General features: G+C 46.4%; 2 non-coding genes and 21 pseudogenes across 2 annotated transcripts; all 23 read right to left on the bottom strand.

Moving 5' to 3' along the window:
- Positions 1 to 5,136: 5,136 nt before the first annotated feature.
- On the bottom strand, positions 5,137 to 5,255 carry LOC141269917 (5S ribosomal RNA; annotated as a pseudogene).
- Positions 5,256 to 6,200: 945 nt separating this feature from the next.
- Positions 6,201 to 6,320, bottom strand: LOC141267327 (5S ribosomal RNA; annotated as a pseudogene).
- A 26,866-nt stretch (positions 6,321 to 33,186) lies between these two features.
- LOC141268271 (5S ribosomal RNA) lies at positions 33,187 to 33,306 on the bottom strand (annotated as a pseudogene).
- Positions 33,307 to 37,382: 4,076 nt separating this feature from the next.
- LOC141270345 (5S ribosomal RNA) lies at positions 37,383 to 37,488 on the bottom strand (annotated as a pseudogene).
- Positions 37,489 to 38,482: 994 nt separating this feature from the next.
- On the bottom strand, positions 38,483 to 38,603 carry LOC141267510 (5S ribosomal RNA; annotated as a pseudogene).
- Positions 38,604 to 39,537: 934 nt separating this feature from the next.
- Positions 39,538 to 39,657, bottom strand: LOC141270011 (5S ribosomal RNA; annotated as a pseudogene).
- A 6,639-nt stretch (positions 39,658 to 46,296) lies between these two features.
- LOC141267727 (5S ribosomal RNA) lies at positions 46,297 to 46,416 on the bottom strand (annotated as a pseudogene).
- A 620-nt stretch (positions 46,417 to 47,036) lies between these two features.
- On the bottom strand, positions 47,037 to 47,155 carry LOC141270417 (5S ribosomal RNA). Its single transcript, XR_012321653.1, has one exon. It is a non-coding gene; the product is annotated as a 5S ribosomal RNA (ribosomal RNA).
- A 941-nt stretch (positions 47,156 to 48,096) lies between these two features.
- LOC141269154 (5S ribosomal RNA) lies at positions 48,097 to 48,216 on the bottom strand (annotated as a pseudogene).
- A 6,106-nt stretch (positions 48,217 to 54,322) lies between these two features.
- LOC141269222 (5S ribosomal RNA) lies at positions 54,323 to 54,442 on the bottom strand (annotated as a pseudogene).
- Positions 54,443 to 55,063: 621 nt separating this feature from the next.
- Positions 55,064 to 55,182, bottom strand: LOC141266828 (5S ribosomal RNA). Its single transcript, XR_012320850.1, has one exon. It is a non-coding gene; the product is annotated as a 5S ribosomal RNA (ribosomal RNA).
- Positions 55,183 to 56,123: 941 nt separating this feature from the next.
- LOC141267985 (5S ribosomal RNA) lies at positions 56,124 to 56,243 on the bottom strand (annotated as a pseudogene).
- Positions 56,244 to 56,848: 605 nt separating this feature from the next.
- Positions 56,849 to 56,967, bottom strand: LOC141268106 (5S ribosomal RNA; annotated as a pseudogene).
- Positions 56,968 to 57,907: 940 nt separating this feature from the next.
- Positions 57,908 to 58,027, bottom strand: LOC141269305 (5S ribosomal RNA; annotated as a pseudogene).
- An 11,880-nt stretch (positions 58,028 to 69,907) lies between these two features.
- Positions 69,908 to 70,016, bottom strand: LOC141270072 (5S ribosomal RNA; annotated as a pseudogene).
- Positions 70,017 to 70,948: 932 nt separating this feature from the next.
- On the bottom strand, positions 70,949 to 71,068 carry LOC141270138 (5S ribosomal RNA; annotated as a pseudogene).
- A 606-nt stretch (positions 71,069 to 71,674) lies between these two features.
- On the bottom strand, positions 71,675 to 71,783 carry LOC141269748 (5S ribosomal RNA; annotated as a pseudogene).
- A 933-nt stretch (positions 71,784 to 72,716) lies between these two features.
- On the bottom strand, positions 72,717 to 72,836 carry LOC141268579 (5S ribosomal RNA; annotated as a pseudogene).
- A 16,216-nt stretch (positions 72,837 to 89,052) lies between these two features.
- On the bottom strand, positions 89,053 to 89,172 carry LOC141269918 (5S ribosomal RNA; annotated as a pseudogene).
- Positions 89,173 to 97,024: 7,852 nt separating this feature from the next.
- On the bottom strand, positions 97,025 to 97,144 carry LOC141269882 (5S ribosomal RNA; annotated as a pseudogene).
- Positions 97,145 to 99,333: 2,189 nt separating this feature from the next.
- On the bottom strand, positions 99,334 to 99,453 carry LOC141269136 (5S ribosomal RNA; annotated as a pseudogene).
- Positions 99,454 to 100,074: 621 nt separating this feature from the next.
- On the bottom strand, positions 100,075 to 100,193 carry LOC141269671 (5S ribosomal RNA; annotated as a pseudogene).
- Positions 100,194 to 101,127: 934 nt separating this feature from the next.
- LOC141270074 (5S ribosomal RNA) lies at positions 101,128 to 101,247 on the bottom strand (annotated as a pseudogene).
- Positions 101,248 to 115,527: the final 14,280 nt, after the last annotated feature.

Raw genomic sequence — 115,527 nt, 5'->3', positions numbered from 1 at the left:
TATTGTTCTAAATTAAACCATACTTACCATCACGCCCATTCCAGCTGAAGCCAACGATCTCCTGAAATAAAAGAAAAATAATAAAGCAACATCATCCTTACCTTTCCATGGTTCCCATGACAGCTTCAGCTCTGCTACATCGAGATGACAGGCTGGACCGCAGCAGAACGCTGCCATCCAGTCTGTCATCCCGCAGACACTGAGAAGCGCAGGCTTGCTTGCGCTCCACAGTGTCTCTCTGTGAGGGCATCCAGATGAGCCGAGTTAATGTCCAATGAACTCGGCTCACCTCATGCACGTCACTGACAGCGTGGGAAAATTCTCCTGCACTCAGCGCTTCAGCGTGGGAGAATTCTCACACTGAAGCGCTGAGTGCAGGAGAATTCTCCCACGCTGTCAGTGACGTGCAGGAGGTGAGCTGAGTTCATTGGACATGAGCTCACCTTATGCACGTCACTGACAGCGTGGGAAAATTCTCCTGCACTCAGCGCTTCAGCTTGAGAATTTTCCCACGCTGTCAGTGACGTGCATGAGGTGAGCCGAGTTCATTGGACATGAACTCGGCTCATCTGGATGTCGTCACAGAGAGACGCTGAGCAGCGCAAGCAAGCCTGCGCTTCTCAGTGTCTGCGGGATGAGAGGCTGGATGGCAGCGTTCTGCTGCGGTCCAGCCTGTCATCTCGATGTAGCAGAGCTGAAGCTGTCGTGGGAACCATGGAAAGGTAAGGATGAGGTTGCTTTATTATTTTTCTTTTATTGCAGGAGATCGTTGGCTTCAGCTGGAATGGGCGTGACGGTAAGTATGGTTTAATTTAGAAGAATAAAGGACTGTGTCTTTATTTCAATTAAAGGACTTTATTCTGGGTGTTTGTGTTTTTTTTAACTTTGACTATGGGGTTAGTAATGGGGGTGTCTTATAGACGCCTCTCCATTACTAACCTGGGCTTGATGTCAGCTGGCATTATAAGCTGACATCAACCCCAACCCTATTACCCCCTGCCACCGCACCAGGGCAGCGTGGAAGAGCGAGGCTAAGTGCCAGAATTGGCGCATCCTATGAATGCGCCATTTCTGGGGCGGCTGACGGCTGGTGTTTCTAGCCTGGGAGGGGGCCAATATTCATGGCTCCCTTCCTGGGCTATTAATATCAGCCCCCAGCTGTCTGCCTAGCCTTTGCTAGCTATTAAATTAGGGGGGACCCCACGTCATTTTTTTGGGGGGGTCCCCCATTTTAATAGCTAGTAAAGGCTATGTATTCAGCTGGGGGCTGATATTAGTAGCCTGGGAAGCTCCGTGGGTATTACCCCCTTCCCAGGCTTCAAACATCTGCCCCAGCCGTCTGCTTAACCTCCGCTAGAGCCCAAAATTAAGGGGAACCCCACGCCAATTTTTTTAATAATAAATCCTTTATTTTAATACTAAATGACAAGTACAGTAACCAACACTATCACTGTACTTCATATATATGTGACTGACATGTTTCTATCTATCTAATCTATGTGTGAAGCTCTATTCTGTCTGTTATAAATTGTCGGGTACCGCTGCTGAATTGCCGGCCGGCTTTTTTAAAGAGACGGTGCATGAAAACACTATTATTTTTTTTGATAAATCCTTTACGCTAAATGACAAGTACAGTAAGCAGCACTTTCACTGTACTTCGTATATATGTGGCTGACATGTTTATATCTATCTAATCTATGTGTGAAGCTCTATTCTTTCGGTTCTAAATTGTCGGGTACAGGTGTATGCCGCTGCTGAATTGCCGGCTTTTCATGTTTCACTGTTGGCACTGTTCCCATCGATTTGGGCAATCACTGTAATGCCACAACCACCATGGCTGTGGCATTACAGTGAGTGGCAGACAATCCATGCAGGACACGCTTTTGGTGTACGAACAGTTATCGAACATAACCTCGAACAGCCGAATTTTTTGCAAATCGTTCGGGTTCGTCGAACAACTCGAACACCGCCCAAAACAGCTCGAATTTGAGATTGGCGAACAGTTCTAGTCGAACACCGCTCATCTCTACATACAATACAATTCACACCACTGATCACCAGGACGGCAGAGGACGATGATCCTATATGTACTGTGTTGTGTTCAAGTTTCATCACGTTCCAGTGGTTTCTTATCACCTGCAACGCTTCAATGAAAGCTGGTGAACAGGTAATACCTGGCATATGTGTCCTGTATATAAAGGACTGAGTACTGGTTATGGTGCTATATAAAGCAGGAACGTGTCAAGTTAACCCTTGCTTTACTGACCAAAGACGTCACATCTGTTCCAAAAGTGAAACGAGACCAGTGCGGACACACGGAAGATTCCAAAGACGATCCAACGTAAGTCCAGGTGACACTGCACAGATATTAACGCTACATTTCATCCATGGACTTTGTTTTCTTATCAACTGACACACATGATCTTTCTAATAAAGAGTACAGTTTATGGACTGAACAATAATGAACACAATTATGGACTGTACAATATCTACATGCTGTAATTTATTTCAAAGGAGTTTTCATCTAAAGACTGTTATAAAAGAACAAAGAAGAAGACGAGACGACGACCCGATGACATCAGATAATGACGATTGAACCCGCGATTGCTTCAATTTAGATATAGGGAAGTATAATTATACATATTAAATGAATATTAGTCACGGCTTACCATAACATGAATTCACATCATTATATAGCAATAATCCGATATTGATACTATTATTACTATTATTATTATTATGGAAATTTAATGATATTGCCAAGGAAGAAGGAAAGAAAAAATGATTGATGAATGTATCTTCTTTTGAGAAATTTCAGTTAAAGTCCTTTTATTCTCAAAAAAGGGGGAAATGTTAAATGGTTAATTATGGAAATTCATTTGGAATGTTAATTGATAATCATTTTTCTGAGTTCTATGCCTCAGCCATCGTGTCTAGTTGACATGCGCTATTTGTGTGTGTATTTTTGATTCACTACCATATGTAGAACAGGTGTCCATACGACTGGCTATAAAAGCCCATGGTACAGAAAGGGGGGGCTCTCTTGCTCTGCCTACCTCACAAGACACAGAATCTTCATGCTGAGAAGCAGATGACATGTAGGACTGGACACATGCTGGACAAAGACATGATTTACCAGCCAGGATCCAAGGAAAGATGGGTGAATCTCAACAATTAAGCTAATGATGGACAAATGGACAATTACTTTCTAACTAATTATTGTGTGTACCTGCTGCAATCTGATTCTTTTAAATGGACAATCCAAGAATAAATAGATACATTTTTTTATAAGAATATCGTGATATTGATACTTTGAGAAGTCCTCAGTAGATAAAAATAATACAGGAAGAGTATTATTTTACAGTCTCCCATCCAAGTACTAACCAGGCCCAACCCTGCTTAGCATCCGAGATCAGATGAGATCAGGCGTGTTCAGGGTGGTGTGGCCGTAGGCAGAGACAAGCCTCTCACTTGCTGCTTTTCTACTTTGACGTCTGACTGCCGGCTGCCCTTTCCAGTGCTCAGCAAGACCAGGTCCTTTTGTGCTTTCCCTTCTCTTCAATTTTTTTGCTGGCTTCCTTAAAAGGTCTTGTAGACACAACGCCCCACTCAGAGCCGCTGAGCTCACTGATCGGCTGCAGCGCTGTCGACGGAACGTCAGCTTCACGGCCAATGCCACAGGCCGGGAGTAGAGGCGAGACTCACCGGTAGACCCGGGTAGGGTGAGTAGAGCGCGGTTAGTTGCTTTCTAATAGCCTGCAGCCGGGGATTAACTTTTAATGAAAGGGAACAATCCCTTTGACTGTCTGCAGCGCGCCACACCTAGGAAGCGCACTCTCACACACAAGCCAGCATGCACACGTGCTCGCACGTGACAACACCCCCTATCTGCCCCTACAACCTCTCTGTCACCATGCGTCAGACTCTCCTGCCTGTTTTATGATTTCAGGGCCCTAGCAGGAATCACCCCCCCCTCCCCAATTCCTTCCGCACCTTCCTTGCCTTCCTTGCACTGAGGTTAGCTCTTTGTCAGCCGTCTGGCTTGGTTACACAAGCTTCTTTGCAGAGAATTATGTTACTTCTGCTGGCCCTCGCTAGGCGGCCGGCATCCAAAACCTTCCCTGGGCACCTGCTGAAAGCCTGGCCCCTTCACGGCCCCGGGTGCTTTTAACGCCATCATTTCCAAACGGCGAGCTGCGGAGTCAATAAGCACTCCTAGCCGTGGCAAGGAGCTCGGTGTCAGGCCTGCGTGAAGGCGGCAGGGTAGCGTACTTGCCTGTTAACTGGCTCAGAGGCCTTGGGGCTTCCATCATCTAAGTTACTTAAGGTCGGTGTCCGGCAAGGCGCCGATCAATGCTAGCCGAGCTGGGCAGTAGGGCAAAACGTCATCAAAATGGTCTACAGCACCCGCTGTTCCCAGGAGGTCTCTCATTCAAGTACTGTCCGAGCCCAGCCATGCTTTCCTTCCAAGATCAGACGATATCAGGCGTATCCAAGGTGGTATGGCCAGTAGAAGCTGCTCGATCCATCGCCCGGCCAGCCTTTCTCAGGATCGCTTGGTGGCGAGCAATCTGGCCGTGACGGGGCGGGCTCCGAAGGGTCCATGCAAAGTCTGTGCCGTCCCTAGAGGTGTGGTTTGTTTAGCAGTGATTCACCCGCCGCATCAGTTGTCTTCAAAACTGTCTCGGCGCAGGGTCTCCTGCAGGCTAAACCCTTCATCCCGGTAATGTGACCGAAAGAGCAAGCTGGACCCGTCACTTGGGGGCGGAGCGAGACGTCCAGGGGTGAATGAAGGAAGAGGGTGAGATGGTTGTCAGTGACTTTGAGCTGCTCTTCAGGGGGGAGGGTCGTGTTGCCTGCAAAGGTCTTCTGCTTGGAGTTACCGGTGGTTGCCTCCAGACACGCGGGAGACGCTGGTCCTGGTGAAAAGGAGCCTAGTATTAAAAGTAAAGAAGCAACAATGCTGGAGGCCCACGGTGATCAGAAGGATGCTGGTATTTTGCAGAGATGAAATAGCGCAAGAGAGAAAGCAAACGAAAAAAAGAAAAGAGAATGAATGTGTGCACTTGTGAAAGGGAATGGAAAAAAGGCATAGAAGAGAGTGCCCCCTGCTGGTGGAAGGAAGGAAAAAGTAAAAGCCTACAGCATCTGGTATTCCCAGGTGGTCTCCCATCCAAGTACTAACCAGTTCCAACCCTGCTTAGCTTTTGAGATCAGACCAGATTGGGCATGTTCAGGGCAGTGTGGCTCTAGGCAGAGTCTAGCCTCTCACTTGCTGATTTTCTACTTTGACGTCTGGCTGCCGGCTGCCCTTTCCAGTGCTCAACAAGACCAGGTCCTTTTGTGCTTTCCCTTCTCTTCAATTTTCTTGCTGGCTTCCTTAAAAGATCTTGTAGACACAACTCCCCACTCAGACCCGCTAAGCTCACTGATCGGCTGCAGCGCTGTCGACGGAACGTCAGCTTCACGGCCAATTCCACAGGCCGGGAGCAGAGGCGAGACTCACCGGTAGACCCGGGTAGGGTGAGTAGAGCTCGGTTAGTTGGTTTCTAATAGGCTGCAGCCGGGGATTAACTTTTAATGAAAGGGAACAATCCCTTTGACTGTCTGCAGCGCGCCACACCTAGGAAGCGCACTCACACACAAGCCAGCATGCACACGTGCTCGCACGTGACAACACCCCCTATCTGCCCATACAACCTCTCCGTCACCCTGCATCAGACTCTCCTGCCTGTTTTATGATTTCAGGGCCCTATCAGGAATCACCCCCCCCACCCCCTCCCCAATTCCTTCCGCACCTTCCTTGCCTTCCTTGCACTGAGGTTAGCTCTTTGGCAGCCGTCTGGCTTGGTTACACAAGCTTCTTTGCAGAGATACATGTTACTTCTGCTGGCCCTCCCTAGGCGGCCGGAATCCAAAACCTTCCCTGGACACCTGCTGAAAGCCTGGCCCCTTCACGGCCCCGAGTGTTTTTAACGCCATCATTTCCACATGGCGAGCTGCGGAGTCAATAAGCACTCCTAGCCGTTACAAGGAGCTCGGTGTCAGGCCTGCGTGAAGGCGGCGGGGTAGCGTACTTAGCTGCCAACTGGCTCAGAGGCCTTGGGGCTTCCATCATCTAAGTTACTTAAGGTCGGTGTCCGGCAAGGCGCCGTTCCATGCTAGCCGAGCTGGGCAGTAGGGCAAAACGTTATCAAAATGGTCTACAGCACCCGGTGTTCCCAGGAGGTCTCCCATCCAAGTACTGTCTGAGCCCAGCCCTGCTTTGCTTCCGAGATCAGACGAGATCGGGCGTATCCAAGGTGGTATGGCCAGTAGACAATGCTTGATCCATCGCCCGGCCAGCCTTTCTCAGGATCGCTTGGTGGCGAGAAATCTGTCCGTGACGGGGCTGGCTCCGAAGGGTCCATGCAAAGTCTGTGCCGTCCCTACAGGTGTGGTTTGTTTAGCAGTGATTCACCCGCCGCATCAGGTGTCTTCAAAAATGTCTCGGCGCAGGGTCTCCTGCAGGCTAAACCCTTCATCGCGGTAATGTGACAGAAAGAGCAAGCTGGACCCGTAACTTGGGGGCGGAGCGAGAAGTCCAGGGGTGAATGAAGGAAGAGGGTGAGATGGTTGCCAGTGACTTTGAGCTGCTCTTCAGGGGGGAGGGTCGTGTTGCCTGCAAAAGTCTTCTGCTTGGGGTTACCGGTTGTTGCCTCCAGCCACCCGGGAGACGCTGGTCCTGGTGAAAAGGAGCCTAGTATTAAAAGTAAATAAGCAACAATGCTGGAGGCCCACGGTGATCAGAAGGATGCTGGTATTTTGCAGAGATGAAATAGCGCAAGAGAGAAAGCAAATGAAAAAAAGAAAAGAGAATGAATGTGTGCACTTGTGAAAGGGAATGGAAAAAAGGCATAGAAGAGAGTGCCCCCTGCTGGTGGAAGGAAGGAAAAAGCAAAAGCCTACAGCACCTGGCATTCCCAGGCGGTCTCTGTTAAATGGTTAATTATGGAAATTCATTTGGAATGTTAATCGATAATCATTTTTCTGAGTTCTATGCCTCAGCCATCGTGTCTAGTTGACATGCGCTATTTGTGTGTGTATTTTTGGTTCACCACCATATGTAGAACAGGTGTCCATACGACTGGCTATAAAAGCCCATGGTACAGAAAGGTGGGGCTCTCTTGCTCTGCCCACCCCACAAGACACAGAATCTTCATGCTGAGAAGCAGATGACATGTAGGCCTGGACACATGCTGGACAAAGACATGATTTATCAGCCAGGATCCAAGGAAAGATGGGTGAATCTCAACAATTAAGCTAATTATGGACAAATGGACAATTACTTTATAACTAATTATTGTATGTACCTGCTGCAATCTGATTCTTTTTAATGGACAATCCAAGAATAAATAGATACATTTTTTATAAGAATATCATGATATTGATACTTTGAGAAGTCCTCAGTAGAAAAAAATAATACAGGAAGAGTATTATTTTACAATGGTGAGCCAGCCAGTCTTGTTTTTTTGTTTTTTTAAATTAAGTAAGTGAATTTCTTCCGTGAACAAGGGGCGAGTCCTGACGAGCTGAACAGCTGTTGTTCATGTGTCTGTAAATTCACTAGTTTGTCACGAGAAGCAGAAATGACCTACAGACTGAGGAAAGACAGGAAGCAGAGGTACTAACAAGGAACAGAATCACACAGGAAAAGAATCAGACGAACTGAAGACAGGACGTGCTGATAAAGAGAAGCCAAGGAATCTTAAGGTAAGCAAAATATGGATATAATTTCTTCTTTTGCTAAACAAAGTAATATTAATTGCAAAGTTAATGTAGGAGATGACATAGAAGTTTTGTGGCTCAGTTTATACAAAGAATGTGAATTGCAGAATTTACAGTTAACTTCTAAATTGGTAAATAGAGACAAACAGAAATTGAGAAATATTCTACATTTGGTAGATTTTTTTCATAGTCTTGTGTTAGAGATTTCTAAGCAGGAAAATAGTGTAGAAGTGTCAGACGGTGATACTGATTCTGACTGTAATGTGGAAAATGAACAAGAAGTAAGACACGTGTCTGTAACTGAAGGTGACCTTGGGTCTGACCAAGAGACGTGTAGCGCCGGCGTCCCTGCCCTCTGCTAGGCAGGGACGCTGTTCCCCTCACCTCTCTGCTCCGTGCCCGGCGTCCTCCTCCCGCTCTGCTGGCAGCGCGCGCTCCTTCCCGGCCACTGTGCTTAGGGCGCGCGCGCTCTCCCTCCCTCTTAAAGGGGCCGCGCGCGCCGTCCTAAGGAGTCCCCGGCCAATGGCCGGAGGACTTCACCATATATAAGGCACCTCCTCCAAAATGGAGGTGCCCGAGCAATGTTTTTGCACTGTTCACTACTCTGCTTCAGCCCTCAGGTCCCGTTGCCAGTTACCTGCCAGTTACCTGCCAGATTCCTGCCTGATTATCTGCTACCTGCCTGCTAGTCTGAGGTCCGACGGTCTGCCTTACTACTCCTGTCAGTCTGTCTAAGGACCAGCCTGCCCGCTCACCTGGGAGCGCACATCAGCCTCCTGCCTGCTTGCCTGAGGTCCGACGGTCTGCCTTCCAACTCCTGTCAGTCTGTCTATGGACCAGCTTGCCCACTCACCTGGGAGCACACACCAGCTACCTGCCTGCTAGTCTACCTGGAGGCTCCGCCGTCACGTGCTGTGACCACCTGACTGTCCAGTGACTCCTGCTCGCTCACCTGGGAGCGCTCATCTGCTGCCTGTCTGCTAGCCTACCTGGAGGCTCTGCTGTCACGTGCTGTGACCACCCGCCTGTCCAGAGACTTCTGCCCGCTCACCTGGGAGCGCTCATCTGCCGCCTGTCAGTTGGTCTTCCTGGAGGCTCCGCCGTCACATGCTGTGACCACCCGTTCATCCAGAGACTCTCGCCTGCTCACCTGGGAGCTCACGTCTATCATCAGCCGCCACAGGTCGTACCAACCCTTTACCTAGAGACTGCCCCGGTCACTTGCCGTGACCATCTGCCCGTTCATCCAGAGACTGCCCCGGTCACTTGCCGTGACCATCTGCCCGTTCATCCAGAGACTGCCCCGGTCACTTGCCGTGACCATCTGCCTGTTCATCCAGAGACTGCCCCGGTCACTTGCCGTGACCATCTGCCCGTTCATTCAGAGACTGCCCCGGTCACTTGCCGTGACCATCAGCCCGTTCATCCAGAGACTGCCCCGGTCACTTGCCGTGACCTCCAGCCCGTTCACTCAGAGACTGTCCCGGTCACCTGCTGTGACCTCCTGCCCGTCTTCCCTGGTCGCCACCCGCTCCCTTACAAGGACTGCCCCCTTGTATAGTAGCTCAGAGGTTCCGCCTCCCAGACCTGTTACAGTTTGCTCGGGCCATGGAACCCGGTGGCACCCAAGCTCCCTCGCTCTCGGACCTGTGTCATGAACTGTCCCGTCAAAGGTCCCAACATTAGTCCATCCTGGGTCACCTGCGGAATGTCAATACTCGCCTGGACACTCTGACTGCTCCACCAGCAACCTCCGCCAGTGCCATGTCTCGCAATCCGGCAGCTCCACTGCCCACTAATACCATGGTATCCTACCCCGGACCCCGGCTTTCTGCACCTCCTCGCTTCGGAGGCGACTCCGCCCAGGCTCGGGGCTTCATAAATCAGTGCACCCTGCACTTTGAACTATTGTCCCACCAGTTTAACTCTGACCGGGCCAAAATTGAATTCATCATGTCCCATCTCACCGGGGAGGCCCTGGCCTGGCTAAATCCTCTATGGGAGAGAGGAGACCCCCTGGTGTCCAACTTGCCTGCTTTTCTCACGGCTTTCCGGAAAGTCTTCGACGAACCCGGACGGAAGACCTCATCCGCATCATCACTGCTACGCCTCCGTCAGGGAAGTCTCACCGTGGGCCAATATGCCATACGGTTCCATACCCTTGCCTCGAAGCTGGCCTGGGATAATGATGCTCTGGTATCCGTCTTCTGGGAGGGTCTGTCCGGCCGTATTAAAGATGAACTTGCCTGTCAGGACATTCCTACCACTCTCGATGACCTAATAACTCTTGCCACCCGGATTGACCTACGTTTCCAGGAGCGTGCCAAAGAGGTCACCCGTGAGAGGAGGTTACCACGTCTAGCTCCTACTTTTCAGAAACCCGTCACTCCCTCCGTCTCTACCCAGGTACACTCTCCTGAGTCTATGCAGGTCGACTAGACCAAGATGGTCAAAACCCGTCAGGACTTACGCCGTGCCGAGGGGAGCTGCTTCTACTGTGGCAGTAAGGAGCACCGGATCCTTGCCTGCCCGGAGAGGTCGGGAAACGCCTGTGTCTAGGTTCGCTCAGAGAGGTCGACCTAGACAAGAATAAATCCTCTCCATCTCTGCTGCTGTCAGTCTCAATCGTCTGCGGGGAGAACCATTATTTCTAACTAGCCCAACTTGACTCTGGAGCCGCCGGGAATCTTATTTCACAGTCCCTGGTAGAGAAATACCGCATCCCCACCAAACCTCTGGCTGTACCCTTGTCTGTTGCTGCCGTGGATGTGGGCCTCTTACCACGCCCCATCCAACTCATCACCGAATCCATTACTCTGCAGGTGGGAATGCTGCATTCTGAGAGTATCTCCTTTCATGTTCTGCCTGGACTCTCTCACGCCCTCTTGCTAGTCCTACCTTGGCTCCAGAGACATGCACCCGTGCTTGACTGGCAGACCGGAGAAGTCCTTCGCTGGGGACAGGACTGCCATAAGACCTGTCTGGTTCCCGTCCATCCCGTCCATCCTTCTCCTACCCCAGCTAATCTACCTGGACTTCCGATTCCTTATTGGTCTTATGCTGATGTCTTTAATAAAAAGGAAGCAGAGACACTACCTCCTCATAGACCATACGACTGCCCTATCGACCTGTTACCTGGTACTACTCCTTCCCATGGGCGTATTTATCCTTTATCCGCTGCTGAGACCCGGTCGATGTCCGAATATATTGAGGAGAATCTGGCCAGGTGATTCATCCGGAAATCTACCTCCCCGGCGGGAGCAGGCTTCTTTTTCGTCAAAAAGAAGGACGGCTCTCTCCGTCCCTGTATAGACTATAGAGGCCTTAACCAGATCACGGTGAAGAATAAGTACCCCCTTCCGCTCATTCCGGAGTTATTTGATCGTCTGAGGGGGGCTAAAATCTTCACCAAACTGGACCTCCGTGGGGCGTACAACCTGGTTCGTATCCGTCAGGGGGATGAATGGAAGACGGCATTCAACACCCGGGACGGCCACTATGAATATCTGGTAATGCCCTTTGGTCTCTGTAACGCTCCTGCCGTCTTTCAACAGTTGGTCAATGACATCTTCCGTGACCTTCTCTACTCCTGCGTAGTGGTGTACCTGGACGACATCTTGGTCTTCTCTCTGGATCTCCAGACTCACCGGAGGGACGTTCGTCAGGTCCTGCTCAGGCTCAGGCAGAATCACCTCTTCGCTAAATACGAGAAGTGCCTCTTTGAGCAGACCTCGCTTCCGTTTTTGGGCTACATTATTTCTCAGACCGGCCTACGAATGGATCCAGAGAAACTGTCTGCCATCGAGAAATGGCCTCGACCGGAGGGGTTGAAGGCCATTCAGCGATTCCTGGGCTTCGCCAACTACTACCGCCTCTTCATACCACACTTCTCTTCCCGGACTGCCCCAATTTCCGTGCTCACCCGTAAGGGTACTAATCCCAAAGAGTGGCCGCCCGAAGCAGAGGAGGCCTTTCTTTCCCTAAAACAGGCCTTCTCTTCCGCCCCGGTGCTGCATCGCCCGGACGGCAACAAGCAGTTCTTCCTGGAAGTTGACGCCTCCTCCTCTGGAGCCGGAGTGGTACTTACTCAAAAATCATCTTCCGGGAAAATGGTAACTTGTGGCTTCTTCTCCAAACTCTTCTCCTCTTCTGAGCGCAACTATTCCATAGGAGACCGAGAGTTATTGGCCATCAAACTGGCATTGGAGGAGTGGCGTTACCTACTCAAGGGGGCTCTTCACCCGGTAATAATTTACACTGACCACAAGAACTTGGCTTACCTCCAGCATGCCCAGAGACTTAACCCGTGCCAAGCCCGGTGGTCCTTGTTTTTTGCTCGCTTTGATTTTGTTCTTCATTTTCACCCGGCTGACAAAAACGTCAAAACAGATGCCTTGTCCCGATCCTTTCTGGTGTTCGATCTCGAGGAAGAACCTAAACATATCATCGATCCCGCCAGAGTAATGCAGGTGGCTCCCGTGAGTCTAAATCGTCTCCCTCCCGGTAAGACGTTCGTATCAGTACCTGATCGGGAGAAGATCCTACACTGGGGTCACTCGTCTAAACTAGCTGGCCACGCCGGTCAGAAAAAGACCCTCCAGCTTATTGCCCGGCACTACTGGTGGCCTACCCTGCACAAGGACGTAATAGACTTTGTTTCTGCCTGTGTGTCCTGCGCCCGCAACAAAGTCCCGAGACACCTGCCAGCCGGTCGCCTTCTTCCGCTTCCTGTGCCTGCTGGCCCCTGGCAGCATATTGCTATGGACTTCATAACTGATCTCCCCGTCTCTGCCGGTTGTTCGGTCATTTGGGTGGTCGCTGACCGCTTTTCCAAGATGGCTCACTTTATTCCCCTGCCTGGTCTCCCGTCTGCACCCGAGCTGGCTAAAGACTTTATCCGCCACATCTTCCGTCTTCATGGCCTGCCCCTCCACATCGTGTCGGATCGTGGGGTACAGTTCACCTCACGTTTCTGGAGAGCCACTTGTAAACTGCTAGACGTCACCCTGGACTTCTCTTCCCCTTACCACCCACAGTCCAATGGTCAAGTGGAGCGGATCAATCAGAACCTGACCAGTTACCTCCGGCACTTCGTTAATGCCCATCATTCTGACTGGGTGGATCTCCTACCTTGGGCCGAGTTCTCCTATAACAATCACGAGAGCGAATCCTCCTCCAAATCCCCGTTTTTTGTAGTCTTCGGTCAGCATCCTCGGATTCCTTTTCCTGTCTCCACCTCTGTGGACAACCCGGCTGCGGAATCTCTCGTTAGCAAATTTTCCTCCATTTGGGAGAGTACCCGATCCGCACTCCTTCAGTCGTCCGAACGGATGAAAAGACACGCTGACAAAAAACGCCTGGATCCTCCACAATTTCGTCCTGGAGATAAAGTCTGGCTCTCATCTAAATATGTCCGACTCAAGATACCTTCTTACAAGTTAGGGCCTCGGTTCATCGGTCCTCTGGAGGTCATCAGTCAGATCAACCCAGTGGCCTATAAATTAAAACTCCCGGCCAACTTACAGATCCCTAACTCCTTCCATGTATCTCTCCTCAAACCTGTGGTACTTAACTCTTTTTCCAAGTCTACAGGTACGCCTCCTGCTCCGGTTTCTGCTGAGGACGAGTTTGAGGTAGAGAACATTCTTGCCACCAAAAGGGTAAGAGGAAAGACCTTTTTTCTAGTAGATTGGAGGGGGTTTGGTCCTGAGGAGAGAACGTGGGAGCCCCGGGAGAACATCCATGCCCCTCTTATCCTAGCTAAATTTCTGTCTGGCCTAAAAAAGGGGGGGCCTAAAGGGGGGGGTACTGTAGCGCCGGTGTCCCTGCCCTCTGCTAGGCAGGGACGCTGTTCCCCTCACCTCTCTGCTCCGTGCCCGGCGTCCTCCTCCCGCTCTGCTGGCAGCGCGCGCTCCTTCCCGGCCACTGTGCTTAGGGCGCGCGCCCGCGCTCTCCCTCCCTCTTAAAGGGGCCGCGCGCGCCGTCCTAAGGAGTCCCCGGCCAATGGCCGGAGGACTTCACCATATATAAGGCACCTCCTCCAAAATGGAGGTGCCCGAGCAATGTTGTTGCACTGTTCACTACTCTGCTTCAGCCCTCAGGTCCCGTTGCCAGTTACCTGCCAGTTACCTGCCAGATTCCTGCCTGATTATCTGCTACCTGCCTGCTAGTCTGAGGTCCGACGGTCTGCCTTACTACTCCTGTCAGTCTGTCTAAGGACCAGCCTGCCCGCTCACCTGGGAGCGCACATCAGCCACCTGCCTGCTTGCCTGAGGTCCGACGGTCTGCCTTCCAACTCCTGTCAGTCTGTCTATGGACAAGCTTGCCCGCTCACCTGGGAGCACACACCAGCTACCTGCCTGCTAGTCTACCTGGAGGCTCCGCCGTCACGTGCTGTGACCACCTGCCTGTCCAGTGACTCCTGCTCGCTCACCTGGGAGCGCTCATCTGCTGCCTGTCTGCTAGCCTACCTGGAGGCTCTGCCGTCACGTGCTGTGACCACCCGCCTGTCCAGAGACTTCTGCCCGCTCACCTGGGAGTGCTCATCTGCCGCCTGTCAGTTGGTCTTCCTGGAGGCTCCGCCATCACATGCTGTGACCACCCGTTCATCCAGAGACTCTCGCCTGCTCACCTGGGAGCTCACGTCTATCATCAGCCGCCACAGGTCGTACCAACCCTTTACCTAGAGACTGCCCCGGTCACTTGCCGTGACCATCTGCCCGTTCATCCAGAGACTGCCCCGGTCACTTGCCGTGACCATCTGCCCGTTCATCCAGAGACTGCCCCGGTCACTTGCCGCGACCATCTGCCCGTTCATCCAGAGACTGCCCCGGTCACTTGCCGTGACCATCTGCCAGTTCATTCAGAGACTGCCCCGGTCACTTGCCGTGACCATCAGCCCGTTCATCCAGAGACTGCCCCGGTCACTTGCCGTGACCTCCAGCCTGTTCACTCAGAGACTGTCCCGGTCACCTGCTGTGACCTCCTGCCCATCTTCCCTGGTCGCCACCCGCTCCCTTACAAGGACTGCCCCCTTGTATAGTAGCTCAGAGGTTCCGCCTCCCAGACCCGTTACAAGACGGACATACAGAAACCTGACATGGGAGGAGACATGACTGACATATGAGAAACCGACATACTAGGTGATGTGGGAGGAGACGTGAGTGACGTATGAGGAACGGACGTTCAAGAGCCACTAAAAATATCAGAGAATTCTGGAATTACCCAGGCTCAACTCCAAATTAAAATGAGGAAAAATTTGCTGAAATTATAAAAAATCATGCCAAAATATGATGTCAAAATCCATGCCTGTAGAAATTCAGAGACATTTGAGAGCTTCTCTGATAAGTTTGATTTATCCAATGAGGAGAGGAATCAATTATTTAAAATATGGATTCCTGTGACATTGTCCAGACGTTTACATTTAATGCCCTGTGAAAATGACTCTCCTAATGGATGGGAAAATGATTCGGACAGATTAAGATATTTGATTTATTGTGTCACAAAGGATTTTCCCAACATAGAAGATCTGCAGAAACTAAGGATTGGTAGGAAGGAATGTACATATACATTCATGTCCATATTTGAACGGTTGTACAAAGCTCTCATCAAAAATGGAAAAGTACAACATATGATAACAATTTTTGTACAAAAATTCAAATTTCTAAATTCAGTTTCCCAAGTTATGGCATCACAAAAAAATTCATTATTTGAATGTGCGCAGATGCTGGATTTTGTTAGAAAACATGAGAATCGTGAAAAGAAAATAAATCAAGCTAAATTTATAAAACCAGGAAAGGTAAAATCTTTTCAAAAGCCAATATCAAACTCTCCTAGACTGAGTCATCCCCATAGTGAACTCTATCAAGTACGCAGAAGATTTCATATATGTTATAAGCCATATCAGCCAGTGCAAAGATCCATCTCTCCACAGAATGAGTTAATTCTCAGTCAGAACTGTGATTCTCTAAAAAGGAAAATGGCTGAAACTGATGGACAGAGACAGGTGAGACGACCAACTCACAGTGATGTCATGGAATGTGGACAGAAGAACAGGCAGTTCTCTGAGGTTTTGAAGGATAGAAAAATGTCTTTCCTAAATAGGGTGTTCCTGGAGATATTTGAGAGAGACAGAAGATTTGGTTTAGGGAGTGGCTAAGGAAAAACTGTAATTATAATGTTGTATCAAAATGTAATACAATGTCTCAATATTTATTTATAATCTTATACAGTAAAATTGTAGCTACATAGTTTCTAATAGTTCATATATATATATATATATATATATATATATATATATACACTTGTCTAAGTAGAGATTGCGTATAATTGTATTTATATATACGTTTATAACATATATATATATATAAATATTAATTATTAAATTAGAACTTCATATATATAAATTTAAGTAGCAATATTTTGAATTACATTAGAACCAACCAATATATGTATAAGATATTTAAATAATTCTGTTTCTGTATGAATTTGATATTTAATTTTATTTTCTTATATTTCCTTAGAGTTTTCATTCCAAAGCAGGATTTGATCAAAGAACTCTAAAATGGATTTATTTCTTTATTCACACAGGAAGTGAAAAAATTGCATGATTTCATGTGTATAACATTTTAAAATAATAACAATATATCTAGTTGAACTATAATATATATGTAATACTTATTAATTCTTTTGTGTTGCTAATATTTTCTGTGCATGAAGTGTTCGTGCAAATTAAAGTAGCTTTACAGCATGACGTGTGACAGCTGCGGCATTTGAACTTTGAGCTAATAGTATAGGATCCCATTCATTCTATTTTCAACTGATGTAACTTAAGACCGGGCAGCCAGTGAATAAAGAATCTAAGACAAGAGTTTTTTCAAGTGTCTGAAATTCCAGTGACTTACTCTCATATTATATAATATGTACTTGGGGAATATTCAAAGAAATATAAAGATATTCAAATGATATGGCAATGCGCATTAATAAATTGGGATACAACAATTTTGGGTTAAATATATATATATATATATCTAAAACTTCATATGTGGAATGTTTGAGTTGAACAGATCTGTGAATGTCAGAGTGAAGGTGACAGATGAGTAAATCAGCAGCTGCTAAGTGTGATTGATGTGACAGAGGCCTCGTATGTTTGTATGTTTGAAAAAATAAAAATGTTTCTTTATTTGAAGGTACAAAAATATATTTAATTCTGAGGAAATTATAATACATAATTAGGTATTATCTACATATATATATTTCTATATTTCTTTAATAATTATTATTTCTTAATTTAACTAATAGTGGATAAGGGCAACCACACATCAAAATGGTTTACAAAGCAAATTTATATTTAGAATAATTTTAAACATGATAATATTCTTGAATAACTATAATATTATTTTTAATGGTTACCTAAATAGGTACACACCTCTCTTTAGTCAAATCTATGCTACTCATCGATATGAAATTTATGCACAATATTTCTAGAAGAATAATTATTTTTAATTTGGTTCTGATATATACATAAATTTTATAAAATAATATTTTTGGTATTAAGGGGGAAAATGTGTTTTTGATCCTGATTACATAATCACTTTTGATCAATACTTATTTTCCACACATTTTAATAAAGAAGAAATAATAATAAGATACTATGGTATAATTAAGACGGGTATTACATGCAAAGTTGCATAATTTAATATTTTTTGGTGGTACAAGGTTATGACAAATATGAAATCATCCAGTTAATGGAGATATAAGGGTATTTTTTATGGAGAATATAATTACTCTGCATTTGTCATTAAAATTTAAAGGCCTTATTTTTATTTTTATTCTTATTTTTACTCTTAATTTTATTTTTCATTTTTAAAATTTTATTCTTACTTTATACTTCTTATTTTTCTATTTTTTCATTTTTTAATTCTCATTTGATTTTATTTGAGTTCAATATCTCAATTGAGAAAACACATTAATATTTAATAAAGTAATGTTTAATACAAGAGTATTGCTTCATTATATATATATTGCTAAGGAAAAAAATGTTTACATTTTCTGAGTAAACACAACAATTCATTCATTCATTTATTCATTCATTCATTCATTCATTCATACATTCATATATTTATTCATTTTGGTTCAGGAGTATACATTCTTTGATATTATTGGTTTAATAAAGATATAAAAACTTGTTTTTTCAAAATACACTGACACCTATGGGTTGGAAAAGGTAATTACACCTATGACATAAAAATGTTCTATCATATGGAGAACTTGATTGATAATGAATTATTATCTATTATTGTTTATTATTCCAAACATAATTTAATTTAATATTTTGATAATAATTAGATGGATATTACTGATTGCTATAGTACGCTGTGATATTATAGGTTAGGAAAAACTGCCAGATTTGGTATCAGATTAGGGAATGAAGACTTCAATCAAGACATCGCAATTATGAATTCTATCTTAATAAAGACTTTTAATTTTTATAAATCAAAGAGATTCTCAAAAGTTACAAGAAGAAGCAACTGATATCCGGACGTCTCAGAAGGTAACAGGTGTGAATGCTGAGTGTTATAATAGACTGTGTCCATTACATACAATACAATTCACACCACTGATCACCAGGACGGCAGAGGACGATGATCCTATATGTACTGTGTTGTGTTCAAGTTTCATCACGTTCCAGTGGTTTCTTATTAGAGATGAGCGGTGTTCGACTCGAACTGTTCGCCATTCTCAAATTCTAGCTGTTTTGGGCGTTGTTCGAGTTGTTCGACGAACCCGAACGATTTGCAAAAAATTCGGCTGTTCGAGGTTATGTTCGATAACTGTTCGTGCACCAAAAGCGTGTCCTGCATGTCTGGCGTTATTTAGAGCACCAATCATGCAGGGATTGTCTGCCACTCACTGTAATGCCACAGCCATGGTGGTTGTGGCATTAGAGTGATTACCCAAATCGATGGGAACTGTGCTCACAGTGAAACATGAAAAGCCGGCAATTCAGCAGCGGTACACCGGTACCCGACAATTTAGAACCGAAAGAATAGAGCATCACACATAGATTAGATAGATAGAAACATGTCAGTCACATATATAAGAAGTACAGTGACAGTGTTGATTACTGTACTTGTCATTTAGTGTAAAGGATTTATAAAAAAAATATTAGTGTTTTCATGCACCGTCTCTTTAAAAAAGCCGGCCGGCAATTCAGCAGCGGTACCCGACAATTTAGAATAGAAGGAATAGAGAATCACACATAGATTAGATAGATAGAAACATGTCAGTCACATATATAAGAAGTACAGTGACAGTGTTGATTACTGTACTTGCCATTTAGTGTAAAGGATTTATTAAAAAAAATAATAGTGTCTTCATGCACCGTCTCTTTAAAAAAGCCGGCCGGCAATTCAGCATCTGTACCCGACAATTTAGAATGGAAGCAATAGAGCATCACACATAGATTAGATAGATAGAAACATGTCAGTCACATATATATGAAGTACAGTGACAGTGTTGATTACTGTACTTGTCATTTAGTGTTAAAATAAAGGATTTATTTAAAAAAAAATTGGCGTGGGATCCCCCTTAATTTTAGTCTCTAGCGGAGGTTAAGCAGATGGCTGGGGCAGATGTTTGAAGCCTGGGAAGGGGTAATACCCACGGAGCTTCCCAGGCTACTAATATCAGCCCCCAGCTGAATGCCTAGCCTTTACTAGCTATTAAAATGGGGGACCCCCCAAAAAATTGACGTGGGGTCCCCCCTATTTTAATAGCTAGCAAAGGCTAGGCAGACAGCTGGGGGCTGATATTAATAGCCCAGGAAGGGTGCCATGAATATTGGCCCCCTCCCAGGCTAGAAACACCAGCCGTCAGCCGCCCCAGAAATGGCACATCCATAGGATGCGCCAATTCTGGCACTTAGCCTCGCTCTTCCCACTGCCCTGTAGCGGTGGCAGTGGGGTAATAGGGCTGGGGTTGATGTCAGCTTATAATACCAGCTGACATCAAGCCCAGGTTAGTAATGGAGAGGCGTCTATAAGACACCCCCATTACTAACCCCATAGTCAAAGTTAAAAAAAAACACAAACACCCAGAATAAAGTCCTTTAATTGAAATAAAGACACAATTCTTTATTGTTCTAAATTAAACCATACTTACAATCACATCCATTCCAGCTGAAGCCAACGATCCCCTGCAATAAAAGAAAAATAATAAAGCAACATAATCCTTACCTTCCCATGGTTCCCACGACAGCTTCAGCTCTGCTACATCGAGATGACAGGCTGGACCGCAGCAGAAAGCTGCCATCCAGCCTGTCATCCTGCAGACACTGAGAAGTGCAGGCTTGCTTGCGCTGCTCAGCGTCTCTCTGTGACGGCATCCAGATGAGCCGAGTTCATGTCCAATGAACTCGGTTCACCTCATGCACGTCACTGGCAGCGTGGGAAAATTCTCACGCTGAAGCGGTGAGTGCAGGAGAATTCTCCCACGCTGTCAGTGACGTGCATAAGGTGAGCTCATGTCCAATGAACTCAGCTCACCTCCTGCACGTCACTGACAGCGTGGGAGAATTCTCCTGCACTCAGCGCTTCAGCGTGAGAATTCTCCCACGCTGAAGCGCTGAGTGCAGGAGAATTTTCCCACGCTGTCAGTGACGTTCATAAGGTGAGCTCATGTCCAATGAACTCAGCTCACCTCCTGCACGTCACTGACAGCGTGGGAGAATTCTCCTGCACTCAGCGCTTCAGTGTGAGAATTCTCCCACGCTGAAGCGCTGAGTGCATGAGAATTTTCCCACGCTGTCAGTGACGTGCATGAGGTGAGCCGAGTTCATTGGACATTAACTCGGCTCATCCGGATGCCCTCACAGAGAGACACTGTGGAGCGCAAGCAAGCCTGCGCTTCTCAGTGTCTGCGGGATGACAGGCTGGATGGCAGCGTTCTGCTGTGGTCCAGCCTGTCATCTCGATGTAGCAGAGCTGAAGCTGTCATGGGAACCATGGAAAGGTAAGGATGATGTTGCTTTATTATTTTTCTTTTATTTCAGGAGATCGTTGGCTTCAGCTGGAATGGGCGTGATGGTAAGTATGGTTTAATTTAGAACAATAAAGAACTGTGTGTTTATTTCAATTAAAGGACTTTTTTCTGGGTGTTGTGTTTTTTTAAAATACTTTACTAGAAATTCATGGTGGTCATGTCTAATATTGGCGTGACCCCATGAATTTCGGGCTTAGGGCCAGCTGATAATGCCAAGCTGGCCCTAACCCCTTTATTACCCAGTGAGCCACCGCATCAGGGCCCTGGATGAGTTGGGTACAGCGCCAGAATATGGCGCTTCTATGAACGCGCCATTTTCCGGGGTGGCTGCGGACTGCAATTTGCAGCGGGGGTGGCCCAGAAAGCTTGGGCCTCCCTGCGCTGCGGATTCCAGCCCCCAGCTGCCTAGTTGTACCTGGCTGGGCACAAAAACAGGGCGAAGCCCCACGTCAATTTTCTTTAAATTATTTCATGAAATAATTAAGAAAAAAAGGGCTTCCCTATATTGTTGTGTCCGGCCAGGTACAAATAGGCATCTGGTGGTTGGGGGCAGCCCGTTCCTGCCTGCTGCACCTGACTGGACACAAATATAGTGCGAAGCCCCACGTCAATTTTTTTTAAATTATTTCATGAATTTCCTGAAATAATTAAAAAAAATTGAAGTGGGGCTTCGCACTATATTTGTGTCCAGCCAGGTACAGCAGGCAGGAACGGGCTGCCCCCAACCACCAGCTGCCTATTTGTACCTGGCCGGACACAACAATATAGAGAAGGCCTTTTTTTCTTAATTATTTCATGAATTTCATGAAATAATTAAAAAAAATTGAAGTGGGGCTTCGCACTATATTTGTGTCCAGCCAGGTACAGCAGGCAGGAACGGGCTGCCCCCAACCACCAGCTGCCTATTTGTACCTGGCCGGACACAACAATATAGGGAAGGCCTTTTTTTCTTAATTATTTCATGAATTTCATGAAATAATTAAAAAAAATTGAAGTGGGGCTTCGCACTATATTTGTGTCCAGCCAGGTACAGCAGGCAGGAACGGGCTGCCCCCAACCACCAGCTGACTATTTGTACCTGGCCGGACACAACAATATAGGGAAGGCCTTTTTTTCTTAATTATTTCATGAATTTCATGAAATAATTAAAAAAAAAATACGTGGGGCTTCGCCCTATTTTTGTGTCCAGCCAGGTACAACTAGGCAGCTGGGGGCTGGAATCTGCAGCGCAGGGAGGCCCAAGCTTTCTGGGCCCCCCCCCGCTGCAAATTGCAGTCCGCAGCCACCCCGGAAAATGGCGCGTTCATAGAAGCGCCATCTTCTGGCGCTGTACCCAACTCATCCAGGGCCCTGGTGCGGTGGCTCACTGGGTAATAAAGGGGTTAGGGCCAGCTTGGTATTATCAGCTGGCCCCAAGCCCAAAATTCATGGGGTCACGCCAGTATTAGACATGACCGCCATGAATTTCTAGTAAAGTATTTAAAAAAAACACAACACCCAGAATAAAGTCCTTTAATTGAAATAAACACACAATTCTTTATTGTTCTAAATTAAACCATACTTACCATCACACCCATTCCAGCTGAAGCCAACGATCTCCTGCAATAAAAGAAAAATAATAAACCAACCTCATCCTTACCTTTCCATGGTTCCCACGACAGCTTCAGCTCTGCTACATCGAGATGACTGGCTGGACCGCAGCAGAACGCTGCCATCCAGCCTGTCATCCCGCAGACACTGAGAAGCGCAGGCATGCTTGCGCTCCTCACTGTCTCGCTGTGACGGCATCCAGATGAGCCGAGGTCATGTCCTATGAACTCGGCTCACCTCATGCACGTCACTGACAGCGTGGGAAAATTCTCACGCTGAAGTGCTGAGTGCAGGAGAATTCTCCCACGCTGTCAGTGACGTGCATGAGGTGAGCTCATGTCCAATGAACTCAACTCACCTCATGCACCTCACTGACAGCGTGGGAAAATTCTCCTGCACTCAGCGCTTCAGCGTGAGAATTTTCCCACGCTGTCAGTGACGTGCATGAGGTGAGCCGAGTTCATTGGACATGACCTCGGCTCATCTGGATGCCGTCACAGCGAGACAGTGAGGAGCGCAAGCATGCCTGCGCTTCTCAGTGTCCGCGGGATGACAGGCTGGATGGCAGCGTTCTGCTGTGGTCCAGCCAGTCATCTTGATGTAGCAGAGCTGGAGCTGTCCTGGGAACCATGGAAAGGTAAGGATGATGTTGGTTTATTATTTTATTTTTATTACAGGAGATCGTTGGCTTCAGCTGGAATGGGCGTGACGGTAAGTATGGTTTAATTTAGAACAATAAAGAATTGTGTGTTTATTTCAATTAAAGGACTTTATTCTGGGTGTTTGTGTTTTTTTTAACTTTGACTATGGGGTTAGTAATGGAGGTGTCTTATAGACGCCTCTCCATTACTAACCTGGCCTTGATGTCAGCTGGCATTATATGCTGACATCAACCCCAGCCCTATTACCCCACTGCCACCGCTACAGGGCAGTGGGAAGAGCGAGGCTAAGTGCCAGAATTGGCGCATCCTATGGATGCGCCATTTCTGGGGCGGCTGACGGCTGGTGTTTCTAGCCTGGGAGGGGGCCAATATTCATGGCACCCTTCCTGAGCTATTAACATCAGCCCCCAGCTGTCTGCCTAGCCTTTGCTAGCTATTAAAATAGGGGGGACCCCACGTCATTTTTATGGGGGGGTCCCCCATTTAAATAGCTAGCAAAGGCTAAGTATTCAGCTGGGGGCTGATATTAGTAGCCTGGTAAGCTCCGTGGGTATTACCCCCTTCCGAGGCTTCAAACATCTGCCCTAGCCGTCTGCTTAACCTCCGCTAGAGCCTAAAATTATGGGGGATCCCACGCCAATTTTTATTTTAATAAATCCTTTATTTTAACACTAAATGACAAGTACAGTAACCAACACTGTCACTGTACTTATTATAAATGTGACTGACATGTTTCTATCTATCTAATCTATGTATGATGCTCTATCTTTCTGTTCTAAATTGTCGGGTACCGCTGCTGAATTGCCGGCCGGCTTTTTTAAAGAGACAGTGCATGAAAACACTATTATTTTTTTAAATAAATCCTTTACACTAAATGACAAGTACAGTAAGCAACACTGTCACTGTACTTATTATATATGTGACTGACATGTTTCTATCTATCTAATCTATATGTGAAGTTCTATTCTTTCTGTTCTAAATTGTCGGGTACAGATGCTGAATTGCCGGCCGGCTTTTTTAAAGAGACGGTGCATGAAAACACTAATATTTTTTTTAATAAATCCTTTACACTAAATGACAAGTGCAGTAACCAACACTGTCACTGTACTTCATATATATGTGACTGACATGTTTCTATCTATCTAATCTATGTGTGATGCTCTATTCCTTCTTGTCTAAATTGTCGGGTACCGGTGTATGCCGCTGCTGAATTTGCCGGCCGGCTTTTTTAAAGAGAGTGTCTTCTGAGCAGTTTGTCAGCTTTTGGACACCTTTGCAGGTGTTTTCTATGTGTTTCTATGTGTTTTTGTTTGCCTGCCATTGGTTTTAACGGTGTTCGACGGTGTTCTAAGGTGTTCGACGAACAGATCGACGAACAGTTCCTCGAACATCCCGGTGTTCGACGAACCGAACCCGAACACTACGGGGGTGGCTCAACACTATTTCTTATCACCTGCAACGCTTCAATGAAAGCTGGTGAACAGGTAATACCTGGCATATGTGTTCTGTATATAAAGGACTGAGTACTGGTTATGGTGCTATATAAAGCAGGAAAGTGTCAAGTTAACCCTTGCTTTACTGACCAAAGACGTCACATCTGTTCCAAAAGTGACACGAGACCAGTGCGGACACACGGAAGATTCCAAAGACGATCCAACGTAAGTCCAGGTGACACTGCACAGATATTAAAGCTACATTTCATCCATGGACTTTGTGTTCTTATCAACTGACACACATGATCTTTCTAATAAAGAGTACAGTTTATGGACTGAACAATAATGAGCACAATTATGGACTGTACAATATCTACATGCTGTAATTTATTTCAAAGGAGTTTTCATCTAAAGACTGTGTTATAAAAGAACCAAGAAGAAGACGAGACGACGACCCGATGACATCAGATGATGACGATTGAACCCGCGATTGCTTCAATTTAGATATAGGGAAGTATAATTATACATATTAAATGAATATTAGTCACGGCTTACCATAACATGAATTCACATCATTATATAACAATAATCCGATATTGATACTATTATTACTATTATTATTATTATGGAAATTTAATGATATTGCCAAGGAAGAAGGAAAGAAAAAATGATTGATGAATGTATCTTCTTTTGAGAATTTTCAGTTAAAGTCCTTTTATTCTCAAAAAGGGGGAAATGTTAAATGGTTAATTATGGAAATTCATTTGGAATGTTAATCGATAATCATTTTTCTGAGTTCTATGCCTCAGCCATCGTGTCTAGTTGACATGCGCTATTTGTGTGTGTATTTTTGGTTCACTACCATATGTAGAACAGGTGTCCATACGACTGGCTATAAAAGCCCATGGTACAGAAAGGGGGGTCTCTCTTGCTCTGCCCACCCCAAAAGACACAGAATCTTCATGCTGAGAAGCAGATGACATGTAGGCCTGGACACATGCTGGTCAAAGACATGATTTACCAGCCAAGATCCAAGGAAAGATGGGTGAATCTCAACAATTAAACAATTAAGCTAATTATTGACAAATGGACAATTACTTTATAACTAATTATTGTATGTACCTGCTGCAATCTGATTCTTTTTAATGGACAATCCAAGAATAAATAGATACATTTTTTTATAAGAATATCGTGATATTGATACTTTGAGAAGTCCTCAGTAGAAAAAATTAACACAGGAAGAGTATTATTTTACAGTCTCCCATCCAAATATTAACCAGGCCCGACCCTGCTTAGCTTCCGAGATCAGATGAGATCGGGGGTGTTCAGGGTGGTGTGGCCGTAGACAGAGACATGCCTCTCACTTGCTGCTTTTCTACTTTGACGTCTGGCTGCCGGCTGCCCTTTCCAGTGCTCAGCAAGACCAGGTCCTTTTGTGCTTTCCCTTCTCTTCAATTTTTTTGCTGGCTTCCTTAAAAGGTCTTGTAGACACAACGCCTTACTCAGAGCCGCTGAGCTCACTGATCGGCTGCAGCGCTGTAGACGGAACGTCAGCTTCACGGCCAATGCCACAGGCCGGGAGCAGAGGCGAGACTCACCGGTAGACCCGGGTAGGGTGAGTAGAGCGCGGTTAGTTGCTTTCTAATAGCCTGCAGCCGGGGATTAACTTTTAATGAAAGGGAACAATCCCTTTGACTGTCTGCAGCGCGCCACACCTAGGAAGCGCACTCTCACACACAAGCCAGCATGCATACGTGCTCGCACGTGACAACACCCCCTATCTGCGCCTACAACCTCTCCGTCACCATGCGTCAGACTCTCCTGCCTGTTTTATGATTTCAGGGCCCTAGCAGGAATCACCCCTCCCCAATTCCTTCCGCACCTTCCTTGCACTGAGGTTAGCTCTTTGTCAGCCGTCTGGCTTGGTTACAAAAGCTTCCTTGCAGATAAACATGTTACTTCTGCTGGCCCTCGCTAGGCGGCCGGCATCCAAAACCTTCCCTGGGCACCTTCTGAAAGCCTGGCCCCTTCACGGCCCCGGGTGCTTTTAACGCCATCATTTCCACACGGCGAGCTGTGGAGTCAATAAGCCTGGACACATGCTGGACAAAGACATGATTTACCAGCCAGGATCCAAGGAAAGATGGGTGAATCTCAACAATTAAGCTAATTATGGACAAATGGACAATTACTTTATAACTAATTATTGTATGTGCCTGCTGCAATCTGATTCTTTTTAATGGACAATCCAAGAATAAATAGATACATTTTTTTATAAGAATATCGTGATATTGATACTTTGAGAAGTCCTCAGTAGAAAAAAATAATACAGGAAGAGTATTATTTTACAATGATGAGCCAGCCAGTCCTGTTTTTTTGTTTTTTAAATTAAGTAAGTGAATTTCTTCCGTGAACAAGGGGGGAGTCCTGACGAGCTGAACAGCTGTTGTTCACGTGTCAGTAAATTCACTAGTTTGTCACGAGAAGCAGAAAGGACCTACAGACTGAGGAAAGTCAGGAAGCAGAGGTACTAACAAGGAACAGAATCACACAGGAAAAGAATCAGACAAACTGAAGACAGAACGTGCTGATAAAGAGAAGCCAAGGAATCTTAAGGTAAGCAAAATATGGATATAATTTCTTCTTTTGTTAAACAAAGTAATATTAATTTCAAAGTTAATGTAGGAGATGACATAGAAGTTTTGTGGCTCAGTTTATACAAACAATGTGAATTGCAGAATTTACAGTGAACTTCTAAATTGGTAAATAGAGACAAACAGAAATTGAGAAATATTCTACATTTGGTAGATTTTTTTCATAGTCTTGTGTTAGAGATTTCTAAGCAGGAAAATAGTGTAGAAGTGTCAGACGGTGATACTGATTCTGACTGTAATGTGGAAAATGAACAAGAAGTAAGACACGTGTATGTAACTGAAGTTGACCTTGGGTCTGACCAAGAGACGGACATACAGAAACCTGACATGGGAGGAGACATGACTGACATACGAGAAACCGACATACTAGGTGATGTGGGAGGAGACGTGAGTGACGTAGGAGGAACGGACGTACAAGAGCCACTAAAAATATCAGAGAATTCTGGAATTACCCAGGCTCAACTGCAAATTAAAATGAGGAAAAATTTGCTGAAATTATACAAAATCATGCCAAAATATGATGTCAAAATTTATGCCTGTAGAAATTCAGAGACATTTGAGAGCTTCTCTGATAAGTTTGATTTATCCAATGAGGAGAGGAATCAATTATTTAAAATATGGATTCCTGTGACATTGTCCAGACGTTTACATTTAATGATCTGTGAAAATGACTCTCCTAATGGATGGGAAAATGATTCGGACAGATTAAGATATTTGATTTATTGTGTCACAAAGGATTTTCCCAACATAGAAGATCTGCAGAAACTAAGGATTGGTAGGAAGGAATGTACATATACATTCATGTCCATATTTGAGCGGGTGTACAAAGCTCTCATCAAAAATGGAAAAGTACAACATATGATAACAACGTTTGTACAAAAATTCAAATTCCTAAATTCAGTTTCCCAAGTTATGGCATCACAAAAAAATTCATTATTTGAATGTGCGCAGATGCTGGATTTTGTTAGAAAACATGAGAATCGTGAAAAGAAAATAAATCAAGCTAAATTTATAAAACCAGGAAAGGTAAAATCTTACCAAAAGCCAATATCAAACTCTCCTAGACTGAGTCATCCCCATAGTGAACTCTATCAAATACGCCGAAGATTGCATATATGTTATAAGCCATATTAGCCAGTGCAAAGATCCATCTCTCCACAGAATGAGTTAATTCTCAGTCAGAACTGTGATTCTCTAAAAAGGAAAATGGCTGAAACTGATGGACAGAGACAGGTGAGACGACCAACTCACAGTGACGTCATGGAATGTGGACAGAAGAACAGGCAGTTCTCTGAGGTTTTGTAGGATAGAAAAATGTCTTTCCTAAATAGGGCGTTCCTGGAGATATCTGAGAGAGACAGAAGATTTGATTTAGGGAGTGGCTAAGGAAAAACTGTAATTATAATGTTGTATCAAAATGTAATACAATGTCTCAATATTTATTTATAATCTTATACAGTAAAATTGTAGTTACATAGTTTCTAATAGTTCATATATATATATATATATATATATATATATATATATATACACTTGTCTAAGTAGAGATTGCGCATAATTGTATTTATATATACGTTTATAAAATATATATATATATATATATTAATTAATAAATTAGAACTTCATATATATAAATTTAAGTAGCAATATTTTGAATTACATTAGAACCAACCAATATATGTATAAGATATTTAAATAATTCTGTTTCTGTATGAATTTGATATTTAATTTTATTTTCTTATATTTCCTTAGAGTTTTCATTCCAAAGCAGGATTTGATCAAAGAACTCTAAAATGGATTTATTTCTTTATTCACACATGACGTGTGACAGCTGCGGCCTTTGAATTTGAGCTAATAGTATAGGATCCCATTCATTCTATTTTCAACTGATGTAACTTAAGACCGGGCAGCCAGTGAAAAAAGAATCTAAGACAAGAGTTTTTTCAAGTGTCTGAAATTCCAGTGACTTACTCTCATATTATATAATATGTACTTGGGGAATATTCAAAGAAATATAAAGATATTCAATTGATATGGCAATGCGCATTAATAAATTGGGATACAACAATTTTGGGTTAAATATATATATATATATATATATATATAAAACTTCATATGTGGAATGTTTGAGTTGAACAGATCTGTGAATGTCAGAGTGAAGGTGACAGATGAGTAAATCAGCAGCTGCTAAGTGTGATTGATGTGACAGAGGCCTCGTATGTTTGTATGTTTGAAAAAAAATGTTTCTTTATGTGAAGGTACAAAAATATATTTAATTCTGAGGAAATTATAATACATAATTAGGTATTATCTACATATATATTTCTATATTTCTTTAATAATTATTATTTCTTGATTTAACTAATAGTGGATAAGGGCAACCACACATCAAAATGGTTTACAAAGCAAATTTATATTTAGAATAATTTTCCACATGATAATATTCTTGAATAACTATAATATTATTTTTAATGGTTACCTAAATAGGTACACACCTCTCTTTAGTCAAATCTATGCTACTCATCAATATGAAGTTTATGCACAATATTTCTAGAAGAATAATTATTTTTAATTTGGTTCTGATATATACATAAATTTTATAAAATAATATTTTTGGTATGAAGGGGGAAAATGTGTTTTTGATCCTGATTACATAATCAATTTTTGATCAATACTTATTTTCCACACATTTTAATAAAGAAGAAATAATAATAAGGTACTATGGTATAATTAAGAAGGGTATTACATGCAAAGTTGCATAATTTAATATTTTTTGGTGGTACAAGGTTATGACAAATATGAAATCATCCAGATAATGGAGATATAAGGGTATTTTTTATGGAGAATATAATTACTCTGCATTTGTCATTAAAATTTAAAGGCCTTATTTTTATTTTTATACTTATTTAGACTCTTAATTTTATTTTTCATTTTTAAAATTTTATTCTTACTTTATACTTCTTATTTTTCTATTTTTTCATTTTTTAATTCTCATTTGATTTTATTTGAGTTCAATATCTCAATTGAGAAAACACATTAATATTTAATAAAGTAATGTCTAATACAAGAGTATTGCTTCATTAAATATATATTGCTAAGGAAAAAAATGTTTACATTTTCTGAGTAAACACAACAATTCATTCATTCATTTATTCATTCATTCATTCATTCATTCATTCATACATTCATATATTTATTCATTTTGGTTCAGGAGTATACATTCTTTGATATTATTGGTTTAATAAAGATATAAAAACTTGTTTTTTCAAAATACACTGACACCTATGGGTTGGAAAAGGTAATTACACCTATGACATAAAAATGTTCTATCATATGGAGAACTTGATTGATAATGAATTATTATCTATTATTGTTTATTATTCCAAACATAATTTATTTTAATATTTTGATAATAATTAGATGGATATTACTGATTGCTATGGTACGCTGTGATATTATAGGTTAGGAAAAACTGCCAGATTTGGTATCAGATTAGGGAATGAAGACTTCAATCAAGACATCGCAATTATGAATTCTATCTTAATAAAGACTTTTAATTTTTATAAATCAAAGAGATTCTCAAAAGTTACAAGAAGAAGCAACTGATATCCGGACGTCTCAGAAGGTAACAGGTGTGAATGCTGAGTGTTATAATAGACTATGTTCATTACATACAATACAATTCACACCACTGATCACCAGGACGGCAGAGGACGATGATCCTATATGTACTGTGTTGTGTTCAAGTTTCATCACGTTCCAGTGGTTTCTTATCACCTGCAACGCTTCAATGAAAGCTGGTGAACAGGTAATACCTGGCATATGTGTCCTGTATATAAAGGACTGAGTACTGGTTATGGTGCTATATAAAGCAGGAAAGTGTCAAGTTAACCCTTGCTTTACTGACCAAAGACGTCACATCTGTTCCAAAAGTGACACGAGACCAGTGCGGACACACGGAAGATTCCAAAGACGATCCAACGTAAGTCCAGGTTACACTGCACAGATATTAAAGCTACATTTCATCCATGGACTTTGTTTTCTTATCAACTGACACACATGATCTTTCTAATAAAGAGTACAGTTTATGGACTGAACAATAATGAACACAATTATGGACTGTACAATATCTACATGCTGTAATTTATTTCAAAGGAGTTTTCATCTAAAGACTGTGTTATAAAAGAACCAAGAAGAAGACGAGACGACGACCCGATGACAACAGATGATGACGATTGAACCCGCGATTGCTTCAATTTAGATATAGGGAAGTATAATTATACATATTAAATGAATATTAGTCACGGCTTACCATAACATGAATTCACATCATTATATAGCAATAATCCGATATTGATACTATTATTACTATTATTATTATTATGGAAATTTAATGATATTGCCAAGGAAGAAGGAAAGAAAAAATGATTGATGAATGTATCTTCTTTTGAGAAATTTCAGTTAAAGTCCTTTTATTCTCAAAAAAGGGGGAAATGTTAAATGGTTAATTATGGAAATTCATTTGGAATGTTAATCGATAATCATTTTTCTGAGTTCTATGCCTCAGCCATCGTGTCTAGTTGACATGCGCTATTTGTGTGTGTATTTTTGGTTCACTACCATATGTAGAGCAGGTGTCCATACGACTGGCTATAAAAGCCCATGGTACAGAAAGGGGGGGCTCTCTTGCTCAGCCCACCCCACAAGACACAGAATCTTCATGCTGAGAAGCAGATGACATGTAGGCCTGGACACATGCTGAACAAACACATGATTTACCAGCCAGTATCCAAGGAAAGATGGGTGAATCTCAACAATTAAGCTAATTATGGACAAATGGACAATTACTTTATAACTAATTATTGTATGCACCTGCTGAAATCTGATTCTTTTTAATGGACAATCCAAGAATAAATAGATACATTTTTTTATAAGAATATCGTGATATTGATATTTTGAGAAGTCCTCAGTAGAAAAAAAATAATACAGGAAGAGTATTGTTTTACAGTCTCCCATCCAAGTACTAACCAGGCCCGACCCTGCTTAGCTTCCGAGATCAGATGAGATCGGGCGTATTCAGGGTGGTGTGGCCGTAGGCAGAGACAAGCCTCTCACTTGCTGCTTTTCTACTATGAAGTCTGGCTGCCGGCTGCCCTTTCCAGTGCTCAGCAAGATCAGGTCCTTTTGTGCTTTCCCTTCTCTTCAATTTTTTTGCTGGCTTCCTTAAAAGGTCTTGTAGACACAACGCCCCACTCAGAGCCGCTGAGCTCACTGATCGGCTGCAGCACTGTCGATGGAACGTCAGCTTCACGGCCAATGCCACAGGCCGGGAGCAGAGGCGAGACTCACCGGTAGACCCGGGTAGGGTGAGTAGAGCGCGGTTAGTTGCTTTCTAATAGCCTGCAGCCGGGGATTAACTTTTAATGAAAGGGAACAATCCCTTTGACTGTCTGCAGCGCGCCACACCTAGGAAGCGCACTCTCACACACAAGCCAGCATGCACACGTGCTCGCACGTGACAACACCCCCTATCTGCCCCTACAACCTCTCCGTCACCATGCGTCAGACTCTCCTGCCTGTTTTATGATTTCAGGGCCCTAGCAGGAATCACCCCCCCCTCCCCAATTCCTTCCGCACCTTCCTTGCCTTCCTTGCACTGAGGTTAGCTCTTTGTCAGCCGTCTGGCTTGGTTACACAAGCTTCTTTGCAGAGAAACATGTTACTTCTGCTGGCCTTCGCTAGGCGGCCGGCATCCAAAACCTTCCCTGGGCACCTGCTGAAAGCCTGGCCCCTTCACGGCCCCGGGTGCTTTTAACGCCATCATTTCAACACGGCGAGCTGCGGAGTCAATAAGCACTCCTAGCCGTCGCAAGGAACTCGGTGTCAGGCCTGCGTGAAGGCGGCGGGGTAGCGTACTTAGCTGCCAACTGGCTCAGAGGCCTTGGGGCTTCCATCATCTAAGTTACTTAAGGTCGGTGTCCGGCAAGCCGCCGTTCCATTCTAGCCGAGCTGTGCAGTAGGTAAAAACGTTATCAAAATGGTCTACAGCACCCGGTGTTCCCAGGAGGTCTCCCATCCAAGTACTGTCCGAGTCCAGCCCTGCTTTGCTTCCGAGATCAGATGTAATCGGGCATATCCAAGGTGGTATGGCCAGTAGAAGTTGCTCGATTCTTCGCCCGGCCAGCCTTTCTCAGGATCGCTTGGTGGCGAGCAATCTGGCCGTGACGGTGCGGGCTCCGAAGGGTCCATGCAAAGTCTGTGCCGTCCCTACAGGTGTGGTTTGTTTAGCAGTGATTCACCCGCCGCATCAGGTGTCTTTAAAAATGGCTCGGCGCAGGTTCTCCTGCAGGCTAAACCCTTCATCGCGGTAATGTGACAGAAAGAGCAAGCTGGACCCGTAACTTGGGGGCGGAGCGAGACGTCCAGGGGTGAATGAAGGAAGAGGGTGAGATGGTTGCCAGAGACTTTGAGCTGCTCTTCAGGGGGGAGGGTCGTGTTGCCTGCAAAGGTCTTCTGCTTGGGGTTACCGGTGGTTGCCTCCAGCCACGCGGGAGACGCTGGTCCTGGTGAAAAGGAGCCTAGTATTAAAAGTAAAGAAGCAACAATGCTGGAGGCCCACGGTGATCAGAAGGATGCTGGTATTTTGCAGAGATGAAATAGCGCAAGAGAGAAAGCAAATGAAAAAAAGAAAAGAGAATGAATGTGTGCACTTATTAATATTATTATTATTTATTATTATAGCGCCATTTATTCCATGTCGCTTTGCATGTGATAGGGATATACATAACAAAAGCATTTACATAATCTTAACAAAACGAGTCAACGACTGGTACAGGAGGAACGAGGACCCTGCCCGTGAGGGCTCACAGTCTACAAGGAATGGGTGATGATACAGTAGGTGAGGGTAGAGCTGGTCGTGCAGTGGTGTTTATTGCAGGTTGTAGGCTTGTCGGAAGAAGTGGGTCTTCAATTTCCTTTTGAAGGTTTCCACGGTCGGCGAGAGTCTGATATGTTGGGGTAGAGAGTTCCAGAGTAGGGGGGAAGCACGGGAGAAATCTTGTATACGATTGTGGGAGGAGGAGATAAGAGGGGAGTAGAGCAGGAGATCTTGTGAGGATCGGAGGTTGCGTGCAGGTAAGTACCGAGAGACTAGGTCACAGATGTATGGGGGAGACAGGTTGTGGATGGCTTTGTATGCCATGGTTAGAATTTTGAACTGAATTCTCTGGGCAATGGGGAGCCAGTGAAGGGATTGACAGAGAGGAGAGGCCGGGGAATAGCGGGGGGACAGGTGGATTAGTCAAGCAGCAGAGTTTAGGATAGATTGGAGAGGTGCAAGAGTGTTGGAAGGGATGCCACGGAGCAGGAGGTTGCAGTAGTCGAGGCGGGATATGATGAGGGCATGCACTAGTGTTTTTGCAGAGTCTTTGCTGAGGAATGCACGGATCCGGGAGATGTTTTTGAGTTGCAGTCGGCAGGAGGTGGAAAGGGCTTGGATATGTGGCTTGAAGGAGAGATCAGAGTCCAGGGTTACCCCAAGGCAGCGAGCTTGTGGGACTGGGGAGAGTGAACAGCCATTGACGTTGATGGATAGGTCGGATGGGGGATGTGAATGAGAGGGTGGAAAGATGATGAACTCTGTTTTATCCATGTTGAGTTTTAGAAACCTGTCGGGGAAGAAGGATGAGATGGCGGACAGACATTGTGGGATTCTGGTTAGTAGGGAGGAGATATCGGGTCCAGAGAGGTAGATCTGTGTGTCGTCAGCATAGAGGTGATACTGAAAGCCGTGAGACTCTATGAGCTGTCCCAGGCCGAAGGTGTAGATGGAGAAGAGCAGAGGTCCTAGAACTGAACCTTGGGGGACACCGACAGATAGGGGGCGAGATGAGGAGGTGGTGCGTGAGTGGGAGATGCTGAATGTCCTGTCTGTTAAGTATGAGGAGATCCAAGATAGAGCCAATTCCGTGATGCCAAGAGATGAGAGAATCTGGAGTAAGAGGGAATGGTCCACTGTGTCAAAGGCAGATGACAGGTCCAGAAGGAGGAGGATGGAGTAGTGTTGCTTGGATTTGGCATTTAGTAGGTCATTGGTGACTTTGGTCAGGGCAGTTTCAGTCGAGTGATGCGGTCGGAAGCCAGATTGTAGACGGTCGAAGAGGGAGCAGGAGGAGAGGTGGGAGGACAGTTCAAGGTGGACATGTTGTTCTAGAAGTTTTGAGGCAAAGGGGAGGAGTGATATGGGGCGGTAGCTGGTCAGAGAGGAAGGGTCAAGGGAGGGCTTTTTGAGGATGGGTGTGATTGCGGCATGTTTGAAACATGAGGGGAAGACTCCGGTTGTTAGTGATAGATTGAAGAGGTGGGTTAGGGTTGGGATGAAGACTGTGGTGAGGTTAGTGATGAGGTGGGATGGGATTGGGTCAAGTTCGCAGGTGGTGAGGTGTGATTTGGAGAGTAAAGAGGAGACTTGACCTTCTGTAATGGTGGAGAAGTGGGGTTTGGAGGAGGAGGGTTGAGTAGATATGAGGAGGGGTTGCGTGGACTTTAGGCCAAAGTTTTGTCTGATGGTGTCAATCTTCTGTTTGAAGAATGAGGCAAAGTCGTCGGCTGAGATGAGAGAAGAGGGAGGAGGTGCTGGGGGACGAAGGAGAGAGTTGAAAGTGTTAAATAGCTGTTTAGGGTTGTGAGATAGGGAGGATATGAGAGATGAGAAGTAGGTTTGTTTTGCTGTAGTGAGTGCGGACTTGAAATTAGTGAGGGATTGCTTGAATGCGATGAAGTGCTCGATGGAGTGAGACCTTTTCCATCTCCGCTCCGCAACCCTGGAGGCCCGGCGCAGTTCTTTGGTAAGTTTAGTGTGCCAGGGTTGCCTGTTGAATGTGCGAGGTGTGGTGTGTGTGAGAGGGGCGATCGAGTCTAGAGCTGCAGCTATTGTGGTGTTATATGAAGCAGCAGCAACGTCTGCATCGTGTAAGGAATTTATGTCTGTGAGAGGAAGGAGGGATTCAGAGAGAGAGTGTAGGTCAAGGTGTTTGAGATTTCTGCGAGGGTGTGTGAGTTTGTGGAGTGGGGATTGTGCACCCGGAGAGGAGAGGGTAGAGAATGTGAGGAGGTTATGGTCAGAGAGAGGGAGTGGGGAATTAGAGAGGTTAGATAGGGAACAGAGGCGGGTGAAGATGAGGTCCAGTGTGTGGCCATCTTTGTGGGTGGGTGTGGAAGACCATTGAGTGAGTCCAAAGGAGGAAGTGAGGGATAGGAGCTTAGAGACAGACGAGTGGGGAGTGTCAATGGGGATGTTGAAATCACCCATTATGATAGTGGGGATGTCAATGGAAAGGAAGTGAAGCAGCCAGGTAGTGAAATGGTCTAAGAAGGTGGTGGCTTGCCCTGGAGGTCGGTAAACGACGGCCAGTTGGAGGTTGGAGGGGGAATAGATGCGCACACAGTGCACCTCAAAAGAGGGGAGTGTAACGGAGGGTGGCAGTGGGATTTTGGTGAAAGCGCAGAGTTCTGATAGGAGGAAACCTACGCCTCCACCATGTTTGCCATTGGGGCGGGGGGTGTGGGAAAGGTGGAATCCGCCATATGAAAGGGCAGCTGGGGAGGCTGTGTCAGAGGGGGTGAGCCAGGTTTCGGTGATGGCGAGGAAGGAGAGTTTGTTTGTAATGAAAAGATCGTGGATGAAGGAAAGTTTGTTGCAGACAGAGCGAGCGTTCCAGAGAGCTCCTGTTAGTATAGCTGAGGAGGTGGGTATTAGTTGGATGGGTATGAGGTTAGAAGGGTTGCGACAGTTTGAGGAAGGTCGTGGATAGGAGGTAGAAGTGACTGTGGGGATATGGTGAGGAGGACCAGGATTTGGAGAGATATCTCCAGCAGTGAGGAGGAGCAGAGAAAGTGTTAGCAGGTGGGAGGAAGAGAGAGCATGAGGTGGCTGTCTGTGTTTGGAGATCCAGGATTGAATGTTGAGGAATAATTTGGAGGAGGAGGTGAGATGAATGGGGAGAATAGAGGGAGAGATGAAGAGTTTCTTACTTGGTGTAGGGATTTGAGGGGTTATTAGAAAGTGGAGGACTATAGAGGAAAAAGTGAGAGCTAACAGAAACATAGTTAGTAGAGAGTATGTGGTCAAAGTGTTGGTTACCTGACTCCTGCCCTGACTAACGGCCTCTGAAAGGGAATGGAAAAAAGGCATAGAAGAGAGTGCCCCCTGCTGGTGGAAGGAAGGAAAAAGCAAAAGCCTACAGCACCTGGTATTCCCAGGCAGTACTAACTAGGCCCAACCCTGCTTAGCTTCCAAGATCAGACAAGATCAGGCGTGTTCAGGGTGGTTTGGCCATAGGCACAGACAAGCCTCTCACTTGCTGCTCTTCTACTTTGAAGTCTGGCTGCCGGCTGCCCTTTCCAGCGCTCAGCAAGACCAGGTCCTTTTGTGCTTTCCCTTCTCTTCAATTTTTTTGCTGGCTTCCTTAAAAGGTCTTGTAGACAGAAGGCCCCACTCAGAACCGCTGAGCTCACTGATCGGCTGCAGCGCTGTCGACGGAATGTCAGCTTCGAGGCCAATGCCACAGGCCGGGAGCAGAGGCGAGACTCACCGGTAGACCCGGGTAGGGTGAGTAGAGCACGGTTAGTTGCTTTCTAATAGCCTGCAGCCGGGGTTTAACTTTTAATGAAAGGGAACAATCCCTTTGACTGTCTGCAGCGCGCCACACCTAGGAAGCGCACTCTCACACACAAGCCAGCATGCACACGTGCTCGCTTGTGGCGAGCAATCTGGCGGTGACGGGGCGGGCTCCAAAGGGTCCATGCAAAGGCTGTGCCGTCCCTACAGGTGTGGTTTGTTTAGCAGTGATTCACCCGCCGCATCAGGTGTCTTCAAAAATGGCTCGGCGCAGGGTCTCCTGCAGGCTAAACCCTTCATCACGGTAATGTGACAGAAAGAGCAAGCTGGACCCGTAACTTGGGGGCGGAGCGAGACGTCCAGGGGTGAATGAAGGAAGAGGGTGAGATGGTTGCCAGTGACTTTGAGCTGCTCTTCAGGGGGGAGGGTCGTGTTGCCTGCAAAGGTCTTCTGCTTGGGGTTACCGGTGGTTGCCTCCAGCCACGCGGGAGACGCTGGTCCTGGTGAAAAGGAGCCTAGTATTAAAAGTAAATAAGCAACAATGCTGGAGGCCCACGGTGATCAGAAGGATGCTGGTATTTTGCAGAGATGAAATAGCGCAAGAGAGAAAGCAAATGAAAAAAAGAAAAGAGAATGAATGTGTGCACTTGTGAAAGGGAATGGAAAAAAGGCATAGAAGAGAGTGCCCCCTGCTGGTGGAAGGAAAGAAAAAGCAAAAGCCTACAGCACCTGATATTCCCAGGTGGTCTCCCATCCAAGTACTAACCAGGCCCAACCCTGCTTAGCTTTTGAAATCAGATGAGATAATGCGCGTGTTCAGGGTGGTGTGGCCGTAGGCAGAGACTAGTCTCTCACTTGCTGCTTTTCTACTTTGACGTCTGGCTGCCGACTGCCCTTTCCAGTGCTCAGCAAGACCAGGTCCTTTTGTGCTTTACCTTTTCTTCAATTTTTTTGCTGGCTTCCTTAAAAGGTCTTGTAGACACAACGCCCCACTCAGAGCCGCTGAGCTCACTGATCGGCTGCAGCGCTGTCGACGAAACGTCAGCTTCACGTCCAATGCCACAGGCCGGGAGCAGAGGCGAGACTCACCGGTAGACCCGGGTAGGGTGAGTAGAGCGCGGTTAGTTGCTTTCTAATAGCCTGCAGCCGGGGATTAACTTTTAATGAAAGGGAACAATCCCTTTGACTGTCTGCAGCGCGCCACACCTAGGAAGCGCACTCTCACACACAAGCCAGCATGCACACGTGCTCGCATGTGACAACACCCCCTATCTGCCCCTACAACCTCTCCGTCACCATGCGTCAGACTCTCCTGCCTGTTTTATGATTTCAGGGCCCTAGCAGGAATCACTCCCCCCCTCCCCAATTCCTTCCTTGCCTTCCTTGCCCTGAGGTTACTTCTTTGTCAGCCGTCTGGCTTGGTTACACAAGCTTCTTTGCAGAGAAACATGTAACTTCTGCTGGCCCTCGCTAGGCGGCCGTCATCTAAAACCTTCCCTGGGCACCTGCTGAAAGCCTGGCCCCTTCACGGCCCCGGGTGCTTTTAACGCCATCATTTCCACACGGTGAGCTGCGGAGTCAATAAGCACTCCTAGCAGTGACAAGGAGCTCGGTGTCAGGCCTGCGTGAAGGCGGCCCGGGTAGCGTACTTAGCTGCCAACTGGCTCAGAGTACTTGGGGCTTCCATCATCTAAGTTACTTAAGGTCGGTGTCCGGCAAGGCGCCGTTCCATGCTAGCCGAGCTGGGCAGTAGGGCAAAATGTCATCAAAATGGTCTACAGCACCCAGTGTTCCCAGGAGGTCTCCCATCCAAGTACTGTCCGAGCCCAGCCCTGCTTTGTTTTCGAGATCAGACAATATCGGGCGTATCCAAGGTGGTATGGCCAGTAGACTCTGCTTGATCCATCGCCCGGCCAGCCTTTCTCAGGATCGCTTTGTTATGATCTGCTACAGAGAGTATGGAAAGAAAGGAGATCTATCCCTACAATAGAACTAAACTAGATCCCTACGATGTAACGGGGAACCTGATCCTGCGATCAGACCCGCTAAAGTCCTCGGCTAGTCTGAACGCAGACCTATAGATGTGAGGTAGGGATCCCTACAAGATCTAGGGACTGGGAAAAGTTGGACACCTCCTAGCAGAAATAGTAGCAGTCAAAGACAAACACACAACAAAAAGGCATAGGGGTCAGAAGACCTAGCAAAACTAAAAGAGAACGGCAACAGAGCAACAAGCTAGCTCAACAGTAGTAAATACAAATGAAGTCCAGCAAAGCCAGGAGGGCGGAGCCGGATTAAATAGGCAAAATGGTCATGTGACCAGCAAACTAAAAAAAACCTAACAGGAGAGTTGTAACAGTACCCCCTCTTCTAAGAGGATCCTCCGGATCCCCTAGGCCCAGGCTTACCAGGAAACCTCCTGTGAAACGCTCGGACAAGTCTGGGGGCAGAAACATAATCCGCTCTCACCCATGAGTTATCCTCAGGTCCGAAACCCTTCCAAGCGACGAGATACTGCAAACTCCCTCTATACCGTCTAGAATTTAGGATGCGGGAAATTTCATATTCCCCGTCCTCCACCACCGGAGGAACAGTGGCAGAGGCGTCACCATCCGACACATCAGCTTTTTTCAACAGAGAAACATGAAACACCGGATTAATCCTCCAGGACGTAGGAACCTCCAGCCTAACAGCAGATTGGTTAACTATCTGAAGTACCTTAAAGGGCCCTACGAACTTGGGACCCAATTTTTTAGAAGGAATCCTCAATCGCAGATTCTTAGAGGACAACCAAACCATGTCACCAACCGCAAACAAAACCTCTTGCCGTTTCCTATCAAAGTACCTCTTAGATTTTTTGTTAGCCTCCTGAAGATTACCACGCACATCCGTCCAAACTCTCTCCAAATCACCGGAAAAACTCTCCTCCTCAGGCACAGCCGAAACCAATTTGGAAAATGACCCAAAAGACGGATGTCTCCCAGAACAACAAAAAAAAGGCGAACACCCAGCAGAAGAGGATGTATGGTTGTTAAGAGCAAATTCAGCAAGTGGCAGAAACTCAGACCACCCCTCTTGATTGTCTGCCACAAAACAACGCAAGAACTGCTCAACATCCTGGTTCTTCCTTTCTGTCTGGCCATTAGACTCAGGATGATATCCGGATGAAAACGACAAATGAACTCCCAACCTGTCACAAAAGGCACGCCAAAAACGAGCCACGAACTGAGGTCCCCTATCAGAAACAATGTCAGTAGGAACACCATGTAGTCTGACAATCTCCTTGACAAAGGCCTTAGCGAGTGTCTTAGCGCAAGGCAGTTTGATGAAGGGAACCAAGTGACACATCTTGCTAAAACGGTCCACGACCACCCAGATGACCGTGAAACCATCAGAGGGAGGAAGGTCAGTAATAAAGTCCATAGCCAGATGTGTCCAAGGTGCACTAGGAACCTCCAGAGGGCAAAGCAACCCCGCAGCAGGAGCATGCGAAGACTTGGATCTTGCACACACAGTACATTGGCGCACCCACTTAATGACTTCCTTCTGCCATCCAGGCCACCAAAAACTGCGACCCACAAGTCTCTTGGTCTCAGAAATTCCTGGATGACCTGCCAACCGAGACTCATGACACTCAACAAACAAATCTCTCCTAAAGGTCCTAGGCACAAACAACCTCCCATGGGGAGTGTTAGATGGGGCATTCTCCTGTGCTTTAAGAATCTCATCCTCCAAAACGGAGTCCAAAGCAGCAATCACAACACCTTCTTGTAAAATGGTCTCCTCTTCCTCCTCAACACCGACCATGGGAGAAAAGCTGCGAGACAAAGCATCCGCTTTAACATTCTTGGTACCCAGGATGTAAGTAACGGAAAAATTACACCGCGAGAAAAATAGTGCCCACCTAGCCTGACGGGCATTCAAGCGCTTGGCAGCATCAAGATAGATCAGATTTTTATGATCAGTGAAAACCTGAATGGGAAATTCAGCACCTTCCAAGATATGACGCCAGTGTTCAAATGCGAGTTTAATCGCCAGCAATTCCCGATTACCAATATCGTAATTAAGTTCAGTCTCGGAAAATTTTTTTGAAAAAAAGGCACAGGGATGTACTCCATCCTTGTTTTCCTGAGACAACACCGCACCAACCCCCACCGAAGAAGCATCAACCTCAACCAAAAACTGCTTAGTCACATCAGGCTGCATAAGGATGGGAACAGAGGTGAACCTCTCCTTTAGAAACACAAAAGCTTCAATGGCCTCAGAAGTTCACTGAACCGCATTAGCACCTTTCCTGGTGAGATCGGTCAGCGGTTTGACAATAATAGAAAATTTTTTTATGAATTTTCTGTAATAATTGGCGAAACCCAAAAACCTCTGTATCGATTTCAAACCAATAGGCCTAGGCCATTCCTGCACAGCTTGAATTTTAACCGGGTCCATCTCAAAACCTTCACTGGAGATAATGTAGCCCAAAAAACGAATTCTCTGTACAGCGAACTCACATTTCTCCAGCTTAGCAAAAAGCGAATTGTCCATTAATAACTGTAATACCTCACGTACGCTCCGCCAATGAGACTCCAGATCCGGCGAATAAATCAAAATGTCATCCAAATACACAACCACATTTTTGCCGATTAAAGGTCTAAGGATATCATTAATAAGATTCTGAAAAAATCCTGGAGCATTGGTGAGACCAAAAGGCATAACCAGATTCTCAAAATGACCCACAGGAGTGTTAAAAGCAGTCTTCCATTCATCACCCTCCTTCATGCGCAACAAATTGTATGCCCCCCGGAGATCAATTTTAGAGAACCACTTGGCCCCCACTAACTGGTTAAATAAATCAGGAATCAATGGCAGTGGGTAAGAATTGCGTACAGTAATTTTATTAATCTCACGAAAGTCCAGACAAGGACGTAAACCGCCATCTTTTTTTTTTACAAAAAAAAATCCAACAGCCACAGGAGACTTGGAAGGCCTAATGTGACCGGCGGCCAAGTTTGTCTGTATGTATTCTTTCAAAGCCTTTCTTTCAGGAATAGTAAGATTAAATAAACGACTCTTAGGAAGAGTCGCGCCAGGGACAAATTCAATGGTACAATCATAGTCTCTATGGGGAGGCAAAACCTGCGACTCCTCCTCAGAAAAAACTCTCCAAAAATCCTGAATAGGTACAGGCAATTCCCCTCTATCCACAGCAGCAATGCGCCCGTTACAACACTTGTCATAACACTTAGGGCTCCAGGACTTAATTTAATTGGTAGACCAATCCAGTACAGGATTGTGCAATTTTAACCAGGGTAACCCCAATATTACTTTAGAAGGCAAATTATCCAATACCACCAAATCCAAATTCTCTTGATGAATACCATTAATAGTGAGGGGAAATTCACAGACCTTGTGAGTAACACTCTTCAAGGGAGAGCCATCGACAGAAACCACAGCAATAGGGGATGACAAAGTTTTAGGTTCTAATCTAAGTTTTTCCAAGAATCCCCCATCAATCACATTCAGAGTAGATCCACAATCCACAAATACCCGAAATTCAATTAATTCATCCTGAGCAGCAGTAGTGGCAGATAGGAATACTCCCTTAGAATTTAAACAGGCAATACGAGCATGACTGACCATTTTTTTTTCTTTCTTCTTGCGAAGCACACAGCTCTTAATAAAATGACCAGAATTTCCGCAATAGAAACACAAGCCTTCAGAAAGTCGGCGGTCTTTTTCCTGAGAGCGGGGTGCCATCGCCCCAATTTCCATCGGCTCTCCATTGTCAGCACAGAACCTCTCAGGACTCGAAGCTGACATAGCAGAGGATTTGCTCTCATTAACCCTTTCACACAGTCTCCTGTCCACCCGTATAGCTAATTGCATTGCCTCCTGCAAGTTTCCAGGTGTGGGATAAGCAATCAGTAAATCCTTTACCCTTTCACATAGCCCTGCAAGAAACAAGCTTTTCAAAGCAGAATCGTTCCACCCCACCTGGGCAGACCACCGACGGAAGTGAGAACAATATTTTTCCAGATTACCTGATCCCTGTCTCAAACGTCTTAATTCAGACTCAGCAGATGAGACACGATCAGGATCATCGTACAACAAACCCAAAGCAGAAAAAAAACTATCCACTGATCTAAAGCACGGATCACTAGGTTGGAGAGAGAAGGCCCATCCCTGAGGATCTTTGTGCAAAAGTGACATTATGATCCCTATGCGCTGTGATTCATCACCAGAGGATCCGGGTCTCAAACGAAAATATAATAGACAAGCATTTTTGAAAGAAAAAAAATCTTGTTGTTCGCCAAAAAATAGATCAGGCAGACGTACCTTAGGTTCCACAAAATGCGGTCCAGAACAGCTACTCACGTGTTGTTGGAGCTTGGTCACCTCCAGAGAGAGTCCCTGCAAGCATTGAGCCAAATCTTGCACCGAGACCATGATGGAAAACTGGAGGTCTTTCCTTAGAGAAATTTTTTTTTTTTTTTTTTTTTTATGGCTGGAATTACTGTTATGATCTGCTACAGAGACTAAGGAAAGAAAGGAGATCTATCCCTAAAATAGAACTAAACAAGATCCCTACGATGTAACGGGGAACCTGATCCTGCGATCAGACCCGCTAAAGTCCTCGGCTAGTCTGAACGCAGACCTATAGATGTGAGGTAGGGATCCCTACAAGATCTAGGGACTGGGAAAAGTTGTACACCTCCTAGCAGAAATAGTAGCAGTCAAAGACAAACACACAACAAAAAGGCATAGGGGTCAGAAGACCTAGCAAAACTAACAGAGAACGGCAACAGAGCAACAAGCTAGCTCAACAGTAGTAAATACAAATGAAGTCCAGCAAAGCCAGGAGGGCGGAGCCGGATTAAATAGGCAAAATGGTCATGTGACCAGCAAACTAAAAAAAAACTAACAGGAGAGTTGTAACACGCTTGGTGGCGAGCAATCTGGCCGTGACGGGGCGGGCTCCGAAGGGTCCATGCAAAGGCTGTGCCGTTCCTACAGGTGTGTTTTGTTTAGCAGTGATTCACCCGCCGCATCAGGTGTCTTCAAAAATGTCTCGGCGCAGGGTCTCCTGCAGGCTAAACCCTTCATCGCGGTAATGTGACAGAAAGAGAAAGCTGGACCCGTAACTTGGGGGCGGAGCGAGACGTCCAGGGGTGAATGAAGGAAGAGGGTGAGATGGTTGCCAGTGACTTTGAGCTGCTCTTCAGGGGGGAGGGTCGTGTTGCCTGCAAAGGTCGTCTGCTTGGGGTTACTGGTGGTTGCCTCCAGCCACGCGGGAGACGCTGGTCCTAGTATTAAAAGTAAAGAAGCAACAATGCTGGAGGCCCACTGTAATCAGAAGGATGCTGGTATTTTGCAGAGATGAAATAGAGCAAGAGAGAAAGCAAATGAAAAAAAGAAAAGAGAATAATTGTGTGCACTTGTGAAAGGGAATGGAAAAAAGGCATAGAAGAGAGTGCCCCCTGCTGGTGGAAGGAAGGAAAAAGCAAAAGCCTACAGCACCTGGCGGTCTCCTATCCAAGTACTAACCAGGCCCGACCCTGCTTAGCTTCTGAGATCAGGTGTGTTCAGAGTGGTGTGGCCATTGGCAGAGACAAGCCTCTCATTTGCTGCTTTTCTACTTTGACGTCTGGCTGCCGGCTGCCCTTTCCAGTGCTCAGCAAGACCAGGTCCTTTTGTGCTTTCCCTTCTCTTCAATTTTTTTGCTGGCTTCCTTAAAAGGTCTTGTAGACACAACGCCCCACTCAGAGCCGCTGAGCTCACTGATCGGCTGCAGCGCTGTCGACGGAACGTCAGCTTCACGGCCAATACCACAGGCCGGGAGCAGAGGCGAGACTCACCGGTAGACCCGGGTAGGGTGAGCAGAGCGCGGTTAGTTGCTTTCTAATAGCCTGCAGCCGGGGATTAACTTTTAATGAAAGGGAACAATCCCTTTGACTGTCTGCAGCGCGCCACACCTAGGAAGCGCACTCTCACACACAAGCCAGCATGCACACGTGCTCGCATGTGACAACACCCCCTATCTGCTCCTACAACCTCTCCGTCACCATGCGTCAGACTCTCCTGCCTGTTTTATGATTTCAGGGCCCTAGCAGGAATCACCACCCCCTCCCCAATTCCTTCCGCACCTTCCTTGCACTGAGGTTAGCTCTTTGTCAGCCGTCTGGCTTGGTTACACAAGCTTCTTTGCAGAGAAACATGTTACTTCTGCTGGCCCTCGCAAGGCGGCCGGCATCCAAAACCTTCCCTGGGCACCTGCTGAAAGCCTGGCCCCTTCACGGCCCCGGGTGCTTTTAACGCCATCATTTCCACACGGAGAGCTGCGGAGTCAATAAGCACTCCTAGCCGTGGCAAGGAGCTAGGTGTCAGGCCTGCGTGAAGGCGGCGGGGTAGCGTACTTAGCTGCCAACTGGCTCAGAGGCCTTGGGGCTTCCATCATCTAAGTTACTTAAGGTCTGTGTCCGGCAAGGCGCCGTTCCATGCTAGCCGAGCTGGGCAGTAGGTAAAAACGTCATCAAAATGATCTACAGCACCCGGTGTTCCCAGGAGGTCTCCTATCTAAGTACTGTCCGAGCCCAGCCCTGCTTTGCTTCCGAGATCAGATGAGATCGGGCGTATCCAAGGTGGTATGGCCAGTAGAAGCTGCTCGATCCATCGCCCGGCCAGCATTTCTCAGGATCGCTTGGTGGCGAGCAATCTGGCCGTGACGGGGCGGGCTCCGAAGGGTCCATGCAAAGTCTGTGCCGTCCCTACAGGTGTGGTTTGTTTAGCAGTAATTCACCCGCCGCATCAGGTGTCTTCAAAAATGGCTCGGCGCAGGGTCTCCTGCAGGCTAAACCCTTCATCGCGGTAATGTGACAGAAAGAGCAAGCTGGACCCGTAACTTGGGGGCGGAGCGAGACGTCCAGGGGTGAATGAAGGAAGAGGGTGAGATGGTTGCCAGTGACTTTGAGCTGCTCTTCAGGGGGCAGGGTCATGCTGCCTGCAAAGGTCTTCTGCTTGGGGTTACCGGTGGTTGCCTCCAGCCACGCGGGAGACGCTGGTCCTGGTGAAAAGGAGCCTAGTATTAAAAGTAAAAAGCAACAATGCTGGAGGTCCACTGTGATCAGAAGAATGCTAATATTTTGCAGAGATGAAATAGCGCAAGAGAGAAAGCAAATGAAAAAAAGAAAAGAGAATGAATGTGTGCACTTGTGAAAGGGAATGGAAAAAATGCATAGAAGATAGTGCCCCCTGCTGGTGGAAGGAAGGAAAAAGCAAAAGCCTACAGCACCTGGTATTCCCAGGTGGTCTCCCATCCAAGTACTAACCAGGCCCAACCCTGCTTAGCTTTCAAGATCAGATGAGATTGGGCGTGTTCAGGGTGGTGTGTCCGTAGGCAGAGACTATCCTCTCACTTGCTGCTTTTCTACTTTGACGTCTGGCTGCCGGCTGACCTTTCCAGTGCTCATCAAGACCAGGTCCTTTTGTGCTTTCCCTTCTCTTCAATTTTCTTGCTGGCTTCCTTAAAAGGTCTTGTAGACACAACGCCCCACTCAAAGCCGTTGAGCTCACTGATCGGCTGCAGCGCTGTCGACGAAACGTCAGCTTCACGGCCAATGCCACAGGCCGGGTGCAGACGCGAGACTCACCGGTAGACCCGGGTAGGGTGAGTAGAGCGCGGTTAGTTGCTTTCTAATAGGCTGCAGCCGGGGATTAACTTTTAATGAAAGGGAACAATCCCTTTGACTGTCTGCAGCGCGCCACACCTAGGAAGCGCACTCTCACACACAAGCCAGCATGCACACGTGCTCGCACGTGACAACACCCCCTATCTGCCTCTACAACCTCTCCATCACTATGAGTCAGACTCTCCTGCCTGTTTTATGATTTCAGGGCCCTAGCAGGAATCAACCCCCCCTCCCCAATTCCTTCCACACCTTCCTTGCCTTCCTTGCACTGAGGTTAGCTCTTTTTCAGCCGTCTGGCTTGGTTACACAAGCTTCTTTGCAGAGAAACATTTTACTTCTGCTGGCCCTCGCTAGGCGGCCGGCATCCAAACCCTTCCCTGGGCACCTGCTGAAAGCCTGGCCCCTTCACGGCCCCGGGTGCTTTTAACGCCATCATTTCCACACGGCGAGCTGCTGAGTCAATAAGCACTCCTAACCTTGGCAAGGAGCTCGGTGTCAGGCCTGCGTGAAGGCGGCGGGGTAGCGTACTTAGCTGCCAACTGGCTCAGAGGCCTTGGGGCTTCCGTCATCTAAGTTACTTAAGGTCGGTGTCCGGCAAGGCGACGTTCCATGCTAGCCGAGCTGGGCAGTAGGGCAAAACGTCATCAAAATAGTCTACAGCACCCGGTGCTCCCAGGAGGTCTCCCATCCAAATACTGTCGGAGCCCAGCCCTGCTTTGCTTCCGAGATCAGACGAGATCGGGCGTATCCAAGGTGGTATGGCCAGTAGATGCTGTCCGATCCATCTCCCGGCCAGCCTTTCTCAGGATCGCTTGGTGGCGAGCAATCTGGCCGTGACGGGGCGGGCTCCGAAGGGTCCATGCAAAGGCTGTGCCGTCCCTACAGGTGTGGTTTGTTTAGCAGTGATTCACCCGCCGCATCAGGTGTCTTCAAAAATGTCTCAGCGCAGGGTCTCCTGCAGGCTAAACCCTTCATCGCGGTAATGTGACAGAAAGAGCAAGCTGGACGCATAACTTGGGGACGGAGCGAGACGTCCAGGGGTGAATGAAGGAAGAGGGTGAGATGGTTGCCAGTGACTTTGAGCTGCTCTTCAGGGGGGAGGGTCGTGTTGCCTGCAAAGGTCTTCTGCTTGGGGTTACCAGTGGTTGCCTCCAGCCACGCGGGAGACGCTGGTCCTGGTGAAAAGGAGCCTAGTATTAAAAGTAAAGAAGCAACAATGCTGGAGGCCCACGGTGATCAGAAGGATGCTGGTATTTTGCAGAGATGAAATAGCGCAAGAGAGAAAGCAAATGAAAAAAAGAAAAGAGAATGAATGTGTGCACTTGTGAAAGGGAATGGAAAAAAGGCATAGAAGAGAGTGCCCCCTGCTGGTGGAAGGAAGGAAAAAGCAAAAGCCTACAGCACCTGGCATTCCCAGGCGGTCTCTGTTAATTGGTTAATTATGGAAATTCATTTGGAATGTTAATCGATAATCATTTTTCTGAGTTCTATGCCTCAGCCATCGTGTCTAGTTGACATGCGCTATTTGTGTGTGTATTTTTGGTTCACTACCATATGTAGAACAGGTGTCCATACGACTGGCTATAAAAGCCCATGGTACAGAAAGTCGGGGTTCTCTTGCTCTGCCCACCCCACAAAACACAGAATCTTCATGCTGAGAAGCAGATGACATGTAGGCCTGGACACATGCTGGACAAAGACATGATTTACCAGGCAGGATACAAGGAAAGATGGGTGAATCTCAACAATTAAGCTAATTATGGACAAATGGACAATTACTTTATAACTAATTATTGTATGTACCTGCTGCAATCTGATTCTTTTTAATGGACAATCCAAGAATAAATAGATACATTTTTTTATAAGAATATCGTGATATTGATACTTTGAGAAGTCCTCAGTAGAAAAAAATAATACAGGAAGAGTATTATTTTATAATGGTGAGCCAGCCAGTCCTGTTTTTTGTTTTTTAAATTAAGTAAGTGAATTTCTTCCGTGAACAAGGGGGGAGTCCTGACGAGCTGAAAAGCTGTTGTTCACGTGTCAGTAAAATTCACTAGTTTGTCACGAGAAGCAGAAAGGACCTACAGACTGAGGAAAGACAGGAAGCAGAGGTACTAACAAGGAACAGAATCACACAGGAAAAGAATCAGACGAACTGAAGACAGGACGTGCTGATAAAGAGAAGCCAAGGAATCTTAAGGTAAGCAAAATATGGATATAATTTCTTCTTTTGCTAAACAAAGTAATATTAATTTCAAAGTTAATGTAGGAGATGACATAGAAGTTTTGTGGCTCAGTTTATACAAAGAATGTGAATTGCAGAATTTACAGTTAACTTCTAAATTGGTAAATAGAGACAAACAGAAATTGAGAAATATTCTACATTTGGTAGATTTTTTTCAAAGTCTTGTGTTAGAGATTTCTAAGCAGGAAAATAGTGTAGAAGTGTCAGACGGTGATACTGATTCTGACTGTAATGTGGAAAATGAACAAGAAGTAAGACACGTGTCTGTAACTGAAGGTGACCTTGGGTCTGACCAAGAGACGGACAAACAGAAACCTGACATGGGAGGAGACATGACTGACATACGAGAAACCGATATACTAGGTGATGTGGGAGGAGACGTGAGTGACGTAGGAGGAACGGACGTACAAGAGCCACTTAAAATATCAGAGAATTCTGGATTTACCCAGGCTCAACTCCAAATTAAAATGAGGAAAAATTTGCTGAAATTATACAAAATCATGCCAAAATATGATGTCAAAATCCATGCCTGTAGAAATTCAGAGACATTTGAGAGCTTTTCTGATAAGTTTGATTTATCCAATGAGGAGAGGAATCAATTATTTAAAATATGGATTCCTGTGACATTGTCCAGACGTTTACATTTAATGCCCTGTGAAAATGACTATCCTAATGGATGGGAAAATGATTCGGACAGATTAAGATATTTGATTTATTGTGTCACAAAGGATTTTCCCAACATAGAAGATCTGCAGAAACTAAGGATTGGTAGGAAGGAATGTACATATACATTCATGTCCATATTTGAACGGTTGTACAAATCTCTCATCAAAAATGGAAAAGTACAACATATGATAACAACTTTTGTACAAAAATTCAAATTCCTAAATTCAGTTTCCCAAGTTATGGCATCACAAAAAAATTAATTATTTGAATGTGCGCAGATGCTGGATTTTGTTAGAAAACATGAGAATCGTGAAAAGAAAATAAATCAAGCTAAATTTATAAAACCAGGAAAGGTAAAATCTTACCAAAAGCCAATATCAAACTCTCCTAGACTGAGTCATCCCCATAGTGAACTCTATCAAATACACACCTCTCTTTAGTCAAATCTATGCTACTCATCGATATGAAATGTATGCACAATATTTCTAGAAGAATAATTATTTTTAATTTGGTTCTGATATATACATAAATTTTATAAAATAATATTTTTGGTATTAAGGGGGAAAATGTGTTTTTGATCCTGATTACATAATGACTTTTGATCAATACTTATTTTCCACACATTTTAATAAAGAAGTAATAATAATAAGGTACTATGGTATAATTAAGAAGGGTATTACATGCAAAGTTGCATAATTTAATATTTTTTGGTGGTACAAGGTTATGACAAATATGAAATCATCCAGATAATGGAGATATAATGGTATTTTTTATGGAGAATATAATTACTCTGCATTTGTCATTAAAATTTAAAGGCCTTATTTTTATTTTTATTCTTATTTTTACTCTTAATTTTATTTTTCATTTTTAAAATTTTATTCTTACTTTATACTTCTTATTTTTCTATTTTTTCATTTTTTAATTCTCATTTGATTTTATTTGAGTTCAATATCTCAATTGAGAAAACACATTAATATTTAATAAAGTAATGTCTAATACAAGAGTATTGCTTCATTAAATATATATTGCTAAGGAAAAAAATGTTTACATTTTCTGAGTAAACACAACAATTCATTCATTCATTTATTCATTCATTCATTCATTCATACATTCATATATTTATTCATTTTTTGGTTCAGGAGTATACATTCTTTGATATTATTGGTTTAATAAAGATATAAAAACTTGTTTTTTCAAAATACACTGACACCTATGGGTTGGAAAAGGTAATTACACCTATGACATAAAAATGTTCTATCATATGGAGAACTTGATTGATAATGAATTATTATCTATTATTGTTTATTATTCCAAACATAATTTATTTTAATATTTTGATAATAATTAGATGGATATTACTGATTGCTATGGTACGCTGTGATATTATAGGGTAGGAAAAACTGCCAGATTTGGTATCAGATTAGGGAATGAAGACTTCAATCAAGACATCGCAATTATGAATTCTATCTTAATAAAGACTTTTAATTTTTATAAATCAAAGAGATTCTCAAAAGTTACAAGAAGAAGCAACTGATATCTGGACGTCTCAGAAGGTAACAGGTGTGAATGCTGAGTGTTATAATAGACTGTGTCCATTACATACAATACAATTCACACCACTGATCACCAGGACGGCAGAGGATGATGATCCTATATGTACTGTGTTGTGTTCAAGTTTCATCACATTCCAGTGGTTTCTTATCACCTGCAACGCTTCAATGAAAGCTGGTGAACAGGTAATACCTGGCATATGTGTCTTGTATATAAAGGACTGAGTACTGGTTATGGTGCTATATAAAGCAGGAAAGTGTCAAGTTAACCCTTGCTTTACTGACCAAAGACGTCACATCTATTCCAAAAGTGACACGAGACCAGTGCGGACACACGGAAGATTCCAAAGACGATCCAACGTAAGTCCAGGTGACACTGCACAGATATTAATGCTACATTTCATCCATGGACTTTGTTTTTTAATCAACTGACACACATGATCTTTCTAATAAAGAGTACAGTTTATGGACTGAACAATAATGAACACAATTATGGACTGTACAATATCTACATGCTGTAATTTATTTCAAAAGAGTTTTCATCTAAAGACTGTGTTATAAAAGAACCAAGAAGAAGACGAGACGACGACCCGATGACATCAGATGATGACGATTGAACCCGCGATTGCTTCAATTTAGATATAGGGAAGTATAATTATACATATAAATGAATATTAGTCACGGCTTACCATAACATGTATTCACATCATTATATAACAATAATCCGATATTTATACTATTATTACTATTATTATTATTATGGAAATTTAATGATATTGCCAAGGAAGAAGGAAAGAAAAAATGATTGATGAATGTATCTTCTTTTGAGAAATTTCAGTTAAAGTCCTTTTATTCTCAAAAAAGGGGGAAATGTTAAATGGTTAATTATGGAAATTCATTTGGAATGTTAATCGATAATCATTTTTCTGAGTTCTATGCCTCAGCCATCGTGTCTAGTTGACATGCGCTATTTGTGTGTGTATTTTTGGTTCACTACCATATGTAGAACAGGTGTCCATACGACTGGCTATAAAAGCCCATGGTACAGAAAGGGGGGGCTCTCTTGCTCTGCCCACCCCACAAGACACAGAATCTTCATGCTGAGAAGCAGATGACATGTAGGCCTGGACACATGCTGGACAAAAACATGATTTACCAGCCAGGATCCAAGGAAAGATGGGTGAATCTCAACAATTAAACAATTAAGCTAATTATGGACAAATGGACAATTACTTTATAACTAATTATTGTATGTACCTGCTGCAATCTGATTCTTTTTAATGGACAATCCAAGAATAAATAGATACATTTTTTTATAAGAATATCGTGATATTGATACTTTGAGAAGTCCTCAGTAGAAAAAAATAATACAGGAAGAGTATTATTTTACAGTCTCCCATCCAAGTACAAACCAGGCCCAACCCTGCTTAGCTTCCAAGATCAGATGAGATCGGGCGTGTTCAGGGTGGTGTGGCCGTAGACAGAGACAAGCCTCTCACTTGCTGCTTTTCTACTTTTACGTCTGGCTGCCGGCTGCCCTTTCCAGTGCTCATCAAGACCAGGTCCTTTTGTGCTTTCCCTTCTCTTCAATTATTTTGCTGGCTTCCTTAAAAGGTCTTGTAGACACAACGCCCCACTCAGAGCCGCTGAGCTCACTGATCGGCTGCAGCGCTGTCGACGGAACGTCAGCTTCACGGCCAATGCCACAGGCCGGGAGCAGAGGCGAGACTCACCGGTAGACCCGGGTAGGATGAGTAGAGCGCGGTTAGTTGCTTTCTAATAGGCTGCAGCTGGGGATTAACTTTTAACGAAAGGGAACAATCCCTTTGACTGTCTGCAGCGCGCCACACCTAGGAAGCGCACTCTCACACACAAGCCAGCATGCACACGTGCTCGCACGTGACAACACCCCCTATCTGCCCCTACAACCTTTCCATCACCATGCGTCAGACTCTCCTGCCTGTTTTATGATTTCAGGGCCCTAGCAGGAATCACCCCCCCCTCCCCAATTCCTTCCGCACCTTCCTTGCACTGAGGTTAACTCTTTGTCAGCCATCTGGCTTGGTTACACAAGCTTTTTTGCAGAGAAACATGTTACTTCTGCTGGCCCTCGCTAGGCGGCCGGCATCCAAAACCTTGCCTGGGCACCTGCTAAAAGCCTGTCCCCTTCACGGCCCCGGGTGCTTTTAACGCCATCATTTCCACACGGCGAGCTGCGGAGTCAATAAGCACTCCTAGCCGTGGCAAGGCGTCGGTGTCAGGACTGCGTGAAGGCGGCGGGGTAGGGTACTTAGCTGCCAACTGGCTCAGAGGCCTTGGGGCTTCCATCATCTAAGTTACTTAAGGTCGGTGTCCGGCAAAGCGCCATTCCATGCTAGCCGAGCTGGGCAGTAGGTAAAAACGTCATCAAAATGGTTTACAGCACCCGGTGTTCCCAGGAGGTCTCCCATCCAAGTACTGTCTGAGCCCAGCCCTACTTTGCTTCCAAGATCAGATGAGATCGGGCGTATCCAAGGTGGTATGGCCAGTAGAAGCTGCTCGATCCATCGCCCGGCCAGCCTTTCTCAGGATCGCTTGGTGGCGAGAAATCTGGCCGTGACGGGGCGGGCTCCGAAGGGTCCATGCAAAGTCTGTGCCGTCCCTACAGGTGTGGTTTGTTTAGCAGTGATTCACCCGCCGCATCAGGTGTCTTCAAAAATGGCTCGGCGCAGGGTCTCCTGCAGGCTAAACCCTTCATCGCGGTAATGTGACAGAAAGAGCAAGCTGGACCCGTAACTTGGGGGCGGAGCGAGACGTCCAGGGGTGAATGAAGGAAGAGGGTGAGATGGTTGCCAGTGACTTTGAGCTGCTCTTCAGGGGGGAGGGTCGTGTTGCCTGCAAAGGTCTTCTGCTTGGGGTTACCGGTGGTTGCCTCCAGCCACGCGGGAGACGCTGGTCCTGGTGAAAAGCAGCCTAGTATTAAAAGTAAAGAAGCAACAATGCTGGAGGCCCACGGTGATCAGAAGAATGCTGGTATTTTGCAGAGATGAAATAGCGCAAGAGAGAAAGCAAATGAAAAAAAGAAAAGAGAATGAATGTGTGCACTTGTGAAAGGGAATGGAAAAAAGGCATAGAAGAGAGTGCCCCCTGCTGGTGGAAGGAAGGAAAAAGCAAAAGCCTACAGCACCTGGTATTCCCAGGTGGTCTCCCATCCAAGTACTAACCAGGCCCAACCCTGCTTAGCTTTTGAGATCAGACGAGATTGGGCATGTTCAGGGTGGTGTGGCCGTAGGCTGAGATTAGCTTCTCACTTGCTGCTTTTCTACTTTGACGTCTGGCTGCCGGCTGCCCTTTCCAGTGCTCAGCAAGACCAGGTCCTTTTGTGCTTTCCCTTCTCTTCAATTTTCTTGCAGGCTTCCGGAAAAGGTCTTGTAGACACAACGCCCCACTCAGAGCCGCTGAGCTCAATGATCGGCTGCAGCGCTGTCGACGGAACGTCAGCTTCACGGCCAATGCCACATGCCGGGAGCAGAGGCGAGACTCACCGGTAGACCCGGGTAGGGTGAGTAGAGCGTGGTTAGTTGCTTTCTAATAGGCTGCAGCCGGGGATTAACTTTTAATGAAAGGGAACAATCCCTTTGACTGTCTGCAGCGCGCCACACCTAGGAAGCGCACTCTCACACACAAGCCAGCATGCACACGTGCTCGCACGTGACAACACCCCCTATCTGCCCCTACAACCTCTCCGTCACCATGCGTCAGACTCTCCTGCCTGTTTTATGATTTCAGGGCCCTAGCAGGAATCACCCCCCCCTCCCCAATTCCTTACGCACCTTCCTTGCCTTGCTTGCACTGAGGTTAGCTCTTTGGCAGCCGTCTGGCTTGGTTACACAAGCTTCTTTGCAGAGAAACATGTTACTTCTGCTGGCCCTCGCTAGGCGGCCGGCATCCAAAATCTTCCCTGGGCACCTGCTGAAAGCCTGGCCCCTTCACTGCCCCGGGTGCTTTTAACGCCATCATTTCCACACGGCGAGCTGCGGAGTCAATAAGCACTCCTAGCCGTGGCAAGGAGCTCGGTGTCAGGCCTGCGTGAAGGCGGCGGGGTAGCGTACTTAGCTGCCAACTGGCTCAGAGGCCTTGGGGCTTCCATCATCTAAGTTACTTAAGGTCGGTGTCCGGCAAGGCACCGTTCCATGCTAGCCGAGCTGGGCAGTAGGGCAAAATGTCATCAAAATGGTCTACATCACCCGGTGTTCCCAGGAGGTCTCCCGTTCAAGTACTGTCCGAGCCCAGCCCTGCTTTGCTTCCGAGATCAGATGAGATCGGGCGTATCCAAGGTGGTATGGCCAGTAGACGCTGCTCAATCCATCGCCCAGCCAGCCTTTCTCAGGATCGCTTGGTGGCGAGCAATCTGGCTGTGACGGGGCGGGCTCCGAAGGGTCCATGCAAAGGCTGTGCCGTCCCTACAGGTGTGGTTTGTTTAGCAGTGATTCACCCGCCGCATCAGGTGTCTTCAAAAATGGCTCGGCGCAGGGTCTCCTGCAGGCTAAACCCTTCATCGCGGTAATGTGACAGAAAGAGCAAGCTGGACCTGTAATTTGGGGGCGGCGCGAGACGTCCAGTGGTGAATGAAGGAAGAGGGTGAGATGGTTGACAGTGACTTTGAGCTGCTCTTCAGGGGGGAGGGTAGTGTTGCCTGCAAAGGTCTTCTGCTTGGGGTTACCGGTGGTTGCCTCCAGCCACACGGGAGACGCTGGTCCTAGTATTAAAAGTAAAGAAGCAACAATGTTGGAGGCCCACGGTGATCAGAAGGATGCTGGTATTTTGCAGAGATGAAATAGCGCAAGAGAGAAAGCAAATGAAAAAAAGAAAGAGAATGAATGTGTGTACTTGTGAAAGGGAATGGAAAAAAGGCATATAAGAGAATGCCCCCTGCTGGTGGAAGGAAGGAAAAAGCAAAAGCCTACAGCGCCTGGTATTCCCAGGCGGTCTCTTATCCAAGTACTAACCAGGCCCAACCCTGCTTAGCTTGTGAGATCAGACAAGATCAGGCATGTTCAGGGTGGTGTGGCCGTAGGCACAGACAAGCCTCTCACTTGCTGCTTTTCTACTTTGAAGTCGGGTTGCCGGCTGCCCTTTCCAGTGCTCAGCAAGACCAGGTCCTTTTGTGCTTTCCCTTCTCTTCAATTTTTTTGCTGGCTTCCTTAAAAGGTCTTGTAGACACAACGCCCCACTAAGAGCCGCTGAGCTCACTGATCGGCTGCAGCGCTGTCGACGGAACGTCAGCTTCACGGCCAATGCCGCAGGCCGGGAGCAGAGGCGAGACTAACCGGTAGACCCGGGTAGGATGAGTAGAGCGCGGTTAGTTGCTTTCTAATAGCCTGCAGCCGGGGATTAACTTTTAATGAAAGGGAACAATCCCTTTGACTGTCTGCAGCGCGACACACCTAGGAAGCGGACTCTTACACACAAGCCAGCATGCACACGTGCTCGCACGTGACAACACCCCCTATCTGCCTCTACAACCTCTCTGTCACCATGCGTCAGACTCTCCTGCCTGTTTTATGATTTCAGGGCCCTAGCAGGAATCACCCCCCCTCCCCAATTCCTTCCTTGCCTTCCTTGCCTTCCTTGCACTGAGGTTAGCTCTTTGGCAGCCGTCTGGCTTGGTTACACAAGCTTCTTTGCAGAGAAACATGTTACTTCTGCTGGCCCTCGCTAGGCGGCCGGCATCCAAAACCTTCCCTGGGCACCTGCTGAAAGCCTGGCCCCTTCACGGCCCCGGGTGCTTTTAACGCCATCATTTCCACACGGCGAGCTGCGGAGTCAATAAGTACTCCTAGCCGTGGCAAGGAGCTCGGTGTCAGCCCTGCGTGAAGGCGGCGGGGTTGCGTACTTAGCTGCCAACTGGCTCAGAGGCCTTGGGGCTTCCATCATCTAAGTTACTTAAGGTCGGTGTCCGGCAAGGCGCCGTTCCATGCTAGCCGAGCTGGGCAGTAGGGCAAAACGTCATCAAAATGGTCTACATCACCCGGTGTTCCCAGGAGGTATCCCATCCAAGTACTGTCCGAGCCCAGCACTGCTTTGCTTCTGAGATCAGACAAGATCAGGCGTATCCAAGGTGGTATGGCCAGTAGACGCTGCTCGATCCATCGCCCGGCCAGCCTTTCTCAGGATCGCTTGGTGGCGAGCAATCTGGCCGTGACGGGGCGGGCTCCGAAGGGTCCATGCAAAGGCTGTACCGTCCCTACAGGTGTGGTTTGTTTAGCAGTGATTCACCCGCCGCATCAGGTGTCTTCAAAAATGTCTCGTCGCAGGGTCTCCTGCAGGCTAAACCCTTCATTGCGGTAATGTGACAGAAAGAGCAAGCTGGACCCGTAACTTGCGGGCGGAGCGAGACGTCCAGGGGTGAATGAAGGAAGAGGGTGAGATGGTTGCCAGTGACTTTGAGCTGCTCTTCCGGGGGGAGGGTCGTGTTGCCTGCAAAGGTCTTCTGCTTGGGGTTACCGGTGGTTGCCTCCAGCCACCCGGGAGACGCTGGTCCTGGTGAAAAGGAGCCTAGTATTAAAAGTAAATAAGCAACAATGCTGGAGGCCCACGGTGATCAGAAGGATGCTGGTATTTTGCAGAGATGAAATAGCGCAAGAGAGAAAGCAAATGAAAAAAAGAAAAGAGAATGAATGTGTGCACTAGAGATGAGCGTTGTTCTACTCGAACTGTTCGCCAATCTCAAATTCGAGCTGTTTTGGGCAGTGTTCGAGCCGTTCGGCGAACACGAACAATTTGAGAAAAATTCGGCTGTTCGAGGTTATGTTCGATAACTGTTCGTGCACCAAAATCATAACTGGATTTTTTCTCAGTAATGATGAAAATTAATGTTAATACGCAGTTTGAGTGTACAGCGGGGTGGGGGGAGGGGCAGGGGATGGATCTCTGCAGGAACAATGAAGATCTCCATTTTTTTTTCTCTTTCCCGCATTTACAGTGGGGAGGTGCAATCTGTCAGCTTATCAGCAGCGCACACACGGAGCGAAGTGCTTTTTTTCACACAAGCAAGGGCATGTGTCATTGGCAGTGTATGTCACATGTCCTTGCCCTATAAGACCAAGCCATTTTCCCCGTCGCCACCATTTTCTCACTGCTGCAGCTGCGTGTTAGACGGCACCGCTGTTGCTGTGTGCGCTATACCTTGTTAATTTCAAGCCAATTTTCGCACAAATATACAGATAGCTTGGGAGTAGGGAATAGTTGTGATTGCAGTCCTTTTAAGGACTAGGTTACAGCATTTCCTACGACTTTTATCAGGCAGGTCTGTGCTCTTAAATAGATAGGTTGTGGGAGTAAAGACTAATTGTAATTGGAGTCCATTTCAGGACTAGGTTACATCAGTTCCTATCAGTTTTTGCCAGGCAGGTCTGTGCCAGTGCTGTGCAAGTTTTTTTCACAGCATTTGGCTGAATCTAGCAAAGCTAATCCTTTTTGGCCTATTGCAGAGTGTGTTAGTCAGTGGAGTAGCCTATCTGTGTTGCAAGATATACCACCTGTGTATAGAATACCAATTTTTTTACTGCACCTAGTGAAGTAAAATCTTTTGGGCATAGCATCATTCTATTAGTCCATCTATACTGACCTCCATGAGGTTGCAAACTGAATCTAATTTTTTTCTGCATTTAGCTCTGAAAAAATATTTGGGCTTCTAGCAGTGTGTGGGACTTGTTCTATTAGTCCACCTATACTGACCTCCATCAGGTTGCAAACTGAATATAATTTTTTTCTGCATCTAGCTCTGAAAAAATATTTGGCCTTCTAGTAGTGTGTCGGACTTTCTCTATTAGTCCATCTATACTGACCTCCATCAGGTTGCAAATTAAAAATAATTTTTATCTGCATCTACAGTACCTCTGAAAAAATATTTGGGCTTCTAGCTGTGTGTGGGACTTGTTGTATTAGTCCATATATACTGACCTCCATCAGGTTGCAAACTGAATATAATTTTTTTCTGCATCTAGCTCTGAAAAAATATTTGGCCTTCTAGTAGTGTGTGGGACTTTCTCTGTTAGTCCATCTATACTGACCTCCATCAGGTTGCAAACTGAATATATTTTTTTCTGCATCTACCTCTGAAAAAATATTGGGCTTCTAGCTGTGTGTGGGTCTTGTTCTATTAATCCATCTATACTGACCTCCATCAGGTTGCAAACTGAATATAATTTTTTTCTGCATCTAGCTCTGAAAAAATATTTGGCCTTCTAGTAGTGTGTCGGACTTTCTCTATTAGTCCATCTATACTGACCTCCATCAGGTTGCAAATTAAAAATAATTTTTATCTGCATCTACAGTACCTCTGAAAAAATATTTGGGCTTCTAGCTGTGTGTGGGACTTGTTGTATTAGTCCATCTATACTGACCTCCATCAGGTTGCAAACTGAATATATTTTTTTCTGCATCTACAGTACCTCTGGAAAAATATTGGGCTTCTAGCTGTGTGTGGGACTTGTTGTATTAGTCCATCTATACTGACCTCCATCAGGTTGCAAACTGAATATATTTTTTTCTGCATCTACCTCTGAAAAAATATTGGGCTTCTAGCTGTGTGTGGGACTTGTTGTATTAGTCCATCTATACTGACCTCCATCAGGTTGCAAACTGAATATATTTTTTTCTGCATCTACCTCTGAAAAAATATTGGGCTTCTATCTGTGTGTGGATCTTGTTCTATTAATCCATCTATACTGACCTCCATCAGGTTGCAAACTGAATATAATTTTTTTCTGCATCTAGCTCTGAAAAAATATTTGGCCTTCTAGTAGTGTGTCGGACTTTCTCTATTAGTCCATCTATACTGACCTCCATCAGGTTGCAAATTAAAAATAATTTTTATCTGCATCTACAGTACCTCTGAAAAAATATTTGGGCTTCTAGCTGTGTGTGGAACTTGATGTATTAGTCCATCTATACTGACCTCCATCAGTTGCAAACTGAATATAATTTTTTTCTGCATCTAGCTCTGAAAAAATATTTGGCCTTCTAGTAGTGTATGGGACTTTCTCTGTTAGTCCATCTATACTGACCTCCATCAGGTTGCAAACTGAATATATTTTTTTCTGCATCTACCTCTGAAAAAATATTGGGCTTCTATCTGTGTGTGGGTCTTGTTCTATTAATCCATCTATACTGACCTCCATCAGGTTGCAAACTGAATATAATTTTTTTCTGCATCTAGCTCTGAAAAAATATTTGGCCTTCTAGTAGTGTGTCGGACTTTCTCTATTAGTCCATCTATACTGACCTCCATCAGGTTGCAAATTAAAAATAATTTTTATCTGCATCTACAGTACCTCTGAAAAAATATTTGGGCTTCTAGCTGTGTGTGGGACTTGTTGTATTAGTCCATCTATACTGACCTCCATCAGGTTGCAAACTGAATATATTTTCTTCTGCATCTACAGTACCTCTGAAAAAATATTGGGCTTCTAGCTGTGTGTGGGACTTGTTGTATTAGTCCATCTATACTGACCTCCATCAGGTTGCAAACTGAATATATTTTTTTCTGCATCTACCTCTGAAAAAATATTGGGCTTCTAGCTTTGTGTGGGACTTGTTGTATTAGTCCATCTATACTGACCTCCATCAGGTTGCAAATTTAATATAATTTTTTTCTGCATCTAACCCAGCCAATAGTTTTGGCCTAATACCACAGTTTGGCCACTCAGCTCTGCTCGGTTACCATCCATTGTTTTTTTGTGCAAACAACTCCAGAGTTGTGAATTAGTTAACCACCAAAATGAGTGGAAAAAGGCCTGCTGCTGGTGGAAAGGGGAATAGGCGTGTTGGGAAGGGGAAAAAAGGTTGTGTCCGTGGGGTAGGTGTTAAAGCAACAGTAACATCTGCAGAAGAAAGACCATCTTCCAGCCAAACTAAAATGTCTACTTCTTTTAGCGGACAATGTGATAAGATCCCTTTCTTACGGCCATGCCAATCGCTACAAATTCCAGATGAGGCACAAAAACAGCAGGTGCTTCAACGGATATAAAGTGCTCCTTTAAGTGGGCTCTCCTCCACATCAACTTCAACATCACAAATACTCCAGTCCTCAAAGGTGTCACCCAAATCGCACTTGCTTCCTCACAGCTCCCAAATCTCCAGCTGCCCGTCTGAGTATGAGGTAGAACAGATGGTTGAGTCTGCAGAGCTGTTTACTCATACTATAGCCTGGGAATCAGAGGTCGACTCCAGCGCTTCTGTGAATCCAGACGAGGAAATGATCTGCACTGATGCCCAGAATCTTTATGAGTCGGATCCAGGACCAGACGCAGAAGGTTCTGACCATAATGTAGACCCTCATTCCCAAACTGTAACTCCTGTTGGTGGAGACAATGAGGAAGACGATGATGAGACTCAAATACCTGATTGGAGCGACAACTTTAGTTTTTTGTCAGGGCAGGAACAGGTTGGCTCTGAGGACGACGGGTGTGATAACACACAGGGTGATGATGATGAGGTTGGAGATCCCACTTACTGTCAACCCACAGTCAGCCAAGAGATGAGGTCAGCAGAGGAGGTGGAGGAAGATGCTAGTGACGACGAGGTCAGGTTGCGCCTTCCTGGACAGAGACGTAGTACTGGAAGCACGTCAACAACTGCATCCTCAAACACAACTCTGCCTCTCACCACAAGTCGTGGTGGCTCTTCAGGTCGCATGGGTGCTAAGCCTTGCATAGCCTGGGCATTTTTTCAGATCGATAAAGATGACCCAACTCGTGTTATCTGTAACATTTGTCAGCAAAAGCTAAGTAGAGGCCAAAAAATACATAGTTTGAGTACTTCATGCATGAACCGGCACATGGACATGAAGCATAAGTTGCAGTGGGAAGCTCAGTGTGCTACAATGCGGCCTAGCCAGCCGGGCCAACCACCGTCTGCCATATCTTGTGCATCCGCGGCCTCTTCATCCTCTGTGACTGTGGGGACAGCAGTCACACCTGTTTTGGGGCGCAGACCTGCCATCTCTTTACCCGCAACAGCCAGCGTGATTGGCAGGTCATCATTTTCTTTGGAGGTGGTAACACCAGCTGGTGTTGAGCGCTGTCCGACATCGATAGCACCACCTTTGGATCAAGGCAACCTAACATGTCCGCCTGCATCTTCCTCACAGACCGGCAGTTTGCCGGGGACACCCTTATCAACCCCGTCTAAGCACAATAGCCAGCCCTCGGTCCCTCAGATGTGGACAAGTAAAAGACCATTTCCTCCTAGCCATGAGAAAGCTAAGAGGTTGAATTTCACCATCTGCAAGCTCTTGGCTACAGAAATGCTGCCTTTCCGCCTGGTGGACACAGAGGATTTTCGAGACCCTATGTCCGTCGCAGTGCCCCAGTACCAGATGCCCAGTCGGCACTACTTCTCAAAGAAAGGTGTGCCTGCGCTCCACCAGCATGTCGCACACAACATCACCGCTTCTTTGAGAAACTCTGTGTGTGACAGGGTGCATTTCACCACAGACACTTGGACGAGTAGGCATGGACAGGGGCGTTACATGTCGCTGACTGGGCACTGGGTAACTATGGTGACAGCAGGACAAGGGGCTGCTGTCCAAGTCTTGCCGTCCCCACGAGTTGTGCGTCAATCCTCTTTATGTCAAAGTTCCTCCACTGCTTCTGCCTCCTCAACCTCCTCTCGGTCTTCCACCTGCACCCAAATCCTGTCTGGTCATGCCACAAGCTTTCTAACTGCGCAGAAGGGATCCTGCACACCTCCTTACTATGCTGGCAGTAGGGCTCAACGTCATCAGGCGGTTTTTACTTTGAAATGTCTGGGAAATGTGAGTCACACAGCTGAGGAGTTGTGGTCAGCTCTGGAGAACCAATTTCATGAATGGCTGTCTCCACTGGACCTGAAACCAGGGAAGGCCGTGTGCGACAATGCTGCAAACCTGGGTGCGGCCCTTCGCCGGGGCAATGTCACACACGTGCCTTGTATGGCTCACGTGTTAAACCTGGTTGTCCAGCAATTTTTAGCCCACTATCCCAGGCTAGATGGCCTTCTGCAGAGGGCACGGTCGCTGTGTGCTCACTTCCGCCATTCGCATCCCGCAGCTCAGCGACTTACATCTCTACAGAAGTCGTTGGGCCTGCCACTTCACCGGCTAAAATGCGATGTGCCTACCCGGTGGAATTCAACTCTGCACATGTTGCAGCGACTGTGGCAGCACCGACAAGCCCTGGTGCAATACGTTCTGACGTATAGCCTGGGCCAACGAGATCCAGAGGTGGGGCAAATCACGCTGGAGGAGTGGTCTCAGATCAGGGACCTATGCACCCTTCTGCACAGTTTTGAAATGGCGACGAAGATGTTTAGTGCTGATGATGCCATTATCAGCATGACTATTCCGGTGATTTACATGCTGGAGCACATGTTAAACAGAATTCGGAGTCAGGTGGTGGCACAAGAGGAGGTGGAGGAAGTAGAGGAGGAGGAGTTGTATGCGGAAGGGCTAACATCTGCAAGGTCCAGACGGTCGGCAGCACCAAGGCGGCAGGCATGTGAGGGTGGGGGAGATGGTTTTACCAGGGCGCATGGTAGCAGCCAAACTAGTGAGGAAGGTGCAGGAGCCCAGGAAGAAGTGGAGGACGAACTGATGGAAGACTCATCAGATGAGGGAGACCTTGATCACATTTCTGTTGTGCGAGGTTGGGGGGAGAGGACAGAGGAAGGAAGCATGATTGTTACCTCGCCACCAACACAACAGGGACTTGGTGCTCCTGGATGCGCAACACACATGAGTGCCTTCTTGCTGCACTACCTGCAACATGACCCTCGAATTGTGAGAATTAGAAATAATCCTGACTACTGGGTTGCCACACTGTTAGATCCCCGGTACAAAAGTAAATTTGCCGAAATTATTCCTGCCATAGAAAGGGATGCACGCATGCAGGAGTATCAGCAGAGACTGTTGCAGAATCTTACATGTGCTTTTCCACAAAACACCAGTGGTGCACGTAGTGAATCTCACAGTTCCAACTTGCCAACCGTGGGACCGTCAAGTGTTCAGCACTCAAACCGCAACAGAACCACAGTATCTGCTGGTAACATCTATTTTGCGGAATCATTTCACCACTTTTTTAGCCCATCCTTTGCAAGGCCACAGGAGACAAGAAGTCTGACACATAGTCAACGCCTAGAGACGATGGTACAGGAGTATCTCCAAGTAAACATTGAAGCCACGACTGTGTCACTGGACCCTTGCTCTTTTTGGGCTTCCAATCTGGATAAATGGCCGAAGCTAGCCACTTACGCCTTGGAGATCTTGTCATGCCCCGCAGCCAGCGTTCTGTCTGAACGTGTGTTCAGCGCTGCTGGTGGTGTGCTGACAGATAAGCGCACGCGGCTCTCCACTGATAATGTAGACAGACTCACGTTCATAAAGATGAACAAATCATGGATCCGAAACGACTTTTCTACCCCTGTGTCATCCTGGGGAGAGTAAAAGCTTGATGATTGGTTAAAATCACCCTACCAACCGTTTTAAGCTTTCAAATTACTAATCATGTTTATCTGTATCTTGACTGGAAAATAATTTGAGCTTTGTAGCAGTGTGCAGCACTGATCCTATTAGGCCATCTATAATAAGCTCCACCAGATTTAAAATTAAAAATAATTTTTAGCTGCATCTAGCCCGGAAAATAATTTTGGGGCTCCGAGATGCGCAAGACACATAAGTGCCTTCTTGCTGCACTACCTGCAGCATGACCCTCATATTGTCAGAATTCGAAGTAATCATGACTACTGGGTTGCCACACTCTTAGATCCCCCAAACTTTTCGATCAACCTTTTCATTTTAATAAAGACCAAAAAAATGGTCATTTTTGAAATTATAAGCATTAGCAGGTTGTTAGAAACTGAAATCAAACAGTTTTCAACTCAAAACTTTATTCTAGGTGATGTTACATTTTCACATAGGACCCCTTGTTCGAAAGGAGCTTCTGAACTCTCTCGTCCATTGAATTTGTCAGGTTTTGGATGGTTTCTGCTTCAATTGTTTTGCATGAGGACAGAATACCCTCCCAGAGCTGTTGCTTAGATGTGAACTGCCTCCCGCCATCATAGACACTCCTTTTAATGATGCTCCAAAGGTTCTGAATGGGGTACAGGTCAGGGGAGCATGGGGGTCACACCATAAGTTTGTCCCCTTTTATGCCCATATCAGCCAGAGATGCAGATGTTTTATGTGCAGCATGAGATGGTGCATTATCATGCAGAAAAATGATCTTGCTGTGAAATACACGGTTCTTCTTCTTGACCCATGGCAGGAAGTGCTGTTTGAGAAAATCCACATACATTATGGAGTTCATCTTTAGCGCCTTCAGGGATCCTAAAGGGGCCGACAATCTCTCTCCCCATGATTCCAGCCCAAAACATTACTCCACCTCCTCCTTGTTGGCGCTGTAGCCGTGTTTGCGTGGGGTGTCCATCAACCAGCCATCCTCCACTCCATCCATCTGGACCATCGAGCGCTGCACGGCACTCATCCGTGAACAAAACAGTTTTGAAATCAGTCTTCATGTAATGTTTGGCCCACTGGAGCCGTTTCTGCTTGTGTGAAGTGGATAGAGGAGGTCGACAGGATGGCGTATGCACAGCTGCAAACCTCTGAAGGACCCTGCATCTTGTTGTTCGGGGGACGTTGGAGGCACGAGCAGCTTCAAAAACTTGTCTGCTGCTATGACAAGGCTTTTTTGCCGCTGCTCTTTCAACCTGACGTAATTGCCTGTAGGAAAGAGTCCTCAATTTGCCCTTATCAGCACGCACACGTGTGTACTGTGAATCAGCTACATACTTCTTGATTGCCAAGACACTTCATCCTGATCATCGCACAATGTTGATTGTAGTCATGCCTTGACCTAAACACTCCACAATTTGTTGCTTCTCAGCAGCCGACACATCCTTTTTCTTTCCCATTTTGGCAGAAAATGTAGGCTGCTTAATAATGTGAGAGAGCCTTCTTAAGTAGTCTTGCCTTTCATTGGACACACCTGCCAAACTAATTAGCACAGGTGTCTGCAATTGCTTACAGTGATATAAAGAGCCCTGACACACATCACCATCAATGAGTTTAACTGACAAACAAACAAATTCTTCCCTTATCACTCCTAAACACTTTTTGCATAATAATTTGGAACGCAGTGTACATGTGCTTTTTCACAAAACACCAGTGGTTCACGTATTGAATCTTACAGTTCTAACTTGCCAACCGTGGTCTGTATGGAATTGTTCAATAAAGGGCCCAAAATTAAGATAACATAGATGGGAGAGGTCTCTATGAATAGGAATTCCTAAGTATTTGATACCCTGTGAGGGCCAGGCAAAGGGAAAGTTGGACTGGATGGAATCCTATATGGATTTGGGGAGGGAGACATCGAGGGCCTCAGACTTCGCTGCATTGATTTTAAAATTTTACCATGTAACAAAGTGATCTATTTCAGCCATAACAGCAGGGATGGATATATGTGATTGAGTGATATATACTAGGACATCATCAGCAAATAGAGAGCACTTGTACTCGGTGCCTCCCACCTCAATCCACCTAATATTGGGGTTATGGCGAATTGATGAGAGCAGGTGCTCCGTCACTAGGATGTATAAGAGAGGGGACAGAGGACATCCCTGCCTTGTCCCATTGGTGATTGTGAAAGGTGATGAAAATGTTCTGACACACCCCCTGGGCCTTGGGACACCCGGAGCCGGACCCTTTTTGGTGGATGCTGGTGGTTGTAGTCTTCGTGGCGGCGACCCGGTTCCGTGGCTCAGGGCGGTCAAACCAGTGGCGGAACTATTTATGTGGTTTTGATGTTTAAATGTCCGACTACGCCACTCGTGGATTGCGGTCAGAGTGAACCGCCGCTACTGGGCAGACCGCTGAGGCTGGTGTTGTGGGTGCAGCAGAGCGTAGCATAACTCCCCACGGGAGGAGTATAGCCTCAGGGCAGTGTATGCTGAGGATGGGGGTGATGGTGCAGGGCAGCAGCAGTAACGACCCGGAGTCAGTGATGCAGTCCAGGGCCTTTACTCACAGTTCTTATTATCCAGACCACGTCTGCAGGTAACGGCTGCCCACGTCGTACTGTGCTCACCAGGTGAGGGGCTCAGACAACTCCCAGATAACTTTGGAGCACTTCACAGGACCCCCTTTGTGTGTCCTTTGTCTGGCCTTTCTAACCAACACTTCTGTCCGGCTGCCTCGGGCCTCCTCTTGGTAAACTTGGCGCCAGTTTCCCTGACCCTATGTGGTGCCTTCCTAGCGGGTGTAGCGAGGGGCTGTGCCACATAAAATGTCAGAGCCTCCGGTTTCTAGCTGAGGGTCGTTTCCTGACTCCACTAGTTCGGGGACCGGTCTCCCCCTTTGGCCTGACCCCTCCACGCAGGTGGATTCGGGCGTGCGGTGGAGACTCGCCCGTCCGCACCCCTGGGATCCCTTCATTCCTCGTTCCTGGAGCCCTCTCCGCTCCTCTTCCTTCCTTCTCCCTCTTCCAGGCCTGGGCCTCTGTTACTAGGCCCGCCTCCGGAGCAGAGCTCATGCAGAGCCCCTGCTCCCTGCCACTTCTGCTCAGACTTCTCTGCACTGAACTAAGATGGTGCCCACCTTTTATACTCCCTTCTCAATGCACCCAGGAACTGCTTCCTCCCTGCTCCTGCACTACAGGGTTCCCCTTCCTCAGTGTTCCCTCCCCCCACTCCAGCCAGGGACAGGGACTGTCGTGCCCATCTCAGGGGCATATTGGTCGCCCTGCCCCACGGCGATGTGGTGTAATGCATGCAGGTGTCGGGTCCTGATCCACACTCCATCCTTACCTGAGAGTGAGATATCACACCTCTGGGTGAGGTGCAATACGTCTGTAGCAACCGAGCCCTCAGGGTGCTACAGTTCCATTTATCTTCAGCCTAGGTGACGTATTGCGATACAGGGCCGTGATTTTGGCTATAAAAGGGTCCCCTAGACCCCTACCCCAAGCTTTTTAAGAGAATCATAAATGGCGTGCCAGGAGACTCTATGGAATGCTTTCTCAGCATCCAACGAGAGTATCTAATTACAAATTTTTAACTGCATCTAGCCCAGGAAATACTTTGTGCCTAGTAGCAGTGTCTGCTAGTCAGCGGATTATCCCGGCTGTTAAGCAAGCTACACCACCTGTAGTTTAGACACTTAATTTTTTCAAAGGAAATGCTTCGGGACCATGGGATACTTAGTGAAGAGCATGAGGAGGCACCCCAAGGCATAGGGGCTGGGACTGGCAGTAGGATGCCTTGCGGTGGACAGCCGAGCTCGATCCTTATAAAAGCTTTTTAACTGCAGCAGCTTTAGTGGACGCTACTGGAGCTGGAATTACCGCGGCTGCTGGCATGAGACTTGCCCTCCAATAGATCCTTGTAAATGGATTTAAAGTGTATTCATTCAAATTAGAGAGACAATTTAAATTAAAAAGCTTAGAGCTGCCTCCACCACAGGGGGGCTCGCTCGACCCACCAGTGGACAGGCACCAGTATTGGGAGAGGGGGGCTGGCCGTCAGGGTTCACCGCGGCTCTGGCACAAACCCGGCGACACGGAGGTGGCACGGGCAGGAGCGGACTGGCCGTGTCGACTTCTCACTTTTTGGATTTTAGAAGGGCATGACATGCCTATATCTGTGTCTCCCCCTCCTTTTACTCCTCCACCTCTTTTATTTTCGCATGACTATATGTACTTGTCACTTTTCCATGTGATAGTTATGTCTTCTGAGCAGTTTGTCCGCTTTTGGACACCTTTGAAGGTGTTTTCTATGTGTTTCTATGTGTTTTTGTTTGCCTGCCATTGGTTTTAATGGTGTTCGACGAACAGTTTGGCGAACACACGGGTGTTTGACGAACCGAACCGAACTCGAACACTACGGGGGTGGCTCAACACTAGTGTGCACTTGTGAAAGGGCATAGAAAAAAGGCATAGAGGAGAGTGCCCCCTGCTGGTGGAAGGAAGGAAAAAGCAAAAGCCTACAGTGCCTGGTATTCCCAGGTGGTCTCCCATCCAAGTACTAACCAGGCCTGACCCTGCTTTGCTTCTGAGATCACATGTGTTCAGGGTGGTGTAGCCGTAGGCAGGCACAAGCCTCTCACTTGCTGCTTTTCTACTTTGAAGTCTGGCTGCCGGATGCCCTTTCCAGTGTTCAGCAAGACCAGGTCCTTTTGTGCTTTCCCTTCTCTTCAATTTTTTTGCTGGCTTCCTTAAAAGGTCTTGTAGACACAACGCCCCACTCAGAGCCGCTGAGCTCAGTGATCGGCTGCAGCGCTGTAGACGGAACGTCAGCTTCACGTCCAATGCCGCAGGCCGGGAGCAGAGGCGAGACTCACCGGTAGACCCGGGTAGGGTGAGTAGAGCGCGGTTAGTTGCTTTCTAATAGCCTGCAGCCGGGGATTAACTTTTAATGAAAGGGAACAATCCCTTTGACTGTCTGCAGCGCGCCACACCTAGGAAACGCACTCTCACACACAAGCCAGCATGCACACGTGCTCGCACCTGACAACACCCCCTATCTGCCTCTACAACCTCTCCGTCACCATGCGTCAGACTCTCCTGCCTGTTTTATGATTTCAGGGCCCTAGCAGGAATCACCCCCCCCTCCCCAATTCCTTCCGCACCTTGCTTGCACTGAGGTTAGCTCTTTGCCAGCCGTCTGGCTTGGTTACACAAGCTTCTTTGCAGAGAAACATGTTACTTCTGCTGGCCCTCGCTAGGCGGCCGGCATCCAAAACCTTCCCTGGGCACCTGCTGAAAGCCTGGCCCCTTCAAGGTCCCGGGTGCTTTTAACGCCATCATTTCCACACGGCAAGCTGCGGAGTCAATAAGCACTCCTAGCCGTGGCAAGAAGCTCGGTGTCAGGCCTGCGTGAAGGCGGCGGGGTAGCGTACTTAGATGCTAACTGGTTCAGAGGCCTTGGGGCTTCCATCATCTAAGTTACTTAAGATCGGTGTCCGGCAAGGCGCCGTTCCATGCTAGCCAAGCTGGGCAGTAGGGCAAAACGTCATCAAAATAGTCTACAGCACCCGGTGTTCCCAGGAGGTCTCCCATCCAAGTACTGTCCAAGCCCAGCCCTGCTTTCCTTCCAAAATCAGACAAAATCAGGTGTATCCAACATGGTATGGCCAGTAGACGCTGCTCGATCCATCGCCCAGCAAGCCTTTCTCAGGATCGCTTGGTGGCGAGTAATCTGGCCGTGACGGGGCGGGCTCCGAAGGGTCCATGAAAAGGCTGTGCCGTCCCTACAGGTGTGGTTTGTTTAGCAGTGATTCACTCGCCGCATCAGGTGTCTTCAATAATGTCTCGTCGCAGGGTCTCCTGCAGGCTAAACCCTTCATTGCGGTAATGTGACAGAAAGAGCAAGCTGGACCCGTAACTTGGGGGCGGAGCGAGACGTCCTGTGGTGAATGAAGGAAGAGGGTGAGATGGTTGCCAGTGACTTTGAGCTGCTCTTCAGGGGGGAGGGTCGTGTTGCCTGCAAAGGTCTTCTGCTTGGGGTTACCGGTGGTTGCCTCCAGCCACGCGGGAGACGCTGGTCCTAGTATTAAAAGTAAAGAAGCAACAATGCTGGAGGCCCACGGTGATCAGAAGGATGCTGGTATTTTGCAGAGATGAAATAGCGCAAGAGCGAAAGCAAATGAAAAAAAGAAAAGAGAATGAATGTGTGCACTTGTGAAACGGAATGGAAGAAAGGCATAGAAGAGAGTGCCCCCTGCTGGTGGAAGGAAGGAAAAAGCAAAAGCCTACAGCACCTTCTATTCCCAAGCAGTCTCCTATCCAAGTACTAACCAGGCCCAACTCTGCTTAGCTTCTGAGATCAGGTGTGTTCAGTGTGGTGTTGCCGTAGGCAGAGACAAGCCTCTCTCTTGCTGCTTTTCTACTTTGACGTCTGGCTGCCGGCTGCCCTTTCCAGTGCTCAGCAAGACCAGGTCCTTTTGTGCTTTCCCTTCTCTTCAATTTTTTTGCTGGCTTCCTTAAAAGGACTTGTAGACACAACGCCCCACTCAGTGCCGCTGAGCTCACTGATCGGCTGCAGCACTGTCGACGGAACGTCAGCTTCACGGCCAATGCCACAGGCCGGGAGCAGAGGCGAGACTCACCGGTAGACCCGGGTAGGGTGAGTAGAGCGCGGTTAGTTGCTTTCTAATAGCCTGCAGCCGGGGATTAACTTTTAATGAAAGGGAACAATCCCTTTGACTGTCTGCAGCGCGCCACACCTAGGAAGCGCACTCTCACACACAAGCCAGCATACACACGTGCTCGCACGTGACAACACCCCCTATCTGCCCCTACAACCTCTCCGTCACCATGCGTCAGACTCTCCTGCCTGTTTTATGATTTCAGGGCCCTAGCAGGAATCACGCCCCCCCTCCCCAATTCCTTCCGCACCTTCCTTGCACTGAGGTTAGCTCTTTGTCAGCCGTCTGGCTTGGTTACACAAGCTTCTTTGCAGAGAAACATGTTACTTCTGCTGGCCCTCGCTAGGCGGCCGGCATCCAAAACCTTCCCTGGGCACCTACTGAAAGCCTGGCCCCTTCACGGTCCCGGGTGCTTTTAACGCCATCATTTCCACACGGCGAGCTGCGGAGTCAATAAGCACTCCTAGCCGTGGCAAGGAGCTCGGTGTCAGGCCTGCGTGAAGGCGGTGGGGTAGCGTACTTAGCTGCCAACTGGCTCAGAGGCCTTGGGGCTTCCATCATCTAAGTTACTTAAGGTCGGTGTCTGGCAAGGCGCCGTTCCATGCTAGCCGAGCTGGGCAGTAGGGCAAAATGTCATCAAAATGGTCTACAGCACCCGGTGTTCCCAGGAGGTCTCCCATCCAAGTACTGTCCGAGCCCAGCCCTGCTTTGCTTTTGAGATCAGACAAGATCGGGCGTATCCAAGGTGGTATGGCCAGTAGACGCTGCTCGATCCATCGCCCGGCCAGCCTTTCTCAGGATCGCTTGATGGCGAGCAATCTGGCCGTGACGGGGCGGGCTCCGAAGGGTCCATGCAAAGGCTGTGCCGTCCCTACAGGTGTGGCTTGTTTAGCAGTGATTCACCCGCCGCATCAGGTGTCTTCAAAAATGGCTCGGTGCAGGGTCTCCTGCAGGCTAAACCCTTCATCGCGGTAATGTGACAGAACTTGGGGGCGGAGCGAGACGTCCAGGGGTGAATGAAGGAAGAGGGTGAGATGGTTGCCAGTGAGTTTGAGCTGCTCTTCAGGGGGGAGGGTCGTGTTGCCTGCAAAGTTCTTCTGCTTGGGGTTACCGGTGGTTGCCTCCAGCCACCCGGGAGATGCTGGTCCTGGTGAAAAGGAGCCTAGTATTAAAAGTAAATAAGCAACAATGCTGGAGGCCCACGGTGATCAGAAGGATGCTTGTATTTTGCAGAGATGAAATAGCGCAAGAGAGAAAGCAAATGAAAAAAAGAAAAGAGAATGAATGTGTGCTCTTGTGAAAGGGAATGGAAAAAAGGCATAGAAGAGAGTGCCCCTGCTGGTGGAAGGAAGGAAAAAGCAAAAGCCTACAGCACCTGGCATTCCCAGGCGGTCTCTGTTAAATGGTTAGTTATGGAAATTCATTTGGAATGTTAATCGATAATCATTTTTCTGAGTTCTATGCCTCAGCCATCGTGTCTAGTTGACATGCGCTGTTTGTGTGTGTATTTTTGGTTCACTACCATATGTAGAACAGGTGTCCATACGACTGGCTATAAAAGCCCATGGTACAGAATGGGGGGGCTCTCTTGCTCTGCCCACCCCACAAGACACAGAATCTTCATGCTGAGAAGCAGATGACATGTAGGCCTGGACACATGCTGGACAAAGACATGATTTACCAGCCAGGATCCAAGGAAAGATGGGTGAATCTCAACAATTAAGCTAATTATGGACAAATGAACAATTACTTTATAACTAATTATTGTATGTACCTGCTGCAATCTGATTCTTTTTAATGGACAATCCAAGAATAAATAGATACATTTTTTTATAAGAATATCGTGATATTGATACTTTGAGAAGTCCTCAGTAGAAAAAAATAATTCAGGAAGAGAATTATTTTTCAGTCTCCCATCCAAGTACTAACCAGGACCTACCCTACTTAGCTTCCGAGATAAGATGAGATTGGGCGTGTTCAGGGTGGTGTGGCCATAGGCAGAGACAAGCCTCTCACTTGCTGCTTTTCTACTTTGACGTCTGGCTGCCGGCTGCCCTTTCCAGTGCTCAGCAAGACCAGGTCCTTTTGTGCTTTCCCTTCTCTTCCATTTTTTTTCTGGCTTCCTTAAAAGGTCTCGTAGACACAATGCCCCACTCAGAGCCGCTGAGCTCACTGATCGGCTGCAGCGCTGTCGACGGAACGTCAGCTTCACGGCCAATGCCATAGGCCGGGAGCAGAGGCGAGACTCACCGGTAGACCCGGGTAGGGTGAGTACAGCGCGGTTAGCTGCTTTCTAATAGCCTGCGGCCGGGGATTAACTTTTAATGAAAGGGAACAATCCCTTTGACTGTCTGCAGCGCGCCACACCTAGGAAGTGCACTCTCACACACAAGCCAGCATGCACACGTGCTCGCACGTGACAACACCCCCTATCTGCCCCTACAACCTCTCCGTCACCATGCGTCAGACTCTCCTGCCTGTTTTATGATTTTTAGAAAAAAATAATATAGGAAGAGTATTATTTTACAATGGTGAGCCAGCCAGTCCTGTTTTTTTGCTTTTTAAATTAAGTAAGTGAATTTCTTCCGTGAACAAGGGGGGAGTCCTGACGAGCTGAACAGCTGTTGTTCACTTGTCAGTAAATTCACTAGTTTTTCACGAGAAGCAGAAAGGACCTACAGACTGAGGAAAGACAGGAAGCAGAGGTACTAACAAGGAACAGAATCACACAGGAAAAGAATCAGACGAACTGAAGACAGGACGTGCTGATAAAGAGAAGCCAAGGAATATTAAGGTAAGCAAAATATGGATATAATTTTTTCTTTTGCTAAACAAAGTAATATTAATTTCAAAGTTAATGTAGGAGATGACATAGAAGTTTTGTGGCTCAGTTTATACAAAGAATGTGAATTGCAGAATTTACAGTTAACTTCTAAATTGGTAAATAGAGACAAACAGAAATTGAGAAATATTCTACATTTGGTAGATTTTTTTCATAGTCTTGTGTTAGAGATTTCTAAGCAGGAAAATAGTGTAGAAGTGTCAGACGGTGACACTGATTCTGACTGTAATGTGGAAAATGAACAAGAAGTAAGACACGTGTCTATAACTGAAGGTGACCTTGGGTCTGACCAAGAGACGGACATACAGAAACCTGACATGGGAGGAGACATGACTGACATACGAGAAACCGACATACTAGGTGATGTGGGAGGAGACGTGAGTGACGTAGGAGGAACGGACGTACAAGAGCCACTAAAAATATCAGAGAATTCTGGAATTACCCAGGCTCAACTCCAAATTAAAATGAGGAAAAATTTGCTGAAATTATACAAAATCATGCCAAAATATGATGTCAAAATCCATGCCTGTAGAAATTCAGAGACATTTGATAAATTCTGTGATAAGTTTGATTTATCCAATGAGGAGAGGAATCAATTATTTTAAATATGGATTCCTGTGACATTGTCCAGACGTCTACATTTAATGCCCTGTGAAAATGACTCTCCTAATGGATGGGAAAATGATTCGGACAGATTAAGATATTTGATTTATTGTGTCACAAAGGATTTTCCCAACATAGAAGATCTGCAGAAACTAAGGATTGGTAGGAAGGAATGTACATATACATTCATGTCCATATTTGAACGGTTGTACAAAGCTCTCATCAAAAATGGAAAAGTACAACATATGATAACAACTTTTGTACAAAAATTCAAATTCCTAAATTCAGTTTCCCAAGTTATGGCATCACAAAAAAATTAATTATTTGAATGTGCGCAAATGCTGGATTCTGTTAGAAAACATGAGAATCGTGAAAAGAAAATAAATCAAGCTAAATTTATAAAACCAGGAAAGGTAATATCTTACCAAAAGCCAATATCAAACTCTCCTAGACTGAGTCATCCCCATAGTCCCCATATCAGCCAGTGCAAAGATCCATCTCTCCACAGAATGAGTTAATTCTCAGTCAGAACTGTGATTCTCTAAAAAGGAAAATGGCTGAAACTGATGGACAGAGACAGGTGAGACGACCAACTCACAGTGACGTCATGGAATGTGGACAGAAGAACAGGCAGTTCTCTGAGGTTTTGAAGGATAGAAAAATGTCTTTCCTAAAGAGGGCGTTCCTGGAGATATTTGAGAGAGACAGAAGATTTGGTTTAGGGAGTGGCTAAGGAAAAACTGTAATTATAATGTTGTATCAAAATGTAATACAATGTCTCAATATTTATTTATAATCTCATACAGTAAATTGTAGTTACATAGTTTCTAATAGTTCATATATATATATATATATATATATATATATACACTTGTCTAAGTAGAGATTGCGTATAATTGTATTTATATATACGTTTATAAAATATATATATATATATTAATTAATAAATTAGAACTTCATATATATAAATTTAAGTAGCAATATTTTGAATTACATTAGAACCAACCAATATATGTATAAGATATTTAAATAATTCTGTTTCTGTATGAATTTGATATTTAATTTTATTTTATTATATTTCCTTAGAGTTTTCATTCCAAAGCAGGATTTGATCAGAGAACTCTAAAATGGATTTATTTCTTTATTCACACAGGAAGTGAAAAAATTGCATGATTTTATGTGTATAACATTTTAAAATAATAACAATATATCTAGTTGAACTCTAATATATATGTAATACTTATTAATTCTTTTGTGTTGCTAATATTTTCTGTGCATGAAGTGTTCGTGCAAATTAAAGTAGCTTTACAGCATGACGTGTGACAGCTGCGGCCTTTGAACTTTGAGCTAATAGTATAGGATCCCATTCATTCTATTTTCAACTGATGTAACTTAAGACCGGGCAGCCAGTGAAAAAAGAATCTAAGACAAGAGTTTTTTCAAGTGTCTGAAATTCCAGTGACTTACTCTCATATTATATAATATGTACTTGGGGAATATTCAAAGAAATATAAAGATATTCAATTGACATGGCAATGCGCGTTAATAAATTGGGATACAACAATTTTGGGTTAAATATATATATATATATCTAAAACTTCATATGTGGAATGTTTGAGTTGAACAGATCTGTGAATGTCAGAGTGAAGGTGACAGATGAGTAAATCAGCAGCTGCTAAGTGTGATTGATGTGACAGAGGCCTCGTATGTTTGTATGTTTGAAAAAAAAAAATGTTTCTTTATGTGAAGGTACAAAAATATATTTAATTCTGAGGAAATTATAATACATAATTAGGCATTACAGTGCCTACAAGTAGTATTCAACCCCCTGCAGATTTAGGTGGTTGACACATGCGGAATTAACTTGGCATTGTGACATTTGTACTGTAGATCAGCCTGGAAGTGGGAAATGCACTGCAGCAACTTTTTTTTTGTTTTTTTGTTTTTTTAAAACGTTAAAAGTTAATTCAGAGTGTCATTTATTATTCAACCCCTCAAACCACAAAATTCTGTTTGGTCCCCCTAAAGTATTAAGAAGTAGTTCAGGCTCCAAGAATAATGAGCTTCACATGTGTGGATTAAAGATCTCTTTTGCCAGCCTTTTCTGACTATTTAAGAACCTCCCCAAACTTGTGAACAGCACTCAGACATGGTCAACATGGGAAAGACAAAAGAGCATTCCAAGGCCATCAGAGACAAGATCGTGGAGGGTCACAAGGCTGGCAAGGGGTACAAAACCCTTTCCAAGGAGTTGGGCCTACCTGTCTCCACTGTTGGGAGCATCATCCGTAAGTGGAAGGCTTATGGAACTACTGTTAGCCTTCCACGGCCTGGACAGCCTTTGAAAGTGTTCTCCCGTGCCGAGGCCAGGCTTGTCCGAAGAGTCAAGGCTGTAGCGCCGGCGTCCCTGCCCTCTGCTAGGCAGGGACGCTGTTCCCCTCACCTCTCTGCTCCGTGCCCGGCGTCATCCTCCCGCTCTGCTGGCAGCGCGCGCTCCTTCCCGGCCACTGTCCTTAGGGCGCGCGCGCTCTCCCTCCCTCTTAAAGGGGCCGCGCGCGCCGTCCTAAGGAGTCCCCGGCCAATGGCCGGAGGACTTCACCATATATAAGGCACCTCCTCCAAAATGGAGGTGCCCGAGCAATGTTGCACTGTTCACTACTCTGCTTCAGCCCTCAGGTCCCGTTGCCAGTTACCTGCCAGATACCTGCCAGATTCCTGCCAGCTTGCTGTCTTATTCCTGCCTGACATTCTGCTACCTGCCTGCTAGCCTGAGGTCCGACGGTCTGCCTTACTACTCCTGTCAGGCTGTCTAAGGACCAGCTTGCCCGCTCACCTGGGAGCGCACATCAACTACCTGCCTGCTTGCCTGAGGTCCGACGGTCTGCCTTCCAACTCTTGTCAGTCTGTCTATGGACCAGCTTGCCCGCTCACCTGGGAGCGCACATCTGCTACCTGCCTGCTAGCCTACCTGGAGGCTCTGCCGTCACGTGCTGTGACCACCTGCCTGTCCAGTGACTCCTGCCCGCTCACCTGGGAGCGCTCATCTGCTGCCTGTCTGCTAGCCTACCTGGAGGCTCTGCCGTCACGTGCTGTGACCACCCGCCTGTCCAGAGACTTCTGCCCGCTCACCTGGGAGCGCTCATCTGCCGCCTGTCTGTTGGTCTTCCTGGAGGCTCCGCCGTCACATGCTGTGACCACCCGTTTATCCAGAGACTCTCGCCTGCTCACCTGGGAGCTCACATCTACCATCAGCCGCCACAGGTCGTACCTACCCTTTACCCAGAGACTGCCCCGGTCACTTGCCGTGACCATCTGCCCGTTCACCCAGAGACTGCCCCGGTCACTTGCCGTGACCATCTGCCCGTTCACCCAGAGACTGCCCCGGTCACTTGCCGTGACCATCTGCCCGTTCATCCAGAGACTTCCCCGGTCACTTGCCGTGACCTCCTGCCCATTCTTCTAGAGACTGTCCCGGTCACCTGCTGTAACTGCCTGCCTGGTCGCCACCCGCTCCCTTACAAGGACCGCCCCCTTGTATAGTAGCTCAGAGGTTCCGCCTCCCAGACCCGTTACAGTTTGCTCGGGCCATGGAACCCGGTGGCACCCAAGCTCCCTCGCTCTCGGTCCTGTGTCATGAACTGTCCCGTCAGAGGTCCCAACAGGAGTCCATCCTGGGTCACCTGCGGAATGTCAATTCTCGCCTGTACACTCTGACTGCTCCGCCAGCAACCTCCGCCAGTGCCATGACTCGCAATCCGGCAGCTCCGCTGTCCACTAATACCATGGTATCCTACCCCGGACCCCGGCTTTCTGCACCTCCTCGCTTCGGAGGCGACTCCGCCCAGGCTCGGGGCTTCATAAATCAGTGCACCCTGCACTTTGAACTCCTGTCCCACCAGTTTAACTCCGACCGGGCCAAAATTGCCTTCATCATGTCCCATCTCACCGGGGAGGCCCTGGCCTGGCTAAATCCTCTATGGGAGAGAGGAGACCCCCTGGTGTCCGACTTGCCTGCCTTTCTCATGGCTTTCCGGAAAGTCTTCGACGAACCCGGACGGAAGACCTCATCCGCATCATCACTGCTACGCCTCCGTCAGGGAAGTCTCACCGTGGGCCAATATGCCATACGGTTCCGTACCCTTGCCTCGGAACTGGCCTGGGATAACGACGCTCTGGTATCCGTCTTCTGGGAGGGTCTGTCCGGCCGTATTAAAGATGAACTTGCCGGTCGGGACATTCCTACCACTCTCGATGACCTAATAACTCTTGCCACCCGGATTGACCTACGGTTCCAGGAGCGTGCCAAAGAGGTCACCCGTGAGAGGAGGTTTCCACGTCTAGCTCCTACTTTTCAGAAATCCGTCTCTCCCCAGGTACACTCTCCTGAGCCTATGCAAGTCGACCAGACCAAGATGGTCAAAACCCGTCAGGACTTACGCCGCGCCGAGGGGAGCTGCTTCTACTGTGGCAGTAAGGAGCACCGGATCCGTGCCTGCCCGGAGAGGTCGGGAAACGCCTGTGTCTAGGTTCGCTCAGAGAGGTCGACCTAGACAAGAATAAATCCTCTCCATCTCTGCTGCTGTCAGTCTCAATCGTCTGCGGGGAGAACCGTTATTTCGAACTAGCCCAACTGGACTCTGGAGCAGCCGGGAATCTTATTTCACAGTCCCTGGTAGAGAAATACCGCATCCCCACCAAACCTCGGGCTGTACCCTTGTCTGTTGCTGCCGTGGATGGGGGTCTCTTACCACGCCCCATCCAACTCATCACCGAATCCATTACTCTGCAGGTGGGAATGCTGCATTCTGAGAGTATCTCCTTTCATGTTCTGCCTGGACTCTCTCACGCCCTCTTGCTAGGTCTACCTTGGCTCCAGAGACATGCACCCGTGCTTGACTGGCAGACCGGAGAAGTCCTTCGCTGGGGACAGGACTGCCATAAGACCTGTCTGGTTCCCGTCCATCCCGTCCGTCCTTCTCCTACCCCAGCTAATCTACCTGGACTTCCGATTCCTTATTGGTCTTATGCTGATGTCTTTAATAAAAAGGAGGCAGAGACACTACCCCCTCATAGACCATACGACTGCCCTATCGACCTGTTACCTGGTACTACTCCTCCCTGTGGGCGTATTTATTCATTATCCGCTGCTGAGACCCGGTCGATGTCCGAATATATTGAGGAGAATCTGGCCAGGGGATTCATCCGGAAATCTACCTCCCCGGCGGGAGCAGGCTTCTTTTTCGTCAAAAAGAAGGACGGCTCTCTCCGTCCCTGTATAGACTATAGAGGCCTTAACCAGATCACGGTGAAGAATAAGTACCCCCTTCCGCTCATTCCGGAGTTATTTGATCGTCTGAGGGGGGCTAGAATCTTCACCAAACTGGACCTCCGTGGGGCGTGCAACCTGGTTCGTATCAGTCAGGGGGATGAATGGAAGACGGCATTCAACACCCGGGACGGCCACTATGAATATCTGGTAATGCCCTTTGGTCTCTGTAACGCTCCTGCCGTCTTTCAACAGTTGGTCAATGACATCTTCCGGGACCTTCTCTACTCCTGCGTAGTGGTGTACCTGGACGACATCTTGGTCTTCTCTCCGGATCTCCAGACTCACCGGAGGGACGTTCGTCAGGTCCTGCTCAGGCTCAGGCAGAATCACCTCTTCGCTAAATACGAGAAGTGCCTCTTTGAGCAGACCTCGCTTCCGTTTTTGGGCTACATTATTTCTCAGACCGGCCTATGAATGGATCCAGAGAAACTGTCTGCCATCGAGAAATGGCCTCGACCGGAGGGGTTGAAGGCCATTCAGCGGTTCCTGGGCTTCGCCAACTACTACCGCCTCTTCATACCGCACTTCTCTTCCCGGACTGCCCCAATTTCCGCGCTCACCCGTAAGGGTACTAATCCCAAAGAGTGGCCGCCCGAAGCAGAGGAGGCCTTTCTTTCCTTAAAACAGGCCTTCTCTTCCGCCCCGGTGCTGCATCGCCCGGACGGCAACAAGCAGTTCTTCCTGGAAGTTGACGCCTCCTCCTCTGGAGCCGGAGCGGTACTTACTCAAAAATCATCTTCCGGGAGGATGGTAACTTGCGGCTTCTTCTCTAAACTCTTCTCCTCCTCAGAGCGCAATTATTCCATAGGAGACCGAGAGCTATTGGCCATCAAACTGGCATTGGAGGAGTGGCGTTACCTGCTCGAGGGGGCTCTTCACCCAGTAATAATTTACACTGACCACAAGAACTTGGCTTACCTCCAGCATGCCCAGAGACTTAACCCGCGCCAAGCCCGGTGGTCCTTGTTTTTTGCTCGCTTTGATTTTGTTCTTCATTTTCGCCCGGCTGGCAAAAACGTCAAGGCGGACGCCTTGTCTCGATCCTTTCTGGTGTCTGATCTCGAGGAAGATCCGAAACACATCATCGATCCCGCCAGAGTAATGCAGGTGGCTCCCGTGAGTCTAAATCGTCTCCCTCCCGGAAAGACGTTTGTATCAGTATCTGATTGGGAGAAGATCCTTCACTGGGGTCACTCGTCTAAACTGGCTGGCCACGCCAGTCAGAAAAAGACCCTCCAGCTTATTACCCGGCACCACTGGTGGCCTAGCCTGCACAAGGACGTAATAGACTTTGTTTCTGCCTGTGTGTCCTGCGCCCGCAACAAGGTTCCGAGACATCTGCCAGCTGGTCGCCTCCTTCCGCTTTCTGTGCCTGCTGCCCCCTGGCAGCATATAGCAATGGACTTTATAACTGACCTTCCAGTCTCTGCCGGTTGTACGGTCATTTGGGTGGTCGCTGACCGCTTCTCCAAGATGGCTCATTTCGTTCCCCTGCCAGGCCTCCCGTCTGCACCCGAGCTAGCTAAAGACTTTATTCGTCACATCTTTCGTCTTCATGGCCTGCCCCTCCACATTGTGTCGGATCGTGGGGTACAGTTCACCTCACGCTTCTGGAGAGCCACTTGTAAACTGCTAGACGTCACCCTGGACTTCTCTTCCGCTTACCACCCACAGTCCAATGGTCAAGTGGAGCGGATCAATCAGAACCTGACCAGTTACCTCCGGCACTTCGTTAATGCCCATCATTCAGACTGGGTGGATCTCCTACCATGGGCCGAGTTCTCTTATAACAAACACGAGAGCGAATCCTCCTCCAAATCCCCGTTTTTTGTAGTCTTCGGTCAGCATCCTCGGATTCCTTTTCCTGTCTCCACCTCTGTGGACCACCCGGCTGCGGCATCTCTCGTTAGCAAATTTTCCTCCATTTGGGAGAGTACCCGATCCGCACTCCTTCAGTCGTCCGAACGGATGAAAAGACACGCTGACAAAAAACGCCTGGATCCTCCACAATTTCGTCCTGGAGATAAAGTCTGGCTCTCATCTAAATATGTCCGACTCAAGATACCTTCTTACAAGTTAGGGCCTCGGTTCATCGGTCCTCTGGAGGTCATCAGTCAGATCAACCCAGTGGCCTATAAATTGAAACTCCCGGCCAACTTACGGATCCCTAACTCCTTCCATGTATCTCTCCTCAAACCTGTGGTACTTAACTCTTTTTCCAAGTCTACAGGTACGCCTCCTGCTCCGGTTTCTGCTGAGGACGAGTTTGAGGTAGAGAACATTCTTGCCACCAAAAGGGTAAGAGGAAAGACCTTTTTTCTAGTAGATTGGAAGGGGTTTGGTCCTGAGGAGAGAACGTGGGAGCCCCGGGAGAACATCCATGCCCCGCTCATCCTTGCTAAATTTCTGTCTGGCCTAAAAAAGGGGGGCCTAAAGGGGGGGTACTGTAGCGCCGGCGTCCCTGCCCTCTGCTAGGCAGGGACGCTGTTCCCCTCACCTCTCTGCTCCATGCCCGGCGTCCTCCTCCCGCTCTGCTGGCAGCGCGCGCTCCTTCCCGGCCACTGTGCTTAGGGCGCTCGCGCGCTCGCTCTCCCTCCCTCTTAAAGGGGCCGCGCGCGCCGTCCTAAGGAGTCCCTGGCCAATGGCCGGAGGACTTCACCATATATAAGGCACCTCCTCCAAAATGGAGGTGCCCGAGCAATGTTGTTGCACTGTTCACTACTCTGCTTCAGCCCTCAGGTCCCGTTGCCAGTTACCTGCCAGATACCTGCCAGATTCCTGCCAGCTTGCTGTCTTATTCCTGCCTGATATTCTGCTACCTGCCTGCTAGCCTGAGGTCTGACGGTCTGCCTTACTACTCCTGTCAGGCTGTCTAAGGACCAGCTTGCCCGCTCACCTGGGAGCGCACATCAATTACCTGCCTGCTTGCCTGAGGTCCGACGGTCTGCCTTCCAACTCTTGTCAGTCTGTCTATGGACCAGCTTGCCTGCTCACCTGGGAGCGCACATCTGCTACCTGCCTGCTAGCCTACCTGGAGGCTCTGCCGTCACGTGCTGTGACCACCTGCCTGTCCAGTGACTCCTGCCCGCTCACCTGGGAGCGCTCATCTGCTGCCTGTCTGCTAGCCTACCTGGAGGCTCTGCCGTCACGTGCTGTGACCACCCGCCTGTCCAGAGACTTCTGCCCGCTCACCTGGGAGCGCTCATCTGCCGCCTGTCTGTTGGTCTTCCTGGAGGCTCCGCCGTCACATGCTGTGACCACCCGTTTATCCAGAGACTCTCGCCTGCTCACCTGGGAGCTCACGTTTACCATCAGCCGCCACAGGTCGTACCAACCCTTTACCCAGAGATTGCCCCGGTCACTTGCCGTGACCATCTGCCCGTTCACCCAGAGACTGCCCCGGTCACTTGCCGTAACCATCTGCCCGTTCACCCAGAGACTGCCCTGGTCACTTGCCGTGACCATCTGCCCGTTCATCCAGAGACTGCCCCGGTCACTTGCCGTGACCTCCTGCCCGTTCTTCTAGAGACTGTCCCGGTCACCTGCTGTGACTGCCTGCCTGGTCGCCACCCGCTCCCTTACAAGGACCGCCCCCTTGTATAGTAGCTCAGAGGTTCCGCCTCCCAGACCCGTTACAAAGGCTAACCCAAGGACAACAAGGAAGGAGCTCCGGGAAGATCTCATGGCAGTGGGGACATTGGTTTCAGTCAATACCATAAGTAACGTACTCCACCGCAATGGTCTCCGTTCCAGACGAGCCCGTAAGGTACCTTTACTTTCAAAGCGTCATGTCAAGGATCGTCTACAGTTTGCTCATGATCACTTGGAGGACTCTGAGACAGACTGGTTCAAGGTTCTATGGTCTGATGAGACCAAGATAGAGATCTTTGGAGCCAACCACACACGTGACGTTTGGAGACTGGATGGCACTGCATACGACCCCAAGAATACCATCCCTACAGTCAAGCATGGTGGTGGCAGCATCATGCTGTGGGGCTGTTTCTCTGCCAAGGGGCCTGGCCATCTGGTCCGCATCCATGGGAAGATGGATAGCACGGCCTACCTGGAGATTTTGGCCTTAACCCAATTGAAAACTTGTGGAAGGAGCTCAAGAATAAAGTCCACATGAGACACCCAAAGAACCTAGATAACTTGGAGAAGATCTGCATGGAGGAGTGGGCCAAGATAACTCCACAGACCTGTGCCGGCCTGATCAGGTCTTATAAAAGACGATTATTAGCTGTAATTGCAAACAAGGGTTATTCCACAAAATATTAAACATAGGGGTTGAATAATAATTGACACACACTTTTATGTTTAAAATTTAATAAAATTCAACTGAGCAACATAACTTTTTGGTTTGTAAGATTTATGCTTCTGTTCATAAAACCTACTCTCGTTTGCAGTTTGAAGGCTCTAACTTATTTGCATCTTATCAAACCAGCTAAATCTGCAGGGGGTTAAATACTACTTGTAGGCACTGTATCTACATATATATATTTCTATATTTCTTTAATAATTATTATTTCTTGATTTAACTAATAGTGGATAAGGGCAACCACACATCAAAATGGTTTACAAAGCAAATTTATATTTAGAATAATTTTCCACATGATAATATTCTTGAATAACTATAATATTATTTTTAATGGTTACCTAAATAGGTACACACCTCTCTTTAGTCAAATCTATGCTACTCATCGATATGAAATTTATGCACAATATTTCTAGAAGAATAATTATTTTTAATTTGGTTCTGATATATACATAAATTTTATAAAATAATATTTTTGGTATTAAGGGGGAAAATGTGTTTTTGATCCTGATTACATAATCACTTTTGATCAATACTTATTTTCCACACATTTTAATAAAGAAGAAATAATAATAAGGTACTATGGTATAATTAAGAAGGGTATTACATGCAAAGTTGCAAAATTTAATATTTTTTGGTGGTACAAGGTTATGACAAATATGAAATCATCCAGATAATGGAGATATAAGGGTATTTTTTATGGAGAATATAATTACTCTGCATTTGTCATTAAAATTTAAAGGTCTTATTTTTATTTTTATTCTTATTTTTACTCTTAATTTTATTTTTCATTTTTAAAATTTTATTCTTACTTTATACTTCTTATTTTTCTATTTTTTCATTTTTTAATTCTCATTTGATTTTATTTCAGTTCAATATCTCAATTGAGAAAACACATTAATATTTAATAAAGTAATGTCTAATACAAGAGTATTGCTTCATTAAATATATATTGCTAAGGAAAAAAATGTTTACATTTTCTGAGTAAACACAACAATTCATTCATTCATTTATTCATTCATTCATTCATTCATACATTCATATATTTATTCATTTTGGTTCAGGAGTATACATTCTTTGATATTATTGGTTTAATAAAGATATAAAAACTTGTTTTTTCAAAATACACTGACACCTATGGGTTGGAAAAGGTAATTACACCTTTGACATAAAAATGTTCTATCATATGGAGAACTTGATTGATAATGAATTATTATCTATTATTGTTTATTATTCCAAACATAATTTATTTTAATATTTTGATAATAATTAGATGGATATTACTGATTGCTATGGTACGCTGTGATATTATAGGTTAGGAAAAACTGCCAGATTTGGTATCAGATTAGGGAATGAAGACTTCAATCAAGACATCGCAATTTTGAATTCTATCTTAATAAAGACTTTTAATTTTTATAAATCAAAGAGATTCTCAAAAGTTACAAGAAGAAGCAACTGATATCCGGACGTCTCAGAAGGTAACAGGTGTGAATGCTGAGTGTTATAATAGACTGTGTCCATTACATACAATACAATTCACAACACTGATACCAGGACGGCAGAGGACAATGATCCTATATGTACTGTTTTGCGTTTAAGTTTCATCACGTTCCAGTGGTTTCTTATCACCTGCAACGTTTCAATGAAAGCTGGTGAACAGGTAATACCTGGCATATGTGTCCTGTATATAAAGGACTGAGTACTGGTTATGGTGCTATATAAAGCAGGAAAGTGTCAAGTTAACCCTTGCTTTACTGACCAAAGACGTCACATCTGTTCCAAAAGTGACACGAGACCAGTGCGGACACACGGAAGATTCCAAAGACGATCCAACGTAAGTCCAGGTGACACTGCACAGATATTAAAGCTACATTTCATCCATGGACTTTGTTTTCTTATCAACTGACACACATGATCTTTCTAATAAAGAGTACAGTTTATGGACTAAAAAATAATGAACACAATTATGGACTGTACAATATCTACATGCTGTAATTTATTTCAAAGAAGTTTTCATCTAAAGACTGTGTTATAAAAGAACCAAGAAGAAGACGAGACGACGACCCGATGACATCAGATGATGACGATTGAACCCGCGATTGCTTCAATTTAGATATAGGGAAGTATAATTATACATATTAAATGAATATTAGTCACGGCTTACCATAACATGAATTCACATCATTATATAACAATAATCCGATATTAATACTATTATTACTATTATTATTATTATGGAAATTTAATGATATTGCCATGGAAGAAGGAAAGAAAAAATGATTGATGAATGTATCTTCTTTTGAGAAATTTCAGTTAAAGTCCTTTTATTCTCAAAAAAGGGGGAAATGTTAAATGGTTAATTATGGAAATTCATTTGGAATGTTAATCGATAATCATTTTTCTGAGTTCTATGCCTCAGCCATCGTGTCTAGTTGACATGCGCTATTTGTGTGTGTATTTTTGGTTCACTACCATATGTAGAACAGGTGTCCATACGACTGGCTATAAAAGCCCATGGTACAGAAAGGGGGGGCTCTCTTGCTCTGCCCACCCCACAAGACACAGAATCTTCATGCTGAGAAGCAGATGACATGTAGGCCTGGACACATGCTGGACAAAAACATGATTTACAAGCCAGGATCCAAGGAAAGATGGGTGAATCTCAACAATTAAGCTAATTATAGACAAATGAACAATTACTTTATAACTAATTATTGTATGTACCTGCTGCAATCTGATTCTTTTTAATGGACAATCCAAGAATAAATAGATACATTTTTTTATAAGAATATCGTGATATTGATACTTTGAGAAGTCCTCAGTAGAAAAAAATAATACAGGAAGAGAATTATTTTACAGTCTCCCATCCAAGTACTAACCAGGCCCGACCCTGGTTAGCTTCCGAGATCAGATGAGATCGGGCGTGTTCAGGGTGGTGTGGCCATAGGCAGAGACAAGCCTCTCACTTGCTGCTTTTCTACTTTGAAGTCTGGCTGCCGGCTGCCCTTTCCAGTGCTCAGCAAGACCAGGTCCTTTTGTGCTTTCCCTTCTCTTCAATTTTTTTGCTGGCTTCATTAAAAGGTCTTGTAGACAGAACGCCCCACTCAGAGCCGCTGAGCTCACTGATCGGCTTCAGCGCTGTCGACGGAACGTCAGCTTCACGGCCAATGCCACAGGCCGGGAACAGAGGCGAGACTCAACGGTAGACTCGGGTAGGGTGAGTAGAGCGCGCTTAGTTGCTTTCTAATAGCCTGCAGCCGGGGATTAACTTTTAATGAAAGGGAACAATCCCTTTGACTGTCTGCAGCGCGCCACACCTAGGAAGCGCACGCTCACACACAAGCCAGCATGCACACGTGCTCGCACGTGACAACACCCCCTATCTGCCCCTACAACCTCTCCGTCACCATGCGTCAGACACTCCTGCCTGTTTTATGATTTCAGGGCCCTATCAGGAATCACCCCCCCCTCCCCAATTCCTTCCGCACCTTCTGCACCTTCCTTGCACTGAGGTTAGCTCTTTGTCAGCCGTCTGGCTTGGTTACACAAGCTTCTTTGCAGAGATACATGTTACTTCTGCTGGCCCTCGCTAGGCGGGCGGCATCCAAAACCTTCCCTGGGCACCTGCTGAAAGCCTTGCCCCTTCACGGCCCCGGGTGCTTTTAATGCCATCATTTCCACACGGCGAGCTGCGGAGTCAATAAGCACTCCTAGCCGTGACAAGGAGCTCGGTGTCAGGCCTGCGTGAAGGCGGCGGGGTAGCGTACTTAGCTGCCAACTGGCTCAGAGGCCTTGGGGCTTCCATCATCTAAGTTACTTAAGGTCGGTGTCCGGCAAGGCGCCGTTCCATGCTAGCCGAGCTGGGCAGTAGGGCAAAACGTTATCAAAATGGTCTACAGCACCCGGTGTTCCCAGGAGGTCTCCCATCCAAGTACTGTCTGAGCCCAGCCCTGCTTTGCTTCCGAGATCAGACGAGAATGCGCGTATCCAAGGTGGTATTGCCAGTAGACGCTGCTTGATCCATCGCCCGGCCAGCCTTTCTCAGGATCGCTTGGTGGCGAGTGTAACATACCTGGCGGCGTCCTTGCATAGTGGTCCATCTCCCACTGTGCAAGAGCGCGCACTTGATCTCCTGTCCAGAATGTCTCTCTGGCTTCCCTCCATGCTGTCTGTTTGTGTCTGTTTCTGCTGCTTAAGGGCGGCGCCCGATCACTTCCTGCTTTTTGTACCTGCTGTGGGTCACACCCCTTGTGCGTCCTCAGCCTATTGCTGTCTGTCACCTGGTATATATCTCAGCTGCTCCCATCTATCCCTGCCTGAGCATAGTGTTTCATTCAGTGTGTGCTTGCACTCTGAAAGTGCCAGGTCCCGTTCTTTGTCTCCTGCCTTGCGGTATCAGTTCCCGTGTCTGAACTGAGTCCTGTCTTTGTCTCCTGCCTTGCGGTATCAGTTCCCGTGTCTGAACTGAGTCCTGTCTTTGTCTCCTGCCTTGCGGTATCAGTTCCCGTGTCTGAACTGAGTCCTGTCTATGTCTCCTGCCTTGCGGTATCAGTTCCCGTGTCTGAACTGAGTCCTGTCTGTGTACTCTTGCCTGCTGCCTCTCCTGGAGGCTATATTTCCAGTCCTGTCTGAACACGCTCCTAGCCTGTTCCTCCCGCCTTCTAGGGGCCGATTACCTAGACCCGCTCCTGTATCTTGTCTGTCCTGTCTGAACACGCTCCTTGCTGTTCGTCCCGCCTCTCTGGGGGCCGTATTCCCAGACCTGCTCCTGTATCCCGCTGCAGTGTCGGTCTCCTCCGTACACTCAGTTCCAGTCTGAACTCTCTCCTATCCTTTACCTGTTTTGCCTCTATGTCCGTTCCCTTCCTTTTCCTGCAGAGTCTGAACTCGTACCTAACTCCTGCTTGTTGTCTCTGTACTCCCGTTTGTGAGTTTGTGGTCCACTCGCTACTTCACTGCAAGTACCCTGTGGGTATCTGGCTCTGCCTTTCTCTTCCTGTCTGTTCCGTGTGAACAGAGCCCTGTCCCCCCTGCTCTGCTTTGTTTGCCGCTCTGCGGTTTCCGCTCTGCTCCTGCCTTGTTTACCGCTCTGCGGTTTCCGCTCTGCTAATTCCTTGTTACCGCTCTGCGGTTTCCGCTCTGCTCCTGCCTTGTTTACCGCTCTGCGGTTTCCGCTCTGCTCCTGCTTAGCTTGCCGCTCTTGCGGTTTCTGCCCTGCTCTTGCCTTGCTTGCCGCTCCTGCGGTTTCTGCTCTGCTCCTGCCTTGTTTGCCGCTCTGCGGTTTCCGCTCTGCTCCTGCATACTTAGCCGCTCTGCGGTTTCCGCTCTGCTCCTGCCTACTTAGCCGCTCTGCGGTTTCCGCTCCGCTCCTGCCTTGTTTACCGCTCTGCGGTTTCCGCTCTGCTCCTGCCTTGTTTGCCGCTCTGTGGTTTTCGCTCTGCTCCTGCCTACCTAGCCGCTCTGCGGTTTCCGCTCTGCTCCTGCCTTGTTTACCGCTCTGCGGTTTCCGCTCTGCTCCTGCCTTGTTTACCGCTCTGCGGTTTCCGCTCTGCTCCTGCCTTGTTTACCGCTCTGCGGTTTCCGCTCTGCTCCTGCTTAGCTTGCCGCTCTTGCGGTTTCCACTCTGCTCTTGCCTTGCTTGCCGCTCCTGCGGTTTCTGCTCTGCATCTGCTCGCTGCTCCGGCAGTCCTGTCCTGCTCTTCTTCTGCTCGCTGCTCCGGCAGTCCCGTCCTGCTCTGCATCTGCTCGCTGCTCCGGCAGTCCTGTCCTGCTCTGCTTGCGCTCGCTGCTCCGGCAGTCCCGTCCTGCTCTGCTCTTGCCCACCGCTTCGGGCATTCCCTCTCTGCTGTGTTTGGCTACCGCATCTGCGGTTCTGTTTCTGTGACCCAGTCTGTACTGGGTCTTGTCCTCTCTGTGCTCCAGCCCGTCCTTTCGGCCAGTACCTCCCCGCCTGCATACTCGCCTGTATCCACCCATCTGCATACCTGCCGTGTTCGCTTATATCCACCAGTCTGTGCCAGCCTAACCTGCCTGTTCCAGTAATCCCTGTGTGGGTTAACTTCCGTGTCCGGAGCTTGACCTGCAGTAGCACCTGGTCCCTCTGCCCGGTTTCTCCTTGGTGCACTGGCGTCGTATGCCGTCGTGCCACCTTGGTCGGATCAGCCAGATACTTAGTCACGCCCCTCCAGGCACTCTCCCGTTCATGGTCCAGTGGAACCACTACTCCCGCACACGCCAGTCAGTCCGGGCGTGTGCATAACAGCATGCTCAGGCCATGGTTCCCGTTGAGCCCCACGGCCTTCGCTCTCTGAGACGTTTTCTAGTGAATACATGCATTAAAAATAAATAGATACATTTTTTTTTCCCTTAGCTGAGTTCCAGGCGAATTACGCACCGTCCAGATGGATCTATCAGCTTTCGTTCCTGCGGATCCGCCACGTTACTATGGGGATCCAAGACAGTGTCGTGCATTTGTGGAGCAATGCATGCTACACTTTAAGGCCTACCCTCTCTATTTTCCTTCCGATTGGGCTAAAGTGGCCTTTATGATTGACTACCTAGCGGGTGATGCCTTGAAATGGGTCACCCCCCTATGGGAAGCATGGGATCCTGTCGTCCTTGACCTGCAGGCCTTCCTGGTGGCCTTTCGTGTGGTCTTCGAGGACCCTAACCCTGAAGCCCCTGCTGAAGCTTCACTTCCCAATATCCCGGAGCAGCCCCGACGGGTAATGTGTGTGGGTAGCGCAATAGTCCTCCAGCCCAATGAGACTACTGCCCACCCAGAATCCTCACAGGGTGACTACGCTTTCCGGAATACTTCTCCCAACCTCAAGAGGCAGTCCAGATGTGCTAGACGTAGAGGCAAGCCGTCACGCCAGGGTCTGTCCTCCCTGAGACCTCCTGACCCCAACCTTGAAGTCCCTACTGAAGCTTCATCTCCCTGTATCCCGGAGAAGCCCCAACGGGTAATGTGCATGGGTAGTGCACCAGTTCTCCTGCCCGAAGAGACTTCTGCCCATCCAGACTCCACACAGGAGAACTTCCTGCACCCGGCATCAGATGCTTCACCCACTTTAACCGGTGTGCATGTCCAAGGATGCTCCAAAGCTGTGGTTACCTCAGAGTCTGTGCACCTCTACTACCTGGTGGAGGACCCCCTGTTGCCTCCTGAATCCTCCGGGATACCACTCGATGACAAATGGAGAGAGACTTCTCTACACCCGGTACTCGATACTTTGTACGCTTCGTCCTGTGAGCCTGACAATGGGTACCCCAAAGTGGTAGTTACCCCCGAGTCTCTACACCCCTCCGACCAGGCGGAGGACCTCCAGTTGTCTCCTGAACCCTTCGGGGTGCTACCTGGTAGCGAAAGGACAGAGACTCTCCTATACTCTGTACCTGATGCCTCGCTCGCTTCGTCCAGTGAGTCCAACCTAGTGTACTCCGAAGCAGAGGTTAACCATGAGTCTCTACACCCCTCTGACCAGGCAGAGGACCTCCAGTTGTCTCCAGAACCATTCGGGGTGCCACATGGTGGTGAATGGACAGAGACTTTCCTATATCCTGGATCTGATACCTCGCTTGCTTCGTCCAGTGAGTCCGACCTAGTGTACTCTGAAGCAGAGGTTACCCGTGAGTCTCTACACCCCTCTGACCAGGCAGAGGACCGCCAGTTGTCTCCAGAACCCTTCGGGGTGCCACCTGGTGGTGAATGGACAGAGACTTTCCTATACTCGGTACCCGATACCTCGCCTGCTTCGTCCAGTGAGTCCGACCTTGTGTACTCTGAAGCAGATGTTTTCTCTGAGCCTCTGCACTCTTCTGACCCGGCGGAGGACCTACAGTTGTTTCCTGAATCCTACGGGGTACCACCAGATAACAAAGAGTCAGTGACTTTTCCTCATCCTGTACCTGATAACCCGTCTATTTCTTCCTGTGAGCTTGACAAGATGTACCTCGAAGCAGAGATTACCCCCAAGTCTCTGTCCCCCTCCAAACCGGTGGAGGACTTCCAGTTGTCTTCTGTACCCTCTGGGATGCCACCTGAAAGTATGTGGAGTGAGACTTCCTTGTGTGCTGTTCCTGGTACTCCACCCATTTCGTCTGTTGCTAAGGGTGGCTGGATGGGAGGTAGCATCCTAGCTACCCAGAGGAGACCAGTTTTTCCGGTGGACAGTGGAAGTGATCTCTTCGAAGGGAAGAATTGGCCCTCAAATTCCCTGCGGGAGATTCTGGCAGGCCTGAAGAAGAGGGGTCGTAACGGGGGGGGGTACTGTAACATAACTGGCGGCGTCCTTGCATAGTGGTCCATCTCCCACTGTGCAAGAGCGCACACTTGATCTCCTGTCCAGAATGTCTCTCTGGCTTCCCTCCATGCTGTCTGTTTGTGTCTGTTTCTGCTGCTTAAGGGCGGCGCCTGATCACTTCCTGCTTTTTGTACCTGCTGTGGGTCACACCCCTTGTGCGTCCTCAGCCTATTGCTGTCTGTCACCTGGTATATAGCTCAGCTGCTCCCATCTATCCCTGCCTGAGCATAGTGTTTCATTCAGTGTGTGCTTGCACTCTGAAGGTGCCAGGTCCCGTTCTTTGTCTCCTGCCTTGCGGTATCAGTTCCCGTGTCTGAACTGAGTCCTGTCTATGTCTCCTGCCTTGCGGTGTCAGTTCCCGTGTCTGAACTGAGTCCTGTCTTTGTCTCCTGCCTTGCGGTATCAGTTCCCGTGTCTGAACTGAGTCCTGTCTATGTCTCCTGCCTTGCGGTATCAGTTCCCGTGTCTGAACTGAGTCCTGTCTGTATACTCTTGCCTGCTGCCTCTCCTGGAGGCTGTATTTCCAGTCCTGTCTGAACAATCTCCTAGCCTGTTCCTCCCGCCTTCTAGGGGCCGATTACCTAGACCCGCTCCTGTATCTTGTCTGTCCTGTCTGAACACGCTCCTTGCCTGTTCGTCCCGCCTCTCTGGGGGCCGTATTCCCAGACCCGCTCCTGTATCCCGCTGCAGTGTCGGTCTCCTCCGTACACACAGTTCCAGTCTGAACTCTCTCCTATCCTTTACCTGTTTTGCCTCTATGTCCGTTCCCTTCCTTTTTCTGCAGAGTCTGAACTCGTACCTAACTCCTGCTTGTTGTCTCTGTACTCCCGTTTGTGAGTTTGTGGTCCACTCGCTACTTCACTGCAAGTACCCTGTGGGTATATGGCTCTGCCTTTCTCTTCCTGTCTGTTCCGTGTGAACAGAGCCCTGTCCCCCCTGCTCTGCTTTGTTTGCCGCTCTGCTCCTGCCTTGTTTACCGCTCTGCGGTTTCCGCTCTGCTCCTGCCTTGTTTACCGCTCTGCGGTTTCCGCTCTGCTCCTGCTTAGCTTGCCTCTCTTGCGGCTTCTGCCCTGCTCTTGCCTTGCTTGCCGCTCCTGCGGTTTCTGCTCTGCTCCTGACTTGTTTGCCGCTCTGCGGTTTCTGCTCTGCTCCTGCCTTGTTTGCCGCTCTGCGGTTTCCGCTCTGCTCCTGCCTACTTAGCCGCTCTGCGGTTTCCGCTCTGCTCCTGCCTTGTTTACCGCTCTGTGGTTTCCGCTCTGCTCCTGCCTTGTTTACCGCTCTGCGGTTTCCGCTCTGTTCCTGCTTAGCTTGCCGCTCTTGCGGTTTCCACTCTGCTCTTGCCTTGCTTGCCGCTCCTGCGGTTTCTGCTCTGCATCTGCTCGCTGCTCCGGCAGTCCTGTCCTGCTCTGCTTCTGCTCGCTGCTCCGGCAGTCCTGTCCTGCTCTGCTTGCGCTCGCTGCTCCGGCAGTCCCGTCCTGCTCTGCTCTTGCCCACCGCTTCGGGCATTCCCTCTCTGCTGTGTTTGGCTACCGCATCTGCGGTTCTGTTTCTGTGACCCAGTCTGTACTGGGTCTTTTCCTCTCTGTAATCCAGCCCGTCCTTTCGGCCAGTACCTCCCCGCCTGCATACTCGCCTGTATCCACCCGTCTGCATACCTGCCGTGTTCGCTTATATCCACCAGTCTGTGCCAGCCTAACCTGCCTGTTCCAGTAATCCCTGTGTGGGTCAACCCCCGTGTCCGGAGTTTGACCTGGAGTAGCACCTGGTCCCTCTGCCCGGTTTCTCCTTGGTGCACTGGCGTCGTATGCCGTCGTGCCACCTTGGTCGGACCGGCCAGATACTTAGTCACGCCCCTCCAGGCACTCTCCGGTTCATGGTCCAGTGGAACCACTACTCCCGCACACGCCAGTCAGTCCGGGCGTGTGCATAAAAGCGAGAAATCTGGCCGTGACGGGGCGGGCTCCGAAGGGTCCATGCAAAGTCTGTGCCGTCCCTACAGGTGTGGTTTGTTTAGCAGTGATTCACCCGCCACATCAGGTGTCTTCAAAAATGTCTCGGCGCAGGGTCTGCTGCAGGCTAAACCCTTCATCGCGGTAATGTGACAGAAAGAGCAAGCTGGACCCGTAACTTGGGGGCGGAGCGAGACGTCCAGGGGTGAATGAAGGAAGAGGGTGAGATGGTTGCCAGTGACTTTGAGCTGCTCTTCAGGGGGGAGGGTCGTGTTGCCTGCAAATGTCTTCTGCTTGGGGTTACCGGTGGTTGCCTCCAGCCACGCGGGAGACGCTGGTCCTGGTGAAAAGGAGCCTAGTATTAAAAGTAAAGAAGCAACAATGCTGGAGGCCCACGGTGATCAGAAGGATGCTGGTATTTTGCAGAGATGAAATAGCGCAAGAGAGAAAGCAAATGAAAAAAAGAAAAGAGAATGAATGTGTGCACTTGTGAAAGGGAATGGAAAAAAGGCATAGAAGAGAGTGCCCCCTGCTGGTGGAAGGAAGGAAAAATCAAAAGCCTACAGCATGTGGTATTCCCAGGTGGTCTTCCATCCAAGTACTAACCAGGCCCAACACTGCTAAGCTTCCAAGATCATGCGTGTTCAGGGTGGTGTGGCCGTAGGAAGAGAAAAGCCTCTCACTTGCTGCTTTTCTACTTTGAAGTCTGGCTGCAGGCTGCCCTTTCCAGTGCTCAGCAAGACCAGGTCTTTTTGTGCTTTCCCTTCTCTTCAATTTTTTTGCTGGCTTCCTTAAAAGGTCTTGTAGACAGAACGCCCCACTCAGAGCCGCTGAGTTCACTGATCGGCTGCAGCACTGTCGACGGGACGTCAGCTTCACGGCCAATGCCACAGGCCTGGAGAACAGGCGAGACTCACCAGTAGACCCGGGTAGGGGGAGTAGAGCGTGGTTAGTTGCTTTCTAATAGCCTGCAGCCGGGGATTAACTTTTAATGAAAGGGAACAATCCCTTTGACTGTCTGCAGAGCGCAACACCTAGGAAGCGCACTCTCACACACAAGCCAGCATGCACACGTGCTCGCACGTAACAACACCCCCTATCTGCCCCTACAACCTCTCCGTCACCATGCGTCAGACTCTCCTGCCTGTTTTATGATTTCAGGGCCCTAGCAGGAATCACCCCCCCCTCCCCAATTCCTTCTGCACCTTCCTTGACTTCCTTGCACTGAGGTTAGCTCTTTGTCATACATCTGGCTTGGTTACACAAGCTTCTTTGCAGAGAAACATGTTACTTCTGCTGGCCCTCGCTAGGCGGCCGGCATCCAAAACCTTCCCTGGGCACCTGCTGAAAGCCTGGCCCCTTCACGGCCCCGGGTTCTTTTAACGCCATCTTTTCCACACGGCGAGCTGCGGAGTCAATAAGCACTCCTAGCCATGGCAAGGAGCTCGGTGTCAGGCCTGCGTGAAGGCGGCGGGGTAGCGTACTTTACTGCCAACTGGCTCAGAGGCCTTGGGGCTTCCATCATCTAAGTTACTTAAGGTCGGTGTCCGGCCAGGCGCCGTTCCATGCTAGCCGAGCTGGGCAGTAGGGCAAAACGTCATCAAAATGGTCTACAGCACCCGGTGTTCCCAGGAGGTCTCCTATCCAAGTGCTTTCTGAGCCCAGCCATGCTTTGCTTCCGAGATTAGACGAGATCGGGCGTATCCAAGGTGGTATGGCCAGTAGACGCTGCTCGATCCATCGCCCGGCCAGCCTTTCTCAGGATCGCTTGGTGGCGAGCAATCTGGCCGTGACGGGGTGGGCTCCGAAGGGTCCATGCAAAGGCTGTGCCGTCCCTACAGGTGTGGTTTGTTTAGCAGTGATTCATCGGCCGCATCAGGTGTCTTCAAAAATGTCTCAGCGCAGGGTCTCCTGCAGGCTAAACCCTTCATCGCGGTATTGTGACAGAAAGAGCAAGCTGGACCCGTAACTTGGGGACGGAGCGAGACGTCTAGGGGTGAATGATGGAAGAGGGTGAGATGGTTGCCAGTGACTTTGAGTTTCTCTTCAGGGGGGAGGGTCATGTTGCCTGCAAAGGTCTTCTGCTTGGGGTTACCGGTGGTTGCCTGCAGCCACATGGGAGACGCTGGTCCTGGTGAAAAGGAGCCTAGTATTAAAAGTAAAGAAGCAACAATGCTGGAGGCCCACGGTGATCAGAAGGATGCTGGTATTTTGCAGAGATTAAATAGCGCAAGAGAGAAAGCAAATGAAAAAAAGAAAAGAGAATGAATGTGTGCACTTGTGAAAGGGAAAGGAAAAAAGGCATAGAAGAGAGTGCCCCCTGCTGGTGGAAGGAAGGAAAAAGCAAAAGCCTACAGCACCTGGCATTCCCAGGAGGTCTCTGTTAAATGGTTAATTATGGAAATTCATTTGGAATGTTAATCGATAATAATTTTTCTGAGTTCTATGCCTCAGCCATCGTGTCTAGTTGACATGCGCTATTTGTGTGTGTATTTTTGGTTCACTACCGTATGTAGAACAGGTGTCCATACGACTGGCTATAAAAGCCCATGGTACAGAAAGGGGGGGCTCTCTTGCTCTGCCCACCCCACAAGACACAGAATCTTCATGCTGAGAAGCAGATGACATGTAGGCCTGGACACATGCTGGACAAAGACATGATTTACCAGCCAGGATCCAAGGAAAGATGGGTGAATCTCAACAATTAAGCTAATTATGGACAAATGGACAATTACTTTATAACTAATTATTGTATGTACCTGCTGCAATCTGATTCTTTTTAATGGACAATCCAAGAATAAATAGATACATTTTTTTATAAGAATATCGTGATATTGATACTTTGAGAAGTCCTCAGTAGAAAAAAATAATTCAGGAAGAGAATTATTTTTCAGTCTCCCATCCAAGTACTAACCAGGACCTACCCTACTTAGCTTCCGAGATCAGATGAGATTGGGCGTGTTCAGGGTGGTGTGGCCATAGGCAGAGACAAGCCTCTCACTTGCTGCTTTTCTACTTTGACGTCTGGCTGCCGGCTGCCCTTTCCAGTGCTCAGCAAGACCAGGTCCTTTTGTGCTTTCCCTTCTCTTCAATTTTTTTGCTGGCTTCCTTAAAAGGTCTCGTAGACACAATGCCCCACTCAGAGCCGCTGAGCTCACTGATCGGCTGCAGCGCTGTCGACGGAACGTCAGCTTCACGGCCAATGCCACAGGCCGGGAGCAGAGGCGAGACTCACCGGTAGACCCGGGTAGGGTGAGTACAGCGCGGTTAGTTGCTTTCTAATAGCCTGCGGCCGGGGATTAACTTTTAATGAAAGGGAACAATCCCTTTGACTGTCTGCAGCGCGCCACACCTAGGAAGTGCACTCTCACACACAAGCCAGCATGCACACGTGCTCGCACGTGACAACACCCCCTATCTGCCCCTACAACCTCTACGTCACCATGCGTCAGACTCTCCTGCCTGTTTTATGATTTCAGGGCCCTAGCAGGAGTCACCCCCCCCTCCCCAATTCCTTCCGCACCTTCCTTGCCCTGAGGTTAGCTCTTTGTCAGCCGTCTGGCTTGGTTACACAAGCTTCTTTGCAGAGAAACATGTTACTTCTGCTGGACCTCGCTAGGCGGCCGGCATCCAAAACCTTCCCTGGGCACCTGCTGAAAGCCTGGCCCCTTCACGGCCCCTGGTGCTTTTAACGCCATCATTTCCACACGGCGAGCAGAGGAGTCAATAAGCACTCCTAGCCGTGGCAAGGATCTCGGTGTCAGGCCTGCGTGAAGGCGGCGGGATAGCGTACTTAGCTGCCAACTGGCTCAGAGGCATTGGGGCTTCCATCATCTAAGTTACTTAAGGTCGGTGTCCGGCAAGGCGCAGTTCCATGCTAGCCGAGCTGGGCAGAAGGTAAAAACGTCATCAAAATTGTCTACAGCACCCGGAGTACCCAGGCGGTCTCCCATCCAAGTACTGTCCGAGCCCAGCCCTGCTTTGTTTCCGAGATCAGATGAGATCGGGCGTATCCAAGATGGTATGGCCAGTAGAAGCTGCTCGATCCATCGCCCGGCCAGCCTTTCTCAGGATCGCTTGGTGGCGAGCAATCTGGCCGTGACGGGGCGGGCTCCGAAGGGTCCATGCAAAGTCTGTGCCGTCCCTACAGGTGTGGTTTGTTTAGCAGTGATTCACCCGCCGCATCAGGTGTCTTCAAAAATGGCTCGGCGCAGGTTCTCCTGCAGGCTAAACACTTCATTGCGGTAATGTGACAGAAAGAGCAAGCTGGACCCGTAACTTGGGGGCGGAGCGAGACGTCCAGGGGTGAATGAAGGAAGAGGGTGAGATGGTTGCCAGTGACTTTGAGCTGCTCTTCAGGGGGGATGCTCGTGTTGCCTGCAAAGGTCTTCTGCTTGGGGTTACCGGTGGTTGCCTCCAGCCACGCGGGAGACGCTGGTCCTGTTGAAAAGGAGCCTAGTACTAAAAGTAAAGAGGCAACAATGCTGGAGGCCCAAGGTGATCAGAAGGATGCTGGTATTTTGCAGAGATGAAATAGCGCAAGAGAGAAAGCAAATGAAAAAAAGAAAAGAGAATGAATGTGTGCACTTGTGAAAGGGAATGGAAAAAAGGCATAGAAGAGAGTGCCCCCTGCTGGTGGAAGGAAGGAAAAAGCAAAAGCCTACAGCACCTGTTATTCCCAGGTGATCTCCCATCCAAATACTAACGAGGCCGAACCCTGCTTAGCTTTCAAGATCAGACAAGATTGGGCGTGTTCAGGGTGGTGTGGCCATAGGCAGAGACTAGCCTCTCACTTGCTGCTTTTCTATTTTGACGTCTGGCTGCCGGCTGCCCTTTCCAGTGCTCAGCAAGACCAGGTCCTTTTGTGCTTTCCCTTTTCTTCAATTTTTTTGCTGTCTTCCTTAAAAGGTCTTGTAGACAGAAGGCCCCACTCAAAGCCGCTGAGCTCACTGATCGGCTGCAGCGCTGTCGACGGAACGTCAGCTTCACGGCCAATGACACAGGCCGGGAGCAGAGGCGAGACTCACCGGTAGAACCGGGTAGGGTGAGTACAGCGCGGTTAGTTGCTTTCTAATACCCTGCAGCCGGGGATTAACTTTTAATGAAAGGGAACAATCCCTTTGACTGTCTGCAGCGCGCCACACCTAGGAAGCGCACTCTCACACACAAGCCAGCATGTACACGTGCTCGCACGTGACAACACCCCATACCTGCCCCTACAACCTCTCCGTCACCATGCGTCAGACTCTCCTGCCTGTTTTATGATTTCAGGCCCCTAGCAGGAATCATCCCCCCCCTCCCCAATTCCTTCCTTGCCTTCCTTGCACTGAGATTAGCTCTTTGTTAGCCGTCTGGCTTGGTTAAACAAGCTTCTTTGCAGAGAAACATGTTACTTCTGCTGGCCCTCGCTAGGCGGCCGGCATCCAAATCCTTCCCTGGGCACCTGCTGTAAGCCTGGCCCCTTCACGGCCCCGGATGCTTTTAATGCCATCATTTCCACACGGCGAGCTGCGGAGTCAATAAGCACTCCTAGCCGTGGCAAGGAGCTCGGTGTCAGGCCTGTGTGAAGGGCGGCGGGGTAGCGTACTTTGCTGCCAACTGGCTCAGAGGCCTTGGGGCTTCCATCATCTAAGTTACTTAAGGTCGGTGTCCGGCAAGGCGCCGTTCCATGCTAGCCGAGCTGGGCAGTAGGGCAAAACGTCATCAAAATGGTCTACAGCACCCATTGTTCCCAGGATGTCTCCCATTCAAGTACTGTCCGAGCCCAGCCCTGATTTGCTTCCGAGATCAGACGAGATCTGGCGTATCCAAGGTGGTATGGCCAGTAGACGCTGCTCGATCCATTGCCCGGCCATCCTTTCTCAGGATCGCTTGATGGCGAGCAATCTGGCCGTGACGGGGCGGGCTCCGAAGGGTCCATGCAAAGGCTGTGCCGTCCCTACAGGTGTGGTTTGTTTAGCAGTGATTCAACCGCCGCATCAGGTGTCTTCAAAAATGGCTCGGCGCAGGGTCTCCTGCAGGCTAAACCCTTCATCGCGGTAATGTGACAGAAAGAGCAAGCTGGACCCGTAACTTGGGGGCGGAACGAGACATCCAGGGGTGAATGAAGGAAGAGGGTGAGATGGTTGCCAGTGACTTTGAGCTGCTCTTCAGGGGGGAGGGTCGTGTTGCCTGCAAAGGTCTTCTGCTTGGGGTTACCGGTGGTTGCCTCCAGCCACCCGGGAGATGCTGGTCCTGGTGAAAAGGAGCCTAGTATTAAAAGTAAATAAGCAACAATGCTGGAGGCCCACGGTGATCAGAAGGATGCTGGTATTTTGCAGAGATGAAATAGCGCAAGAGAGAAAGCAAATGAAAAAAAGAAAAGAGAATGAATGTGTGCACTTGTGAAAGGGAATGGAAAAAAGGCATAGAAGAGAGTGCCCCCTGCTGGTGGAAGGAAGGAAAAAGCAAAAGCCTACAGCACCTGGCATTCCCAGGCGGTCTCTGTTAAATGGTTAATTATGGAAATTCATTTGGAATATTAATCGATAATTATTTTTCTGAGTTCTATGCCTCAGCCATCGTGTCTAGTTGACATGCGCTATTTGTGTGTGTATTTTTGGTTCACTACCATATGTAGAACAGGTGTCCATACGACTGGCTATAAAAGCCCATGGTACAGAAAGGGGGGGCTCTCTTGCTCTGCCCACCCCACAAGACACAGAATCTTCATGCTGAGAAGCAGATGACATGTAGGCCTGGACACATGCTGGACAAAGACATGATTTACCAGCCAGGATCCAAGGAAAGATGGGTGAATCTCAACAATTAAGCTTATTATGGACAAATGGACAATTACTTTATAACTAATTATTGTATGTACCTGCTGCAATCTGATTCTTTTTAATGGACAATCCAAGAATAAATAGATACATTTTTTTATAAGAATATCGTGATATTGATACTTTGAGAAGTCCTCAGTAGAAAAAAATAATACAGGAAGAGTATTATTTTACAATGGTGAGCCAGCCAGTCCTGTTTTTTTGTTTTTTTAAATTAAGTAAGTGAATTTCTTCCGTGAACAAGGGGGGAGTCCTGACGAGCTGAACAGCTGTTGTTCACGTGTCAGTAAATTCACTAGTTTGTCACGAGAAGCAGAAAGGACCTACAGACTGAGGAAAGACAGGAAGCAGAGGTACTAACAAGGAACAGAATCACACAGGAAAAGAATCAGACGAACTGAAAACAGGACGTGCTGATTAGAGATGAGCGGTGTTCGACTAGAACTGTTCGCCAATCTCAAATTCGAGCTGTTTTGGGCGGTGTTCGAGTTGTTTGACGAACCCGAACGATTTGCAAAAAATTCGGCTGTTCGAGGTTATGTTCGATAACTGTTCGTGCACCAAAAGCGTGTCCTGCATGTCTGGCGCTATTTAGAGCACCAATCATGCAGGGATTGTCTGCCACTCACTGTAATGCCACAGCCATGGTGGTTGTGGCATTACAGTGATTGCCCAAATCGATGGGAACAGTGCCAACAGTGAAACATGAAAAGCCGGCAATTCAGCAGCGGCATAGACCGGTACCCGACAATTTAGAACCGAAAGAATAGAGCTTCACACATAGATTAGATAGATAGAAACATGTCAGTCACATATATAAGAAGTGCAGTGACAGTGTTGATTACTGTACTTGTCATTTAGTGTAAAGGATTTATTTAAAAAAATAATAGTGTTTTCATGCACTGTCTCTTTAAAAAAGCCGGCGGGCAATTCAGCAGCGGTACCCGACAATTTATAACTGACAGAATAGAGCATCATACATAGATTAGATAGATAGAAACATGTCAGCCACATATATACGAAGTACAGTGACAGTGTTGCTTACTGTACTTGTCATTTAGCGTAAAGGATTTATCAAAAAAAATAATAGTGTTTTCATGCACCGTCTCTTTAAAAAAGCCGGCCGGCAATTCAGCAGCGGTACCCGACAATTTATAACAGACAGAATAGAGGTTCACACATAGATTAGATAGATAGAAACATGTCAGTCACATATATATGAAGTACAGTGATAGTGTTGGTTACTGTACTTGTCATTTAGTATTAAAATAAAGGATTTATTATTAAAAAAATTGGCGTGGGGTTCCCCTTAATTTTAGGCTCTAGCGGAGGTTAAGCAGACGGCTGGGGCAGATGTTTGAAGCCTGGGAAGGGGGTAATACCCACGGAGCTTCCCAGGCTACTAATATCAGCCCCCAGCTGAATACATAGCCTTTACTAGCTATTAAAATGGGGGACCCCCCCAAAAAAATGACGTGGGGTCCCCCCTAATTTAATAGCTAGCAAAGGCTAGGCAGACAGCTGGGGGCTGATATTAATAGCCCAGGAAGGGAGCCATGAATATTGGCCCCCTCCCAGGCTAGAAACACCAGCCGTCAGCCGCCCCAGAAATGGCGCATTCATAGGATGCGCCAATTCTGGCACTTAGCCTCGCTCTTCCACGCTGCCCTGGTGCGGTGGCAGGGGGTAATAGGGTTGGGGTTGATGTCAGCTTATAATGCCAGCTGACATCAAGCCCAGGTTAGTAATGGAGAGGCGTCTATAAGACACCCCCATTACTAACCCCATAGTCAAAGTTAAAAAAAGCACAAACACCCAGAATAAAGTCCTTTAATTGAAATAAAGACACAATCCTTTATTGTTCTAAATTAAACCATACTTACCGTCACGCCCATTCCAGCTGAAGCCAACGATCTCCTGCAATAAAAGAAAAATAATAAAGCAACCTCATCCTTACCTTTCCATGGTTCCCACGACAGCTTCAGCTCTGCTACATCGAGATGACAGGCTGGACCGCAGCAGAACGCTGCCATCCAGCCTCTCATCCCACAGACACTGAGAAGCGCAGGCTTGCTTGCGCTGCTCAGCGTCTCTCTGTGACGACATCCAGATGAGCCGAGTTCATGTCCAATGAACTCTGCTCACCTCATGCACGTCACTGACAGCGTGGGAAAATTCTCAAGCTGAAGCGGTGAGTGCAGGAGAATTCTCCCACGCTGTCAGTGACGTGCATAAGGTGAGCTCATGTCCAATGAACTCAGCTCACCTCCTGCACGTCACTGACAGCGTGGGAGAATTCTCCTGCACTCAGCGCTTCAGCGTGAGAATTCTCCCGCTGAAGCGCTGAGTGCAGGAGAATTTTCCCACGCTGTCAGTGACGTGCATAAGGTGAGCTCATGTCCAATGAACTCAGCTCACCTCCTGCACGTCACTGACAGCGTGGGAGTATTCTCCTGCACTCAGCGCTTCAGTGTGAGAATTCTCACACGCTGAAGCGCTGAGTGCAGGAGAATTTTCCCACGCTGTCAGTGACGTGCATGAGGTGAGCCGAGTTCATTGGACATTAACTCGGCTCATCTGGATGCCCTCACAGAGAGACACTGTGGAGCGCAAGCAAGCCTGCGCTTCTCAGTGTCTGCGGGATGACAGGCTGGATGGCAGCGTTCTGCAGCGGTCCAGCCTGTCATCTCGATGTAGCAGAGCTGAAGCTGTCATGGGAACCATGGAAAGGTAAGGATGATGTTGCTTTATTATTTTTCTTTTATTTCAGGAGATCGTTGGCTTCAGCTGGAATGGGCGTGATGGTAATTATGGTTAATTTAGAACAATAAAGAATTGTGTGTTTATTTCAATTAAAGGACTTTTTTCTGGGTGTTGTGTTTTTTTTAAATACTTTACTAGAAATTCATGGTGGTCATGTCTAATATTGGCGTGACCCCATGAATTTCGGGCTTAGGGCCAGCTGATAATGCCAAGCTGGCCCTAACCCCTTTATTACCCAGTGAGCCACCGCATCAGGGCCCTGGATGAGTTGGGTACAGCGCCAGAATATGGCGCTTCTATGAACGCGCCATTTTCCGGGTTGGCTGCGGACTGCAATTTGCAGCAGGGGTGGCCCAGAAAGCTTGGGCCTCCCTGCGCTGCGGATTCCAGCCCCCAGCTGCCTAGTTGTACCTGGCTGGACACAAAAACAGGGCGAAGCCCCACGTCAATTTTCTTTAAATTATTTCATGAAATAATTAAGAAAAAAAGGTCTTCCCTATATTGTTGTGTCCGGTCAGGTACAAATAGGCAGCTGGTGGTTGGGGCAGCCCGTTCCTGCCTGCTCTACCTGGCTAGACACAAATATAGTGCGAAGCCCCACGTCAATTTTTTTTAAATTATTTCATGAATTTCCTGAAATAATTTAAAAAAATTGTAGTGGGGCTTCGCACTATATTTGTGTCCAGCCAGGTACAGCAGGCAGGAACGGGCTGCCCCCATCCACCAGCTGCCTATTTATACCTGGCCAGACACAACAATATAGGGAAGCCCTTTTTTTCTTAATTATTTCATGAATTTCATGAAATAATTAAAAAAAATTGAAGTGGGGCTTCGCACTATATTTGTGTCCAGCCAGGTACAGCAGGCAGGAACGGGCTGCCCCCAACCACCAGCTGCCTATTTGTACCTGGCCGGACACAACAATATAGGGAAGCCCTTTTTTTCTTAATTATTTCATGAATTTCATGAAATAATTAAAAAAAAAGTACGTGGGGCTTCGCCCTATTTTTGTGTCCAGCCAGGTACAACTAGGCAGCTGGGGGCTGGAATCTGCAGCGCAGGGAGGCCCAAGCTTTCTGGGCCCCCCCCGCTACAAATTGCAGTCCGCAGCCACCCCGGAAAATGGCGCGTTCATAGAAGCGCCATCTTCTGGCGCTGTACCCAACTCATCCAGGGCCCTGGTGCGGTGGCTCACTGGGTAATAAAGGGGTTAGGGCCAGCTTGGTATTATCAGCTGGCCCCAAGCCCAAAATTCATGGGGTCACGCCAGTATTAGACATGACCGCCATGAATTTCTAGTAAAGTATTTAAAAAAAACACAACACCCAGAAAAAAGTCCTTTAATTGAAATAAAGACACAATTCTTTATTGTTCTAAATTAAACCATACTTACCATCACACCCATTCCAGCTGAAGCCAACGATCTCCTGCAATAAAAGAAAAATAATAAACCAACCTCATCCTTACCTTTCCATGGTTCCCACGACAGCTTCAGCTCTGCTACATCGAGATGACTGGCTGGACCGCAGCAGAACGCTGCCATCCAGTCTGTCATCCCGCAGACACTGAGAAGCGCAGGCATGCTTGCACTCCTCACTGTATCGCTGTGACGGCATCCAGATGAGCCGAGGTCATGTCCAATGAACTCGGCTCACCTCATGCACGTCACTGACAGCGTGGGAAAATTCTCACGCTGAAGTGCTGAGTGCAGGAGAATTCTCCCACGCTGTCAGTGATGTGCATGAGGTGAGCTCATGTCCAATGAACTCAGCTCACCTCCTGCACGTCACTGACAGCGTGGGAAAATTCTCCTGCAATCAGCGCTTCAGCGTGAGAATTTTCCCACGCTGTCAGTGACGTGCACGAGGTGAGCCGAGTTCATTGGACATGAACTCGGCTCATCTGGATGTCGTCACAGAGAGACGCTGAGCAGCGCAAGCAAGCCTGCGCTTCTCAGTGTCTGCGGGATGACAGGCTGGATGGCAGCCTTCTGCTGCGGTCCAGCCTGTCATCTCGATGTAGCAGAGCTGAAGCTGTCGTGGGAACCATGGAAAGGTAAGGATGAGGTTGCTTTATTATTTTTCTTTTATTGCAGGAGATCGTTGGCTTCAGCTGGAATGGGCGTGATGGTAAGTATAGTCTAATTTAGAACAATAAAGAATTGTGTGTTTATTTCAATTAAAGGACTTTATTCTGGGTGTTTGTGTTTTTTTTAACTTTGACTATGGGGTTAGTAATGGGGGTGTCTTATAGACGCCTCTCCATTACTAACCTGGGCTTGATGTCAGCTGGCATTATAAGCTGACATCAACCCCAACCCTATTACCCCGTGCCACCGCACCAGGGCAGCGTGGAAGAGCGAGGCTAAGTGCCAGAATTGGCGCATCCTATGAATGCGCCATTTCTGGGGCGGCTGACGGCTGGTGTTTCTAGCCTGGGAGGGGGCCAATATTCATGGCTCCCTTCCTGGGCTATTAATATCAGCCTCCAGCTGTCTGCCTAGCCTTTGCTAGCAATTAAATTAGGGGGGACCCCACGTCATTTTTTTTGGGGGATCCCCCATTTTAATAGCTAGTAAAGGCTATGTATTCAGCTGGGGGCTGATATTAGTAGCCTGGGAAGCTCCGTGGGTATTACCCCCTTCCCAGGCTTCAAACATCTGCCCCAGCCGTCTGCTTAACCTCCGCTAGAGCCTAAAATTAAGGGGAACCCCACGACAATTTTTTTAATAATAAATCCTTTATTTTAATACTAAATGACAAGTACAGTAACCAACACTATCACTGTACTTCATATATATGTGACTGACATGTTTCTATCTATCTAATCTATGTGTGATGCTCTATCTTTCTGTTCTAAATTGTCGGGTACCGCTGCTGAATTGCCGGCCGGCTTTTTTAAAGAGACAGTGCATGAAAACACTATTATTTTTTTAAATAAATCCTTTACACTAAATGACAAGTACAGTAATCAACACTGTCACAGTACTTATTATATATGTGACTGACATGTTTCTATCTATCTAATCTATGTGTGAAGCTCTATTCTTTCTGTTCTAAATTGTCGGGTACAGATGCTGAATTGCCGGCCGGCTTTTTTAAAGAGACGGTGCATGAAAACACTAATATTTTTTTTAATAAATCCTTTACACTAAATGACAAGTGCAGTAACCAACACTGTCACTGTGCTTCTTATATGTGTGACTGACATGTTTCTATCTATCTAATCTATGTGTGATACTCTATTCCTTCTTGTCTAAATTGTCGGGTACTGGTGTATGCCGCTGCTGAATTTGCCGGCCGGCTTTTTTAAAGAGAGTGTCTTCTGAGCAGTTTGTCAGCTTTTGGACACCTTTGCAGGTGTTTTCTATGTGTTTCTATGTGTTTTTGTTTGCCTGCCATTGGTTTTAACGGTGTTCGACGGTGTTCTAAGGTGTTCGACGAACAGTTCGACGAACAGTTCCTCGAACATCCCGGTGTTCGACGAACCCAACCGAACCCGAACACTACGGGGGTGGCTCAACACTAGTGCTGATAAAGAGAAGCCAAGGAATCTTAAGGTAAGCAAAATATTTATATAATTTCTTCTTTTGCTAAACAAAGTAATATTAATTTCAAAGTTAATGTAGGAGATGACATAGAAGTTTTGTGGCTTAGTTTATACAAAGAATGTGAATTGCAAAATTTACAGTTAACTTCTAAATTGGTAAATAGAGACAAACAGAAATTGAGAAATATTCTACATTTGGTAGATTTTTTTCATAGTCTTGTGTTAGAGATTTCTAAGCAGGAAAATAGTGTAGAAGTGTCAGACGGTTATACTGATTCTGACTGTAATGTGGAAAATGAACAAGAAGTAAGACACGTGTCTGTAACTGAAGGTGACCTTGGGTCTGACCAAGAGACGGACATACAGAAACCTGACATGGGAGGAGACATGACTGACATACGAGAAACCGATATACTATGTGATGTGGGAGGAGACGTGAGTGACGTAGGAGGAACGGACGTACAAGAGCCACTAAAAATATCAGAGAATTCTGGAATTACCCAGGCTCAACTCCAAATTAAAATGAGGAAAAATTTGCTGAAATTATACAAAATCATGCCAAAATATGATGTCAAAATCCATGCCTGTAGAAATTCAGAGACATTTGAGAGCTTCTCTGATAAGTTTGATTTATCCAATGAGGAGAGGAATCAATTATTTAAAATATGGATTCCTGTGACATTGTCCAGACGTTTACATTTAATGCCCTGTGAAAATGACTCTCCTAATGGATGGGAAAATGATTCGGACAGATTAAGATATTTGATTTATTGTGTCACAAAGAATTTTCCCAACATAGAAGATCTGCAGAAACTAAGGATTGATAGGAAGGAATGTACATATACATTCATGTCCATATTTGAACGGTTGTACAAAGCTCTCATCAAAAATGGAAAAGTACAACATATGATAACAACTTTTGTACAAAAATTCAAATTCCTAAATTCAGTTTCCCAAGTTATGGCATCACAAAAAAATTCATTATTTGAATGTGCGCAGATGCTGGATTTTGTTAGAAAACATGAGAATCGTGAAAAGAAAATAAATCAAGCTAAATTTATAAAACCAGGAAAGGTAAAATCTTACCAAAAGCCAATATCAAACTCTCCTAGACTGAGTCATCCCCATAGTGAACTCTATCAAATACGCTGAAGATTTCATATATGTTATAAGCCATATCAGCCAGTGCAAAGATCCATCTCTCCACAGAATGAGTTAATTCTCAGTCAGAACTGTGATTCTCTAAAAAGGAAAATGGCTGAAACTGATGGACAGAGACAGGTGAGACGACCAACTCACAGTGACATCATGGAATGTGGACAGAAGAACAGGCAGTTCTCTGAGGTTTTGAAGGATAGAAAACTGTCTTTCCTAAATAGGGCGTTCCTGGAGATATTTGAGAGAGACAGAAGATTTGGTTTAGGGAGCGGCTAAGGAAAATCTGTAATTATAATGTTGTATAAAAATGTAATACAATGTCTCAATATTTATTTATAATCTTATACAGTAAAATTGTAGTTACATAGTTTCTAATAGTTCATATATATATATACAGTCATATGAAAAAGTTTGGGCACCCCTATTAATCTTAAGCTTAATGTTTTATAAAAATTGGTGTTTTTGCAACAGCTATTTCAGTTTGATATATGTAATAACTGTTGGATACAGTAATGTTTCTGCCTTGAAATGAGGATTATTGTACTAACAGAAAATGTGCAATCTGCATTCAAACAAAATTTGACATTTGCATAAGTATGGGCACCTCACCAGAAAAGTGACATTAATATTTAGTAGATCCTCCTTTTGCAAAAATAACAGCCTCTAGTCGCTTCCTGTAGCTTTTAATGAGTTCCTGGATCCTGGATGAAGGTATTTTTGACCATTCCTCTTTACAAAACAATTCCAGTTAAGTTAAGTTTGATGGTCGCCGAGCATGGACAGCCTCTTCAAATGATCCCACAGATGATCAATGATATTCAGGTCTGGGGACTGGGATGGCCATTCCAGAACATTGTAATTGTTCCTCTGCATGAATGCCTGAGTAGATTTGGAGCGGTGTTTTGGATCATTGTCTTGCTGAAAGATCCATCCACTGCGTAACTTCAACTTTATCACTGATTCTTGAACACTATTGCCAAGAATCTGCTGATACTGAGTGGAATCCATGCGTCCCTCAACTTTAACAAGATTCCCAGTGCCGGCATTGACCACACAGCCCCAAAGCATGATGGAACCTCCACCAAATTTTACTGTGGGTAGCAAGTGTTTTTCTTGGAATGCTGTGTTTTTTTGCCACCATGCATAACGCCTTTTTGTATGACCAAACAACTCAATCTTGGTTTCATCAGTCCACAGGACCTTCTTCCAAAAAGAAATAGGCTTCTTCAAATGTGCTTTTGCATACATCAGCCGACTCTGTTTGTGCGTACTTGCAGAAACGGCTTCTTTCGCATCACTCTCCCATACAGCTTCTCCTTGTGCAAAGTGCGTTGTATAGTTGACCGATGCACAGTGACACCATCTGCAGCAAGTTGATGCTGCAGCTCTCTGGAGGTGGTCTGAGGATTGTCCTTGACTGATCTCACCATTCTTCTTCTCTGCCTTTCTGATGTTTTTCTTGTCCTGACACTTCTGGCCTTAACAAGAACTGTCCCTATGTTCTTCCATTTCCTTACTATGTTCCTCACAGTGGAAACTGACAGGTTAAATCTCTGAGACAGCTTTTTGTATCCTTCCCCTGAACAACTATGTTGAATAATCTTTGTTTTCAGATCATTTGACAGTTGTTTTGAGGAGCCCATGATGCCACTCTTCAGAGGAGATTCAAACAGGAGAACAACTTGCAAGTGGCCACTTTAAGTAGCTTTTCTCATGATTGCATACACCTGGCTATAAAGTTCAAAGCTCAATGAGGTTACAAAACCAAAAAAAGTGCTTTAGTAAGTCAGTAAAAAGTAGGCAGGAGTATTTAAAACAAGAAAATGATAAGGGTGCCCATACTTATGCACCGGTCAAATTTTGTTTGAATGCAAATTGCACATTTTCTGTTAGCACAATAAACCACATTTCAAGGCAGAAACATTACTGTGTCCAACAGTTATTACATATATCAAACTGAAATAGCTGTTGCAAAAGCACCAATTTTTATAAAACATTAAGCTTAAGATTAATAGGGGTGCCCAAACTTTTAGATATGACTGTATATATATATATATATATATATATATATATATATATATATACTTGTCTAAGTAGAGATTGCGTATAATTGTATTTATATATACGTTTATAAAATATATATATATATATTAATTAATAAATTAGAACTTCATATATATAAATTTAATTAGCAATATTTTGAATTACATTAGAACCATCCAATATATGTATAAGATATTTAAATAATTCTGTTTCTGTATGAATTTGATATTTAATTTTATTTTCTTATATTTCCTTAGAATTTTCATTCCAAAGCAGGATTTGATCAAAGAACTCTAAAATGGATTTATTTCTTTATTCACACAGGAAGTGAAAAAATTGCATGATTTTATGTGTATAACATTTTAAAATAATAACAATATATCTAGTTGAACTATAATATATATGTAATTCTTATTAATTCTTTTGTGTTGCTAATATTTTCTGTGCATGAAGTGTTCGTGCAAATTAAAGTAGCTTTACAGCATGACGTGTGACAGCTGCGGCCTTTGAACTTTGAGCTAATAGTATAGGATCCCATTCATTCTATTTTCAACTGATGTAACTTAAGACCGGGCAGCCAGTGAAAAAAGAATCTAAGACAAGAGTTTTTTCAAGTGTCTGAAATTCCAGTGACTTACTCTCATATTATATAATATGTACTTGGGGAATATTCAAAGAAATATAAAGATATTCAATTGATATGGCAATGCGCATTAATAAATTGGGATACAACAATTTTGGGTTAAATATATATATATACAGTACAGACCAAAAGTTTGGACACACATTCTCATTTAAAGATTTTTCTGTATTTTCTTGACTATGAAAATTGTACATTCACACTGAGGGCATCAAAACTATGAATTAACACATGTGGAATTATATACTTAACAAAAAAGTGTGAAACAACTGAAAATATGTCTTATATTCTAGGTTCTTCAAAGTAGCCACCTTTTGCTTTGATGACTGCTTTGCACACTCTTGGCATTCTCTTGATGAGCTTCAAGAGGTAGTCACCGGAAATGGTCTTCCGTCAATCTTGAAGGAGTTCACAGAGATGCTAAGCACTTGTTGGCCCTTTTGCCTTCACTCTGCGGTCCAGCTCACCCCAAACCATCTCGATTGGGTTCAGGTCTGGTGACTGTGGAGGCCAGGTCATCTGGCCTAGCACCCCATCACTCTCCTTCTTGGTCAAATAGCCCTTACACAGCCTGGAGGTGTATTTGGGGTCATTGTCCTGTTGAAAAATAAATGATGGTCCAACTAAACGCAAACAGGATGGAATAGCATGCCGCTGCAAGATGCTGTTGTAGCCATGCTGGTTCAGTATGCCTTCAATTTTGATTAAATCCCCAACAGTGTCACCATCAAAGCACCCCAACACCATCACACCTCCTCCTCCATGCTTCACGATGGGAACCAGGCATGTAGAGTCCATCCGTTCACCTTTTCTGCGTCGCACAAAGACACGGTGGTTGAAACCAAAGATCTCAAATTTGGACTCATCAGACCAAAGCACAGATTTCCACTGGTCTAATGTCCATTCCTTGTGTTCTTTAGCCCAAGCAAGTCTCTTCTGCTTGTTGCCTGTCCTTAGCAGTGGTTTCCTAGCAGCTATTTTACCATGAAGGCCTGCTGCACAAAGTCTCCTCTTAACAGTAGTTGAAGAGATGTGTCTGCTGCTAGAACTCTGTGTGGCATTGACCTGGTCTCTAATCTGAGCTGCTGTTAACCTGCGATTTCTGAGGCTGGTGACTCGGATAAACTTATCCTCAGAAGCAGAGGAGACTCTTGGTCTTCCTTTCCTGGGGCGGTCCTCATGTGAGCCAGTTTCTTTGCAGCGCTTGATGGTTTTTGCAACTGCACTTGGGGACACTTTCAAAGTTTGCCCAATTTTTCAGATTGACTGACCTTAATTTCTTAATGTAATGATGGCCACTCGTTTTTCTTTGCTTAGCTGATTTTTTCTAGCCATAATACAAATTCTAACAGTCTATTCAGTAGGACTATCAGCTGTGTATCCACCAGACTTCTGCACAACACAATTGAAGGTCCCAAACCCATTTATAAGGCAAGAAATCCCACTTATTAAACCTGACAGGGCACACCTGTGAAGTGAAAACCATTTCCGGTGACTACCTCTTGAAGCTCATCAAGAGAATGCCAAGAGTGTGCAAAGCAGTCATCAATGCAAAAGGTGGCTACTTTGAACAACCTAGAATAGAAGACATATTTTCAGTTGCTTCACACTTTATTGGTTAAGTATATAATTCCACATGTGTTAATTCATAGTTTTGAAGCCTTCAGTGTGAATGTACACTTTTCATAGTCATGAAAATACAGAAAAATCTTTAAATGAGAAGGTGTGTCCAAACTTTTGGTCTGTACTGTATATCTAAAACTTCATATGTGGAATGTTTGAGTTGAACAGATCTGTGAATGTCAGAGTGAAGGTGACAGATGAGTAAATCAGCAGCTGCTAAGTGTGATTGATGTGACAGAGGTCTCGTATGTTTGTATGTTTGAAAATAAAAAAATGTCTCTTTATGTGAAGGTACAAAAATATATTTAATTCTGAGGAAATTATAATACATAATTAGGTATTATCTACATATATATATTTCTATATTTCTTTAATAATTATTATTTCTTGATTTAACTAATAGTGGATAAGGGCAACCACACATCAAAATGGTTTACAAAGCAAATTTAAATTTAGAATAATTTTCCACATGATAATATTCTTGAATAACTATAATATTATTTTTAATGGTTACCTAAATAGGTACACACCTCTCTTTAGTCAAATCTATGCTACTCATCGATATGAAATTTATGCACAATATTTCTAGAAGAATAATTATTTTTAATTTGGTTCTGATATATACATAAATTTTATAAAATAATATTTTTGGTATTAAGGGGGAAAATGTGTTTTTGATCCTGATTACATAATCACTTTTGATCAATACTTATTTTCCACACATTTTAATAAAGAAGAAATAATAATAAAGTACTATGGTATAATTAAGAAGGGTATTACATGCAAAGTTGCATAATTTAATATTTTTTGGTGGTACAAGGTTATGACAAATATGAAATCATCCAGATAATGGAGCTATAAGGGTATTTTTTATGGAGAATATAATTACTCTGCATTTGTCATTAAAATTTAAAGGCCTTATTTTTATTTTTATTCTTATTTTTACTCTTAATTTTATTTTTCATTTTTAAAATTTTATTCTTACTTTATACTTCTTATTTTTCTATTTTTTCATTTTTTAATTCTCATTTGATTTTATTTCAGTTCAATATCTCAATTGAGAAAACAAATTAATATTTAATAAAGTAATGTCTAATACAAGAGTATTGCTTCATTAAATATATATTGCTAAGGAAAAAAATGTTTACATTTTCTGAGTAAACACAACAATTCATTCATTCATTTATTCATTCATTCATTCATACATTCATATATTTATTAATTTTGGTTCAGGAGTATACATTCTTTGATATTATTGGTTTAATAAAGATATAAAAACTTGTTTTTTCAAAATACACTGACACCTATGGGTTGGAAAAGGTAATTACACCTATGACATAAAAATGTTCTATCATATGGAGAACTTGATTGATAATGAATTATTATCTATTATTGTTTATTATTCCAAACATAATTTATTTTAATATTTTGATAATAATTAGATGGATATTACTGATTGCTATGGTACGCTGTGATATTATATGTTAGGAAAAACTGCCAGATTTGGTATCAG

The sequence above is a fragment of the Phyllobates terribilis genome, unplaced genomic scaffold, assembly GCF_046119375.1.
Source record: "Phyllobates terribilis strain yellow unplaced genomic scaffold, ASM4611937v1 Scaffold_4__5_contigs__length_816908805, whole genome shotgun sequence".
Lineage (NCBI taxonomy): Eukaryota > Metazoa > Chordata > Amphibia > Anura > Dendrobatidae > Phyllobates > Phyllobates terribilis.
This window is presented reverse-complemented; position numbering and strand designations above follow the sequence as displayed.